This window comes from Mesocricetus auratus, unplaced genomic scaffold (genome assembly GCF_017639785.1).
Source record: "Mesocricetus auratus isolate SY011 unplaced genomic scaffold, BCM_Maur_2.0 Super-Scaffold_100691, whole genome shotgun sequence".
In the NCBI taxonomy this organism is placed as follows: Eukaryota; Metazoa; Chordata; class Mammalia; order Rodentia; family Cricetidae; genus Mesocricetus; species Mesocricetus auratus.
Window position 1 is genome coordinate 15,741,431 of NW_024429267.1, and position 144,179 is coordinate 15,885,609.

A 144,179-nucleotide genomic window follows, 5' to 3' on the forward strand; every position below is an offset into this window, starting at 1 on the left:
GTAGAAATTGGAAGGAAGGTTACTCAAATTTCTAAAGATAGAACTAACACAAGACATTGTTATGCTTTTCCTGGGTATATACACAGGACTGTACATCCTATCATAGAGACGATCGATAGCACTTCCGTGTTCATTTCCTGCGTATAAACTGTGAAGTATCTCCTCTTTCTTTTTTTCCTTGTTCCTTGAGTTTTGATTTGTTTCTTCTGAAAACTTGTTTCTTGCTCACTTCAGGAGACAAGGAGAACCTTGTTAATATTAGGGTAGTGAGTGTTCCTGGGGCTCTGGAGTGCAGGACAAGGATGGACTTGGAGAAAAACAGGACTGGGGACAGGTGGCCAATCAGAATCAGACAAAGTGAACAGGGCCAGAGAGCCCCTCCACAAGTTCTCCTCTGCCACTTCTGGAAGTCAAGATGCTAATGCCTCTCTTCAGGGCTGGTGTCTAGTGTGTGACTGTGGATTAACCCCACACAATTCTCACCATTGACAACTTTCTTTTGTAACCTCATTTAAAAAATAAATCTCTTCCTCCAGGGAAACCAAATGATATATCGATCATACTTCTTTATGAGTCGAATGTTTACCTTGATCATTTTATGTTTTCATAAAGGTTAGAATAAAATGTTCCAAAAAGGAGTGGGGATTAAGAATTTAAACCATTTGCACTAGATTCTGAAGTTGTGAGAATCAACTGGGTAAAAGAAGAGCCAACTAGAGGTATAGCTTTAAAGCTTAATTATCTAGAGGAAACTAACTCATGCGTTTGCAGACTATGCTAGTAATTTGAAAATTAAGGGAGTCATTATTCTAAGCAACGAAGAGAGTAAATTCTGACTCAGATAAAGGCTTCAATCTTTAGTTCTATAAGTGTGTTGTGGTTTTATATAACTTTTATGAAATATTTGTGTATTTAATATTAACTTTTATTGTAGTACCTCCTCTTAGAAACAATATTAAAAATCTTTTATATCATCATTATCCCTGGTTATATAAACTTATTGGAAAATATTTTGGTCATCAAGTACGGCACCAGGGTTAATTCAATCCTTAACTGCAAAGATTTGACAATAATTATGAGCAAATATCCAATTTATGTATTGAACAACAACATAATTTTTCACATAGTACATCAGGACAATGTAGATGTGATTATGGACTTCTCAGTAATATTTTACTTAAAACTACATAATTCAACCTTCACACTGGGAGACATAGAACCACATTGTTTTGATAAGAAATATATTCATGAAAACACAGTACAATCAGGCATAAAGGACTTTGAATGTATACTTGTTAAACAACTGACATGCTGATACATACATGGATACAATAATAGAAACACATTTCATGAAAAACCTAAATTTTCTAACTCCAAAGCCTGTAAAGAAAATTTAAAGAATAGAAATACGTGGCAAGTTGGGGAGTCTTTTGTTCCCCTTTTCAATAGCAGAAAACTGTAGAAAAACGTTCCCTTTGAACTTGGAGAACTGACAGTGCTTTGCGTGTTCCTGTTCTTTGTTTTCTGCTGTGCATGAAGTAATAGAATGGGTTGTAAATTAATATTTTTCTACTTATCTAATGACCCTCCCAAACCCCATTATTTTGCTTCCAGCAGTGTAAAAACTATTTGAAAATAATCTAATGGAATTTATGCTTTTGTTTCTTGAAATTACGTTCGTTGAAATGTTTCTAATTGTAAGGACTAGCCATGGCTTTTGAAATGCATTTGAGTTTTGTTTGATTTACAGCTAATGCAAACCTGATATTGTTACATTGTATCAAAGTGCTAATAGCCCTCATTTCAGTTATGATTAGTATTGTCTCTAGACACATTCATGCTGTCACTTATAAGCATAGTTACTATTCTTCCTGAACCAATGTGCACTGTGGTGAAACTGAGTATTACTGTGCCTAACACTTTTGTACTAAAGTTATCAATAGTTTATAACTACTTAATAATTCCACATTGTGGAAAATTTAGAAGTCACATTTTTTCTCTTCACAAACTTGGGATAATAACTAGCCCCAAATGAATGAACTCAAAACATCAAGGTTTTTATGATATTATAAAATTTCATAAGTCATTAATCTCCAATATATATTGGTAAAATTATCACACCATCCTTAATTGTGACAAAACTAATGACATTAACATCTCACATTGAAGGTTTGGAAAACAACAGTAGTAAAGGCAGATAATTGTCCAATGATCCGCATAACTCCGCTCCAAAATAAACTTTACACATAAAGTTTCTCATTTGTGTCATTAGCACACAATGAGGTAAGTAGTCAAGCACCCCAATAACATGGCTGTTTTGGGGCCTCCTCTTTTTTTAATCAATTGTCCTATGAAGGTCACCATATCAATCCAACTCACTCAGGATTCATAGGCCCTAATGTTGAGAAATAAATACATGTTTCATGATTCCTTTCCCAGAGTTTCATTTATGTACCAGTTTAATTCATCAGTTTTCTTCCAGGTCATAGTTACTCTTCAAAATGAACTGCTCCCGTAAAGCAGAAAGTTAGTAAATAAAATCGGCAATTGGGAAATTTTAGTAAATCTCAAGTCATCTAGGTCACTTATGAAGCACATAAGTGCCATAAAATCCATCCTCTTTAACTTCACACTAAGAACACAGTGGCATCTGTTTTGTAAACCATTATCTCTTTGAGGTGACAGGGGTGAGACTCCACATGGATACTCAGCCTCTTCTCTCAGACCTCCAGCCAGGACGACAGCAGTGAAGATGGTACTCCCTGTTGTAGATACCTGTGCAGTAAAAGACTTTATTTCACATGGGCTAATAAGTTGATGCTAGGAGACACCATTTAGAGCAGAGGTCTCAAAGCTAAAGAGCTGCATAATCACCTGTAGAATTGTAATCGTACACATCCCTAGCTACTTAACCCAAGGCATTTGGTTTAGTAAGTTTGGAACACATGTTTAGTATTAGTTCCTTGGAATTTCAGATGTTGATGGTCGAGGGACCACACCACATTAGGATTATTAATGTAGTATAAACAAATTCTGAATCTTGATTGACCATACCAATACAAAGTCTTTTCTCCATCCACCCCCGACTCCATGGCTCTTTTCCCACACTTTCCCTTCTCAAGGCCTCTCATTTTGTTTATATAACAAGAACTGGCATCTTAGGATCTAATACTATCTAACAACTTAGCATTAATGAAGTTCAATTATATTAGATAAGACCATTATATCATCTTCATTGAGCTGCAAGACTATTAAGGCTTATTACCAAGAGGGTTTGAAGTTATCTTCAAATCTTAAAGTGCTAACTGTCATCACAATCAGAAAATTACAACTCTCCTTTCATGTGGCAGACAAAGCTCTCAAAGGGGAGAAAGGAGACATTGAAAGTATCATGTTCATAGATATAGAACATCACAATATTCAGCCATATAACTGTGATACACCTCATGTAAGAGGGCAGTCCTGGCTTAGAGTACTAAAAGGCACATGGTAACAAAATCCTAAGCTTCGGAAAAGAAAGTATGGATAATTTGGCGGTATTATTTTTCTCTGAGAATGAAGAGTTGGGCAAAAGGAAAAAAAAACGACAATATAATTATTTCAAATAAAATCTCTCTTAAATGTTAAATATATCCAGTTTTGATATGAGTGCCCACAGCTCACTATGATCTGAAGAACAACTTTTTAAGTATAATTTTAAACTTTTAATTTAATTTAGAAGTGGATACTTGCATCAGAAGAATTTTGTGGAGAACAAATTTGAAATAATCAATTGTTCCAATCCCATGATTTACATTTATACAAAATACCTTTTATCCTTTCCATTTGTGCATGAGTTAGTATCAAGCCTTCAATTTTCCTAATTTCCCATCTCTAAGCTTCAAGCATGCCAGAATTACTAACACAGAGAGCATACTATATCTAAATGGGGTGGCATGGCGGTTGTAACAGTACTGCCAGTGTTGTGGTGGGGACCACTGTCTTTGGTAGTTTTGTGATTATTCTGTTTTGCCCCTCAGGTTTTCTCCCTCACTAGACTACAACAAGCCTTGTTTCATTTATTTGTTGCTTTTTGTTTTCAGTGATGGTAACTAAACTATAGACTAGTGGAACCTATTAGGGAAGTGATTGGTTATAAAGCCCTATCCCAGAACTGAACTACAGCCCTTCTCAAATCCTGTCCTTTCCTCACTAACTCTGACATACCACATTGTCATATTTTGACTCCAGCAAGGCTCACTAATTCATTGTCCCTAATTTGAAGAAGAAAATCATCTGACTTTTAGCTCTTAATTTAAATCCTTCACAGATATGAAAGTGGTTATGTATTAGTAGTTGCTGCTAAATTTTTACTTTAATATAGTCAGTTTGATTCTATATTGCACAAAAACTTAAATATTATAAGGTTATAAACCTGAGAACATTTAGTAAATGAAAAATAAAATTAGTGGCAAATTAAGCTTAATAGTATGTATTTCATGTGATTTGGAAAGAGAGATTTATAATATATACCAATTACATGCTATTTGATTCACAAATAGTCTCCCAGGTAAGCTCATTGTAATGATCATTTTTTATGAATTAAAAAAATATTGTCAATTAGCATGTCTGTTGTTAACTGAGAGTTAGTAATTGTTACTTCTTTTATCAGTCAAAAGGAAATGATTAATTTTTGGTGATTTTTAGCGACCATTTTGAGTTGTGAGATTAAAATGCCAAAGGTTATAAAAAGAATTAGACATGTTCAAACCCTTAACTGCCACAAACTTCAGTTCACAGAACTAAGACGAAATAGCTTAAAATAAATTCAGCTGCAGTTTAAACATATAACATGTTTGAGGAAACGGTTCATTAAGTATTTCAAATTTGCTTATTTCCAAAGAGTGATCGATTGAAAAAAAATGGGTAGACAAGTAGTTTTAGGTTTAGATCAACAGGATACTAAAACATCCGTTCACAGAGTTTGTATAAAAGAATAGTTTGAGTGGGGTATCCTCCTCATAGCAATAAATGTTCTACCAGTTTTGAAGCGGTCCTGCCCCATTGGCTGCTGGGAGTGTGCTTAGGCTGGTGAGCACCACGTGCTCTGAGAGTTTTGATACGTTATCAAAGTTGCTGATCTGAGTGGTCAGGGACTTCCTGCTCTCTGTGCTTGTGCGTCCCCTGGCGAGCCGATCTCCTTGGCGATGATGAACCCCAAGACAACATGAAAAGGCAGCTTTAAATTCCTCTCGAAATTTTCCTGGCAGACCAGAGAGAATGAAAGGAAAGTGAATTACGCATACATAGCTCAACACCTAGTGCGCAGGGTACAAATCAGTTGTTCCCTTGAGCCAAAGCACAGGGAGGTGGGGCATTTTGCATCAATAAAGGAAATAGAGAAAGGATGAACTATTTTCCTATGTAACACTTGGCGTTTGTTTTCTTTCTTTAAAGTCAGAACCCCTGTGTTTCATGTTAGTTTTTACCCTGTAAAACACCGAAGGGCCCTTAGGAAAAGTTTGCACAGACACCTAATTGCTTCAAAAGCAATGAAATGTACATTGTGTCTAAGTAAATAAACAAAGATGTGTTATATTATAAAGATGCTGGTAACGGTAGGAGTTCAACAAAACAGGAAAAAGACATTGGAGTATTTAAGAAAAATCCCCCTTTCACAATCTATGTGTGACGAAATAGGAAAATAAAGCCACTGGAGAAATCTTAGGAAGTCCTCTTAAACTATTAGTGAGATCTTAGGTTTCCAAGAAGATGGAAGGATCACCTTTATTAGACTGAAGCGCGATGCTGGAAACTATTCTCTCTGTGCCTAAGTGACCCACTAGGCTACTGTGGGACCAAGTGTGGTGGCTGTTCACCGGCCTTGGACAATGGCCTGCTCCGACTTGCTAACCTGTTCACGGGCCTCGGACAATGCCCTGCTCCGACTTGCTTAACCTCACACCAGGACTCTGCCTTGCTCTCTGCCTTCTGCTTCTAACCCTTGCCTTCCCACTTCCTTACAGGCTTCACCTGCTCAGTGCAAGGTCAGAGTCTTAGCCCGTGTGCAGTGCTTATTTTAAAAGTGACAAACTTACTTCTAAGAGATAAAATTCGTTGTCCTTTTCTTTTTTTGATACACGAAAATCATAAAAAATTATATTTCTGGATTGTCAGGTGATATTTCAGTAGATGTATGCAGTTATCAAAGCTTAAATGGGATTAAACAGATGCAGCATTTATTACGTATTCATGGCAAAAACACTCCAAATCCTTTGCTTATTTTTTAACTTTTTGAGATTTATAATAGGTCCTTCCATCTGAAATTATCTTCCCATTGAGTCTATCACTACCTATCTGAGACAAATCATGCAAACCAAAAAGTCAATATGAAATTGGAAGACACACACTATTTATTAAATGTACAATAGATTTCCCTCTTATAAAAACGAACATATAGTTATAAATGAAAATAAACAGCCAAGTAATTGAGAAAAAAATAGTAGATAATAGCAGCACAGTTCTGATATGGTCACTTGAAGGTTCCCAAGCTCCAGTGGAGTGTTCACTGTCACAAGAAAACAGATTGGGCCATGCCCCCCTGAAGACCTAGGTGGTATGTATTCACTTACTTACCTTTTTTCCTTCCTTCTTTCCTTCCTTCCTTCCTTCCTTCCTTCCTCCCTCCCTCCCTTCCTCACCTCCTTCCTTCCTTCCTTCCTCCCTTCCTCCCTTCCTCTCCTGCTTCCTTCCTTCCCTCTTTATTTATTGGCAAAACACATTGTTTTTCATTTTACATACTAGCCCATCTATCACTACCCTTCTCCTGCCCCCCAACCTCCTCTTATATCATCCACATCCACTCCTCTGAGTGGGTAAGGCCTTCTTTGGGGAGTCAAAAAAAGTCTGGTATACCAAGTCCCTCCCCTGTATCAAGGCTGAGCAAGGTATCCCACCATAGGGAATGGGCTCGAAAAAGCCCGTTCACGTACCCAGGGTAAGTCCTGGTCCCACTACCAGGGACCCCTTCAACAGATCAAGTCACATAACTGTCACCCACATTCAGAGGGCTTAGTTTGGTCCCATGCAGGATTCCCAGGTGTCAGTGCAGAGTCCATGAGCTTCCACTAGCTCGGCCAGCTGTATCTGTAGTTTTCCCAATCATCATCTTGACCCCTCATGCTCATATGATCCCTCCTCCCTCTCTTTGGCTAAGCACCAAGAGCTTAGCCCAGTGCTTGGCTGTGGATTACTGTTGGGGAAGTCCTGTTATTTGTCAATAAAGTACTGTTGAGCCTATAGAAAACCTAGATAGGAGGGACTAGGAGTCGAGGAGGATTCTGGGAGGAGAAACACAGGAGAGTCGACATGTAACGCCGGGTAAGAGCCCGGAAACCTCTCCGGTAAGAGACATACTTAGATTAACAATTATGGGGTAATTACTTAAAGCAGAGCTAGCCAGTAAGAGACAAGCAAGGCCAACAGCTTCATAATTAATATAGCCTCCTGTGTGTTTATTTGGGACTATTGCGGATCTAGAACCAGGCTGGCGCGGCAGAGCCCAGGCAACTGGCGGGGGATAAACCAAAGCGGCTAGCAAAAGAAAAAGCTTCTCTTAACAGATTACTGCATCTACTTCCATCAGATACTGGATATAGGTTCTATGATGACAATTAGGGTAGTCACTAATGTGATTAAAGGGGAAGGTCAGTTCAGGCACCCTCTTCACTATTGCTAGAAGTCTTAGCTAGGGTCATCCTTGTGGATTCCTGGGAGTTTCCATAGCACCTGGTTTCTCCCTAATCCCATAATGTGTCCCTCATCTCTTTCTTTGCCTCCCTCTCCATCCCTCCCCCAACTGGGTCATCTCAAGTCCTCCTGTTCCCATCCTCAACCCCCTCATTTTTACTTTCCTTCCCAGTTCACCCAGGAGATCTGAACTATTTTCCCTTCCTGGGGCCCTCCATGTGTTTCCCTCTTAGGGTTCTCCTTTTTACCTAGCTTTTCTGGGGTTTTGGTCTGTAGGTTGGTTATCCTTTGCTTTATCTCTAATATCTACTTATGAGTGAGTACATACTGTGTTTGTCTTTCTGGTTCTGGGTTACCTCACTCATGATTTTTTTTCTAGTTCCATCCATCTATTCAGGGCCTGTCATAGCTCAAAGAGAAACTAATTTCTGCATCTACTTCAGAACTGCACCACCCTTGAGGAGAGACTTAATGAAAAAACACTGAAAACTTACCACTAAGGAAATTATAAATGATTGGGTTTGCAGCACTATTAGCATATACAAGCCAATGAGAAAATGTGAACCAAGCATAGACAGTCTCTCTGTCTTCGGTGTGTGTGAACATTCCAAATACCCTGTAGGAAGAGAAACAGAAACAGAAAATCGAGGGTGATCTTTAAATAAGTGAAGCCAAGCTGAACAAAATTCACAGCAATAACCCAGCCCTGAACTCTTTGAGAGGCCCAGTCTCCTGTTAAGAATGGTTTCAGGTACCCATCAGCGAATCAAAAGTTGAATCAGCTCAGAAGAAAAGACTGGAATCAGGAAAGGGAAATCTCTCATGACGAAGATAGAAGCTGAATTTCTCTTCTGTCATCTTGTTTGTAGATGTAATTGACTAACCTTGTTGCTACTCTGCCATGCCCATTCTTTAAAAGTTTATTTTATGTGTATGGGTGGTATCTTCATGTGTGCATGACTGGTACTTACAGAGGTAAAAAGAGGGTGCTGGGTCTTCTTTAACTGGAGCTACCAATGGTGGTCAGCAGCCATGTGGGAACTGAAACCTGGTCCTCTGGAAGTTTAATCACTGTTTTTACCTACTAAACCATCTCCCCAGACCCATTGTACGTATTTCAACTAACAGTCCAATTTTTGACTGCTAAATTCTTCCTACTTTCACTTCTGCACTGATGAATGTATATTTCCTCAATCCAATGCTTCCAGCCTTGTTGAGAATTGTCATGAATCTCTGTACACAGGCAATAACTGGTTTTCCATGGGTAAGATTCTGATAGTCCTTAGGTACATGAGTTTCATGCTTTCATATATTATGGTAAACTAAAAAAAATGTATTTCAGTACCATCAGAGGCCAATGATTTTAAGGTGGCTCCTGAAAAGATTCAGACTAGTCCTCCTGTCAAGATTTTGGGTTCCATGTTATCTCTTGATACTGTCTCTGCTGTTAAACCCCAACTTCACATTCAGGATTTTTATACCTTGCCCCAGCTCCAAAAGACATTGGGGGAAATTAATTGACTGAGGCTCTGGATTTCCATAACTACTGAGGACTCCTACAAATTGACTCCTTTGTTTGACCTCCTAAAAGGTCATGATCTCTCCTTACAGATAATTCTACCTGCTGATAACTTACAGATTTTAAATAAAGTTGAACAGACAATAGACAGAGCAACCTTAAGGAGGTATGATCCTCTTTTGCCCCTCACCCTTTACGTTTTTCCTGGGGAAACTTTATGTACTGCCTTGTTAGCACAAGAGGGTGAGCTCATACATCGGATTCACCTCTGGATTGGTGGCGCCCCAGAGTCTATTCAATAACCAATCATATTGCTGATCATTGTTAAGGGCAGGGACAAATCTGTCCTGCTGTTTGGCACAGAACCTCATTTTATGGTAACTCCCTTTAAGACAACAGATTCCACCTGACTTCAGAGAAACAATAGCAGAATTGCTACGGCTCTTGAGGGGTTTCTGGGTACAGTTGATTGTCACTAGGATCCACACAAATGGATGAGCTCCTTCTCTAGGTTAGAATGGAGGCCCCCCAGACTATTTTTACCTCACCCCAACCCTGGCTTTCTTACCGTGTTTACTAATGGGGGTGCCTGGGGGATTCTTTAGTCATTTACCCTCCCTTAGAACATGGTAAAGACCAGTGCCCATAAAGTCAGTTGAGGGGTCAGCACAATTTAAGGAACTGTTTGCTGTTGTTCTTGCATTAGACACTATTCAAGAGTCGTTTAACTTAGTCTCTGACAGCCTTCATGCTGGTAATTTGTTACCCAACCTAGTTGAGACCCATATTAAGCAGGACTCCAATCCTAGACTGCCTCTAGTGATTCAAGCCCGCTCCCTACTCAAACCAAGAAGTAACCCCGTTTTTCTTCAGCATCTCAGGAGTCATCAAAATTTACCAGGATTTCTCTCTGAAAGAAATAATTTGGCTGATAAATTGGCTTCTATGCCTCAATGTAATACTGTTACAGAAGCTACACGCTTCCACCTACTGGCCCATGTTAACTGGAGGGGTCTTAAACACAAGTATCCACTTGTGCCAGTCAAGGACCTTAAAAAGACTGTCTGAACTTGTAAGTCCTGCCAGCCTTTCCTTCAGATACCCCCCTCCAAACTAGTGGAAACAACCCTCGAGGGCTTCGTCCTAATAATCTTTGGCAAATTGATGTTATTCATTATTCTCCATTTGGAAAGTTAAAGTATATCTTTCTCTTGGTTGATACCTTTTCCCATGCCTGCTGGGCATTGGCATATGCTGGGGAAAAAGCTAAACATGCTATTAGCCATATGCTTCAATGCTTTGCCACCGTTGGATTGCCTGATCAGATTAAGACAGATAATGGCCCATGCTTTGTAAGTAGGGCCTTTATGGACGTCCTTAAGACTTGGAACATCTCAAACTCCACAGGCATCCCATAAAATCCTCAGGGTCAAGTAGTTGTGGAAAGATATAATCAAGTTCTCAAATCTCAATTACAAAAACAAAAGGGGGAATCTATACCCCCACATGTTCAATTAAAAAGGGCATTATTCACCCTACATATTTTAAATTTTTCTAAAGAAAATAAATACCTGTCTCCATTTCAAAAACATTGGTCCTCATCGGTTACCCACAGTTCTATTTGGGTCAGATGGAGGGACCCATTGACAGGGGTCAGGAGAGGATCAGACCCCCTTCTCTCAGCAGGGAGAGGATTTGGATGTGTCTTCCCTCAAGATGAAAAAAGACCCATTTGGGTAACAATGAGAGGCCTAAAATATTTGCCCGACAAGGGGACAATGACCATCACTTCTCCAGGGAATGCTCCACTCCTGAGAACTGTGTCTGTTTCCCCCCAGGAACAAATGAAGATGTGGGTGATGCTGCTCTTCCTGGTAACAATGATGCTCATCCTGCCCAGTGATGGAGGATTTGGAAACCCACATGACGCCAAAGTTATCCTGGCTCACCTGATGGGAAAACCCTGTGACTACCAGGGTGGAATATACTCGGTACATGGGTCATACAACAGGTAGATTGTGATACCAAGACAGCAGTCAATATGATTGACACATCAGGATCCCTTTTTTCAAATTCCAATAAGTGGATATGCATAAAGAAGCCCAAGATTATTCCCCAGGTTGATGGGAAGCCAGGACCCTGTCCTTGCACCGTTTTCTATCCGACAATGCATTTGGCCTGCTATGGCATTGCCCAAATGTGCACCAGTAGTTCCACTAAAAGGACTTATTGGACTGGCCAAAGAGACGGAATCTTTGTAGATGGTTACAGCACCCTTGTCTGACTCTAGACAAACCTACCTGCTCCCAAGGTCCTCAGCTGTGAGGAATACGATACTGACGCCGACTTTGGGAAAAGGGACAGGAGCAATTCCAGATTAAGTTCCAAATTTGTTATAACAGAATTAGGGTCGCGTTGGGTCCAGTCTTGTGCCATGGGTTTGATATTTCCTAATGAATCTAGCTATTCACGTCACTCATCAAAAATTGTTAAATTTCATTGCTTTGTCTAAAGTATAACAAATTTCGCACTAATGCCAACTGTAAAAATATGCTATATGTTATAGTTATATATTAATATGTAGCATATATAACATAATATGTTATATTACATTATATTAACATAACATACATATGTGATATTCGCATCGATACTGAAATTATTCCAATGACTTCAAGAAACGGACATTCTTCTCTCGGTTTAATGTTCAACACAAAATATCTGTCTCACTGCTTCTTGTTTATTGCCCCAAACAAAGTATTCTTATCTCTTTTTTATTCTCTCCAAATCTTTTAATAGAAAGGATTGTATTGTGTTTGTTTATATATTTGAGAACAAAGTTGGAAAACCCATTTATTCTCATGAAAGAGAACTCAGAATTGTAGTTGATTTTTATTTATTTATGGAATTAGTTACTGAAACACAATTTTTATTGGGATGTTTTCTCCATCTAAGGCTTAGCAGTCAACCTCAAGATGTTAGTTTGGAAAGCGTCTGTTTCATCTGCCATTCAAGTGAGACTCTTCACTGACCGAGCAAGAGTGTTTGCTGAGCATTCTAGAGGGCTAACGTTGCCTTAGGTGCTTTGACAACTACATCACTGAGTTGGCTGGCCAGATAAAGTATCTGTTTAGAAAGAAGAGAGTTCTTAATTGAATGTCAAGTTGCTTCATTTTCACATAAATACACGGTCTTTACCTCTTTAGCATATTGAGGATGCTGATTGGTAGATAGCAAATTGCAAAGACCAGAAGTACAACCATGAGCATCCGGGCTGTTTTCCTTCTGGCTCGGATCTGCTTTATCTCAGCAGCCACAGCGCTAATCCGGGCCTTGCTCGGCTGTCCAGACCCTCGGGGCTGAGTAACCGGCTGAGGCTGCTTCCATTTTCTCTGAACCACAGATGAAGTTCCTGGAATCTGAAAGGAGACGGGATCCCTCATTGGTACTTTGCAAAATTCCGCATAGAAGTAAAGATTAAGAAACAGAAGTTTGGAGTGTAGAATTCCCATCTTTCAGGAGCACTGGCCTGGCTGTGTGTTCTTAGCATTCATCTAGTCAAATGACAAATAGACGTTTGCGTGGGAAAAAGTTAAAAACAAGCTTTTGTGGTTGTTGTGTTAAAGCATGCCAAGCTCTAAGGAGAACAACAGAAAATGCAAGCCCTTATTCAAAAAGAGAAGTAAAATATGGAGAGGAGAATACTGAGAAAATTCCGACTATAAATTTTCATTATAAATTCTAGATTCAGGTGTCAACTAAGTTTAAGTACTCATCAATTTACGGGACCGTACATACAGACACACAGACAGACAGACAGACAGACAGACAGACACACACACACACACACACACACACACACACACATACACACACACACACACAGAGCCCAAACCCAAAAAACTAATGAATTTTTGATGCATCGATACTGCCATCTGCTGTCGTATGGAGATATAGCACCCAACCAGCTTTTAGCTTTTCTAAAAATGAGGTTTTGTGCCTCTGATTTAGACAAAGATAAATCTATGTATAGAGGGAACGAAAACAAACTATTCTTCGTGATTTAATGTTCGCATTTACAAAATTGCCTGAAACTAATTTTGCAATTTGTCCTTCCAGAAAGCATACACATACACTGAGAATCCTTCCAGGTCTTACACTAATATTCCAAAAAGCCACAATTTGTAGCAATTATGTTATACAATATGCTTCTCCTTTGATTTTTCAGTTAGTTGATAGTAGCAGGAAGTTCTGCCAAGTATAATATTTTTTAATTGTAACCTATGAAAATTGATAGACTTTAGCAAAATATTAAAATCCAGCATGCACCTTTTTCTTTGTTGATAAGATGTGCCAATAAGTACACCACCACAGCTTGATTTTGTTACAGTTATTCAGCTGTTACTTTCATCTTTGTGCTGCATTCTGCACAGAGCAGTGTGTTCCTGTGGCCCCTCAGAATGAAGGTTGCATGGAACCCGTGACTGTTTACACTACAAGATCAAAGTCAGTTAGAAAATCTTTTCATTTGAGAATAGAGTTTTCTTTGATGTCCACACAGATGGAGTCTCATTACATGAGACCCCACTTGACCATATTCTCAGCTAAAGAGATCAACGATGCAAAGGAAAACCTGCCCTGCAACAGAAACCCCTCACAGTTGGGCAGGGGCGTTTCACCAAACCGCTGTTGGGAGACATACAGCTAAAAATTCTCCCTCTTCTGTGGTTCTCTTTTTAAAACTTTAGAACAGTTATTCAACTTTTATTTTATGCATATGAGTGTCTTTCTCTCTTGTATATCTGTGCACAGCATGTGTGCCCGGTGCCTGCATAGGTCAGAAAAAGATAATGGATTCCTTGGAATTAACTGGATAGTTGTGAGATGTGACATGGGTGCTGGGAATTGAACCTAGGTCCTCTGCAAGAGTAGCCAGTGCTCTTAACTGCTGAGCATCTCTCCAGTCTGTGAATCTCTCTTTCAAAAGTAGTTTTAGAAATGACTTTTGTAGAAGTGGCAATGGACTTAAAAAGTTCCAGAAGAATTCTATCACAAAAGCTGCTAAGTACCTGTGAAGTGATCTTGAAGTGGTTTCTAAATCAAACCATACAGATCATTCTATTTTTGAATGTTCCCAGGAAGGAGAGAAATAATATTCTGCCCGGCGACTTCTTCAAGTAACAAAAACATTCCATTAAAGAAAATCTGCCACAGCAGGCAGAGTTGTGGCCCTTGCAGTGAAAAGAAAGAGAAATGTGGCAATGCCACTTTCAGATAGGGACCTGAAGGCAGAAGACGCTTAATCCTTTAACTCATTCTCCACTTGTAAACAGTACAGAGAACCCGAGCAGCCCAAGGAGACAGCAGAAAAAGATTCATTAGGAGTCATTACATCAGCTGACACTCAACATTTGCACATAACCCCAAGTCATGCTGAATGTGTCCTTAAAGGTAAATTGTTAATGTCATTTTATAAATTTTGATCGAGAAGATACTAAGTAGACTATTTCAGATCATATCTTTAATTTGTATGGAACTTCAAAACACATTCCTTTTTAATTGTAAAAAGTTTCCTTTGGAAATTTTACGTACAAGAGAGTAAGCAGCTTTTGTGTGTATGTTTATATGCATGTATGTGTTCAGATGTGTGTGTGTGCCCAGCTTTGTTTGTGTGTATGTGCATGCACATGAACTACAGGTCAGAAGACAATGTGGGCTGGAATTCCTTAACTGATACCCATTTTATTCTTTAGTCAGGGGCTCTCATTGTCCTGGAACTTGCCAGGTGGGCCGCTAGTTAACCTTAGGGAGCTTCCTGGCTCTTCTTCTCAAGCACTGGGATTGCAAGTATGTTCTAACGTTATCCAGATTGTTTGCATGACTTTTGGAGTATTAAAGTCTTGTCCTCATGCTTGCAAGACAAGTAATTTGCAGACTAAGCTATTGAATCTTGAAATTTTGAATGCATGCTTTATTACATGAAAGTAGCAATTATGATATAAAAGGATCAGAAAAGGTAAATTCCAAGGGTTTGTCCCTATGGAAGTTCTTTCACCAATATGTCACTGAGGGATCCAAAATATCTAACTATGGAAATCAGGCCACAAGTATGACATGTTCATTGTCAGGGACTTCTGGCCATCAACCAGGTATGGCTGCCTCATGTACTCATAAGAAAAGACCCTCATAGAAAGTACGTGACTTGGGACCACTCTGCTACCTGCCAAATTCTAGAAACAAACCTGCGGCTTATCTAGGGCGTAGGCTTAAACAATAGAAGGTGGAGTGTGAAAGATAAAGTTAGAGTCTGTAGTTATGTTACCATAGGACATAGGATGCCCTACCTGTTGGGGAAGTCCTGTGTATATGTCAATAAATTACTGCTGGCCAATAGGAATCTAGATAGGTGGGGCTAGGAGTCCAGGAGGATTCTGGGAAGGAGAAAGACAAGAGAGTCAACATGTAACGCCATTGGGGGTAGGAAGCCTGGAACTATTCTCCGGTAAGTGACATACTTAGATTAACAATTATGGGGTAATTACTTAAAGCAGAGCTAGCCAGTAAGAGACAAACAAGGCCAGCAGCTTCATAATGAATATAGCCTCCTGTGTGTTTATTTGGGACTGATGCGGATCTAGAACCAGGCTGGCGCGGCAGAGCCCAGGCGACTGGTGGGGGATAAACCAAAGCGGCTAGCAAAAGAAAAAGCTTCACTTAACAGAATGGTGTCAGGAGTGGGATCATGAATTTCCACGCAAAATAACAAAAGCTTTAAAGGAATTTTAGAAACAGAAGAACAGAGAGAAGCACAGATTATTGGTAGCAGCATTTTTCTCAGGTGTGCTCTGTTTTGCTATTGACAAGCCGAGATTCACGTGGCTCGTTTACCGGAGTCTTCCTGACTCAGCATAAAAAGAAAAAAAAAAACAGCAAGGTTGTTTTAAGAGACTCTGTTACTGATTGAAAGGGGTGTACGTACAGCTGGAAGTGGCAGCTTTTTCTGGAGGTCAGCATGGACTGAGGCTGTAAGCTGCAATCACGCTTATGCCTGCCATCTTGAAACAGCAGTTTAAAACAGCCGCGGTTTTACAGATAAGACACGTGGCCAGAAAAACATAAAGATTTACAGTAAAGTCAGACTTGGATAAAGAAAAACTTCTAGAGGTTTACAGTGTGTTTAAAAATATATGTGAGATTGAGAGAGAAACTGAAACGACAAAGTGGTAAATAAATACAAAAGCCGGCGTTGTGGATTGCTCCAGAGGCAGAGGCAGGCAGGTTTCCAAAGAGAAACCCTGTCTCCGAGAAAAATAAATAAAAGTGAAAGAAATAAAGTAATAATAGATAAATAAATAAGCCACGTAAAGATGGAAAATACACAGAGAGTCTGGATACTGTACGCTATTGTGTTTTTCAGTTTTTTGCTTGCTCAGGAAGGAACTGCTGATAAAGTACACTTGATTATAAATGCTGCTGAATTAATCCAACTTCTATCTTTTAAAAATGCCTTGACTTCAAAATTTAAGTGTAAGGATATGTTACTTGGAAAAGGAGTTTTTATTTATGTTTCTACAGAAAATGAAAAGCTAAGGATTCCTTCCAGGCTTTTGTGGTTTGACGAACCAAGACCCCCGGAAGCAGTGGACCAGGTGTTCCAACAATCAAAACAGCGAAGATGATGCAGTCTTACAGACCCCGAAAATATGGACTTATACAGGTTTCTGAGTTTTGTCATGATCCCCATGGTATGAACAGCGCCCCCTTCCAGCAGGAAGCAGTTTGGAATGAGCGACATCACAATTCCCATCTTGTTTATAAATCTTTGTTTTCATTTAAATGGGATTGTTTATAATTGGCTAATGATCACAGCCAATCTTTTTTAATGGCAAAAAAGGGAATTATGGTATGGGTATTGTTTTTCATTTATTGAGACAAAATCAAGGTCAATTTTGTGATGCTTATATTTCTCCTCTTGATTAAGTATTGTGCTTATACTGATCTTTTACAACGTAATGCATAATTGAATACAGACTATAGATAGTTACTTATAATAGAATTTCTAGTTACATAAGTTAGGTTTCTAGATATACAAAAATATATTTGAGATGGACAGTCTTCAAACCTCTCAAAGACCTTCAGAACATGGCATTTAAAAATGGTTTAGGGTTTTTCTTGACAATGAGAAATGTCTGCTCCTGGCAGCACCAATTATGAGAGGAAAATGGGCATCGAAGAAACTCGTTATAAAGTTTGCTTTCAACATGGCAAGATTAGCCATTTGGGCAAGAAACTGCTCTTGCCTAGACTGACTGTTGTTGTATCATCTGGACATGCAGGACCCACAGGAAAGTGACTACTGAACTCAGTCTTACAGGGTTCCTGCTTGATGAAGAGTCTAGGAGACTTTCTGCAGGACAAAGAAAAAATGACTGACAGACTGCCAACGCAGATGGACAGTTTGAAATTTCCTGCTTTGCTGAGAAGTGTTCCAGACACATTGTGGCCTATGGGCTGAAGATGGATGCCCCAACGTTACAGAGGAACTTCGGGTGACTGTCCAGGCAGTAAGATGTCTCTGTCAATCCTAGTGTTTTTATATTATCCTTCTGTGGTCTTTGATGGAGTTGAAGACAGATAGTTATAATTATAGTTTTCCTTAGTTATGATAAAAGATAAGCTACATATAGGACTTTGGACTCACAAGGATGGGATGGATGATATTTTCTTTAGATCTTGCTAAATGTTAATAGACAAAATGTTGTAACTGTGTTCTTACTTGATAACTGTTCTGTCATATACAATTTGACTATGTTAAAGTTAAGACCTTTCTTTTTGTTTAAACAGAAAAGAGGAGATGTTGGGGAAGTCCTGTGTATATGTCAATAAATTACTGCTGGCCAATAGGAATCTAGATAGGTGGGGCTAGGAGTCCAGGAGGATTCTGGGAAGGAGAAAGACAAGAGAGTCAACATGTAACGCCATTGGGGGTAGGAAGCCTGGAACTATTCTCCGGTAAGTGACATACTTAGATTAACAATTATGGGGTAATTACTTAAAGCAGAGCTAGCCAGTAAGAGACAAACAAGGCCAGCAGCTTCATAATGAATATAGCCTCCTGTGTGTTTATTTGGGACTGATGCGGATCTAGAACCAGGCTGGCGCGGCAGAGCCCAGGTGACTGGCGGGGGGATAAACCAAAGCGGCTAGCAAAAGAAAAAGCTTCTCTTAACACCTACCCATCCCACTGACCTTGCGCTCCGCCAGGTTCATGGCAGCTACAGCACATCCCCCATTCCTTCCCCTCCTCCCTTCTCCTATATAAATCCCTTTGGGATGAATAAAGTTGTCGCCTTGATCAGACTCTTGTCTTGGCGTCTGTCCTTGTATGCCCTGCCCTCCATCTTTTTCCTAGGTGTCCATCAGACCCATGTTTAGTGTCCTGCAGGTTGGGACAGTTCATCACACTGTACATGAGCTGTGTAAACCATCTTTGATAAGAAAACCTACTATAAAAATTGTGAACAATAATTACTAGTTCAAAACACTATGTAAATGATGGATACTGAAAAGGAAATTAAATAAGCTGCCAGATAGGAGAGAGGTCGTTCATGATTTTGGGTTGACAGAGTTAATTTTATGAAAAGACCATATGAATAAAAGTAATCTGCATATTCACCATTATCCCCATCAAAATTCCAATGATACTCTAAGATAATCCAAAAAGTCATAATCACATATAAACACAACTGACCATGAATAGACAAATCAACCCTAAATAGAAAGAACACTGTGTGAGGTATCTCAGGGCCTGACATCAGATCATGCTATAAAACCATAGCAAAAACGACACCATGGTATTGGCACACAAATGAGCAATAAGTAGGATAAAGAACCCAGAAATAAGTATACTGCAGTGGGTACCTAAATTTGAAAAAGGTGTCAAGAACATTCATTGGAAAAGGACAGCCAATTCCAGAAATGTCAGTGACACAACTGAGTATATAACATACAGAAGAATGAACTTGGATCCACATCTTTAGCCTTATACAAAAGTCAATTAAAATGTTCAAGAACACTAATTTCAGATATAAATTTTATTTTAACTGTGTGAGTGTGTCTGTGTGTGGATATGTGGGTGTGTGTGAGTGCACATGCCCACAGAGGCCAAAGGTGTTGGATCTCTATGGAGTTGGAACTACAGACAGTTGTGAGCTGCCTAACATAGGTGCTGAGACATGAATGTAGGTCTTCTGCATGACTATGTTATGCTTTTGACAGCTGAGCTATTTTTCCCACACAAAGACCTTAATTTATATCTGAAACATCTAGAGTAAAACATAGGGAATACACTTGTTTTTAGTATTGCCAATGGTATAAATAAGAAATTTCTGAATAGAATTCTAATGACACAGGGCATAGTCCAAGAATCAAGAAGGAGACGTTATGAAATTTAAAAGTTTCTATACAGCAAGGTAAATCATTAGCAGAACAAAAAGATATCCCACAGATTATGACAAAATCTTTGTCAGCCATACCTTATATAGGGAGCTTGATATTTAGAATAAATAAAGCACAATAAAAATTAAATATCCAAACCATAGCCAGTTGATAAATAGGGTAATGAAATGAGTAGCTAGTTCTCAAAGGAAGAAACACAAATGGCCCATAAATGTTTTCAAGACTGTTTAACATCCTCAGCTATCAGAGAAATGCAAATTAAAACCACTTTTAAAATCAATATCACCCCATTAGAATTATTACTGTCTTAGTTTTCTATTGCTGTGATGAAATGCTATGATCCAAAACAACTTGGTGAGGTGAGTGCCCATGGAATCACAGTCCATCATGAAGAGAAGTTAGGTCCAGAACTCAAGGCATGGTTGGGCGAGAACTGAATTAGAGGCTCTGGGGGAGGGCTGATTGGCTTGGTCCATGAAGATTACTCAGTTTCTTACAGCACCTAGGACCTCCAGCGACGTGGCACCACCCATTGTGAACAGGGCCCTCTCGCATCAGTCATCAATCAAGAAAATGCACCACGGCTTTGCTAACACCGACATGCCAATCTAGTGGGGACATTTTCTCAGTTGAGTTCCCTTCTTCCAAAATGACTCTATCTGTGTTGACAAAAAACTCAAGCTAGAACAACCACCATCAAGAAAACAAATGACGAATGTTGGTGAGGCTGTGGGGAAAGAAGTGCCCTTATCCCCTGCTGGTGAGAATGTAAACTAGTATAGCCACTATGGAAATCAGTATCAAGGTTTCCTAAATTGCCCAATTCTAACTGCCGTGTGACACAGAGACAGCAAAGAATTCCATATTCAACCATAGAAATGGATAATTGTCTGTCTGTATTTGTTGTTGCATTATTCACAATAATAAGGGAACGGAACCAACCTGGATGTCCATCATCATCAACAAAAAAAAAAATGAAAATGTGACTTCCTTCATCTTATAAGTTATGTGCTTATGCATTGTAAGATGAATTTTAAGTTTTATTTTTTCACAATTGTATTTCAGTCTGGATATAAACTAACAAATTCCGAATAAAATATCTTCATAGCAGTTTTCAAATACACCTAATGAGTTACATTTGTTTGTGCTTTTTTATTTCATTGTTGAGCTTGGGCACTGTCTTCCTGCATCTCCTCATCTTCTACGACCTTCTGTCCATTTTCTCACACTGGACGGATTAGTCTCACTCAATGTCACTACATGAATTATGGTTTTTCTAAAAATGCTGGTGAATAAAAAGTAGATAGGATCATGGACACACTCATAAAATGGAAGGTCTTTCAGTCTTTCAAAAGTTAAAATCCCATCTTGACTTATGAGTATATTGTTGTTCCTCTCTACTATCTCACATAGGCATAGAAGTGCTTAGCAATATCTGTGGAATGCATTAACAGAAGTTTACATAAGAACTACGATCCATTGTTAATTCTGAGAAGGCTCAGAACTGTACTAAGCACTGAAGTATGCGTAAGAAGCCAAGCAAGTCAAGCTTTACGAAGTTTCTGAATGTGAGGATCTTGAGAGACCAATCTGCAGTTAGCGATTTGAGCAAGACAATAGCGACTTCTTTTAATGAAAACTAAAGCTCTCCACAAAGTCAGAAAAGGACACACAATTTGCTCACTAATAATTTTACACCTGCTCATTCAAAAGTACAAACTAGAATCCATGCATCTTTGTAACTTTAAGCAAATAGACAGGCCCTTCTCTTGATGGCTCTCCTGGTGTGGCCGAAAGCAAATGCCACGCCTGATAACTCTGCTTAGAGGCAGTAACAGTTAGAAGCCAAGAGTTGCTCAAGCAGAGTTCTATTTAATTATCCATCTGGGGTCAATTTACTTTATTACAGCTGTAAAGTGGGCTCAGCTCAACTTGCCAATTTCCATTCCAATCTGCTTTTTAAATGTTTTAGTTTCACAGCTCAGGCATTTTACTGCAAATCTTTTAAATCATGTGGATTGCACTAAGTGAGACATTTCATCAAAAAATGTAGATTAATTCTAAGCCTGTAATACAATTTGAATTTATTTCAAAGATTTGGAAATTGAGAAATATAAGCTTAAATAATAAATAAGCAGAATGTTTACAGTTCAAGAGTCATTTACACATTAGAGAACATTTTTCAAGTCCCTTCTTTGTGCAAGGCAACAGATAACAGTTGTAGACACAATGGAAACAAGGCAAATTGCATGTTACTCCTAACTAGTTTTAAAGGTACATTAATTTTATGCCAATATTTGAAAAACTACATGATGATCTTGATATCTAATATGCTCTTCAGTATCTCAGTCTATACTTATAACATCTGTATAGCTGTTCTGTACATTAATATTTTTCTTTGAAAACAGCCATATTCTATTTTTTTTATAAAAACATTCCTCTGAATGGATGAACAAGAGATTGCTATAGGTCCTTACTTTTGAAAATTCTCACTCATTTTTTTCTATTGCACTCATCCGGGCATGTGATGATTAGAAGAATACAAAGTTTCAGGCTACTATGTACTATCATCAATTAATGACCTAGGGAACAGAAGAATCATTACAAGCCTGTTCTAAAATTCCATGAACTAAGTTCATTTTTAGCAGTGTTACTCAGTCACAAGATATGCCACTCAGTGGCAAAGATGTCACTCAAAACATGGTCAGGCCCTGAGTTTGATCCTCTAGCATGAAAAACAACAACAAAAACAAACGAAGACAAATGATAAAGGTCACAGACAACAATTCAACACCTGCTAATTTAGAAATGTAATCAGACTTAGTTGAATGTCTAGCTAACAGCATAGACTGTTTAGGTACTATATGTGATATCTGGGTACTTATTCCAATGATTTAGGTACTTATTCCTCCTAATATGTATGAAGTTATGAGCTGTGCAACCCTGCTTTAAACGTGATGGAAGTGACGCGGTGGCTGAGAACACTGGTTACTCTCCCAGAGCACACATGTGACAGTTGGCAATTCTCTGTCACTCCTATCCTAGTAACTCCTTGGTCCACAGGCACTGTACACACATGATCCCTAGACAAACACATATGACTGAATAAAATAAACAAAATTTAAGATTATGAAAACTACAGTGGCCATCGACAAACTGTGTAACTACTCAGTCACATGCTCAAAGGTCAAACTCAGGCATTCTTGCCCTAGACTGCATTTTTTCTTTTTTTTCTTTTTTTTTACATTTTCATGCTGTGATAGTCCATATCATCAGCCCTCAACTCCTGAGACGACGGCCCTGTGACTTGTGCCTTTTGTCAGAGAATACTTAAGTATCTGATTGGGCCAATAAAAGATTACCTGATGTAGGTTCACAAGAGAAATTTCAAGAGGCAGTTGATAGTTTTCCAACATCTGGGCCTTTCCTGTAATACCCAGAATGCCATGTCCCAGAAAACCCCACTTGCATAGACTGGTGGGACAGAAGCTGACTCATTGCCCCTGCGCTGAGAGGAATTGAAAGTAAGACAGAGCTGTTGCTTAGAACAGCATGCTTCATTGATAGTCGAGAAGACTAGTAAAAGCAGATACCATAACACAAATGAGGAAGAGGCATTTTGCAATAACAAAACATTCTAGAAAACATACGATGGGCTTTTGAAAAGTCTGAGAAAATAGTTGCTGGGCATGACACAAATCACTTCTCATCTATTTTATCTTGTTCTCTTTGTTTTAATTAAAGATCTGGAGAACAGAACATGACTTGACTTTGCTACTGGATGTAAAAATATCACAGGAGTTATAAATAAAAGTATGCAAACATAAATAAAATTTATTAGTATATGTGTAAGCATAATGAAAATAATTATTAAAAGAGAAACTTTCGTTGTGAACATAAAAGAAAAAAATTCTGAGTTGTACATCATACAGGACTCAAAATTGTAAAAGCTGCTTGGTTCCAATCAGTGAAATATGGCCTTGAAAAGGTGGTTTGAATACCAAGAATTGGATAAAACACAAATGAAAAACTCATCCAAAAGACCAGATAAGACATCTTAGAAATACAAGGTAACTAATGCTGAGGATGTTTGAAAATGCTGACTGGAAATTTAGCATTTACAAGCTTCAATATATCTATGCATGCTTATAAAATAGAACAGTATGTACCTGCATGTGCATATAGATATATTCATATAAGAGCTTATTTGGGGTTACTCAGGGAATAACTCTCCTCCCAGAAGCTTTAAGTTGCCAAATAAAAAGCCTCTTGCCAAAAGTTAAATTATTGGTCAAGAAAGTCCCATCAACTACCCAAAGCAATGCAGGCTGTTGCTGTTGTTCATTTCCCACAGAATTTGAGGGTAAGACACTTGCTGACGACACTACACACTTTGATATGGAGAGACAAAGGGGGTGCTGACAGGGAAGATTCCTTCCTGTTAATTTTCATAGTATCAGAAGATGCTATGCAGGTACTGGGGGAGATGAGTCATCAGCAGTCTTACTCAACTATGACCTTTGGGCTACAATTAAGACAGGTATTGTAAGATACACTCATGGGTGCAATAATGGCACAAAGATAATGTAGATAATCAACCACTTTCTGGTTAAAATTTAGGGGAAACTTTTAGAAAAAATAATAGTGATTGATTCATCCCTGGTGTTTATGAGCTCCACAGCCCTGGATATTTGGCAAGGTATTTCTGTGAGAGGAAACTCTTATGGAATATGGCCTTGAATCAAATATTCCTGTCCCTACACCATAGACAGAATAGGCCTTCCACCTTATCAGAGAAGTTTCTTTGTTGCTGTGGGTGGCAGTTAATTCAGAAAGTTGCAACGAGTCAAAGTGCCTAATAGACACCTGTGAAGTACTCAGTCAGAACGGTACTTATCTGTCACACTCTCTACCCTAACAATTCAGAGACGTGTGGAAGAGGAACTGGAATGGAGAGATTTGAAAGAGCCAGAGGTTGTGAAAAACTGGAGCCACGTTACATCTTCTGGAAATGATAGGACCACTATATTCATGGACTAATTAACAGCAGCTATGGTTGCCTCTGTAAGACATGAACAAGATCAAGCCAGTCGACACTCCATTATGCAGGTGGGAGGAGCTCAGGATCTTCTACTCCTATCTGAGAGGCAGAAAGTTGATGGTGATAAGTAGGAGTGGAGGTTGGGAGAAATATGTTTTCTCTAGGTGTGTGGCTCTTTTGGTGCATTTGATTGTATCCCCTTTGAATACTGAATTTACTGGTCACATGAACTGATTTAGTTTAAGCCAAGTAGGCAGACAATATTAACACATGACACATGAATCACTAAGAGAATGAATGGTATCATTTTCTAGTAAATCATAGTAACTCTAACTCAGAATTAAAATTTCTTAACTATGCTGGGTACAGAGGGGAAAGTAGGATGAGTGTTGGGGGAGCAGAGGATAACAACCCCGAGTTATTTCATTCTTTAAATCTACTGTAAATGATAAACAATGGAGTACTATTAAGCAGAAAAACAATGGAATCCTGAGATTCGCAGGCAAATGGATGACACTAGAAGAAACCATCCTGAGTGAGGTAACCCAGTCACAAAAAGAGAAACATGGCATGTACTCTCTCATATATGGATTTTAGACATAGATCTGGGGAGTGCCAGCCTAAAATCCCATGGCCAGAGAGTCTGGGAAACAGAAACTTCATTTAGTGGCTGATCGAAGAAGAGGCAGACTCCCTAGGTTAAGTACTGAGCTGAACTCAAGAAAGCCAGTAACAGAGAGGGAGGACCGATGACCAAAGGCATTAAGACTGGGCTGGTTTAATCCCCAGAAACAGCTGACCTGACAAAAGTTAACTCTTGAATCCCAGGCATCACCCTGGGAATCCAGCATGGGACTGATCAAGACCCCCTGAATGTGAGTGTCAGTGAGGAGGCCTAGGTAATCTATTGAGCCTTGGGCAGCAGATCAGTACCCATCCTGAGTATATACACGGACTTTGGACTCCCATCCAACAATGTGAGGTGCACTTTCACCCTGAACTCTTGGGGAAGGGTCTAGGCCCTGCCCTATATGAAATGACAGACTATGGACACCCCCATGGAGGGCCTCACCCTCCCTGGGGAAATGAGGGGATAATGGGGGGGGCTGGGGGCGGGCACGGGAGGAGGGGAGGGAAAGGGAGAGGGACCTGGAACTGACTTGTGAAGCAACCTTGTTTCTTATCTAAATTTAAACTGAAAAATAAAAAAAATTTAAAAATCTACTGTAAATGAGAAGTTGAAGATGTAAAACATATACTAAATTTGTTACAAAAATTTCATTTATATTACAACCACTTATATTTATACTGTCTAGGAATTGGAATTAATTTCTGTTATTTATAATGAAAATAAAACTACTAATTTTATTCTCAGGGACTAGAGATATGGCTCAGCAGTTAAAAATACTAGTTGCTCTTCTAGAGGACCCAAGTTTGGTTCCCAGCATCTACATAGAGGCTTTTCATCATCTGTAACTCATTCCAGGGCATTTGGTGCCCTCTTCTGTTCACTGACAGCACTGAGTACATGTAGTATGCTGACATACATGCAGGCAAAACACTGCATAAATAAAATAACAATAAATAAATCATTAATAAAAAATTTAAAGAGTTGCTCCCAGATTAAAAAAATAACTCAGTTAATTATTGAGATTTAGACTTTTATCAGAAGCGTAGACTTCTTAAGGCAGAATTTTAGACATTTGCTGAATAGCAGTGAAACAATCATGGGATATTATATCTAGAGTTGCAGTACTTTAGAACAAACAATCCTATGTTGAACATGTTACATTAGTTCAATGAGTTTTTTATTTGTTTTATGTACATCCTAAAAAAGACACAAACAAATTATTTGATACTACATACCTGCCGGCACCAGAGTTTACGAAATATTTGCAGATAAGCCAATACCATAAGACACAAAGGAGCCATGTAAGTCACCAGGAAGAAGCAGATGTGGTACATCTTTGGGTAAACATCACCTGAGATGAGAGTCAAACCATAAATCTGGCATTAAAATGAAGGATTTAGAAGAGTGGTTACTTCAGCTTTTCTTTTAAAGTATGAATGTATCTTCTTTATGACTTCACTTGTATACTTTATGCATACATAGGATGATAATTTTCAATGTTTCACTTAGTATACTCAGAGAAATAACAATTAGTCATTTCTAAATTGGTTGTGATTACAGTGTAATCATGATCAAGAAATTTATGTCTCAAATGGCTCTTTATTTGACATGCCTGCACTTAGAGCATTACAATATACCATTATAGATTATCTTATATATCATTATATATTTATTTACTAAAAGAGGCCTGGTAAAATGTGTTGTTTTTATTAAAAATAATGACTAATTCCTTGTTTAAACAAGTGCTAAATGTAAATTCAGTTAATTACTATCATTAGAATGTAAGTGGCAATATTTGAACAGATTAGAAGGATTAGGAGGGATGGCCTTGCTGTAGAAAATGTGTCACTGAGAGTGGGCTTTGAAGTTTCAAAAGCCCATGCCAAGACCCAGGCTCTTTCTGTGCCTAAGAATCAGGATATAGCTCTCAGTAACTTGTCCAGCTCCATGTCTGCCTGCATGTGGCCATGCTCCCCAATATGATGATAATGAACTGTAGGAAAACCCCCAGTGAAATTTTCCTTTCATAAAAGTTGCCTTGTTCATGGTGTCTCTTCACAGCCATAGAACAGTGACTAAGCTAACTGTGGGGTTATCACCTCTGCATTTAATTAAGGAAGGATGTAAAGGATGGAGCCTTGGATATTTGATTAAGTTGATCATAAGAGAAATTTGTATTCAGGATGTATCATAATAAGTGCATTAATAACAATAATAATAGTCATTTACTTAGCAATCTTGCATTTAGTTATACTACTGGTTATATTTTAAACATATTCATAATTTTGATGACCTCTGTTATCTTAAACTCATAACTTCTTATCTGGAGCTAACTGAGTTTGAGTCTAATATTTTTTGTATTCTTTATTCTGAAATTATCTTGTTTCTCTTTATTGGTATTGTATTTTTGGTATTGTAGAAGGAACAGCATGGGTCATAGGCTGCTTAGTGGTATAAGAGACCAATTTGAGGAGTGATTTTTAGACTCTTCCTAGGTCAGGAGGCACTCATCTGCCCCATTTATTTCTAACTTGCTTTCAAGTTTATCTTATAAAACAGACCATTAAATAAAGAGCGATAGAATTCAAGTACTGTAGGAATAGCAGATAGCAGTTCCATTTGAAGTACAGCAGTCTGAACAGAATTTGCTGGGCCAATTTCAAAACAACTTGAAGGTGACCTTAGCAAGTCTCAGATACCTGAGTGGCTTTGAACTTCTATTTGTTTTAAAGAAAGTATCTCATGCAGCATGTATTTCTCTCTCTTCCCCCCTTCTCTCTCTCTCTCTCTCTCTCTCTCTCTCTCTCTCTCTCTCTCTCTCACACACACACACACACACACACACATCTTTGAAGTTTATGTACACTGAAGCTCTAATACCTACATCAAACTAAACTGGACAGATGAAGAAAAGTAAATTTCATGGGTAATGTTTTTCCCACCACCATAACAGATACCATTACTGCCACAGGAATTTGGAGTTTTGAAGAGATGAAAGAAAGGTAAGTTCTGGTAATTTTAAATCAGTGGAAATGTTAACAATTGGCTAGTAAGTATATATTATGATGAACATTTATGTAGAAAAGTTGATCATGCAAAAATATACAACAGGCTAGCAAGGATATACTACTGGAGAGGTTATAATGTAATAATCTTAAAATCTGATCTTCATTTGTAGATTTACAACTAAAACCTCAGCCTACTGAAAATTTAAATGACATGTGTTGAAATATCCTTGAATCCTTCAGCAGACTGAACAAGCCATAGGGAGTGGGTCAGTAAACAGCATTCATTCATGACGTATGCTTCAGTCCTGATCTTAGGTTCCTGCCTTAAGCTCTTGCAAGCTCCATCCTCCTTCCATGGTCTACTATACACTATACGATGCAATACATATTTCCTCCAAGTTGGTCCTGTCATTGTGTTTATCACAATAGAAAGAACACAAAGAGAGTTATAATGCCTCTGCTGACCTTTAACCTTTAACTTGGGCATGGAGTTTTAAAGTCTCCATGAACAAGTCTCAATGAACTCATTAATGAGTTAAATGATCACAAATTATTTTAAATTACTTTACATCTTCCTTAAAAGCAGTAAATTATTGGTAATTTATAACTGAATAGTTATAACAATTATAATTAAAACAATTATAAGTTCTTATTGTTTGATTATTTTATAGATGATCATTTTAATTCAGTATCAATTAATTTTAGCTCTTAGAAGCATTTTGAGTGATTGTGGGCTATTATCAAACCACTTTCAAATAGTTTTATCAATGCCTTTTGAATATCTGTATAAAAGCTATATAATAAAATAGATATAAATTTTGTATATTTGTGTTTATTGATCAAAGATGTTATAAAAATACAACATGGTGCTTAATTACATTTATTGACAGATTGATAGGATTCTATATAGTTTGGTAATCTTTTCATTAATGGAGTTAATGATGCTTGATTGTTTGTGGGGAGCAAACATTTATATTATACTCCATGAACATATAAATGAAACTCATTTCCAAAATACCTTAGGAAATCTTCCCTGGCATTTACTGAGTTCTAAATATTTTCTCTAATGACACTTTCCGTAATCAAAAACGACCTTCACATTTCAGTAGGACTCTTGCAATTGATATGTATACACTGCGTTATAATCTTGAGCAGATAGTGTAACCTCTGTAGGGCTCAATTTAGTCATGAATTAAGAAGAAGCATCAGGCTATAGGCTACAGGATGCTTTCCAGCTATGATTTACTATAACTAAATCATGTATGAAACTTCAGCTTTATAAAGTCATTTCTCCAGGCTTCCTGTATCTCAGAGGCTATGCCTTTTCCCTTTCTTCCTTTTTCCTTAAGATGTGGACCAAGTGGACGCCAGAATGATGGCTGGGAGGCCAGCATGGGACTGATCCAGACACCCTGAATGTGGGTGTCAGTGAGGAGGCCTAGGCAACCCATGGGGCCTTGGGTAGTAGATTAGTATTTATCCCTGGCATACAAATGCACTTTGGGTGCCCATCCCACACTGAGGGATGCTTTCTAAGCCTGGACTCTTGGGAGAGGAACAAAATGACAGACTCTGTCTATCCTCCATGGAGGGCCCCACCCTCCCTGGGGATGTTGGATGGGAAGATGGGATGGGGGTTGGTGGGAGGGCGTGGGAGGAGGGGAAGGAGAGGGAGCTGGGATTGACATGTGAAGCAAGCTTGCTTCTAATTTAAATAAAAATGTAAAAAAAAGAGAGAACATTAACCTAAAAAACAAAACAAAACAAAATATGTGGGCCCAGTGAGTGGGTTTTCTTACTTTCTATAACACATCTTTTCTTTGCCTGGGGTATCCCTTTCCTGCTCTTTGTTGACAGAATTCATAATCATCTTTAGTACTTGGCTGAAATATCAGCTTCTTCTTTGTAAACATTGCCCACATGGCCAGGACTGAAGGTGCTCTCTCGTTTGTGTCCCTAGGACTCAGTACAGAAGTCCATTAATCACACTGTGGTTTGTCTCTCGTCCTCACTTGGGAACGCGCTCTCTTAGGCAAAATGCCTAGCACACTCTAGATGCTGTTTGAACATTAAATAAATGGGACATAGGATAGATACTTAAGGATAGATACATGTAGGAACTTTCCATTCAGTTCATTTTTGACTATATTACTATAGGAACTTTTATTTAAAAAATACGAGAGACAAACAAATGCAAAAGCATAGCAATGCTAGAGAAGACGAGGAAAACTCATTGAAAAGATATTTAATATTTTAAAATTTTGTTTACTACAATTCTGTTTTGACTTGATTTGGTTATTTTGATTTTTTTCTTTTTAAGACTGAGCATCACTGTGCAGCCCATTCTGGTTTAGGATTCAAGATCTATCTACCTGAGTTTCCCGGGTCACCTGGCTTGATTCATCTTTCTAATAAGTATGATTGCATGTCTATTTAGCAATCGTTTTTTTCTGATGTGTAAATTCTATAAGTATAAGCAAGTGTAGTGCAATTATCTAGAAAAGGACAGTTTGATCCTTTCAAGTTTCATTTGTAACTAGCATGTGCCATACTGAAATGTATGGTGAATTTTTATTATTCTTTTCTCTGTCCTCATCTGTGTCTCTGCCATGTGTGGATAGCCATGTTCCCTCTGTTAAAAGTTTTGAGGCAAAGAATCAGAAGGCTTCTAAAATTCTGCTTGTTTATATATTACTATTATGGGTGCAGATGTGTACAGATGTATACCATCCAGAGATTCTTTTTCTTTCTTTCTTTCTTCTTTCTTTCTTTCTTCTTTCTTTCTTTCTTTCTTTCTTTCTTTCTTTCTTTCTTTCTTTCTCTTTCTGTCTGTCTGTCTGTCTGTCTGTCTGTCTGCCTGCCTGCCTGCCTGCCTGCCTGCCTGCCTTCCTTCCTTCCTTCCTTCCTTCCTTCCTTCCTTCCTTCCTTCCTTCCTTTCTTTCTTTCTTTCTTTCTTTCTTTCTTTCTTTCTTTCTTTCTTTCTTTCTTTCTTTCTCTCTCTTTCAAGACAGGGTTTCTCTGTATTGGAGGTCATCCTGGAACTCTACCGGGCTGGCTTTGAACTCTTGAGGGCTGGGATTAAAGGCATGCACCACCAACACCAGACCAGAGGTTATTTCTAATTGACATCATTCCTCACTCAGTGACTGAGCATCTCTGTGGTAAGGTGATGTTTTCAGAACAGTTTTAAACTGAAAACAACAAACAAACACAAACCTAATTGCTTTGGAGGCAATTAGGAAACTGGGAACTTCTGACAATGTAACATTGAACCAGTTTATAAATATCCTTTTATTTTAAACAAAAAAACAAAAATTTATTGTTTTCTTAACATTTTAATCAAACTTACCTAATTTCTAAAGCTACAATGAATTTTTTTCTTCAAAGTCTTAGCATGCAAATTAGCATTTCCTTATGGTATTTTTATGCATGCCTAGTTTGGGTTGACACTCTCCCCACTTTCCCCTCTGCTATTCCCTAGCCTCCTTTTCTGGCCTATTTCCTTCCCATTTCCAGTATGAAGCATTCCGCTATTAAAGAATATGTGTTCTATTGCTGTTCCTGCCCCTCTCTCTTCTCCAAACTGTTTTTGTTATTTATCTTTTTTAAAATTTAAATTAGAAACAAGCTAGCTTCACATGTCAGTCCCAGCTCCCTCACCCTCCCCTGCTCCCCAGCGCCTCACCAGCCTCCCCAAGCCCCCACCCAATTCCCAATCCTCTCCACAGGGAGGGTGAGGCCCTCCATGGGGGATCTCCAGGGTCTGTCATTTCATCCAGGGCAGGGCCTAGGCCCTCCCCCATGGCCCTCTCTTAAAATATCTTTTTTTCTTCCCCTCTCATAGGCCCCTTTCTAGTTTCCTGGTATCTATCTTCTTTCATTTGCACATAGATTCACATTTTAAAAAATTAGATGCTAAGGCACACACATATAGCACAAATAATAAAACCCCAGATATTGGGGTTCAAGCTGAAGATCAGAAGAGCAAAGCAACAAGCCAGTAACTCTTACGTCTATCAAGGCTGAAATGGAGATCCTGTCTTCTCTGTGATTGAAAGCTAACTTTCATATGAGACTCTTTGCTTCTTCCTTATATAACTCTCTTGTTTGATTAAAGGCATGAGCTATGTTTCCGTTTTAGACTGATTCACTCTCATGTATCCCTGAGTGGCCTTGTAATCACAGAGATTCATCAGCCTCTGTCTCCTGAGTCCTGGGGTTAAAGGTGTGTGCCACCACTGCCCAGTTGCTATGGATAACTAGAGTGACTGGCTTTTCATTCTGATCCACAGGCAAATTTTATTAAATCATAAACAATATATCACTACACACACATGAGAGAAAACATGTGACATTTGTCTTTTTAGACCTTGGTTTACTTCGTGTGATGTTTTCCAGTTCCATCCATTTTTCCTGAATATTTTATTTTTCTTTAATTTGGATAAAATTCAATTGTGATATGTATCACATTTTCATAGGCATCTATGCTGATACTCTTTCTTAAATATTATGCATAGAGTAGCATTAACCATCAACTCTGAGTCATTTAGGATTATGCCCAGGAATGGGATAACTGGGTCATATATAATCTCTGTATTTTATTTTTTGAGAAACTTTCATATTGATTTTCACAAAGTGTTAATATATAATTTGATTTGTTTCATTGAATACTTCACTTGTTTTTTTAAAAAATTGAGCAATAAGTAAAAATGAGGTATTATCTGAATAAAGTCCTCTACTCATTTCCATTGTAAAAATTATAAAAATTGAAAATTGTACATTAAGCCCTTCCAAAAGGTGTGAGCTATTTATGAAATTGTGTTGTTCTTCAAGTTTATTTTCATCCTTTTTCTGAGCTCTTTTAACAAATACTAATAAAAATATAAGTTCAATTTAGTAATAGTGATACTAGTCCAATATTTGCAGATACCCTGCCAATGGGAGCACATGAGCAAAAGCTACTTACCTCCCCAGTGCTCATCACATACTGTAAAGAGGGTAGTTTTATTGGCTAAGCCAGGGAGCATGCTGCTGCACTCCATGACAATGGCTTGAGGGATCATTATGATGCAGGAGACAATCCAGATGATGACAATACTGTTTCGAGCCCGTTTAGCTGTGCTCTTGAACATCAAAGGGTGACAAATTGCATACCATCGGTCCAAGGCAATGCAGCTCAATGTAAGAACAGACACAGACACTGACACAGTCTAGAGAGGGGAAAAAAAGGAATGTGGTTCAAGAGAATTGCTGGGTGTCAGAAATACAATGTGATAGCATTTATTTGCCTTATCAGCCAAGTAGTGACAGCAGAAAAAAGTGAATTCAAGGTAGCCCACTCTATGTACTCATGCAAACGACTTTCATGTTAACAAAATGGATGATGAAAACTATAAATGCATCAGGAAATTTTGTATTTCCTCTCAGATGTGAAATAGGTACTTTGAAACTGTTCAGTTTTCTCACATTAAAAGCTCAGCTTATAATGCATGAATAGTTACTATCTTTACTCTGTTGTAGCTTTTCTACTGATAGTGTAAATAGTATTTGCAGAGAGAAAGAAATTATACATGGGTATGTTTTCTTTCAATCAAAAAGAATTGCATGGCATGAGTATTTTAAGTTATCATGTAGATTTTCAATGGTTACATTTCATTACCATGAGTGTTTTTTGCATTTATAATAATAATCAGTAATTTGGTCCAACTTATTTTCAATCCATTGCACACAAATAAAGGTCTAGATTACATTAAAAGAGAATTCTGTACGTGAGTATGTGTGCTATAGTTTGCTCACTGTCAATTAGTAACTTTCTTAAAAACATGTAGGCTCTCTCAGTATAGACTTGTATGTGAATAACCACATAAGTGATTTTTCAGTTGAAAATGTAAAGAAATAAACATTTCAACCCTGCTGATTCTAGGGTCAGGGCTAGGGATTGTGGAATTACAGAGTTACTTGAGATGCAAAATGCATAACTCAAGGCTTCCAAACATTGGTTTTCTCTTGTGGAGATGGATGAACTGGACACTGTTTACGCTGGAGCCAGAATCTCCGTTTGTCCTTTGGCATTTAGAACATGCTTATAAGTCATGTTTCACGGAAAAAAACAATGCCAGTGACTTTAGGAGTACTTGTGCCTGCATCCCTTGCTGTTAATGCTGCTTCCCATCTTTTGTTCTGGCTTCCCCGGAGGCTTGGGAGGTGCATGGCACAGCAAGCAAGCTATGATTGTATCATAGCCAGAATGCACACTCCTGGCACAGGTGATACTTTCTCACTCCATTATCCTCTACATCAAAACATCTGGTTCATGAGATAGATACCATGAAGACTGTCAGGCAACCAAGGATTTGGGCAGTTGAAACTACCCTGAAACTAAAGGGAGTAGACGTTTCCCCTTGGATGGTTAGCGGAACTGTGAGAAATACAGTTTACTGAAAATAACAGGAAAGATATTCAGATGTTAGAATTTCTTCTGCTTTTGATTTTTTCAAGTTACTGTATGCAAATTCAGCCATACATATATGTAAATCCAATCATAGATTCTTACTTAATTGTTTATGATGAGGGTGTTCTTCTTTGTTGTTCATTTTACTATTTCTCCAAAAATTTATTGCAGTTTGTTTTGTAATCTACTGATGGCTCTCAGCATGCTAGCCCACAAACCTTATAATTAAACATAATGTCTGTACATAGCTTATAATTTCTATTGCATCATCACATATTCTATAAATGATGTCAGCTGTTTAAAAATGTTACTTCTAAGAGATCGTTGAGGAGCTGCTGAACAGAAAAGTCTCAAACATTTTCTTTCTAAAGAATAAATGAAACTATTTGTAGTAATGGATTTTTGTGACTTCTTCCAGATTTCTCTTATGTGAGGCCCATTATTCCTTCTTGGAAACATTGTGATCAGTACCTAGAATGGTGCAGGGACTAAGGACAAGGGTAGATGGAGATTTTGGGATGATATAGAGGAACCACTGACTTTTCTTTCACTATCTGCTTCCAAAGGGGAATACTATCTGTGTTTTCCTTCACTTCCTAAGGTGAACACTGCTCTTAGGCTTGTGCTGCCATGGTCACTATCAGGAATCTTCTAATAAAGACTGTTACATTCATAAATACAGTCAGAAATGATGCTTTTAAAAGTATTTGTTCTTTTTTCTTTTCTTTTCTTTTTTCTTTTTGGTTTGTCAACAGATACAGAAAGGCTTCACTCACTGTTTACTCACTAGATGTCTCGGTGGTGAACAGTAAGTGCAGTCTTCTGTATCTGTTAACAAAAGACATCTAGTGGTGCATCTCACTTTTAATCCATTGTTTTAGGTTCATGATTCAGTAATCACAGAGCAAGAGACTCTTGTAAATAATCTAAATAGTCTGTCACAACATCTATATGAGGTAGATCTTATTAAAATTACTATTTTTAGTAAGTGGGTTACAACAAATCTATGTAATTCACTTGATAGGGTGCCATCTAGAGATGGCAGAAGAGACATTCCAAACCTAGAACTGATGCCCCAAGTTGCCCTTCTTTGATCTACACACCTCTTAATTCCTTAGGATGAAAATAAATCATTTGGAAAAAACCCTGATATTCTTGATTATTGAAAAACAAATGCTCATGGTTACTTGAGCTAAGGGAGTCTTAATCATTACTTTGTTCAATGATTTATTTAGTGATGAAGAGTGTGAAATAGTTAACAGCATTGTTGCCTCAATTTTATCTAGACGTGAACTTGTTTATTCCTCAAATCTCAAGTATTATCTTCTTTAAGTGTTTTACTTTCTGAATATTTATACTTGTTTCTTAACTCATTAACTAGTTTATCAGGTGGTCATGACTATAATTGAAAACATTTAAAATAATTTCTAAAAGGACCTAAAAAAGAATTACCTGCAAATAAGGAATGACCTTACAGAGGGACTGTCCAAAGAACCAGGTCTCAGTGATGTCAACAACTAAGGTAGCTGGAAGGCAGGTGATGGTCACAAGCACGTCTGCCAGGGAAAGGTTGACTATGAAGTAGTTGGTGACTGTCCTCATGTGGTGGTTCTTCCACACTGCCACACAGACTGATATAGAAAGAAAAAGAGATGGAGAATGAATAAAGAGACTAGGGAGCAATGAGGAAAGTCAAGAGAATTAACACTGTTAAAAAGTCCATACACATGTGCTGAAAAGGAGAGAGTTTAAGGCTGTACTGTGGTCATTCATTCCATTAATCTCTGGGAATTTGGCATCTAAGGTTAAGATGAGTTCATTGACCTGACACTGTATTTCCTATTCATAAGGACTGTGCTGGTTCTGAGTTACATGTCAAGTCGAAGGGCAGTCCCTGATTGATCTTTCTATTGTTTCAATACTCAGTATGTAGAAAAATATCAAGAAATAGTTACTGGTCTGGGTGAAGTAGTACATGTCTTTAGTCTTAGTATCAGCCAGGGAGGAGGCAGAGGCAGGCAGAGGTCTGTGAGTTCAAGATTGGCCTGATTTACTTAGTGAGTTCCAGGTCATCCAGGCCTTGAATGAAATCCTACTGAAATTTAAAGAAAGAAAGAAGAAAAAAGGAAGGAAGGAAGAAAAAAGAAAGATGAAATCTTTGCTGAGGTTAAATTAAATGAGGAAAATTGGAGTTGTGATTTTCTCATCCAAGACCTTGACCCATTTCTTCCCACAAATCTTGGTGGACACCTAACAGAGGAAAATTTTAACTATGGGAGAGAAAAACAAACAAACAAACAAACAAACAAACAAACAAGAAAACCTCCTACCATTGAAACATTACCCAAACCCTACTTTTGCCAAACAGCCAAATAGTTGACATATTTATATTATTTTATTTGGACAAATCCTACAGAAAGACATCAGCAGCCATGCTTCATATGTGAGATAATTGAGACAAGGGCATTTGTTGGATCTGTTTAAGAACTCATAAAATATAAAAACAGTTAATGGATATTAAATTCCAAGTGATATCTGTGTACTTTCTCCACCTAGGCTTCCTTTGTTATTGAAAATGAAGAGGTTGTAACAGAGTGTATTTAAATTGTAGGCTACAATTCTCTCCTTTTCATTACTCTTGATGGCCTCTGAACATCACCCTCAAATCAAACATGGTTGGCCTTTTCACTTCATTGTGGAAAATTCCCTGTTTAAAGCTGTGCTAGCCCATTAAGATGCTTTTACTGAAAGAATATCAAGTTCCTACATTTTATGCTCTCCACCTGTCTGGCCTGTACAAATTTCAAAACCACTAGCTCTAGGACCTATGCACTCACACAGTTCTAGCCTCACTAATGAACTTTAGTAAATGAAACTATGATTGTTTCCAGTATACACTTAGCCTTAAGAAGTAGCATAGAAATAAAAATACCTTTTGTTAAATTTAAATACCCGAAGAAGAACTTATTTTTGACACCCATTTATCATTAGGAGTTTCACAGCTTGTAAAATATATTTCACTAGAATGACAGACTCTAGATATCCCCTATGTGGAAGGAAATGGAGATAGGGTGGGAAGCTGGGAAGGGATGGTGGGGGGCGGTGCAGAAGGAGGGGAGAAGGACCTAGGATTAACATGTGAAGCAAACTATTTAAAATTAAAATAATAAAATAAAAAATGAAAAAATATATTTCACTAGTTCCTGAGACTGAAATTGGCTACTATCTCTAAATTGATAAATTATTTATATTTTGGAACATTTAATTTTGAGTTCTTGGAATGGTGTTATAGTTTCAGCTATGTAATAGTCAAAACATCAGGTGGCCCTAATTAGGATACATTGAAATGTTTTCATTTGTGGTACTGCCAAATAAGTTATTTCACATAAATACTTGAAACACACACATCCTAGCAAATGAAAGAACGTATTATTTTGCTTTGCAAAAAGAAAATGGGAAATCATTTACTATTTGTGGTACTTTTTATTGCATGCTAAACTGTACAACTTAGACCCAGGAAAGAGCATAGTGCTTGAGAGACAGAGAGACAGAGACAGAGAGTTAGAGACACAGAAACAAAGAGACAGGTAGAGACAGAAGGTTTGAAGTTGAATGGGCAGGGAGATAGGGAGGAGCTGAGGAAGGGGAAAGGATGGTCAAAATGTATGAAAAAAATTTAATGAAAAACATAGGACCCCAAACCATAGAATATTGCCAACCACACTAAAATGGGAATTCTAATTTCAGTTAACATAATCAAGGAAATCTCTTACAGACACTCTCAGATGCTTGTCTCTAATGCTGCAAAACTGAAAATCAGCATTAACCATTGCACATTATTATCCAATAGAGGTAACAAAAGAAAAAAAACAATAAAGAACATCATTGGGAGAGTAATGGGGCAGTTAAAATCTATCTTTATGTGAGAATGTGTTATTCTGTCACTTAAACACAGTATAGAATTTGCATTATGTCTGTTCAAATACTCATAGATTATGACTCTGCTTGCCCACAGGACTTTGCTTCTCCACGAGCTTTCACCATTCTTCTTACACACAGCAAGGTGGTTCCACCCTCACAGCCCTGGTCTTTCTTGTGAAAACATTTCACATTGTCAGGATCTGTTTCTAAATGGCCTGTAAACGGCATGCAACCCTGAAGCTATGTTTCATAAATCTGTGCACACATGTATTTGTTTATTCACCCATTCAAGAACAAAGCTACAACTGTCACCACTTTCTTTTTCCACAGCATGCCAAATTCATCAAAAACTAGATTCATAGCCTTTGCTGAGATTTTATATTTCTCTGAAATGTAATATACTTCCTTTGGCCCCAGTGATATATGCTTGAAATCTCCAAAATATCTCCTATCTGTCACATTGTTTTCTACTCCTTTTGTAACTATCCAGTGTCACTGTAACAGTTAGCACCAGCAATGTCATATCCTCCTGACAGCTCTGGCATGACATCTGCTTTGATCTTTATGGACAGTGCTCTTTGACTGCATACTCTAGTTACACCAACTCTTTGATTTTCACAGGAGCTGTCTCCATAGGAAATCTTTACTTAGGTTTCCTTTTTTTTTGGTTAAATCATTATTTAATTATGTAATTTCTTACACATTCTTCCTCCCAATCCTGCCGCATCCTCTTTGCTCCTTCTCAAATTCACTGTTTTCTTTAATTATTATCATTACATATATGTATACATACGTTCTTGAAATGTTCCTCAGCCTTAGGAATGGGGTTGTGCTTTTGAGGTGTCAATTTGTCCTAAGAACTACATGATCACTTGTTTTCTGTATTTTGACCATGTGTAGCATTCTTTAATAATGTCTGCTACAAAGAGATGATTCTTTGATAAGGGGTGAGAGCTATACACATCTGTGAGTATGAGAGTAAGTGCTTAGAATGCACTTAGAAATTATACTAGTTTACAAAGGTAGCAATGGTAGGTTCTTCTCTGCTATTCATGACCTTAGTAGCCTCAGGTAGTTGACCAGGTTTTCAGTACTAGACATGATTTCTCTTGCTAAGTAGACTAGAAATACAAATAGACATATGAATGTCACCCCTGTGCCTTTAGGGATATCTTATCATAGTGATCACTGTTGTAGTTCATATTTATAGGCATCACAGCTGTGTTGGACTATCGCTTTCTTTCCTTCCTTGGCAGCTTGTGTTATGAAAGCCAGTCTCTAGAGAGGAGATTATGTATTATCCAACTTAACTCTTTTGAGTCCAGTGTTTGAAATGCACTGTGTCTTCAGAAATAGGAACTTACCTTCAACTTCTGGGAGGCAACCACAGACAGAATATACAGCCAGATTGGGAAGTCTCTTAGACATCTATGGTCAACAACTCAAAAAGCATTTTCCTGTGTCTGGTAACAAGGATTTTTTTAAGTCTAGGAATCTTGAGGGGAGTATTATCACTCCAATTACTTCATTGAAAGTGTGAACATATATATTAAGATATACTTTACATAATTTTAGGAAAATATAAATAACATGATTATTTATTTTTCAAACAACCTTAATGCCATTTATCCCTCTTCCCTCTGTCCTTCAATATATGATTTCACCATCCTGTCTCACCCACTTTTATCTCCTTTTCCCCTTCATAGCATCTCAATGCTTCTGTTCCTGTCTTTAGCACTCTCCTTATCCCAATGTCTCTTTTTTACCTTCTAGTTTCTGTGGCTCTCCTGTTCATATAGATTTGTTGCTAAGGATAAAAGACGAGGGAAAACGTGTGGCATTTGTCTTTCTGGATCTAGGTAACTCCACTTAATATAATATTTTCTAGCTCCATCATTTTACGTGCAGATTTCATTTTTTAACATATGAAAAGCATCCCATAGTGTGTATGCACCACATTACATTGATCACTATCAGTTTAAGGACATTAAAATGGTTTCTCCCATTTCCTAGCTATTATGAATAGAGTGACAATAAACATGGCTAAGCAAGTGTCTGTAAAGTAGGATATTGAGTCCATTGGGTATATGCCAGGAGTGATACAGCTGGATCATTTGGTAGATTTATTTTTAGACTTTCGAATATTCTCCACATTGATTTCAAGGGTGGCTGCATCAGTTGACAATCCAGGTCACGGTGAATGAGTGTTCCCTATTCCTCACATTCTCTCTAGCATTGGTTGTTGTTTATTTTGCTGATCTTAGATATTCTTGCAGGGGTAAGATGAAATCTCAAAGTTGTTTTAATTTTAATTTCCCTAATTGCTAAGGATGAACACTTTTTGAAATATTCTACTGTCGTTTTTATTTCTCCCTTTGAAAACTGTTCATATCTATAGCTCATTATTTAAATTCCCCCTACCCTGAATTTTTAGTTTTTTGAGTTCCTTATATATTCTGGATTTTAATCATCTGTCAGTCATATAGCTGGCAATGATTCTCTCCCACTCTCTGAAATTCCCCTTCACTCAATTAAGGATTTCCTTAGTTGTACAGAAGCTTTTAGTTTTATTAGTTCTCATTTGTCATTGTTACCCTTAATTCTTGGGCAACAGGGTCCTACAAAGAAAGTCATTTTCACACATATATCTTGTTGAGAAATGCCTACATTTTGTCCTAGCACCTTAAGTGATTCAAGTTTTACATTAATGTTTTTGATTCATCTAGTGATAAATTTTGTGCAAGGTGATAGATATGACTTTAATTTCATTCTTTTATATATGGACATCTAGTAGTCCTATCATCTCTAGAAACCTGATATCTTTTCTTCAATTTATGTTTTTGTCCTCTGTCAAATATTAGATCGCTATAGTTATGTGTTCTCATGTTTGATCTTCTGTTCTGTTCCATTAGCCTACATGTCTGTTTTTATGCCAACATCAAACTGTTTTTAAAAGTATATCTGTGGTGATACATTACTTATGATCTAACAAAGAAAAACAGAGCTAATGCCTTTAAACCCAACACTAGAAAGGTGTATAAGCCAGGAGCAGGGTCTCAGAGCTGGCATTCAGTCTTGGGAATTAGTCTCCAGCAATGTTGAGCATAGGATTACCCCAGCTGTTGTAGAAGAAAGAGCTCTCTGCTGACTTGGCTGCTTCTCTTCTCCTGTCTTCACCTTTAACTCCAATATCTGTCTCTGGGTTTTTATTATTTGTGGTACATATAACTCTGTAGCATATCTGGAAACCTGAAATGGTAATCTATCTAGAATTGTTTTACTTTGCTTGTTTGTTTTTATTTGTTTTGTTTTGTTCAGGACTGCTTTGGGTCTCCAGAGTCTTTTCTGTTTCCATATGAATTCTAGGGACTTTTTCCTCTTATTTCTGTGAAGAATAGGATGGGGATTTTAATTTGGATTCCATTATTTTATAGGATGCTTTTTGGGGAATGGTCATATAATACAATATTATATTATAAGTTGGTCTTTGATTCTGCACCTTTGCTGAGAGTGTTGAACATTTCTAGAGGCCTGGTGGAAATTTGGCTTTTATGTATAATATGACATCATCTGAAAATAGGGATGATTTGACTTTTTTTCCTATTTGTATCTCTTTAATTTCCTTTTCTTGTTCTAAGTACCATATTGAAAATTAGTGGGGACAATGGACAGCCCTGTTGTGCTGCTGATTGTAATGGGATTGTTTAAAGGATTTCCTCCATTTAAAATACTTTTAAGTACCACATTGAAAATGAGTGGGGACAGTGGAAAGCCCTGTTGTGCTGCTGATTTTGATGATATTGTTTTGAGGATTTCCTCAGTTTAAAATGACATTTACTGTCATATTATGTTGGGTTTGTCATACATAAACTTTACTATGTTGAAGTGTGCTTCCTTCAATCCTACACTCTATGAGATTTTTATCATGATGGAGTGTTGGACTTTGCCAAATTCTCTTCTCGCGTTGACTGAGATGATCATGCAATGTTTTTAAATCTTTAAGTCAGATGCATCTCTGCTATAAATCCTTCTGGATCAGGATAATCTTTACAAGTATTTTATTGAGGATTTAACAATCTATGTTCATTGGTCTGTAGTGGTGTTGTGGTGGTGGTGGTTATGATGACGGTGGTGGTAGTGGTGGTGGTGTTTTTACCTGATTTGGTATTAGAGTAATATTGGCTTCACAGGAAAAATTTAGAAGTGTTCTTTTTTATTTTATTTTATTTTTAAATTTAAATTAGAAACAAGGTTGCTTCACAGTTGTTGGGCACGTTGGCTGTTTCTATTTCTTGACAAATGCAAATGGCGACACAATGAATACAGCAGTGCATGTCTCCTGGATGCATGGCTTCATTTTCTGTGGATATTTATTGGCAGAGGGAGTTGTAGAAAACACCAAACCTCCTAGGAGCTGAAACTGTGTAGACAAAAATTATAGTGCTACCTTTTTCTGAGCAAGTTGCTTCTCTTCTTCCCTTTATCTCTTTCCCCCAACCTTCTGCCACTGCAAACCCACAAGCCCTGCTTCATGTGCAGGCTGGAAAACCCTTCTTTGTGTGACAGCCTTCTTTCCACCTTCCCTGGCTGTTTGGCTTTCCCTTTCCCAGACCAACTGCTGTCTACCAACCTACGCCTAGTCAGACCTGCACCCGGGACCCTTTTCATTTATGAACCCCCTTTGGTTATCCCAGTGGTGAACCCCTTATTTGTGGTTCATACAGCCTTGGAACCATATCCAAACAACAAAAATGGAATCAGTAGGATACACACATACACATATACATATATGGACACACATACATACATATATGTGTATACAGATACATATATATGTATGCAAGAATAATAAATAAAACTGGCTATCAACTTGAAAGGTGGGGGTTTGGGAGGGGCTGAAGAGAGGAAAGGGAGAAATTATTTAATTCTATTTTACTAAAACATACTTTAAAAATTAAAAATTACACTTCCATTATGCCAATGAAATTTCAAAAACAGAAAACATATGGTATTTGGTAGAAAGTTTCAATTGTATCCTGTGAAACAAAGGATTATTTGAAACATTTAAAGTTGTAGCATAGATTGGCAGCTTAGGTAATTACACATTAAAATGTAGATATACTAATGAAATAATTGCACTGACTTCATTGTTTTCTAATTTGAAGCACTATATAGAATATGCATTCAGATACTTAAGAAGTCAGTCTCCTTTCTGCACTCTTATAAAATAGTAACCATTTCAGGAAACTTGTAAAAAAAATAGTGTAGTTCCACTCAGGACCACAGAGTGTCAGCGAAAGTCTTTGAAGTCATCTACCTTGAGATCTTAGGGATGTTTTCAACATTAAATCAATTGTAATTTTATTACAATTTAGAGATTAATATGTTCATTTGAAGTCAAATTTCATATGCCAGAAAGAATGCTGAAGAAAGAAGAAACCATCCAATACACTCTCAATTTAATGAGTTAGTTCAGGTGAAATCATGCATTTTTATGTTAAAGAAAAATAAAATGAAGAAATGTAGGTGGGGAACCTGCAGCTAACTTTTTTTTAGCGTCTTATATGGAATCATTTGCAGAATCATTATGAGTGTATCTAAGTATCCATAAAGGAAGCCATCAATATGTCCCTAAATCCAAACACCACTAAGGCACTTTCCATCGCTCATCTCCAGTGGTATCCACCAGTGTGGCATTGGTTCTCCTTATTTCTGCTTTTGATTTTATTGCCTTCTCCATATACATCAACAGGCTTGTCACACAGACCTGTCTCCTCCTCCACAAAGTTTATATATCTCACTGGCTCAGAAACATTACACAAACATGGCATTTCCCCATTTACATGCTTCAAGACTGGGAGGATCCTGCCATAAATGCTGATGAATTATGAATTCATCACTCAAAAGGTTAACTAATATTAATAGGTAGGAATTTTTTTAAAAACAAGGTACTATAAATGGACAGATGTTTAAAATCACTTTTGGTTTCTATTTACTTAAGAAAATACAGGTCTGTAATTTAACCAGTGTCTCAGCTTCACCTGATCCTTATGTGAAAGTGGTCAGATATTGTTCTTGACTAAGAGTGTCACCATGGTGCTAACACTGTGAGGCAGTGTGGGAATAATTACCACACCATAGGGAGAATTTTCCTGGGAAGAGATTTAGAAAGACAGTGTCCCCACCCCTCCCACATCCACACCCTCACACACACACTCACACACACACACACACAACGAAAGAGGAGAGTGGGGGAGAGGGGGAGGCGAAGGCAGGGGGGAGAGGGAGAGTTTAATGACATTTTTTTTTTCTGAGACAGGGTTTCTCTGTGTAGCCTTGGCTCTCCGGGAACTCACTCTGTAGACCAGGCTCTGCCTGCCTCTGGCTCGAAAGTGTAGGGATCAAAGGTGTTTGCCATCATGGCCTGGTGACAAATTCTTATAAAGAGAAAACCAACCAAACAACCAACCAACCAAACAATTTAAAAGGCTGTTAAACAGATTTAACAACTGCCTCCGATTGCCACCCTAATTCTCAACCAGAGTGGGTGGACTGAATCAGAACAGGCTCTACATCTTTTGGGTAAAATCTTCCAGAAAGAAAGGCAGTGAAGCTTTGTTTTTCCAAGACAAATGTAAAACAAAACAAAACAAAAAATAGCGCACCCTCAGTAGACACACTTTAAGAATAAAATAATCTAATAAAATGATGCACTGGAATAGGAATAAAAGCAAAGCAGTTATTAATGCGTATGAATAGGCTCTACTGAAGACACGGCTTGGAGGTTGGGTGGTCAGTACCCGCAGCTGTGGTAGTGCCTGCGTTGCAGGGTATAGTAATAATGTCACTTCGGTGGAGTTTGTGTTGCTCACATGTATCTTTTCCATTCTTTACAGGCAGGTCATCACGAGTCCCTGTTCTAATGCGGCCTCCCAGAATCGCGCTTGCGCTTCTGTCCTGTTTCAGGGCTATTCAGTGGCAAATGGTCAGTCTTCATTTCTGACCTCATTTGTGTTCAGTAGTTGGCACACACAAGCAACAGATCCTTCTAGTGAAGTCTGGTTTCTGTTCAACTTGATGCCAGAAAGAACTCATATTTTGATCACCTTACAGAAAAAATTATTTCACTATAAAATATATGTAATCTTGAATTCCCTTATTTTCTTCTACCCTGCTCTTTCCTTAGTTATTGTTATTAGTCCCCATAACTCTAGTGTTCATCTCTAGTATACTAACAGTTACAATAAAAATTTCTAACTGTAGTTCTTGGGCAGCTCTCACTTTCTGTACCTCAAGTCTTTTCTCTACAATTTAGATATTATAATTCAGACATCATGTTGCAGACTATGCAAATGACTGAAGGATTTAAAACAAAAGGCTAATACTATCCTGTTTGTACTGCTTGTAGTTTTCAAAAAAGTAAGTTGGGGGAGTATTCGAAAATTGCATGTGACCTTAATGCAAAATCAGAAGGATTACTTTAGACACTTTTTAAATAAAATTTTATTTAAATTAAAAACCATTTTCTTTTACATATAAATCCCAGTTCCCTCTCCCTCCTCAAACTCCCCATTCCACCCCCTCATCCACTCTCCAGAGAGGGTGAGGTTTCCCATTGGGGATCATTAAAGACCTTATCTCTGCCCCCCATGGTGTATCTAGGCTGAGAGAGTATCCCTCCAAGGGGAATGGGGAATTGGTTAATTAGGGATTAATACTGGTTCCACTGCCAGAGGTTCCATAGAGTTCCCAGGCCCCCCAACTGACACCCATGTTCAGGGGGCATGGTTCAGTTTTATGCTGGTTCCCCAGATTTCAGATTGGGCTCTGTGAGCTCCTACTTGCTCAGGTCAGCTGTTTCTGTTGACACTATTTTGATGTGTCAATTAAATAAGTTAATGATAAATTACTGGAAAATACTAATGATTCTAAGTTAGCAATGGAGCTGAGATAGAATGCTTCAATGGGTAGAGGATAGCTGAACATGATGTGATGATAATTACTACATGTGGTGTGCAACAGCTGGGGAGGTGTTCATGATACTCACTGAGCTGCAAAGAAAGAATTAAGAGGCTGTGTTTAGGAGCAGGGATATAAATTGAGGAATTCAACCATGTACATATGGTTTGAAAACACATGTAAATTATCCTGCTTTCACCACTCAGTTGACACCTGACCTTGTAGCTCTGTTTTTCAGGAGACATATTTCATTTAGAGGTAAATATTTATGATTCACTGGCATAGAGGCAATGATTAAGCTGTTGAATGGCTAAGACTAACCAAGCACAGAATACAAATAAGACAGCAAGGGACTAAATCATCTAGAAGTTGGGGAATATTCAAGAAGTGCCAGTTGTCCTGTGAAATCACACTTGTTGCGTTATCACGTGCAAAAGATGTATTCCTTGTAGTGGGAGATAAGTGAGACATCTGGAAGCTATGGAACCCAGGACCATGCTACTTTGTCCATTTCCAGTCTCCTCTAAATGATCAGAATCTCAAAATTTGTCTCCTTGCTACTGGGAGACCATCATCAAGGCAATAACCAGAAGAACAGTGTCTTTTGGTGAAGTCTAGGGGAAGAAAGACTCTAGCACCCAGTTCTTCTGTTATTACAAGCTAAGAATTTAGAAGAAAAAAGAGAGCTGAGGTCTTGGGAGACTGTGTACAGAAAATTGACAAATTCAATTGAAAAGAGGAAAATTGCTGGAGTCTAGGTTGATCAAATCAGTTAACATTTTTAACTTTCTAGCTGAAGCAATAACCACAAACTCTAAGAGGAATGACTGTAGCAGGCATTGGTTCTAAATGATGAAGTTCACATGAAAGTCTTTCATCCACTGACTAGACAGAAATATTCTGTCCAAATACTAACTGCTCAAAGAAAACAAATTCTCTATGAAAAAAACACACCATAATCTGAAGCATCAAATAATTACAGCATTTTTCATGCATAATGTCATTCCACTTCTCTAAGAAAAAACTGCAGCTGTACAAGAGACAGCACCACATAACCAACAATCTATACAGGAAGATTGAGCATTACTGTATTAACAATTGTAATACATTGTAAGTTGGTATTGGGACTACTAGGCAATAATTAGAAACATTTAAAGAGAATGCAAAATTTAAAAATGTGGAAAAACAACAAGTGGAATTCATTGATTATCTGGAACAACCCAGTAGGAATATTCAACCCGAAGAATGGAGAGAAAAAGAGAAAATGCGAACAGCAAGCAAGAAAAATGTGGTGAAAGTTTTAGTATACAAGTAATTAAATTCTTGACACATATGTAGAGAAAGTGAAGTGAGATAAATCTTTTAAAAATACTAGTGAGGAAGAAATATTAAGCGAGACTTGCTCCAAACTGAACTGTAGTATCCATTCACAGATTTAAGAAGTGCTACAAATCTCAACCAAAATAGATGTAAGAGAAAATCTTGCTAAATTATAAAATTGCTGAAAAGCATCATCAAGGATAATCTTAAAGCACAAAGAAAAATTTATCATCTTTGAATCATCATAATGAAACTCGCAGTTTAATTATTAAAACATAAATTCTAGCGGTACTTTACCACACTAATATTTTTTTTCATGGTGCTAGGGATTGAACTCAGGGGCTTGTGCATGGTAGTGCCTTGACTATTGATCTTAAAAGATTAAGTCACTGCAATTACTCAACATAAAGTAACACTTCTTTGCCTTAGATTTTAAGTATTCCCCAAAGTCCATGTGATAAAGACTTTCTCATTAGGGATGCTATGTGCTATGGAGCCTTTATTAAGAAGAGCCTAGAGGAGAATATATACACATATGTATCCAACCCTTAGAGGCATTAAGGATTAGGGGTATACCCTCAAAACAGACCATGGTACCCTGGTCATTTCCCGTTTTCTCTTTGTCACTTTCTGTCCCTAGGTGAACCAATAGTTTTCACCACAAGCGTATTACTTCAGACATATAAAGCTCATTAACACAAACACTTTAGTTTTAATCCATGAAAAGAATCAGCATTGTAGGTCAGAAAATGTATGTAAAAAGTTAATTCTATTTATATTAAATAGTAACCAGAAAAATAAACTGAAGAAGTTGATAGTATATAGTACCTGGAGTACATCAAAAGAATATGAAAGGTTACTCGATGCAAATGTTTGAAAATGTCAACTTGTGTACTTATTTCTTACAGATGGCTTTCATTGCTGCCATTGCTATTGTTGATATTTTAAAGTCTTTTAATTTTTTTCCATTATATGTAAATATATTAAGCAAAATAAATGGCCTGCATTTTTCTGTTGTGTTCAAAACTTGTTTTTAAATAATGCATTTTTGTTTATACAATTTTCCTCTCTTTTTATTTAATTAGAAACAATCTTGTTTTACAGTCAATCTCAGTTCCCTCTCCCTCCTCCCTTGTTCCCCACTGACCCCCTATCCCATCCCCTTAAAGCCTTTTAATTGTAAGAGAATCACATATGCATACATATATTACTGGGGAAAATGCAACTAAAGGAATGCTTCTTTGTAACCACTATTCAGACTAAGAAATAACTTATGATCACCACCCAAACGTGACCTTCTTGTGTCTTCTCTGACAACATCTACTCTGTAGACAAAAAGAAACTCATGTGCTAATTTGTAAAGCAACAGATTAATTTTTACTGTTTTTATATTTATCTAAACAGACTAAAAGAGTATTGTGATTTTTACTCTACAGTGTTTGCAAGGCCATTCATGTTTTGTGAATAACTTAGGTACCATTATTTGGATTATTGAATAATATACTAATATAACGTTTTTTCCTTATCACGTTTCCATTCCACAATGAAAAACATTTTGAATTATTCCAATTCAGGATATATAGACAGGCTGTGTCTACATTCTTGTTATACCTTTATACATACATGTAGGTAGATTTCTACTATCTCTATGAATAAAAATGCTTTTGCAGAACATGAAAGAGACAATCATTGCTACATAACTGTAAAGGGCAGTACTTGCTGCAGTTGAGTCTTTATTCTCTTTAGCATGTAGGAACAAACCTCAAAATGTAGTTATTCTATGCATTTGACTAACTTTTAGTACCACGGGGTGTGTTTTTCCATGTTACAGTTTTTTTTAGCAAATTTAGTTAATTTTATTTACTATTGATTTTAATTTTTATTTATTTATTGGCAATCTGAGAATGGGTTAGGAGACTATACTGTAGGTCTCATAGAAGAGATGTCTTATGAAAAGCTGTTGGGTAATTCATGACTACTTGAGGATGTGACTCCTTTTAAAATTAGCATGATAGTCACTTGGTTTATTTATATTTAGACCCATTTTAAAACTAAATATCCTTTAAATAGTACCTCGTGAATGTATATATCTCCAGTATTGCTTATTATATCCCTAATAAGGTCTGGTTTTCCCTCGATTTTTATATGTCATTTTAAATAAGCGAACTTTCATTGTTTTATTTTCATTAGTTAAGCACTCTTTTAATCATCTAGTTGATGGCCTGTAAGTGATTGCTGAATGGTTGACATTGTGTGCTCTCCATGTGGCCTCATTGTCCTTTTTATATTAGAGTAGTTATCACAAATGTTCAACTCAAAAGAGAAAAAAACTTAATATAAGTAAATCATAACACCTACCCTTTCTAATTTTACAACACAGATCATTTCAAAACATAAACCCATTAAACAATGTCAAAGAGTATCTTAGTTGAAGGCAGAAAACAGCAGACTAACATTTAAATAAGAGTATGGGGCATATCCTCACCTGATCAGAAGGCAGGGGTAAGCTTTCTGTCACAGAGTAAAGTTCCTATCACTACCATAAACCACATTAGTTTGTGCTTTATATCGATTTGTATTCAAAGAACATAAATACATGTATTGCTTTTAGTACTACATGTTTAGCTTTATTAACTTCACTAATTGTAAATAACAGTTGTCTTGTTGCCCTTGAATGTTCTTGCAGTAACTGAATAAATAATTGAGAGCAGCAGCTATTTGCATCTTCCCTAAAGATGGCTTGTTTAAACTTTTGCAAAAATGGTTTGGTAACAAAGTCTATTTACTTCTTTATACTTCATTTTTAACATGTGTAGGGGCGAGGTATGTGTACTTATAGAGATGCTTCAATGAAGAAAGAATTTCTCACAGCTTGCTATATAAATGTGTGACAGATACTCACTAAAAATGAATATTTCCAACAGAGTAAAATAGAACGAATTCTTTATAAGCAATCTCTGGCAAGTGATAGCCAAGACTGTATCACTGATTATTTCAGAACTTTAATTGAAGAAGTATTCTGTATTCAGAATACTTGACCTTTGAGACACTTCTAGTTTTTTAACTATCATTGACTAAGGTAAGATGTCATCCTTTCAAACATCATTTTGGAGATAGATTGATTAAAAATAATTAAACTTTATTCAAGAGGTGAGGCTGTGTCATTTAGTCGGTGACACGAGGAGTAAGAGCAATGACACAGTTGACACCACTTCAAAGCTCATGCCCCATAGGTTCTATTACAGTTGCAAACAAATTTGGAATTGTGGCATGAATTCTAATGAATGAATGTGTAACTATTATGTCTATTAATTACCCAAATGACTAAATAATATTTACCCATCCTAATTATTGGGATAAAAGTTAATTACATGAAAATTTTTATAAATAGATGCACACTAATAAGCATAAACTAAACTAAAATATTTAAAATGGTAAAAATATACAATGTATGGTGCTATGGTAAGTTAAATGTTGAAAAATAGGTCAGAACTAGTAAAATCATACAATAGTTCCTACTGTAGTTTTGATTTGTAGAAATTTATCCCATTGTCAGTCTACCAAATAAATCACCTTCACCTACATTTGTAACACAAGCAAGACTGCAAGGTAAATGATTGATAGCAATATAGAATTGGATTCTGAACTTATCTATAAAAGTGATAGTAATTTATGTAGAGAATTTTATAAATCCTTTCCTCACTCTCTATTTTCTGTCATTAGGTATCAGTTATTTGTTTTCTAATAAATGAGTATGTATTGGAAAGGAGCCCATTAAAGAAAAAGTAATTTTATGAAAAACAATAAGAATACTAGATTGTTAAACCCCCATAGGCTTAATAATAAAAGGGAATGCATGGATTTTTAAAGAAATTGTTTTTACATAATATACATGGTTAGATGAGGTCTCCATGGAAAGACTGAGTGTGACAAGGTCTTAGGGTTTACAAGTTTAATTTCTATAAATCACTAGAACATGCTATTGGAATTTTCTTGGTTTGTGTTTTCAGACACTATCACTGAGGAAATGGTGTTTCCTATAAGAAGGCATGCTCATGAAGTATATTGTGGCCCTGACTTTGCAACATAACAAGTGCTTTGAGATAAAGACATCCTTACAATTTGCTCTACATTGCAAGCCAAAGATACAGCAAAGAATTAGACTCTGATGTCCAGGCTCAACATGATAAAACCTTACAATATTATAAGAAATGTTTAATGTTTTGGCCTTTCCTTATTAAAACACTAGTTATTTCTCAGTCTCACATAAAATATTTTCAACCTCAAGCTTTGATTTTTCTTTCTTTTTTTCCAGCTTTTGCTCTCAATCATCACTCTGGACTTATTTCACCATACTGTAGTGATTCATAATGATAAAAATATCTTACCTCCTGGGACTGAAAAATTTGCAGGACCTCACAGCCAAAGTTAATACACCTTGACATATATTATTATCTTAATGATACTTCAGACTGCTAGTCTACTGTGCACTCATTTGGTCTGATTAACCTGCCTTTGAGAGAACGATTTAACAAGCCACCTTACTTGATTTAATTTCCCATGTGATCACCTTTTACAACCTAAGCTAATGCATAGCTGTAATCTCAAATTATCTATACTTCCATGGCCATCACTGAAAAGTAATGCATACATGTTTATAAGCGTGTTATAATAATCATTTTGTGGAAACAGAAAGTATATGTGGAAAACGACCTTATAAATGAATATCCACCGTAAAAATATTGAATACAGCATGCAGATATTTCTTGGCAAAAAAATGGTATTTCTTTTACTATTTGCTGTCTGGTTCCATTGGTGTCAGTTAGAGTCTGTTGGAGTCAATGACTTAATCTCTTGTAAAATTCTACTAAATATTTCTTTAAAGTATCCCTATCTTCTTCCTTATGTGGTCCTGTCTGTGTTGTTCAAAATATAGCTTCCTTTATCGCTATGCTATCATTACATAATATGATATTTATTGGCCTACTCAGAAAAAATATTTGTAATAACAGTAAGACAGTCAGTATTTTTAAATTTTATGTTTTTAGTACTTATCTTCTTTTTGAGACTAGGCTCACCAATGTATCTGTGCCTTAATATAAAGCCCAAAGACATGATTAGATAGGAAAGCAATTCAAAACAGTTCTTAATTTCAAGTACTCTGTTTGCTCAGTGTGAACTCTAATAAATAATACTGTTACACAAACATCATTTAGATACATGGTGCTTTTATTTATGTGGTTTGCCTAAGTCTGTGCTAATTAAAACATAACTCATCGAGCCCAGAAATACTCATGTATTCATCCCATTACAGATAAAATCTGAAAGTCTTGGATACTCATCACATAAGATTTGTAGAAACTCAAAGTGTAGCATTGAACTTTGACCACATAATGAGAGCAGAAATCATTGATAACACACTAATACACCTTCCTGTTCATACAAAAATGTACACAGTTCAGGGTTAAGTCTAAACATCAAGGTAACAAATTTATGAGTAATACAGTTTCCAACAGAGGTTTACAGATAAAATTCAGAGTTCTGCTCTTTTTTTGGTTGTTGCTGTTAAATAAGTAGCTCTTGTTAAAAGATTGAATGTACTCCCACTAGTTGGCAATCCATATTTGTTCCAAGCTTATCCAGATATAAATCTTAAAACCATGTCATACAATGATGTCATTGAAGTGCTGTGACTTCCAGTGAAGATCTGTTAAAAGAAGTAAAGGTGGCTTCCTTATAAATGCTAGTTTGGTTCTAGGATCGCAAAAACTGTAAACTTTTCTACTATCTGTAATTGGAGAATTTTTTTAAAAATGGGTTTAGATTGTATTTTGACATTCTTTAATAAAACTACTATATAGCTTCTTTATTAATACACATATGCACAGGAGACAGAATAAAGGGGGTTCTGTTATTTTCACTATAATTATAAATTGTATAGGTTACTTTTCCCAACCTTCCACTCAAGACAGAAGATTTGCAGTACTATCAGAAATTGTACAATAAATTACTGAAGCATTCAATGTGTTTAGAAGCTTTTATGTTGCTTCCCTTGTTACACCTTTTACAACGGTTCTTAGATGCTCTTTCCTATTGTAACATTTTTCTTCCTATTAATTAACGAGTATAACACAATGAAAGCAATGTTGCCCTTATATCCTATATGCCCATAATCTGATTATTTGTTTAAGTTTATTTCAAGTGGCAAGACTACTTTGAAACAAATAAAGTCTCTATATAGCGACTCCATAGGAAAACCATTGAGAAGAGAGAATCACTGTATTTGTGGAAAATAAAAAACTCTAACCTATGAATGCCTACAATTAACTGAGCTCCTGGCAAAGATGATGTTCAGTTCTGAATGCTATGTTTGAATTAAAACATCAACAAATGCTTTCATTAATGATTGTATTTATGGGGCTGCAAAGGTGGCTCAGTGGTTAAGAGCACATACTGCTCTTCCTGAGGACCTGATGTTGAGTCCCAGTACCCACATCAGGTGACTTGGAACTGCCTATTGTTAAAATTCCTTACAATTCCTCACTTGTCTGACCTCTGAAGACAATTGTATTCATGTGCACATACCTCCTACACATATGTACATAATGAAAGTAACTGTCTTTATTTTACAAATTAAGAACCATTCATGTAAAATGGAATTTAAATTTATTGATTTGTTGACCAACACAAGTTGAGTAGACATCTGAATTGTATTTACAGTTCTACTGTTAAGTGGATGGAGTGTGATCGACTTCCGTAAACTATGAATTTCCATATCTAAAAACAAAGGTTCTAGGCAGAATACTGTATACATAAAAAAACTACCAAGGGTTCTTAGATTTATACAATAATTGAGAATTATTTTATGGAACCCAGAGCGATAGATGGGAAACCAACATAAGACTTATCCAGACCCCCTGAATATGGGTGTCAATTAAGAGGCCTGGGCAATCTATGGGGCCTTTGGCAATGGATCAGTATTTATCCCTAGTATACAAATGGACTTTGGGAACCCATTCTGCATAGAGGGATATTCTCTCAGCTTAGACACACAGGGCCTAGGCCCTGTTCCAAATGATATGACAGACTTTGAAGATTCCCCATGGCAGGCCGCACCCTCCCTGGGGAGCAAAAAGGGAATGGGATAGGGGGCCAGAGGGGGGCAGGGAAGGATGGGAGGGAGAGAGAACTTGGACTGACATTTAAAAAAAATCCTTGCTTCTAATTTAAATAAAAATAGGAAAAATAATAGTCTATAATAATATATACAATGTATACAAACTACTCGGATTTAGTAAATGTTATGAATGACATTTTTCTTCATTATTATCTGATTAGAAAAATCCAGGGGCATGACTATCATTCTTCTTATGGGGTATTTTAAAAAAGAATCAGTGGTTTCATGAGCTTTGATTAGCAGATAATCATTTTATCATACTCTTTGGACTCCATTTTTCTCCCAGAAGAATCCAGATACTTACCAAAACTTGTGGTTTTGTTTGCTTTGTTTGTGTGGTACTGAGACTTGAACCTGGCTTCTGTACACTAGAGAAATATTACCACTGAATTATATCCCTAACTCTATTTATTATACTCCCAGTCTCACAGTTTCCATTAACCCTAGAGTATCCATCAAACTCTTTATCATTTCCTTACATTTACTTTGGCTAGTGTATAGTTAAATATAGATTACATACTTTCCTTTCAAAGCAGACACAGAAAATCATGAGATACTTCTCAAGCATGACATTGTTTCTAGGTATAATTATCTTACAATTTTACATTTTTTTTATAATTACCACTAGCGTTTCTCTCATTTGCTTTGTAAATGTTTTCTCTCTGATGAATTCACATAATAGCCCATAAATATATACAATTTCATATGTCAATTAAAAATTTAAAAAGCTTTTAATTGGTAATTTGTATAGTTCCTGCACATGTATTTTTAAAAATCCCCTTCAGGTGTAACTTAGTTCCATCCATTACCAATTAACTGAGAAAACTATAGATTTGTGATATATCAGGTCATGATGAAATTGTGGGTAAATCTAAAAATAATAGTATTTATTCAATCCCACTTTAAAGACATGAAACAGCTCACCTTTAAAAACTGAGAACATTCAGTCTCTTCTGCCCTACAAACACTGCCAACACTGAAATAAGTGGATGTCTTCATTAATGTTTTGTTTTCCAGTCTATCTCTATTGAATCTACTCTAGCTATAACTTCCCATTTATCTTAAGCCTTTACAGCTGTGCTAAAACACGATAACCAATGGCAACTCGTTGAGGAGATGTTTACTTGAGCTTACTGTTGCAGATCAATGTCTACCCTGAGAGAAGTCAGGACAGGAACTCAAACAGGGGAGGAACCTCGAGGCAGAGGAAGATACAGAGGCCATGGAGGAGTTCTGCTTCCGGGCTTGGTCTTCCTGGGTCTCTCAGTCTGCTTTCTTAGAGTACTCAGGACAATCAGTCCATGGATGGCACTGCCCACATTGAGCAGGGTTTCCTAAATCAATTGTCAATCATCAATCAAGGAAACACACCACAGCCTTGTCCATAGGACATTCTTGTAGGAGCATTTTCTGGATTGGTTTCCTCTTCCAAAATCACTCTAGAATGTGTCATGTTGCCGTAAAACTAGACAGTACAATCGGTCTGTAGTCAATCCCACACAAACACATCACTGAGAAATTATAGCTGTTCTTTCTCGTTCATCTCCAATATCTCATATTACTATTACAATGTAAAAAAGCCTAACCTTTTAAAGTCCCAAAGTCTTTCAAAACTGCAAACACTTTAGAAGTTTAGTCTCTTAAAACACACCCCAAATATAATATTCCAAAATCTTTCCAGTATTCTAAGTTCTCTTTAAAGACCTATCTAGTGTGGGCTGTTTTAAATAAGAGAAAAAATAGGTTGGATACTTTCTTACTCACAGACAGAATAACCAGGGACTAATCAAAGCAAATCAAAGTTGAATAGTATTAAAAAGCTAGCTGCATGATGCCTGGGCCGTCACTATCCTTTATGTCCCATAGGGCTTTGTTTCTTCAGCTCTATATTTACCAGCACAGGCAGCTTCCCTAATAGCCTCAGGTCACCTCCACTCCTCATCTTCTGCTGTCCTAGATGGTCATCCCACAGCACTGGCATCTCCCAAATGCTGAGGCTTTTATTGAAACTGGGTTGTGCTTTCAATAATAGCCTCTCCCGTTCTCTCTTCTGTGAGTCTGACCCTGTTACATGGGGCAAAGCTTCAACTTCTCTCCATTATCCTTTCAATCCTGGGGCTTCTATTTCAAAGGAGGGTGCACATTCATCAGTAGCCCCTCGCGTCTCTCATGGTGCAAAGCCTCAGCTGATTCTCTTGACTCTTTCATGCTACAAATCTAGTAGCACCTGAAACGCATTACCAAGTTCAGCTACCAGCACAAGGTACAGCCTTAACCGTTCTCACCACAGCTTATGTACTTATCCTGAGGAAACCCTTCCAAGAAGATTTGGCCTCAGTGGCTCTTCTTAATCACAGCTTATTCTTCAGCTCCAGCTGACTAGCATCACTGTTCCAGAAAAGCAAAGGTTTCACTGTAATGGTTCTTAATTCAAAATACCACATGAATGGTCCCAGTAGAGCCTTTAGACTCTCCAAACTTCCCTCTGCCACTTTGCCAGCCTCTGTCGTCTGCATTGCTCTCAGCATTATTTTCTAACTTTCCACCACAGCTCATTAAGCTCTGAGCACTCAAAGGCTTTTGCAGCCCCAAGTTTCAAAGTCCTGCTACAACCCTCCCCAAAATACGAGGTCGTGCCTGTCACAGCAATAGCACACCAGCTGCTAATATCTTCTATTTTATTTAGGTGTCTACTACTGTACTAAAATACTGTATCAAAAGCAACTTAGGGCCGGGCGTTGGTGGCGCACGCCTTTAATCCCAGTACTTGGGAGGCAGAGGCAGGCAGATCTCTGTGAGTTCGAGGCCAGCCTGGTCTACAAGAGCTAGTTCCAGGACAGCCTCCAAAGCCACAGAGAAACCCTGTCTTGAAACAAAACAAAACAAAAACAAACAAACAAAAAAAGAGGCAACTTAGGGAAGAAAGGGTCTATTTTTAGGTTATAATTCCAAAACATAGCCTTTCTGGAGGGAAGTCAAGGCAAAAACTCAAATAGAATAGGAATCTGGAGGCAGGAACTGAAGCAGAGGCCATGGAAGATTGATACTTACTTGCTAGTTCTTCAGAGTTTGCTCAGCCTTCTATCTTATAGCTAGCAGGACCAGCAGCCTAGGGGTACAACCACCCACAATGATCTGGGCACTCCAATATCAAACATCAAAACAAAATAAACAAAGCAAAACAATAAAAAGAACACAGACTTGCCCACAGGCTAATCTTGTGGGAGAATTTTGGCAGTGGAGGGTCTGTCTTCCAAATGATTCTACCTTGTCAACTTGACATAAAACCAGATGGCACAACATTATTTCATGAAAAATGCTTTTCCTGAGGTAGTTGATGATTTTCACAATTCCACAGTAGGTGCTAAAACCACAATCTTCAACTCCATTGAATATTTTGTAGCATTGGCCATGCCCCTCCAGGAGATATATTAGCATATTGACTTGCTTAGACTTCTTTACAGTGACTCTTGCTCAGTCTCCTTTTCTGTTTTGCTACTTTCCAACATTTATTGGAGTGTCTTGGTATTCAGGTTTTTCTTTTTTCTTTCTTTCTTTCTTTTTTTTGTTTAGACTCACATAGATGGTGGTATCATATACTTGTCACGTTATATTGAGCATGCTGAGCTAATATTTCCCAAGTGTATTCTTCGACCTGGATTTTACACATTTTAATGTTTCTTGTTACCACCTGGTCCAAACTGTCACGCTGCCTGCTGCACCCACTACAGAAATCTACAAAATACTTCCATATTACTACTTTTTGCCCCTGTTTGGCTTATCTCCCTTTGAATAAGACTGAAATAAAAATATCCAAGTTCTCTTAGTTTGAGAAGTGCTTTTGAGAAATACTATTAGGAAATAGGTTATTCCAGTAAAAGAGTGAAAAACCAACACAGACTGAAAGAAGGCCCTCTAGGTAAGAGGAAAACACACACACGCACACACACACACACACACACACACACACACACACACTTGGCAGCTATCTTTGCAAGGTACATGAGAGTATCATCAATCATCGTCCATGAATGCAACTGTGGGGCCATACTCAGTGTCACTTCCAGCATGTTCAGTATATGTCTGTAAGAGGATTTGGATTCTCAGACACAATTTTTTGGTGTACACAAAAACCTCTCATGTGAAAGTGAAAAGTAGGAGGTGAGGTTGGAAGGTACCCTTATCAATTAAGAGCCCTTGCTACTCCTCTGGAAGATACCGGTTCTGTTTCCAGCACTTAGGTAGCAATTTACAAAGTTGAGTTCCAGGGAATCCAACACCTTTTTCTGGCCTCCAAGGGCATTGCATTCCCATGGTACACTTCAGTACAAAAAATACACTTAATATTTATGCAATACTCATAAATATTAAGTAACAAAGTATTAGGGGTTGACAAGAATTGACATAGGCTATGGTCTCAAGTTTGCATATGCATTTTTAGTCCAGCAACAGAGTGATTTTCTGAATTAGGTAACAGGATATGCCATATTTCTGCTCAAATAATAAATCTGTGCTGTCTTAATATGGTGAAAAAGATCAAAATACTCTGCTCAAACACGAAGTCCTTATAATGGTTAATATGCTCCTTTCTGGTAATTTCTTTGTTTCTCGACTGCATGTATACTAGCACAGCATTTAATATTTTAAAAGTGAAGTAAATTAGCAAACCATATAATTCACAGAAAATGACTTCAGTCCCATTTTGGAATGCATGTCTTATGGATTCGTAATTTGGAGAACCCTATATTAATAAATGGCATTATTCTGAATTGAATCTGAGGAGAATAGATGCCGGCACATAAGTGCAATAGCACTCTACTGGGACTCATTGTTAAACGCGAGGTCTGGATATTAGTCTTCCAGTTAAAAATGACTGAAAGAGAGGAAGATACAGGAGCAAAGTAAAAATAACTCAGGCAGGAGAATGAAGAACCATACGTTGAAAATATTCTAAGAAACAGATGAAAATATTAAGAACCATTTTGTTTAAGTTTCTAAAAGATGGGACTGTTATGGGATCCACCTCAGAAGATGAAGAAACTAGAAACAATCTAAAATTTGGTCACAGCACCATAGGGAAATGGACTAAAATAGAACAGTCTATTGACTAGTTGACATAAGCTAGAGTCATCTGGGAAGAGGAATTCTCACTTCAGAAAATGCCTCCTTAATATTTGTCAGTATGGCAAACACCCACAGCTAAACACTGAACTGAACCCCTGGAACTCAGTGACCGAGAGAGAGGAGTGATGAGCAAATAGGTAAAGAATGGGCTGGCGAAACCAGCAGAAACAGCTGACCTTAACAAGGGGGAGCTCTTGGACCCCAGACTGACAGCTGGAAGGCCAGCATGGGACTGATCCAGACCCCCTGAATGTGGGAGTCAGTGAAGAGGCCTGGGTAACCTATGGGGCCCTGGGCAGTAGATCAGTATTTATCCCTGGCATACAAATGGACTTCGTGTGTCCATAACACAAAGAGGGATGGTCTCTCTGTCTGGACTCTTGGGAGAGGGCCTGGACACTGCCCTGAATGAAATGACAGACGCTGGATATCCCCTTTGTAGAAGGGAATGGGGATAGGGTGGGAGGCTGGGGGGGGATGTGGGGGTGCGGGAGGAGGGGAGGAAGGGGGAGCTGGGATTGACATGTAAAGCAAGCTATTTACTAAAAAAAAGTAATAAAAATGATGAAAAATAAATAAATGAATAAAAAATAACAGTGGAAAAAATTTGTCGGTAGGCAAATCTGTAGTGCAATTTCTTGACTAATGATTCACGTGGGTGGGTCCTGCTCACTGCAGGCAATGTCATTCCTGAGTAGGTGGTCCTAAGAAAGCAGGCTAAAAAAGCCCTAAGGAGCAAGTTGGTAAGTAGCACTTCCTCATGGCCTCTGTTTCAGTTCTCACTCACGAATTCCTGCTCAAGTTCCTGACCTGAGTGACATCAGTGATGGAGTGTGACCTGAGAATTCATTCTGGTGTTTGAAAATGCATGCTCAAACTTGAGATCAGAGCCCGTGTCAATTCTTGTCAACCCTGAATACTTTGATTTTTAATGTATATGAGTATAGGTTTCCTCCCCAAGATACTTTTGGTTATGGTATTTTATGACAGCAGTAGAAACTCTAAGACATAAAGGTTGGAGGATGACTTAAACTGCATATAAATGGGGGCGACAGAATCTAGGCTCAAAATTATAAAGAAAAAATAAGAATTCTGGAATATAATGAGATGTAACTCTTTAAGAGAAGATACTGAAAAAAAGAAACAAAAATATGGTTTAAGACTAGGCATGATAACACATGCCTCAATTCCAGTACTCAGGAGACAGAGGCAGGTGGATCTCTATGACTTTGAAGTCAGCCTGTTCAGATAGCAAGTGCCAGGCAAACCAGGGCTACATAGTGAGATCTTGTCTGATAAAAAGTGTATACCATGGGAGAAATTTCAACACCAAGAAATCAATAGAAATATACTTTTAAAAATATTTTATTTAACTTTTATTTTGTGTGTATTGACATGAAGGTTTCAGATCCCCTGGCACTGAAGTTAAAGACAATGTGAGCTGCCATGTGGGTACTGGGAATTGAGCTTGGGTCCTCTGAAAGAGCAGCCAGTGCTCGTAATTGCTGAGCTCTCTTCAGCCTCGAAATACACATTTTAAGGTATAATGCTCACATCAAATAAAATAGATTCATAAAATTTGAGATAAGAATGATTATAAAAAATGGAAGAAAAAGTAGTTACCGTCATTGAGCAAAGGTAATAGCTTTTTATAAAAATAATTTCCTTCCATCACCAAAGTGCAAAGACTTTAGGGCAAATATATATAGAATAAGATATAAAATTTTATGAATAAAGGATCTTACATCCAATCAACCTTAAGCTAACTTGACTGTGAATTCCGTTCTCTGATAGAATAAGGAAATTTTGCAATGCAAAATCAATTCATATATCAAAACAAAGGATGACAATAGAAGATAGATTGAATAAACTGCAGTTGAATACTGAAAATAATTCAATAACTGAATAACAACATGAATTGTAAAATATGTATAGATACTATTTATAAAGCATACAATATTTTACAAAATGTATTGACACTATAATTATAGTTATGAAGTCAAGTTTATGCTAAATATTTGATAAGTGGCAATAATCTGAAATTAAAATTTTAAATTTTAATAAGATCAAGAACATTTTATAGAAATTAAGGAATCATATAATGCTATATGCAGATTTAAGGAAGAAAGACCAGTGACTGGCTTTACATGGTAGTGGATGTGTTGGCTTCAAAATCACTAAATTGTACTTTAAAAAAAACATAAAAATAGGTACAATAAAATATCTACCCAAATGAAAATGAGAAATTGTATATTAAAGAAAAAATAAATGTAAATGAAAATGTTTTTATAGGTCATACCATGTGCATCTACATGATTGTTGCAATGGACAAGTCCAGTAGACAGTGATGTGATGTTTCCTTGGGCAAAGCACAGCAGTGACTAGACCCGTCCAGCAGCAAAGTCCAGGATTCAGTCCCCATGCCTATCTTCCCTTACATTTGGAACTCAAGATATACAATTCTTTGATGTATTCATTCAGGTACCGAGAAGTTGGTAGTGTGCAGTAGCGAATCACATTCTGATGGATTTAGATTTTTCAGTGACACATTTAATCCTCTTACGAATTTTTCATTTCATTCACTCACTCAAATAGGAAAATCCTAGCATTTTAATACAATATCTTTGTCAAATCCTCAATTACAGTGAAGCTCTATTCCTCTTATCTTGAAATTGCCCTCAAACTATATCTACTTTCAATTTTTCTCAAAATAAAACAAATGTAATTATTTGGAGCAAACATAAGGAACACTAAACATTTTGAGTTGGATATAACATTAAAGCCTGCTTCCTGCTGTCTAGTTACTATGGTACCTGAAAAGTCTATGCAATTTGTCAAGACAGACAACTAATAGTCTTACCCAAATGTAACACCAATGAACCACAACAATGACCAGCATGATACCACCTCCTCAAAAGTACAAGTGGCATTTCATATTGATAGTAACCAACAGCTGTCTGCGTGGACTTGAGGCTCACTCAATAGGAAGGAAATCTTTCTGAGTACTAGAAACTTATCCAAACTTCCTGGCTATTGAGGTCATGGACCTTAGAAAAGAACATACTACTGTCACTTTGCTAGACCAGCACAGTTCCTTAATACTTTCTAAATTTTACCTTTACACTCACAGATAAGTGTAGATATCAACCTCATTATTGAAGCTCCTCTTTATATCACACAGAGATCTTCACAGCAAACCACAACTAAGCACAATGAAGAGATTAGTGGATAGTGGGAAGCCCAGTCCAATGGATGCATCTACATCATAGTTCTTGCATCTATGTCTCAGGGACAAGGGAGAAGTGGGAGCAAAATGTCAAAAGAGTCAGAATACCAAGAAGTCTACTATGAAATAGTCTCTCCTAGAAATGATTTTATCAGCAAGACACGAACAGTGACATTTCCCACAGATGTGCTAAAGTATAAGCAGGAATATTTCACAAAGAACAAAGACAGAACTGTAGGCAATTAATGAATGCTGGGAGAGGGAGAATTAGCCTCTCTCAGGGATATGCATACATATATATGTATGTAGCAATAATAATCAAAGAAAAGGTGGCTGTCATTTTGAGAGTGGAGTCATAGAAAGCATTGAGGATGTACTTGGTGGGGGGTGGAGAGAGGAAAGGGAAGGGGAGAATGAAATAATTCTATTATTATTACTAGTGTACTTTAAAAATGAAACATTAACATTATCAGTGCCTAAATGCATACTTCTTTGGATTTTCTCAATGCTGACTAAGAGGTTTATGAACTAGGAGAAGATAGGAAACAATTTTATAGTATGAAATAAATTGTGTTAAAAAAACAACAACCTAGAAACTATTTCCTAGCAAGCAGACTAACCTGAGACAGAAGGCATGACTTGTGTTCCCCAAAACATTATATCCATAGTTCTCTTTGTGAGCAGGAGTTTAGTATTTCATTATGTAGCCTTGGCTGGCTTGGACCTCATTACATAGATCATGCTGACCTCAAACTCATAGGGATCTACCTGTCTCTGCCTTCTGAGTGTGGGCTTAAAGGAGTATGCTACTGTGCCCAGCTCATATTAAATTAATGATATGAAGAATTGTGGCTAATTCTACACTTGGTTTTAAAATTCAGATGGTTTTTATAGTCAGATTAGAGGCAGATGGGATCTAAATTAGTGTTGTGGAGATAAAGTTAGGTGGACGGTCAAATTTCTAGGTTCAGTATCAGTGAACATTTCAGGCTTGTGGTGGGCTTGTGTTTAGTGTCAGTCCAATAGCTTTGTTAAAATACTAGGTAGACTGCAGACTATAATCTCTTCCGGAATTCATCAGTCAGAGGCTGGAAAAGCCATGCTTCCAGTGTACCCATCAGATACACTAGATATAGTTATTTAAGCCCCTCAGGAATACAAATTAGTAGAGGGAAAATTCAAGTTTTCTTTGTCTCTTTACCTAGCCTTCTCTTTTTTTTCTTTGTTCCTATCAAAATAGCACATTGTTGTTCCTATTAGACTTATCATCTTGAAGTATATTCATCCAAATCTAATGAGCATACACCAAATAAGGCTTGTAGAACAGAGAAGGTAGAAAAGCCTTAGTCTGACTAAATATATAAATTTATTCATTTGAGCTTTCCTTATAATCTCCAGAAATTGTTCTCATGGGTCTCTACTGTGATGACCATATTTCCCTGGTGCCATGGTTTCAATTTTCACTATTTTGCTTATCTGAAGCCAACTCCTGCCAATAATGAGCAGAAAAATCTAGATACAAACAATTTCTAATGTTTAAATTCTTTCATTCCTCAGTATGGCAAAACCCCAAAGCATCCTAATTGGCTCCACTCTGATAGAAAATCTCTCCTCAGCCCAACATATACACGTTGTATATTCTACTGGCTTTTTAGCCACTTAGAAGTCAAGATTATTGGGTTACTGTCATGGGAATCTCAGTACTTATGTATAGAAAATTCATTTTTACTTTATAATTATCTCTAAATGAGACAGTGTAAGTGGTACAACTTAGAATAAGCCAAAGAGAATCCAAAGTATCTCTTTTTAAGTGAAAGTATTAAAATTCTTCACTTAATAATGAAAGGAGAGAAAAACATGGTGCTGAGATCTTTCATAAGCTTTCCTCTTTCTCCTTCTCCTCCCCTCCCCCCTCTCTGTCTGCTTTTTCATTTTCTTCTATTGTACCTGACTTATAAATCTTTTTTACTATATAAATATGTACACACAGGAAATACTTTCTCCCTCTCTCTTTCTGTAGTTTCAGACATCCATCAGAGAGCACTACTATACTGCTATAGGTGATTTCTTTTAAGTAGAAAAGAAAAAATGTATTGGTCATCTTTAGGTCTAATAATTCACACTAGCAAAAGTCTTCCAAGAAAAAAATGTGCACTGGTTTTTCACAGATTTATGAGAATGTAGCACACTGTGATTTTTTCTTCGATGATCTCTGGTCTCTTGGGGTGAGGGAAGGAGGAGAGTGAGTCAAGTCTGTCCCGGGTCTCTGCACCTTCATCATCCTTCCACAGAGTACAGTAAAGGAACTGTTTTCTAAAGGAGAGGTAGCACCAGCAGGAGAAAGTGAGCAGAGGGGACATAATTGCTAGGAAGACAAAGCCACTAGATCTTTACGCTAGAGTGGACATGGACGTCCTTGATGTTTTAGGAACTTTTGAGACATTTGTATCTCAGTTCCTGTCCATCCTCTATGTTGTTTTTCTTGCTGTCTTTAATTTAAGCCATGCCATCTAGTTTTCACCTTCAAGGGAACTTGATGCACTATATTCTTCATGATACCTTTATCTAAATTCACTTGAAAACTCAAATCGTTTTCTTACATTTTTCTTTTCATTTTATTGTCTTGCATTGATTTTTTTCTTCCTGGTGTATTTCATGTTTTAATACTTTGTTTTTTAAGTCAATTTTTATTGATTTATTTTATTTTCATTTATTTTTTTGTTATATCTTATTTCTGAGTCTTCATTTTTTCTTTTCTCTGTTAATTCTTTATTCTCAAAAAAAAATGACTCTCTAGTTGCTGATATCATAGTGGTTTTGACAGTAATTTCTTTTTTCCGGAAAATCTGACATGTTGAAAATAAAGTGGGACTTTGTTTATATTTTTAGGTATGAAATGTTTTATGAATCATCCCATGCTAGTTTTTCAATCACATTTTGCCTTTTCATATGATTTTATTTCATTTAAAAGCCGCTCTGCTGTTCTTTTCAACACTCTAAAAGTTTAATCTATTTAGTTTTAAAAAGCATCAGACTTAATAATAAAGAGATGTAATTAATGTCTAATTGTTTTGATGTCATATTCTGGGCTTACTCGGGGACAGGGACATATATGTACTGAAACAGAACATCACAGAGCGGAATAAAACTCTGAGAGGAACCACCAAAAAGTCTCAGTTGTTTTCTCTTGATGTTGTTAAATGTGTTGAAAGCCCCAAACTCCAAAATATATATTAGAAATGTGTTACCATTTTAGATCATTTGGAGTCCAGATGATCACAGTTCCTTTCTAAAGCACAAGGCCTGACATATATGTGGGCACATGACTATGGAAAACTGCAGGCATGAGACAAGGTCCAGGCAGAATGTCCTTCAGGGAAAACAAGGCCACAAGGGTAGGGAAGTGTGGAAGGAAGAGCTCAAAGAAGGGTAATAAATGGATTGTTTGTTCAAGCTATGCTTGTAGTGATATCGCTAGTAGCTGTAGAAACAACATACCAACAGAAGTGGAAAAAATAAAAATTTGCTCATTCTTGCAGTGAATCCAGAGTCCTATCTCTCTGTCTAACTATACCTTCCTTTCTAGGTCCCTATGATGCCCAAAGTTGTGCCAACCTTGGTACAAAAACAACTAGTGTTTTGGAAATTTGAAATGTTGAATCATATTAAAATTTCTGTTAAATTTTTTTATCATTTTTATTATATAACCAAGATTTCTAGGTGATATTCTTATTCAAATAGAGTGGATTTTAATATGAAAATACATCTGTAAACAAACTCAAACTCTTTTACCATACTAAAGTTAAACAAACACTATGGTTTTATACTTGAAGGGGAGGACAAAATATTGTTCCTTGTTATTTATAATGGTATGAAGAATTGTAGGTAGAGGAATTATGGCTTGTGTCCAAGCTTCCATAGAAACTTTTGAGATTTCTCTTGCATCACCTTTCACGTCTCAGCTCTCTATCTAAGACTAGACATTGAAGCATTAATCTAATTACTCTTTATCGGTAAAATTTGGGATTCAGATATTTGGGTAAGAACTGAAGGATCAGAGAAGCAGAGAAGCCACCAATCTTCTCCTACCTGCTCAGTTCCTTCCTCTAAAAGGCTGGAGATTCCTCTCTGCCCCCTTACTAATTCCTGTTCTGTCTGACCTCAGTCCTTTAAAACCTCTGTGGTTAATTTTGGTCAGCTAGTGGCTAGCTCTGCCCTCTGATTATAAGCAAGCTTTATTTGTCAGAACACAATCAAAATATCACACAAGACATCCCTCTGTGTTTTACTCTAATTATTACTTTTCTGTCCTCTCTACGAAGCTGCTAATTCCTCAAGGTCAGTGATGATTTATTTTTAGTAGCTGATGCTTCTAATATCAATAAGACTCTAATACTAGGTTCTTGATAGTGGTTTCATCAAGGATGAATTAGTATTTTAACGTTCTTGAGATCTACTTTATACACACTTGACAGAGACACACCGCCATTTAGATCTCAGCAGAAGACCAAGATGCAAACTGTGAGATAAAATATATTTTATTGATAAAATGATTACCCCAAAGTTTCTAAAGGAAATCAGTTCTTGTGACCTTGATTTTGTTATCCAAAACCTTCTAGCAATTTTCCCCACTTCTCAGATCAGGATACAGATAATCTTGTCTTGTACTCATGATGAGCATTGCAGTTTTAATTATCACACTGATGAAGAAAAAGGCCTTTAAAAGTATCATATACATTCAGTGTTTGTACTGTATTTGGATCTGTGGATGAATATATGACATTTAGAGATTGTCTACAGAAAAGAAACCCAATTATATTTGGTAATGAAGACATTTAAATGTTTTAGCAGTCAATAGTTACCAGTACTAAAATTAAACACAAAGCAATAAATTGTGTTGAAACACAAAGCATAAATTGTATTGAAAATAACTTTCAAAGGAAAAGCCAAGAAAAGCTTAAAACATTATTATTATTTGTGGAAGTGTAATGGGAGCTTCAAACATTAGTACTTGTAAAACACATCATTTTAAAATACTTACTATCATTATGACTGAGAGGGACTAGGAGACCCACATGTATGCTTTGGGCATGCCCAGGAACCAAGGAGAAAGCATGGGCCATCTTTGCAGCACCATGTATTTGGACTATTATGGTGAACAAATGTATGGTGTGGTATGGGAGAGAGATAGAATGGTTGGTAACCTGTTCTTGTCTTCAGATCTAAAGAGGTAAAAGTTGTGAGGAGCCGGCTGTGGTGGGTAGCCTGCTTGCCACCAGGGATCATGGTGCATTTATGGATCTGGGCTACTGCCACGGTACATGTCTGGGCCTGTGGCCATGCTGTAAATGTGGTCTGTGTTGATGTCCATGGATCTTGATACCAACTGAAGTTTGAAAGGCTAGGACTACACAGAATTGTCCTTGTCCCTCACTGGCTGCAACACTAGGGGGGACTGCCCTGACCCTCACCAACTGCAGCATTCAGGAGAGTGGTTCCTATACCTTGCCTTGGCAGCACAAAAGAGCTGACTCTATTTGAGAGAGCATGGGACAACTGGCATTGAGTGTAAGGGAATGGGAGAATGGTTTGCCATGTGGTGGTGTGGATGAGGAAAAGATGTCCTCTCCTCATCTTCCTTCACCCCCTGTGGCAAGTTGCGGAGCTGACCCAACTCCTCACTAGTTGCAGTACTCAGTAGAATGGGCCCTGTACCTTTCCTGGGCATCACAGGGCAACAATAGGATATCCAAGAGGAGTCCCAGTAAGGGCCCAATATCAATAGTGTAGTATAAACTGGAGGCCTTGAACCAAACCAGTGATACCTTACAATGAATGCTTGCAAATAAAGATATATGGACTAAAGGTATACCATGTGACTCACCGTGTTAAACTACAGTTTCCATGATGAGATAAGATTTTTCTTCTTCTTCTTCTTCTTCTTCTCTCTGTCTCTCTCTGTCTCTCTGTCTCTCTCTCTCTCTCCTTTTCTCTTAAATTTTATTTTATTTTGGGAGGGGAGTTACAAAGGCAGAAAATAGATAGGAAAGGGCAAGGAGATGAATGGGATCAATATTCATGATAGGACAGACACAAAGAATAAATAAAAAGAAAATTAAAAAATACTATTAATTGTACCAGCATTTCTTTAAATTGTAGAAAAACACAGAAACATTTATATATACATACATATGTATGGCATATATGCAATACATAAGAGTACTTGATGTGTTAAAAACTGAATGAGTTTATTTAGTTTAAAAGAAAGTAATTCTCTAATTTAAGTATAATTGTTATAATTCTAGGAATGTATGTCTTGCTCCATATTTCTCAAATGCCTATCTTTTGAAGGAACATTGTTAGCAAACTGAAACAATTGAAAAAAAGGTTGAGTTAGATACAGCTTGTCGTGTTTTTGTTCCTTTCTTTAGAACATAAATAAATTAAGGATCTTTGGGTGAAAATTCCATTTCTAAAATCTTGGTATGGCCAGATCCTTAGACAAGTTTTAATTTCTCATCTTAAGTTATTCTTCCAGTGTTTTCACATTTTAAAATTATTGTTGAAATATTTTAATGCTTTCCAAATTTCTTGTAATCCCAATATACGACAAATGACTGCTGAAAGTCATGACTTAATAAATCAAAAACACTAAGAACAACTCAGAGCTCATCTTTCATAGGACTTTGATGGGAACACTCCTTTAATTTTCATATTATCATTTCAGTTCTTCCTATGACTTAACTGATTAACTGCACTTACTTTGCAAAAGCATTATGTGTGTGTGTGTGTAATTTGTTTAATGATTCAAAGGATACAGTAAAATGAAGTGAATTTATTTTAATTTTGCAAAACAGCCTTGTTATGTGGAAAATAGTGAAAAAGATTTTGAATTACTAATTCTATTTTGCAATGAAATTATTCTTTTCTGGTGTGATGTTGTATAATAAAACATATGTTGATTGGCTGTGACATAAGAGAGCATACTAATATCCACAGTTGTAGCTACATATTAATTGTGATGTAAGAATATTACTTCAAACTTCATAGCAAAGAAATTTTTAGAGCTCTGATACTTTTAACATATTTTATATCCTCCATTTTTTCTTATTGGACCTTTTGTTACATTTCCTTGTTTTCCAGTCCAATTTCATTTCAAAATAACTCTCTCAAATTCTTCCCTTGGTAACTATTGGCATAATCAACTTTCATTTTAGGTGGAAATATTTTTATTTCTAGTCATCTGCCATCTAACACTTGGAGGTACATCTTTACTATTTCCTATGGCAAGAATATTATCTTGTAAGGCTCTAGACAATGTGAACTCCTAAGTCTCCAGCCCTTGGAATTCTGACTCAAGAGTTCTACTATGGCACCTGAAATTGGATTTCTGATGTGCATTTAGCATTTTTTGGTTACTTTTAAAGTACATGGTTCAAGATGACTCTTTTCAAGTCTTAAATAAATATAAAAGGAGAAGAAGATTGTTTTGAAGAATCATCTGTGCACAGGGAGTTAGGATGGAAGAAAGTGAAAATAAAAAAGCTATAATTGAGGAATAAAATAATGAACTATAGAAACTAGAATGAGATTCGTCAAGTATTTCTATAATAGAAGAGAGTAAGAAAAGAGCTACCTTAATAGAGGAAGCCATTATGGGTTTAAAGAGAAATCTGGAACTAGGGAAATGTTCACAAATGTACAAAGATTCCAACTAAGAATCTAAACAATAGTGGAGAGGCTACCTTAAATGCCCTTCCCCTATAATGAGATTGATGACTTCCTTATATGCCATCCTAGAGCCTTCATCCAGTAGCTGATAGAAGCAGAATCAGAGACCCACAGCTAAGCACTGAGCTGAACTCCTGGAATCCAGTTGTACAGAGGAGTGATGAGCAAAGGAGCCAAGAGCAGGCTAGGAAAACCCAAAGAAACATCTGACCTTTCATGGACCCTATACTGACAGCTGGGAAACAGAACCAGGGCCCCTGAATGTGGGTGTCAGTTAGGAGACCTGGGCAGTCAATGGGGCCTCTGGTAGTGGATCAGTATTTATCCCTAGTGTATGAATGCACTTTGAGAGCCCATTCCCCATAGCAGAATCCTCTCTCACCCTGGACACATGGGGGAGGGCCTAGGTCCTGCCCTAAATGATGTGACAGATTTTGAAGATCCCCCATGGAAGGCCTTATTCTCCCTGGGGAGCAGAAGAAGGATGGGATAGGGAGGTCGGTGGAGGGTATTGAAGGATGGGAGGGAGAGGGAACTGGGATTTATATGTAAAGTAAGATTGTTTCTAACTTAAATAAAAGAAAAAAGAGTGAATGTAAAACAACAACAACAAAAAGAATTTCTCCGTACTGAAACCAGTCTGCACCACCACCACACACACCAAGCTGCTAATGATGAGCTAGACTCTGACAAGTAACTGTGGTGAAGAACTCCATATAGTGGTCACTGTGAGCCCAGGAGAGGGAGTTTACATGGCTGAAAAGCCAATCAGAGGCTGAATTCAGGACGCATGCCAGGAGAGAAAAGTGGAGCACAAGGCATCAGGACATGGAGTTTGAGGTTGAAAAACAAACAAACAAACAACAACAACAAAAAAAAACCAACCCAAAACAAAAAAAAATCCCACTACCATTTCCCAATCAAGAAAGATGTTGGAAATCTAGAAAAAGCATGACAGAATGCAGAATGAGGGGAAGCTTCCTGATAACAGCCCCCAAACTGAATGTCTGGAAACAGCAGCAGGCATATGGTAAAAGAGTATGAAATGGAGAGATTCTCAACATCTCCACCCTAACCACACAAAAATAAGTAGTCTTTCTTTATACAAAAGGCAAATATACCAATAAAAATATCTAAAAACTATCTTGAGATAACTCTAATTAAGCAAGTGAAAAACTTTTAATACATGAGAGGAAATAAATTGAAGAGACATAGAAAGACTGCCCATGTTCATGGATTGGTGTGATTAATATTATCAAAATAACTATCTTACCAAAAGCAATAAACAAATTCAGTGCATTCCTTGTCAAAATTACAACATAGTTCTCCACAAAAAATTGAAAAAACTTCATATGGAAGCACACACACACACACACACACACAGTGAATTAGAATAGGAGGATTATAATATGGGAGGGTGTGGTATGGAAGGGAAGAGGAAAGGATATGGGGAAGGACAACTAATATTAAGGACTTTTAGAAAACCATATGGAAAATGATTACTATAGAAGCTTACTAAAATAAATACCTAGATAAATAGAATTTAAATATAGTTACCATATAATGGAAGAGAGAGTACATTAGCTAGACATTATATGCTACCAAATACAACTCAAAAATCATTTTGAGTTATTGACTAAAGCAGTCCCAAAGATTCTGCCAAAAATTGCAAATTATTGTTAATGATACTGGTTACTCTCCACAGCCTGACCCTGATAAGACTCTGTTACTTCTGTCATCATGAATGGAGAAATTGAGCTTGTGTTCAACTAGAAGCTTCATCCCTACTGGCTAGCATCCACAGTGCTACCAGGGAAGGAAAGTAAACACAGATCTCACTCATCTATGAAACCCTTGAGATGCAATAACACAGTGCCTACAAGATATAGTCACTGCTGCATTAGTGACACAAATGTTAGAGGAGTAACCAATCACTTTTATTGTGTAGTTTAAGTCCTGATTCATGAGATGGAACCTAATCTCTACACTATTAATTAAGCCAAGAACCTGAGATTAGATAGTAATGAGCCCTAACGGATAACCTACAATTTTCAGCTGAATGCTGAATGCAGTTCCTTATGTTTTGGTGACTCCAACCATATAGATATTTTGTTGCTGCTTCATAACTATAACTTTGTTACTGCTACAAATTATGATGCAAATATCTGATATACAGGAAACTGATCCCAAAAGGGGTCACAAACCATAGGTTGAGAACTGTTGTGCTAAGTGAACACAATAACAAAACAGTTACTAATGGAACACTGCTATACCCATAGATGAGTGCATTTTTGAATCCTTATCAGAGAAGTTTCTTCTTGCAGTAGCTGCTAATTAATACCGAAACCCAAAATTGGGCAATGCAGAGAGTGTGAGATACTTTGGAGCACTCAATTGTAAATGAGATATCTGTTTTATCCTCTTCCTTCAAAACTCAGGAATTTATGTAGAAGAGGAGGCAGATAGATTGTAACAGCCAGAGGTGGAAGGGTAACTCCAAGGAGCCATTGCTTTCCAGACACCCCAATTCCCCACAAATCAGCTGATGAGCATATACATCACAGAGACTTTGATAGCATGCACAGGACCTGCACAACTTTAAAGCCGGCAAAATTCTAGCCTGGAGAGGGGAAGCTCATGGACTGTCCATCCCTATAACAAAGAAGCTTTTTGTAATTGACAATTGCTTGAGAAGAAAAAGCCAGTTTTCTGATGTGACACAGTACAACAATTACATTCAGGTAAGGCATCATGCTCAGGAACAGTTGTCTAACACAAAATTGACTCCATGGTTACTGTTCATTCTTTATGCATTTCTTGTGTGATTTTTCTTTGTGGGTTTTGTCCTTGATTTTTATTTTGAAAGAGAAAGAATATGGAGTTGGGTGACTATGGAGGGGAGATCTGGAATGAGTTAGTGGAAGGGAAAAAAGATCACCAAAGATACATTGTATGAAAATTTTAAAACAAAAACAGACCAGGAAAAACATGCAACTCTATTGTCTGAAGAAATGCATATACATAGGGAAGATATCCCAAAACTGGGAACCAAAGGTTGGAAATGGCAAACAACTTGGCAACTTTAATCTCATATTGTGATAAGGTAGACTTCAGCCTGAAAATTCATCAGGAGACACAAAGAACACCATTACATATTGGTAAAAGGAAAAAAATCACAAAGAAGATATAATTATTATAAACATTTATGTACCAAACCTTTGCTATCAGTTTCATAAAACAAATGATCAAACAATACTAGATCACACAGTTTCTGACACAATAGTAGGAAATTTCTCTGCCATCCCAGATATACCTTATAAAACTAAAGTCAACAGAGAATCCTAAAGCTGGCATAGGTCAACTGTATTTAATATGTACATATAAAACCTACTTCACAGATCGGGAATAAATATTCTCCTCCATGCCACATCAGTCCTCTCTAAAGCTGAATATATTATAGGATACAAGGCAATACTTAACAAATACCAAAAATAAATTGAAATAGTTATAAAAATCTATTGGATAATTATGGAATAAAACTGGAAATCATCAGCAAGAGTAATCTCAGAAACAAAGCAGATGCATATTGGAGAAAGAACAATATACTTTTGAATGAAAAGTGGGTCATTGAAGAAAGCAGAAAGGAAATGTTTTAAAATTCTTGAAACCAATGAAAATGATAGAAAAACTACCAGAGCTTCTGGAATATAACAAAAGCAGGACTAACAAAGTTTATTTATACAAGCCTTCACAGTAAAAAATTCAGAGGCATCTTAATAACCTCAAGGTTCTAGAAAATCAAGAAAGGCTCAGCATGTCACCATGCATGACTTCCTGCATTTGATTCCTAGAACTCACTATATAGTAGAAGGAAAAAAATTGACTCATACAAGTTGTTCTCTGACTTCCACATGGGTACTATGACACCCATGCACCCACGTAATACACAAATACAAATATAAACACTAAATAAATAAAATATACTAAAAACAGAAGAAGCCAAATTAAAACCTAGTAGAAAACAGACATAGTAAATATTATGTCAAAAGATAAAGAAATAAACACTAAAAGAACAAAGTATAGATTTAATTAAAGACTCAAGATGTTGAAAAGGTTAACAAGATTAGCAAAATCCTTGTTAAACAAAACAAAAGAAAATGAGGAGCAAAAGCATTACATTTGAGGATGAAAATTGATTCACTGTAATAGATTCCAATGAAATTCCAATGAAATCAAAATTACTCTGATAACTTAAATTTCAGGAAGCTGGAAAAACTATAAGAAGCAGATAATTTACAAATGAATGCAACTAAGTTATACACCAGAAATACAGATCAATTCATGTGAAGAACAAAGAAAAAAATTCTTAATTGTACACTTGTAAATGGTATTGAAGAGTACAACAAGGAGATATTATCATTAGCAAATTATTTTCACCTGAGGGACACAATTAATTTCAACATCTGAAAGTCAATAAATGTAATACAACATATCAATAGACTTAAGAACAGAAATTAAAAGATACAAAAAAAGATTTGGGTAGCAATCAGTATGTCCTCATGATAAAACATCCTGATGTATCCAGGAAGAGAGAGAATATAGGGTAACATAACGTTGGGTATATACTATAAAACTAGAGCCTAAATTCTACTATGTAAAGAAAACTGAATTTTCTCTAAAATATGAAACGAGACAAAAATACCCTGCTCTGCTCACTTTTATTCAATCTATTCTTCAAGTGTTACCTATAACAAAAAGTAATAAAAATATAAAAGAGATAAAAATAAGAAAGTAAGAAGTCAAACTACCTGTATTTGTAGATGACATGATTCTATACTACACAGATTCTACTAATTTTGATACGATAATCACTTTCAGTGACCGCCATACAAAAATTAGTAACAAACTTGTTGAGAAAAAATTAGGAAAAAAGTTTCACTTGCAATGTTATTTTAAAAATACTCAAGAATAACCCTATCCAAAGATGTGAAAGACCTATATAATAAGACACTTGGGACACTGAAAAAAGAAACCAAAGTAGATGATAAATGGTAAAAGTCACTCCTTTGTCCAGGGTTGACAGGATTAATATTGTAGAAATTGTTATACTACAGAAGTAGTCGACAGATTAAACACAGCTCACTCAAAATTCAAATGGCTTCACAGAACTAGAAAAAATCATAAAATCCATGTATAAACACAAAAGACCACATATTTCAAAAGCCATTTTCAACAGAAAGAACTTTGCTAGTGATGTAACTGACCTCAAAGTACACAATGGAACCATAGTGACAGAAACAGCATGGGATCAGCGAATGAATATATATGTAGACCAATGGAATACAATAGAGGATCCAGCTGTAATCCAAGACAACTATGACCACCTGATTTTACAAACTTGTAAAAACTATACACTGAAAAAAATAAGTTTTTCAAAAAATGGTGCTGTTAAAATAGGAGGACCATTTGGAAAAGAATTTAAACAATTTTTTCTCACTCTGCACAATAATGAATTCAAAGTAGATCAAGGATGTTAATTTAAAGCTTTAAATTGCTAGAGGAAAACTTGCTAGGAAAGCACTTCAAGATATAGAAATAGGTAAAAAAACATGCTCTGAATAGAAATAATACAGGAAACTCCTCAAGAATTAACAAATAGGATTCAGTTTAATATAAAATCTCCCACACAGCAAAGGAAAATACCATCAGAGCAAAAAGAGAGCAGACATAATGGGGAGGAAATATTTGTATTTCAAATACATGTATTTCAAAAAGAGGGTAGATATATAAAGAAGTGAAAAAATTAAACTCACCAAACCCTGCCAATCAATAAATGGACTAATGGCCTGAACATACAGCTCTTAATAGAAGAGACACAAAATGTCAATACTTTGCAAAGCATTCAACATCCTTAGCCATGAGAAAAATGGAATTTATAACTACCATGAAAGTCTATTTCACTCCAGTCAGAATTCCCATCAGAAGAAAACAATCCCTAGTGAGAAGGTGAAGAAAGAGGAATCCATATTTTCTGCTGATGGTAGTGTAAATTGATGTGGGTATTATAGGAATCAGTAGTGATCTCGCTCTCTCTCTCTCTCTCTCTCTCTCTCTCTCTCTCTCCAGTTGTGCTACTTCTGGGCATATACCCAGTGGGCCCTATATTGTATCAGATATATTTAAACTTCTATATTTTTAATGTTCTCTATTGACAAATAGCAAGAAACTGCAAGAAATTGAGCAAAGAACAATGAAAATATGGTATATATACATGGTGGAGTTTTATCCAGCCTTATAAGAACAAATATTTGGCAAAAATAAATGGAACTTGAAAATATTGTACTAAATGTATTTGGGGGTAGTTATACGTCATGAAATCAGAAATAAACATCTTAGTTACTTTTCCTGTTGTTAAAATATCCTGACAAAAGTAACATAAGAAAGAAAAGGTTACTTGGCTCTCAGTTCTGGATCACACTTCATCATGGAAGGGAAAACAAGAAACAGAGGTTTGGGGGAGCTGATCACATTCCATCCCCATTAAAGAGCAGAGCAAACTAGATTAATGTATGCCTGCTAGTGCTCATCTCAACTTCATTATATGCAGTCTAGGAACCCCACCCAGGAAATAGTCCTGCCCACAATTTCAGTGGGTCTCCCAAATAATTAAAGTAGCAATAGACTTTCTTGGAGGCTAATTTTTGCCTAGATAATCCCTCACAGGTGTACCTTCTAGGTGTTAAGTGACAATTACACCTAACCATGATAGGTGTATGGAGTATGGTGGTGAAGGAAGGAGCAGGAAGGGCTAATAGAGCGAACACATGTGAAATGAAAATGTAGAGGTAAATACTGGGGGCAAAAGTGTATAAGCAAGAGGGGGAGCTGAAGAAATGGAGAAGAGGAGTGTGTATGGTAGAAAATTGACAAAAAATAGTGGGAACAGTACAGCACATTCAAAATGAAAACAGGGTTGAGGGAAGTTGGAGATTGTGGGCGTTTTTTGGTTTTACGAGACAAGGTTTCTCTGTATTGTTTTGGAGGCTGTCGGTCCAGCCTGGCCTCGAACTCACAGAGATCCGCCTGCCTCTGCCTCCCAAATGCTGGGATTAAAGGCGTGTGCCACCACCGCCTGGCGGAGATTGTGGGCTTTAAACAGGAAAGGTCAGGGGACAGAATAAAGGAAGGGGTGAGTGTGAGGGGTAACTCATCATCTCTTTAAATTAATTAAGAATCATTTTTTAACTGAATGTAGGTATTCTTCATAGGTGGGTAATGCTAGTTGCAGTAGGTATAGATGAACAAATGAAAATCTCGACGTGAGGTGTAAGTTACCTTTGTACGAGTTGGTGCTCAGAAGTGCCCTATAAACCTCCACACAACATAGGCTATTGACACTGGTCTTGGTTGCTCACCTGAACTAGATGATTAAGATCCTACTGGTGAAGACACCACACACCTTTTTCATAAGTGATAGGGAAATCAAACTGGAACTGGTCTGGAATCTTCATATCTGCTAGCTGGCTCTTGTACAGCTGGGAACATTCTGTGATAACTGAGTGCTAAAAGTCATGAACAATACACCATGAAATTGTTGGTGGGTATATGTTATTGAAAAACAAGAAAGAAAATCACAAGTTTATTAGTTTATGCTAATTAAAGAATAATTTAAAAATAAAGAAATGTATTTGTCTAGTTTATGTATTTTACAATTCAGCTTATGTAAGAATCAAATGTATATGTGTGATATGAAATATATACACTCTACAACCACAGTAAAAGAAAACAGAGTATGAATGTACTGTTGATGACATATGGTGACTGAAACTCATTTGAGGCTAAATGACACCATGTTGACATTCTTCTAGCAATGGTGATTCAAACTCTTTGCCAAGTTTCTTCTTCTACCCACCACTTACTTTCTTTGCAGATTTCCTGTCTCCTTAATGAAAAGACAAAGTAAGCTAGCACCATACTTTCTTTGACTAAAACCTTCTTTTAACTATCAGGCTCTTTTTAAGCTCCTTTTTTTTTTTTTTTTTTTTTTTTTAGCTTAGACCTGATGAGTTGCCACATTCCAGTTCCATAGTACTTTATGTTGGGGAAGTCTTATGTCAATAAAGCACTGTTGAGCCAATAGGAATCTAGATAGTTAGGAGTAGGAGTCCAGGAGGATTCTGGGAAGGAGAAACACAAGAGAGTTTGAGATGTAACGCCATGGGGTAGGAGGCCTGGAAATTTCTCCGGTAAGAGACATACTTAGATTAACAATTATGGGGTAATTACATAAGTCAGAGCTAGCCAGTAAGAAACAAGCAAGACCAACAGCTTCATAATTAATACAGCGTCTTGTGTGTTATTTGGGGACTACAATGCAGCAGAGCCCAGGCGACTGGCGGGTGATAAACCAAAGTGGCTAGCAAGGAAAAAGCTTCTCTTAACAACTTTACTATTTGTTTCATTTTATTTTTATTCATCGGATGTGCTATGTGAACTTTGCAACAATAATCATTGCTCTGAAGAATCCTGGGCAGGTTTCTCAGTTTCAGCCTCAAATTGTTCTTCCTCCCAAATACTCTTACATTTGACAACAAAGTCATTTAAAAACAACTCCAGAGAATTTTTAGAATTGCAATATTCTCTTGATGAATTTTTCCTTTGATGAGTATGTAGTGTCCTTCCCTATCTCTTGTGATTAGTTTTGGTCTGAAGTTTATTTTGTGAGATATTAAATGGCAGGAGTTTTGTTCTTTCAGTCTACCATTAGCCAATGTTACAGACAAGAAACAAAAAGTCCCAAAAGGCAACAAAAGGAGCAATTCAAAGAATCAAAAGACATGTCATGCTAAATTTATCAGAAAGCACATGAAAACTAAGGCTTTATTGGGATTTCTGAATCACTATTTTGGCAAGAATTACGTACAATTATTATGTATTTTCAAGCTAGTACATCCACTACTTTACCAGCTTTAATGGAATGTTTTTGTACTCCTAGAACTTTTCAAAATTATATTCCCATGTCAAAAAATCAAACATTATATATTTCCTTTTCAGTGAAGTATCTGACCCCAAGTCAGATCTGCTGTATACTCTGATTTTACATTTCCCTCTTCAATATCTGCTATACTACAGTCTATTATTTATAGCTTAGACTCAAACATACAATTAGAAATTCCTTGTAGGTAAGGATCATGTCTCATTAATTTTTCTATTTCCTCTACAAAATGTAATAAAAGAGATTGCATGTTGTGGGTGTTCAATAAATATTTGCTGAATGAAATAAGAAAAGGAAGTAGTTCTAAATTAAATAATCCTAGAAAATCATCATGTTGCTGCAAGACATTGTGTTTTCTGAGTCTTCTATAGAGCTCTGCTGCTCTTCTAACTTGAAACCAACAATCTTTAGAGGCTTCCATTGTTGCTAATGACACTTGGCACTTTTAAAGTCATTGTGAGAGGTCCTTTTACCAAGGGGGAAAATAGCATCTCTGGCTCAGCCCTTCTTTTTTCTTTCCCTCTTTATCCCCTCTATAACCAATGAGCAGGTATTCAGTAAGTTTTATATCACTGAACCCATGGTAATCATAGAATTAAAGACCCTTTCAGTTAATACTAAAATAAAATACACATAACAGTTTGGGTATTCCTTATAGCCATGGAATACTTTCAACTTGTATAGACTTAACATATGTATATCAAGAATAAAAAGGGAGAACAGAACGAAGAGGTTAGTCACTGTTTAAGAAGGAGAAATTACTCAGAAATCTAACATACCAGTGACTCTCAAACTGAATGTTGCCACCTAGGGAAGGGGTGATAATAGCTTTGTCATATTTGTGACTGCAGGACTAAGTTGGATTATTACAAACTATTTGTTGGAGAATTATGTAAAGAAGGCAATATAATACCCCACCAATATAATTCTATAGATTTTACTGTATTTCACTGATTAGTAACAATAAACATTGTTGAGAAGGTTGTCCTGATTGTTTTATATCTGCTAGACTTAATGACAATACCCTTCTTGGGACAAAACTGCAACTTGGATTATATATATAATTATATATTTCTGGAAATTAAGAAACAGATCCAATAAGAGCATTATTTTTGTTTCTCTTATTCTCGTTAAAATAGTTTTTTGGAACCCTCCAGGAATGATCAACATTGGGCTTATACTTCACCAGAAGTATGATTTTTATTTTTCTTCCTTTTATCTTTTCCTTTTTCTGTATTTTAGTGAAGCTGGAGCTTGCAATTAGAGCCCTAAACATTTGAGCTCTGTTTCTAATTATTTCTTCAGTTTCTCTCTCTCCCTCCCTCCCTCCCTCTCTCCCTCCCTCCCTCCCTCCCTCTCTTCTCCTCCTCCTCCTTCCTTCCTTCCTTTCTCTATTTTGTGTAAAAGTTCACAATTAGTCTTATTTAATTGTGACACAGGTACATAATGAAGTGTTTCCCAAGTTAAGCCTCTGTAAGCATGCTTGAAACACCTTGTTCTCAGGTAAGGAGATGCTTGCCTGGGCTGGAGGGATAGCTCAGGTCTTAAAGGCTGGGCTCACAACCAAAAATATAAGAATGTCCTTGCCTGACAGGATGCTAGAGTCATGGTGACATTTGGTTTCAGCTCTCATCGTGCATTTGGAACATGGAACTCAAGTGCATCTGTAGATTCATAAAGGCAACTAGGGATTATTTTGAAACAAAGATAGTTAAAGTGAAGGTTTGGTACATTATGTAGCCTCAGATATTGCAGAAATATAGGATATTATTTAGGAAGATCTTGGTGTACTTTCCTTGAAAAAAAGCCTAAACTATTTCAGTTAAAGGTTTCCTAGAGGAGCAAGATAGCTTCCTGATATCAGTCCCTAAGCAATACAGAAGAGCTTGTATTGCTGAGGAGAGATGCTTAAATGGTACCTGTCAATCATTGCTTTAGTAATTATAATGCAATTAATTTGATATATATGTTTCCTTAAAACACAGAACAGAAGTAGGGCTGAGAGTCTTTTTAGTGATAGAGTTTATACTCTATCATTTGTGGGGATTCAAGTTCAGTCGTAACACCAAAAATAAATAAGTAAAAGCAACCTGTGTATTTCTCTTTTCTATGTTCTTTAAAGTTTTTAAATTCTTTTAGAATTTCACACACTGTTTTTTGACTTCTTTCACTCTCCCCTCCAACTCCTTCCAGACCCATTGCCCATCCTATAGTGGCCCAACTTTGTGTCCTCAGATTTCTTTTTAATAAATTCATAAAGTCCAATTTGTGCTGCTTACATGTTCCTGGGTGTGAGAGCATATATTGGAATGTGGTCAACTTTCAGTGCCTACACTTGTAAAGAACTCTTTCCCTGTAGCTATAAATTGCCAATAGCTCCTTATCGAGGGGTGGGACTTCTTCACCAGAACACTCAGCTGGATAAGAGGAGGAATTACACCTCTAATGAAGTCACTATGAAACCTATCCAGTGGGGGGTGTATCTTCAGGTCAGCAGCAGCTTGATTTCTCCATGCTCCATGACTCAAGTGTCTGGTGTTTTCAGCAATAGGGCCTTACTGCCAAGTTCTGGGTTTCTGCTTTCTTACAAAGTTAGTTCATTCGCCCTGGTAATAATTAAAAATATCCCCTTGAGTTTGGGAAAATCAACACCTTGAAAATCTAGAGAAGAATATTACAATTGTGTAACAGCATCATGTTTGTTTATTTTTGTGTGTATGTTGGTGTGTATTTGTGTATGGCTGTGAACTTGACTCCATGTGCACATGGAGGTCAGTTCTTGTGGGAGTCACTTCTTTCTTCCCATGAGGCGGCCAGAGACTGAACTCAGGTCATCAGGCTTGGGGGGAACAGGGACAGGTCCTTTTACCCACTGATCCATCACACATCCATGGGATAGTATAATTTTAATCATTGCTGTGTTTTCATTATGACCCAAGTACAACAAAAGTTTTTAAGCTATTCTTGCGTTCAGAAATTTTAAAGTATACAACATTGCCAACCTAGAGAGAAAACTAAACTCCTGTATCTTGGGTATGATGCACAGGCTGTTCTTGGTCCACACATCATCACAACTTAGACTTCTCTCCAGTCTTTCCTTACCTGTGCTTATTCAGGAGTTACCAGTTGTTATCATTCTCATTGCAGTCCATGCTATTTCATGTCTCTTTGATTTTACATTGTTTTCTCTGGTTAGAGCATCCTTACCCAATTGTCTTTACCTGGGAAACTTGAATTCACTCATTAAAACTCAGGTTAGGTGTCTTCTTTCCCTGAATCTCTACCTAATCATGCAAAGGTGCTTACCTGTCTTCTCAAAGATTTCTCTTTCGTTACAGGCACTTTCCCACCAAAGCTCTTGCCATATTATATTAAAATGGTTTGCATGTCTGTCTCTTAAGCTGGGGTGCATGCCCCTCAGATTTCTTCTTTGTAGCTTCAGTCCTAATAGAGTAATTGACATAAAATATTTTTGGCTAACTCTATTGTTATGCCACTGAGTACTGAATTTCTCTTATTTCTCTTATTCTGACTTTATGCAAATTAAAATGCGATTTAGTATCATACCTTTCCTGTGACAGATATGCACATCTCCCAGCCTCCTTTGCAATTACATTGATACAATGTGATGTTATTATATGAGGCTCAATAATCATGGGTATATTTGTCAAATCATATTTTGGTTAAAGGATCTGTTTTTCTTATTTATTTGCTTAAAATAACCAAGGTGTATTCTGAATTTCAGAGGTGCCAAATATTAGCATGGAGCATGGATGGAAAACTCTGCTTCTGAGTCTATCACTAAAATTCAGTCAAGAAGGGCTGGAGAGATGGCTCAGCTGTTAGGAGCACTGACTGCTCTTTTAGAGGTCGAGTTCAATTCCCAGAAACTGCATGGTGGTTAAAGTTGTTAACAGTCTTCATTTTGTGTCTATCTTGTAGATGGAGAGTTGAATCCCACCCCAGGTAAGCTTGCTTCATAGGAAGAAAGAAAACACGCATTCTAGCTAAAGTTTCTAATCTTTTAAAGGGTAATCTTTGAAGCAGCATAGTCTCTCATCTTCTGGATGCTGTTTTCACTCAGATCCATGCCAAGGTGATGTGAATGCTTAGGAGACATGGTATGAGCACCAGGAGGCAGGAGTATTAGAAGCTACCCTTGGTAGCCGGTTACCTCAAATGCCAGGAGCTGATGGGACACACGAACAGTGAAGCTTGGACCATGAGTCATTGGATGTAGCAGACTTTCCAACCTGCATTATTAGCTACATTATCTACACGGGGATGAAGAAATGGCTCCATGGTTAAGATCACATACTGCTCTTGCTGAGGACTGTGGTTTAGCTCCTGACATCACATGACGCTTCTCAGAAGCCTGTTACTTCAGCGCCAGAGGATTTAACATCACCTTCTGGCCTCTGAGAGCACCTGTCCATACATTGTGATGTATATAAACCCACAAAAACACACACACATGAACAGTTTTAAAAATCTAAACAAGAAATAATAAACTTTCGTGGGCCTATGTGAACGAAAATTCAGGTTTATTTGCTCTTATGGCAGGACTTGGTTGTTCATTCCAATCACAGCTGTGAGTGGTTTAAATGAAAACTGATCCCCCAGGCTCATAAATTTGAATGCTTGAACCCAGTTGGTGGAACTGTTGAGGAAGGATTAGGGAGTGATGCTTTGTTGGTGTGTTACTGGGGGTGGAGTTTGAGGTTTCCTTTCCTCAGGCTTTCCCTATTAGTGCTCTCATTTTCTACCTCAGGCTTGTGGAGATAAGCTCTGAGCTATTGCTCCCATGTCATGCCTGCCTGTCTGCTGCCATGTTTCTCACCATGATTGTCATGGACTTACTTTCTGAAACTGTAAACCCCAGATAAACTCTTTCTTCCTTAAGCTGCCTTGCTTATGGCATTTTGCCTTAACAATAGAAAATAACTAAGACAAAAATCTTCATGTTAATCTGCCTGCCGAAAAAGGCTGATGACTGGAGAGACTTTGGTCTTTCAGGGATTTATAGTAATTTCTTATTTCACAGCAAGACATTGAAATCCTTGTCTTATTCTGACAAGTTATTGAATTTGATTAAATGTGAATGTGTTCCTACTACCGACTGACAAATTCAGGAATCAAAGATGGCTTGGCAGAAGACTAGGAAACGGTCACTGTGCTCCTGATCGTGACCTCTGGAATGATAGGAAGTCACTGTGCTCCTGATCGTGACCTCTGGAATGATAGGAAATGGGCAGTTGTTCTCAACTCCTAGCAAACACCTACAGGATATTTCTGTGTGCCATGCTTTTCTTTCGTAGTGACTTATAAAAACTTTCATCTTTTAAATTAAATAAAACCTACCACAGAAAGGTGTTCTGATGAGTAATGAACACAAAAGTATAGCAAGATTTTCTAAGAATAAATATTTGATAAATATTAAATGTGGTTTCTGGGCATTTGCTATTGAAAGAAAATTATTAGCAAAGACTCAATAACAGTGATATTTAAACAAAGTGATAAGAAACAAAGCAGACACTTAATTTGAGGAGCTAGATTTTTATGAGGCAACAGATCTAATGGTAGGAATCTAGTGCCAATTAAAATATCTATCAAATCTGCATGGTCAAATTAATAACAACTATGCTCTGTTTAATAAAATATTAATATTTTAAATGCATGACTGTTTAAAAACAAGGAAAAAGGACAAGGGTCTCTGCATTACATCAGGCTTTAGGTGTTTTTTGTCTTATGTTATGTCTAACAATACTTTCAATAACATAAAAATCCCTAGCCATAATTATCTAACATTTTTCTCCAGTGAGTCAGCTCCCCAGTGCAGGCAAAAGGATTTTTGGCAGTACCTATTTTACCTTGAAACTTTCTCTTGTAATGTAACCCTATCCTGACCTTGATTGCTTATCAAGTGAGCTCATCCTCAGAGCTGAAGAAGTGTAGTCTGTCTGAGGAACAGTGTGACAGCATGCCAGGACAGTGTTGAAAGCTCTCTAGAGGGCACGGGGCCATTGTCCGTTCCCTTCCTTCACCCGAGCTTCCCCTGTCAAGCCTGGATGACAAAGAGGACCTGTGAAGCACTAGACGATGAAGCAAGGGTTCTGACAAATCCATATTTGAGACTTAGAGCTGCCACTTGCTATGTAACTGAACTTTCAGATTGGTTAAAATTGCAGATCCTCCCCCTCATTTGTTAAAAACACTTATTGATTTCTGCATTTTAATTTGATTGTATGGTGGCGTTGAAACATGTGAATGGAGCCTAGCACGTGGGTTTTACTCACAGTATTAAACAAATGGTCTTCATTTTCCTTTACAGTGAGTAAAGGAATGGGAGATAAAGCTCACTAACCTTATGTGTCACATGTTACTGACTGACCCATCCCAGTGAGTCATTACTGATCAAAGATAGTGTCCCTAGCGAAGCAAGGAACTCTGGGATGCTGAATTAAGGAACAGAGAAATACTCTTTCATTAGAGAAGCAGCATCCACAGTGGGTGATTTTGAATGTGAAGAGGCCAGCGAGAACTAAATGAGCTAGAATGATAGCATAGGAAAATTTCAAGCATAACTAAGATGCTGGATGATGAAAATACTTTAATTACATTAGTTATGATCTCCTACTAAAATCATGAAAAAAACCTCAGAATCCTGAGACATTGTGTTTGATTTTTAGATTAAGCATCCTTACAGATTTCTTATTTAGTTATTTGGCGTTATCTTCCTATTTTTGATTTTTAGGTAAGTTGATGTGTATATCTTAAAGTTTCCATGGCAGGACAAAAGTGAACTAGGAAAAACAATATCCTGATTCTCGAAATATAATGTGACAAACATACTCATGATTATTGGGTGTCATCTAATATCATCACACTGTATCAATCTAACTGCAAAGGAGGCTGGGAATAGACTTGTAGCTTTGCCAGTACCACTTCTAGGACATAAAACTTAACTCTAGAAAGCAACTACATTGCATATATACCTACCACCTCATGAAAAGAACTTGTGTTAATTCTTATTAGTTAAATCCTTGAGTGGCAATGTAGTTAACCTTAGTGAATCAACATACTATAAATAGTTATCTAGAAGATTATTAATGATAGACCAAATTACTGATAGCACTTACAATAAACTAACAAACAAAAAAGACATACTGCAAACAAGTATGATCTGTGACAAAAAATTAGGTAGGACTTTCATGGAAAGACAGATAGGCACTATTAAGCAGACAATACCAAGGAAATGGGTATATTGATCTGATACAGAAAGGGAGTGTATTGTGGCCAATGCCATTTTACTCATTTCTTTTAGAGAAACAGTCTGTTGAAGAAAGGGGTGAGAGAGGAAGTCTGAAAGTGACACACTGATCAAGAAAGGCTAGGGCAGCAGAAGATGCTTACAAACTTCAACACGGAGCACTTGCTAGTGGAAGTAAAGATGCAATGAGGGAAAAAATGACATTAATCCGTATTTAATATTTCAAGGAAAATATGTCTGCATATTCCTCTCTATATCAGGGGAGATTATCTATATATTAGTTGTGATATGCCTTTTAAAAAACAACTATTATCAGCTTGTTTGTAATTACAAGAGGAGGGAGTTGGAGAGTTCAGAATTTGGTAGCGGACACACAGACATCAGGAAGCATAACTAGGGGAATGTCCATTATTTGAATGGTTTCTTCTTTCTGTACTGAGTAAATGATAGGGAAGTTTGAAATTTCCCAGGTGAAACAATATCATTGAACATGGAGGAAGAGAGGCAGAGAATTGAAAGTTTTCCTGGGCATTTAACATTTGAGTAGAAACATCTTTCCTCCAGTTTCTTCTCAAGGAATAATGACTAAAGATTACGTCTAATTTATTTATTTTAAGTGTTCCGAAGCATTTTCCTTCTTACATCAATTTCATAAGTAAAATATTGCTCAAAATATATCAGTTAAATAAATAGATGAGTGGACTTAGTTATAAGATATAGAACCTTACCACCTACTGCTTCCTAGGACTTAAAGTTCCATAATTAGACATGCATATGACTTTCTGCTAGAACACAAACACTCATCAACTCCCATTTACAGTAATTGTACCTTTTGTGAATGACTTTGTCATTTGTTTCCAGGAAACTGCTTTCTATCTCTGCAAGGAGCATCCTTATAATGAAGTGGGGACATAATGATGGTTAGAGATTGTCAGGAGGAAAAAGAAGAGGCTGAGTGATCAAGACTTTGCTATTAGGCTTAGGCAATATTCTGCTGCATCACTTTACAAAAGAGCATTGTCAAAGAAAGGACTTCTAGCTAATGGCTTGCACTTGTAAGTTCAACAAGGTTGATATTTTCCAAGCAATCAGTTACATGAAAGTGCACATGTTGTATGGACCTGAGGGTCAATAATTACATCTGCTGCTTGTACTGTGCTATGTCTCCTTCATACACATGTCATCTCTTTTTACCTGAGTAGTGTCACTTCTCCTGATACTCCAAATAGAGCTATTTGTACCATGGAGCATGAAGGTAATTCTTCTAATGCATTTTGCAGATTTGACAGTGACATCAAAGATCAAGAAGTCAGTAAGTAATGGAGGTGTTCATTTGTTTAAATGTCAAACCCAAACCTCACCATCTTTCAGGGAATATGTCAGTAAAACATGAGCTTCAGTTTATCCAGAGAAGATCTCAGTGTTATTCAGGTGTATGTCAGTCCCAAGGGAAATAGCTGTCAGTGTTAGAGACTAGAGTTTTTTGGGTAAATCTTTCTTTTAAGCTGAATGGAACTGGGTATTTAAAGACTTGAGGCTGTGGACAGTGCTGTCTTAACTGACATTATGAAGTAACTTCAGTGTAGATGTGTCACTCTTCTCATATATATATGCAATCAGGCCATGAAACGCATCATAGAATCTATAGAATCTATTCAAAGCAAACTGAAATACATCAAAGAAGAGCACATTCATCACAAATAATAAGCCTGAAATAAAATTGGGGAAGGAAAATGGTGATGGTTTATAGCTATTCCTGCTTTTTTTTTCAAAATTTATTTTTTCTTGAATTTAAGAGCAATAACATCCCTTCCTAGGTAGGGTTTGTTTTGTTGTTGTTGTTGTTGTTGTTGTCTTTTTGTGAAGTGAGTGGTAGTGGAACTTTACTGGCAGTGAACATGGGTATAGAGGGGAAAAGGAAGCCCATCCAATAGACTCTTTGCACACAACCCAGAACAGAGAATCTATTCTCTACATGCTTTCTAGCTCTAGAGTAGAATTACAATTGAGAACTCTGGATCTGAGGTCAGAACAGATGGGGCTGAATCTGAATCATGTCCTCTAATGAGCCATCATTGCTTTATCTTCTAGTGTGGTTTATTTTATGATTTAAGCAATAGAGTATATGTCAAATGCTCTTGCAAAAGTAGATATTCAATGCATGTTCAATTTTGATCATTCACTTAGCAGTAAGTATGGGCCACATGCAGACTTTCTGTTATGCTCATAGTGCTGTTTATCGTTGAATTTGAAGATGACAATGTGGGAACCCAAAGAGACACAACCATTAAAAGACTTATCCTTATAACGAGAGGCTGAATCACATGTCCATTCACTTTCATTGTAGACTAAGAAGATGGTCTTTAATTTTAATCGTAAAAAAAAAAATCAAAAGAGGAAAGCATCCTAAAATGATAAAGAGCAGGCTAAAGTTTTCAAGGATTTCTTGTCTCATGACTAACATTCTCTCTAAAGAGCCCCTCTCAGTCACATACTGTGGGCTTATCTACACTGCGAGCTGGAAGAGAAGGCAACGCTGGGGTAGTGTTGAAAGCCTGGTGAGCTCCTCACTGTCCTTCATTGCAGCTACAATCTTTGTTTTTTACTTCCCAGCTTCCCAGCCCGGTTCATGTCACTCAGCTCTCCCCCTTTTTATTGGGGAGACAGCACCATCTCCAGGCTGCCTGCCTTCTCCTGTCATTTTCACCAGATTTCCTCCACACTGCCCTCTGCATTTGAAAAGCCTCCTGGTCTCCATTCATCAAGGTACATACTCCTTCCATTCACAATTTAAGTCGTAGCTGCCTCCCGAAGGAAGCTCCTTTTCTTGAACGAGATCCCCTCCTGTCCTAATGAATCTGCCATCACAGCCCCCATAGTTTCCTTACCCATCACTTTATACATCAGAAATTGTGGTGGGGAGAACAGTAATGAGCGAGGAAGGAAACCTGTGTTTACACAGACCAACACATACTCTGACATTAAGTTTAGTCTCATTGTAAGAAAAAGGAATCAGTTGGTACAAATATGTTTCTGAAACTGGTAACAACCACTCATTGGGGTGAATACGTATTGGTTGGTTGGACGGTTGGATGGATGGATGGATGAATGAATGAATGAATGAATGAATGAATGAATGAATGGGTAATGAGGACTAGCTCCGGAGCACTTTTCTTGGATGCTCCTCCTTCCTCCTGCTGCTCCAGACACAGCTTCTGTTTAATCCCGCTTCTGTGATTGAGCGCACTCCTCTGCCTGCCTCTGTCTCCACTCTGCAGGTTCATCACCCTTCTTGACCCGCGCCTAAGCCTCCTTGCTAAATGGATGGTACTGAGCTCACGGAGGCCTTATGACTCCATCAGATTTTTTTCTTTTCCGCATTCAAGCCCTCCCCAGTAAACCCACCCAACATGCACAAAAGCCTTATAGAATCCCCTACACTCAGAGAATCCACCTGGAGGTCCTTGTCCCTCTCCTAGTGCTTATCTAGGTTTTCAAACAGAAACAGTTTCTCTCTTTTCTCTGCAGACAAACACAAAAATCATGCTGGAGAGCATTCCTAGTTTGTAAAATCAGAAAACTTACCCCCCCCCCAAATTAGAAACCTCACCCAGGAGCAGCGACCTCTTTGTTTGCACCCCAGGAGAAGGGAGGGGTCTCCCAGCTTTGCAGCCTGGGCAGAGCGGAGGTGACAGCCCTTCTGGAGGGTTGCCCGCGACCAGACTCACCCAGGACATTCCCGATGAGAGCCACAACGAACACGATGATGTACCCTGCTATCAGGACCCACTCATATTCTTTCGGGTGTAGGTATTCCCTCCACAGGTACCGCAGGAATTCCTCGTCGTCATAGTCTGTGGGGTTTAAAAACGGTTCTTGAGTTTCATTCAGCTCTGAAGCAGATGACCAGTTGCGACGAGGAAGGGAATCCTCAAATTTGGTGCTGGACATCACGGACTGGTCCTGTTGGGCTCAGTGCTGCAAGCTTGTCTCTGCCTGCCCCATGAGCACCGGGGATCCGCGGTGGGAAAGGCTGCGCCGCCGCGACTAGGGGCTCCGGAGCCGGGAATGACGTGAAAAGTTCCTGAGCCAATGCCTCCGGAGCCCTGTGCCCGGCAACTTCGGCGGCTGCTTCGGTGTCTTTGCAGGGGATTTGCACCAGGAGAAGCTACTGAGGAGCTAGGGAAAGGGAAGGGGAGGCTGCAGCAATGCCTGGGAGCAGAGATTTACCTTGACCTTAGATCCTACTCAATCGCTCCTCATTCCAGCAGTGAGTCTGCACCCCATAGCATTCCTCAGGGCTGAGGGACAGACTGATGAAACCGAAGAAGGAAAGAGTGAACGGGGCTGGAGAGTAAAGAGAAATACCTTAGCCTGCTTCTTTGTGGATTCAATGCCTTTTTTTTCTGTTCCTTCCCCCCTGACCCCGCGTTTTACATGCAATTTCTATAATATAGACTGGCATGCATAAGCCTGTGGACATGACTGGAAGGTCAACACATGGTAAACACAGGATCCGTTGCTCCACTTGTCTTTGTAGTGCAAATATAAAAGTAATCATGAGCCCCTCTAGTATCAAACAGGCCGTGCAAAAGTCATTTCATCCAAATATTTTAATATTTAATATAACATCGCAGTGTTTATCATGTGCCAATTTGGCAGTGGCTGGACTGCTAAGGCACTGCCTGCCACTCCTTATCAAAAGTGAGGAGAGGATCATTTTTAATTGAAGGTTGTATTTAATAGGGATTTGCACTTTCAAGGACAATTATAACAAAACAGCAGAACCTGCTATTACTCTGCTAAATGGAAGTAGTATTAAACTGACTCCTAATGAGTTATTATAGTAATAGATTAATGTATCTCTCAACCCTCATCAGAGAAGCTTCTGTTTGCAGTAGACGATTACGCAGAGACCCAGAACTGGCCAAGGTGCAGAGAATAGGAGACTGTAAGATGGTTAGCCTTAAAAGGAATACATTATACCACAACTCCTCCTCCCACAGCCCAGGGATCATTTGAGGAAAAAGAGCCTGATAGAGTGCAAGAGTCAGAAGCAATGGATGACTGCAAGGAATCAGTGTCTTGTGGACACAACAGGGCTGCTGCACATAGGAACACCCAGTGGTTATGACAGCATGCACAAGACCAGTGCAAGTCTAAGCCAGAACAAATCCCAGCGTGGAAAGGAGAGATGGACACAAAGTACCAACCCTAGCCAAAGACCTATTGGCAGTTGTTAGATGCTGGGTTTTTTTTTCTACTAAGAGTGTATCCTCTGGTAAGTCTCCCACACTCAGTGAAAAACCCTGCATCCAAAAATATCAAATTAGTCTTGATTGGTTAAAAATAAAAAGAACATAAAGTTGGCTATATAGGGAGTGTAGGGTAGATCTTACAAAAGTTGGAAGAGGGGAGTAAATACTATCAAAATAAGTACAAACTTCTCAAAGAACTAATAAAATGATGATGTATTCATGTATAAATTTAATTTTGTTAGAGTTTTAAGAAGATCATTTAAATGCTAATGTTATCATCCTAAGAATCTTCCATTCCTCCAGAACTGTTGGCATCCATGAAACTGGGGAGCAGGCCTTTTATGGGCTTCATTCAAATCCACTGATATAAATCTGGTACCTGTTGAGGGCTAGTATCTTCCTATGACTTATTAATATTTAATCTTGATTTCCTACACTATTCATTTCAGATGTGAAGGCATGTTGTAGCCTTGATTAGATTTATACTTGTTAGTGTCTGAAGATTCCTTGCTATTGATGATCTACAAATGTGCTCCATCTGCTATTTCTGAGTCATTGTCATTAGCTGTCATTGCACAGCATTTGAACTGTCTATACTTTGTTTTCCATTTAAAAGTCTTATGTGATTAATCATGTCTGTGTGTTACAGTTGTCAGTGGGGGAGAGATGAGAACATCTTCAAGACTTTATTCCAATGTGTGCCTTGTGCTGTAAACAAGCCTAGATTTATCTCCAATAGACGAACATTCCATTTCCTCTTCTCTGTGCTTTATCAGATACTTTCACTAAAGTCTGTGGTACTCCAATGCCATAAAAATTCCACCTAAACATCCTACTTACAATGCTCCTTCCATTTCTCTAAGCACAAGAAAGATGATTAATATCTCAGTCCTTCTTCTTCTTTATGCCTGCTGACATCTTTTACAATTTTCTCAGCTTACCATTCCCTTTGAAATCTTTCTGCTGTGCATAAGGAAATGGTGTCAATACAATATCAAGACACAATATTATTTGTGATTTTAAAGTTGCCACATTAAATTCTCTAAATTAATATTTTCAAAACAATGTCTTGCATTTGGAAGTACTCTGAATCTATTTTTTAAATAATATTCTAAAATGTACTATTTCATTGTTATTGGTCTAAAACCCAGTGTAAATTATATGATTTCTCAGCACAAATATTATTTGCTATGCATATAAATTTCTGCGCTAACATTTTCCATAAAAATGAAATGTCTCTTGTGATAATTCTGAATAATTTCTCCTAGTGACCTGAATATATTAAAAATTAGTCAGGGTGGAGAAAAATAACTGACAAAACCGGGTCTTTTATTATTTCCTAATGGTTTTACTTAGCTTTCTCAACAATCTCAGAATACAATTTATGTCCTATATACTATTTTCTTATTTCTAGAATGAGGCCATTTTTTTCCTTTTTTTTTTCTAAGCCTACATAACCTTATGGATGCATTTCGGTAGATTTATCTGAGTATTTATTCTGTTTCCAGTAATTTGTCTAGAAACAAAGGCCATACATCTGAGTAAGATCACCTGCGAACATTCAGTCAACTGGGTGATCAATGTTTAGGTTTTCAAATCCCTGAGCTGTTGGGACAGAAAGAAGCACACAATGCCATGAGGCCATGGAGGACAATGTTAGTTAGTAAGCAGAAACCCAGAGTGAATGGTCTTCTCATCAGAACATTCCTCCAGCTGTCTCCCTAAGGACAAAGAGGAGGTCACCCAATGACTAAAGAGGAAGGCTTTCAAGCAAAAGAAATTGGAAAACCAGAAGCAAAAACATAAAAAGAAGCAAGGTTGGCTTTGCAACCATTATTGGTAGGAGTATAGCAATTTACCTTGGAAAGAAAAAAAAAAGGCAGGATCAGCATAGATCTGCTACTGGAAAAGAGGCTGTGCAGGGCTGTGGAAACTGAGTGGAGTCTTGTTCAAGTCCTATGCAGGCTGTTGTGGGTTCATAAGTGTCATGTCCATGTCAAGTTCAAAAGACAGCATCTCATAGTTTTTCTCCCTATTATCTAGCTCTTTCCAATCCATCTACTGCTATGTTCTCTACTTCTTAGAGGGGAAATGTGGGTGTCCCATGTGTGGCCGAACACTCACATGTTCTCCATAATTTGACTCTCATTCTCTATATTGATTAACTGCAAATGGAAACTTCTTTGAAGACTGCACCAGTCTATAGTTGTTAATACCAATATTGTGGAGACAGTTTTGTAGCATATCTGCTGAGGAAAAACAAAAGTAGTCAATTTACTAATGGTGCCCATGGCCTTCCCAGCCATCAGCCTTCGACCAGGTTCACATCATTAGGCATCAACTCATTCTTACGGTGTGAGACTCAGAATAACCAGAAATAAGTGGTTAGTCCCTTAACATTTTTGCCACAACTGCATCAGCAAGCACCTCTTGCCTGACAAGACGTTATCACAGATTTCAATGTTCAAAAGTGGGAAAGACTTCTGACTTTTCTTCTGCAGAAGCCCACCTAGCAACTTTGGGTATTATGAAGGAAGCTTCCATCTCGTTTCCCACATGGTCTCTTTGAATTTTGCAACCAAGGTGCCCCACAGCCTTTTGATTGTGTCTCATCTCTAAGAAGGTTCTGTGTTCCTTTTAGTCTCTTGTCTTACATTGCTGAATGCTGTTACCTCACAACTCGTTCATAGAAATGACTGTTGTAGGATATTTGAACACTATGTGAAGATATATTACTGTGATTGGTATAATAAAATGTCGAATGGCCAATAGCCTGGCAGGAGGTATAGGCAGGATGTTCATGGAGAAAAAGGAAGGGGAGGATAAACCTAGGCACACAGGAGAAGCCAGGAGACATGGGGGAAGAAATAGAATGTGCAATATGGAAGATTCAAATGCCATGTGATAGAATTAGATTAATATAAATGGGTTAATTTAAGTTATAAGAGCTAGGAGACAAGTCTAAACTAAAGATCAAACTTCTGCAATTAATAAGAAGTCTCCTGGTTTTTGTTTGGTTGTTTTTGTTTTGTGAGCTGTCAACCCAAAGAAAAATCCAGGTATATATGCTGCCCAATGTGGGGCTCAATCCAAAAATATGGCCTTAGAAAGCTAAGGACAATTATCACCAAGGAGCCAGATATGACTTCCCAGTCCTGCAGTCTCTCAGGCACGCCATTGCCATTGCTTGGCAAGTCCAGACACAGAAAACCTCTAAAAAGGCACAGTATATTTAAAAATGTGCTTAGATGCTAAATAAAGAAAAAATGGGTAGGGAAATTCATAAATAGTTTTAAAATAATAAGTAAAAGCTTTAAAAAATAAAATAACATAGAAAGAATAAGTCATGTGCAGATGGGAAATACGCAGGATGTCTGGATCTCATGTGGAGTTTGGTTAACTTTGAATTTTTTTAATGCTAAATACAGTAACTACTGGGAGGCATTAGATTAAGGAAACGTCTAAAATAAGGATATATATGTGTATGTATATATATATGTATATATATATTTTGAGACAGGGTTTGGAGCTTGGCTTGGAACTTTCTCTGTAGACCAGGCTGGCCTTGGACTCATAGAGATCTGCCTTCCTCTGCCTTCCCAGTTCTGGGATTAAAGGCATGTGCCACCAAGTTTGGCTTAATCTATATATTTTGTGAATGTTTTAGCTTCAAAATGGAAATCAGAAAATATGTTGTGTTGGGGGAGAGGGTATGCCTTTGTTTCCACAGGAAGCAAAAAGTTGCAGTACTCTTCAAAATTAATAAAGATCAGACTTGATCAGAGAGACTTCCTGGAAATCTTGACTACAGACATGAAGAAACCAAGAAAGACTTTAAGATAGGTGCATATATGCTGGACCCCCTACATGGGAACTGCTCTGGGACTGCATGAGACATGGTAAATCTTACTGGCTATAGAGTCTTTATGCCTTATTATTACAAGTCATCTTTTTAGGTCTCCACAGAAAACACTTTTCCCATGGGGTTATATCCTCAGCTTGAACTCCCAATTTTATGTAGTAGTTGTAAGGGTCGGGAGAGATGACTCAGCTGTCAAGATAACTGGCTACTCTTCTGGAGGATCTGGGGTTTGATTCAAGGCACCTACATCGTCACTCACAACTATTTTAAGCTCCAATCACAAGTGATCAGATCTAGATTCCATTGGCACTAGGCATGCAGTTAGTATTCATACTTACACACAGGTAAGACAACCAGTAATCAACTAATTAGATTTAAAAAAAGATACAGTAACTCTGTTTAACTGAGGTGATACCATACTTTTTTACATATTAGACACTCATTTACAAGCACAAACATTGTAAAAATAGTTTAAGTATCTTCATATCCTTTTCTTTTTAAAATTTGCATTAGATTTTTTGTTTATTTTTTGGGGAGTGGCACATGTAAGGTATCAAGCATGTATGGAGGTCAGAGTACAGCCAGGGATTCAACTCAGGTCACCAGCATTGGCAGCAAGAAGTTTTAGCAACTGAACCATCTTACCAGTTATACATTCTCATCATACTGTTTTCTGACTTCGATATTGGCTATCATGGTTGGCATGAGATAGTGTTTATTGTTCTTTTAGCTTTCATTTAACTTATGACTAAACAGTACACTGAACATCTTTTCATGGGTTACTTAACTGTTTATTAAAAATTATCAACAATTATTCAAATTATGTTCCTGTTTTTTTAAAAAAATTAATTATTTCTGTTTCTCTGCAATAGATATTTAAAAATACATTCTAAGAAATATACTCTACTTAATTTTCAAATATTTTTCCAATGTATAGTCATCCTTTTGAATCTTTACAATATAGCTTGATGTATAATGAATCCATTTAAATACATGTTTGCTTTCTGTGCCATGTTTTAGAAATCATTGCCTAATATATGGTCATGAAAAATTACAGATGTATCCTTCTAACAGTTTTATAGTCCTTGCTCTTTGGATATTTGATCTATTTGGGGTCTATGATTGTATATGGGATGGGGAAGAATGAAAACTATCCTGTTTACATGTTAATTTATTCCAGTATCAACTTATCAAAAAGACTTTTCATACCTCACTGAAGAAAGTGGGCATCCCTGGTTAAAAATCAATTAGCCATAGACATATGGGTTAACTCTGTCATCTCCATTCTATTCCATGTCTAACTTTATGTCAGTTATTACAATCTTTAAAATATTGTGTCTTTGTCACACATTTTTATGATAACTAAGTGCAAAACTGCCAGCTTGGCTTTCTTTCTAAGACTGGCTACTAATGAATCCTTAAAATTCCATATGCAATTTACACTCTACTACTTCATGTCAAACAAAAAAGTATAGGGCCTTTGTCGATTAATTAATTTCCAACATATTGCCATCCTAAGTCTTCCTATGTATGAATTTGGGATCTCTCGATTTATATAGGACTTTCAATTATTTACCTTCTAGAATATTTTATATTATTCACATTGAAACACATTTTCAACTGAATTTAGTTCAATAACTCTTATTCTTCCAGATGCTATTGGAATTGGAATTTTCTTATTTTTATTTTCCTATTGTTCCCTGGTAATGTATAGAAATATGTGTGTTCTTGTATGGCTCTTAAGTCCTACATTGTTATAGGACTCATTAATTATAACATCTGGATGTTTGACTGTGGCTCTCTCTCCGTCTCTCTCTTTCTCTCTCTCTCTCTCTCTCTCTCTCTCTCTCTCTCTCTCTCTCTCTCTCTCTGTGTCTATATAATTTTTTTCTTTTTTATACCTAATGGCTAGAACAACCCGTGCAATGTTGCTAATAATTCATGAACCTCCCTTTCTAGTTCTGATCTTATTGGGTGCTGTTTTCCATCTTGCGCAGCACACTGTGATACTTACTCAGATTTTTTTGGCTATGTCCCTTTTCATTATGTGGTTTTGATGAATGGTTATGGTTGTTGCTGTTGCCTAATTATGAAAAGGTATTTGCTTTGTTATACTGTTTTATGTCCATTGAGATGCTCATGAGTTCTTTACATGTTTTACCACGGCATGTTACTTGGGTTCATTTTATGAGTTTAAGCAATATTGCTTTCTTGGATGAGTTCCATTGCTTCATGTTATAGATGTCTTTTAACATTCATCTCTATTTAATTTGTTCATAATTTCTCATGTTTTTGTATATGCCTTCATAAGAAATTCTACTCAGTCATTCTCTGACCATATGTTTAACTGGCGTCAGAAGCAGCAGAGCATTGGCCTCATGGAAAGGTTTTATGATTTTTATTTCAATTTTACTTTTCATTGGATGTTTGAATATAGAACATTTAATTGATAATTTAGAAATGCTGATTGCTCATTTCTGTATTCATCACTCCATATGGCCATAAACTTTAAATCACAATTATTATGTATTATTATGGGAAATAGTAGCATAAGAAAAATAACAAACAGCAGTTTGCGAAAGAGCTGTACATTAACTAGGATTATTGTAATTAATTAGTTTTATTCCTTGTCACAGCACCTTTGAAATCAGTCACAACCTTCCCAGTTGTGCTTCAAGAATCTATTGTTAGTAATAATAAATATAATAAAAGATTTATATTTTCAAGAATATGTGTGAAAGGAGACACAAAAGAAGGCCCAAGCTCTTGATATGCATTAGCTTACTGTATCTTAAAACACTAAAAACAAAATACTGTTTATTTTTATAATTTTCAAGAGAATATACTAACCAAAATTTGGATAAGTTATGAGAGATTTGGGTAAGTGATGCAATATTATACTGCTAATAATTTACAAATAACAGTTTACTCTATGGCATAGTATCAAATAACAGAAATGAATCATTTTTACGCATATCATATTTTTACTCAACATTCAAAAATAATAAGCATTTTTCAAATACCCAATTGGTTAAATTAAGATAATAAATAAATATATCTTCTTCTAATACAATAAAATTAAACTTTCTGTTGTTTTAAAAGTGAACTTTCTTAAGAGCCTATTATTTACTGCTTGAATGAATTTTTACTGGCATGGAACTTGTTAAAAATACCTGACTACTACCCCCACAAACCTCAACAGTGAATAGCATTTAGACCTTGGCAATTCATACAAGTATTTTCTGAAATAAAACACCATACACTTAAGTAAATAAAACATTTAACGTTAATGCTGAATATTTTTCCTGGAAGATGAAACCAACACCATTGTCTGAAGTTTCAATTTATTAATAAAGATGTGAGTTGGGATAAATTTAAAATCCTTGACTATTTTCTGTGCTAACACAGAGTACTATTTAAATACAAGTTCAGTTCTCATAAACAACCAAAATACATTGGTTTATTTTAGTGTTTAGTATTGAATGCAAACACTGTATCTTAAAATGCAGTGAACACAACTTCAGAGAAAAAAATGAAGAGAAACTCATTATAAATTGATAATTAAGTCATGGATTCATTTTATTGGTTTAAACATATTGTGTTGATTGCTTTTTTCAATTTCTGTTAAAAATCATTAGTATTTTGATAGGAATTATATAATTCATATCAGTTTCTGCAAATTGTTTGAAGGAGTATTAACATGCTAATGCTATTAATTTCTTCATGTGTGTCTTTTATTTCTATCATTGGTGTTTTATAGCTTTCACTAAGTAAACCTTTCATTTCCTAGAAGTAATATTTTTGTGTTTTATGTCATTACAAATTGAATTTTCCTTATTTTAGCCTCTAATAGTTTTACAGTTATCACAATCGAATGCAACATACTCTTGTACATTTTTATTTAATTTTTTTTCATTTTACATTCCAAACCCAGTTCCCTCTGCTTCCCTTCCTCCTCCCCCTTTGTACAACCCCCATCAGGCCTACCTATCCACTCCTCAGATGGGGTAAGGTTTCCCCTCTGGCATATAAAGTTAAGGCAGGTCCAAGCCCCTTCCCCCTACCTCAAATCTGAGTAAGGTATTCCACCACAGGGAATGTGCTCCAAAATTCCAGTCCATGCACCTGGGATAAGTCCTTATCACATTACTAGGGGCCCTCCAAACAGATCAAGCCACATAACTGTCACCCACATTCAGAGGGTCTAGTTTGGTCCCCTACAGGTGTCCCAGTTGGCAGTACAGAGCCTATGGGCTCCCACTAGTTTGGCTCAGCTGCCTCTGTGGTTTCCCTGTCATGGTCTTGACTCCCATGATCATATGATCCCTTCTCACTCTCTTCAACTGAACTGCAGGAGCTCAGTACAGTGCTTAGTTATGGATCACTGCATTTGCTCCCATCAGTTACTGGATGTAGGTTCTATGATGACACTGATTTTTGCATGTTGCAGCTTTACTGAATATACTACTTGGTTCTAAATTATTATTTTTACTTTGCTTAATAATGAAAAGGTATAGGGATTTGTCTCTGCATTATTCATTACACACTTCAAAGCAAAGCTTCTCTGACTGGGGCAAGAGAAAACATTAGTCTATAGCTATACTCTTAAACATTTAGAAGGCATATTGATATCATGTCAGCTTAGCAAAAGTTCCCTACTAGGGCCCATGACCTCCAAAGCTATGAGCCCTTGATCAGGTTTACATACCAGATATGCATCCCCTCCTGCAATATAGATTCAAATGCAATAAAAACATTTGTTTTCTCCCTTAACTGGCCCTTCTTTTTTATTCTTTTATAAAATGTTCTCAAAATTAACAAATTTAAATGTTAATGAAGTACAACACAAAAATAATGCAAACTTACTTAATCCTCTAAACATTTTCAACCAGAAGTTCTGAAAGCTAGATTAATTTATTAAGGTGGCATACAATATTTCTTGAATGTACCATATTAAATTTTGCAAAGATAGGACCAGTTCTAAACAGGAAACAAAGGTAGGCAAACCACCTTCTAAAGTATATTTAAATTTAATTTTGAACTGCTAATAGAATTGTTGCTCATATTAGGACTCCATGAATGATATAAATGCTGCTTGACATACTTCATTCAAAGTGCCTGCAATAGAAGGTTCATCTTTAAATTTTAATTACTTGTTCATCGTTAGTGAATCTGTTGGGCATTGTTGAGATACTCTGTCTTATCCTCGGTTAGTCCTTCTTGGTCTATCAACAGAAAAGAACAGAAAGTACAGCTGATACTAATTGTAATTACAATTTGTCCATCTCATATTTTACCCATAGTTCTGAGCAACTGCTGTTGTTAGTAAGATGTTGAAATTGCATTGCCACAGCTGCAAATTCCTGCTGTTGCATTATTCAAGTCTATTGAGTGTCCACACTGGTCTAGACACTAAATGCACTGAAGATGCCTTTTGAAACACAGCGATGATTATGAGCACTCCTTCAACTGGCAAGGCTTTCCTCAGGAATAAAAACACCAAGGTAGAACAGAACAGAATTTGAAGGAATTGTAGACATAAGACTTTATGGGGGAATAACCAATTTAATAATTGAACTGGTCTCTGTAGCAGGGAAGCTTCCACATTGAGGTTCTTTGGTTATAATTGCACTGGAGTAATCAACAAGATGAGGAGTAACCTTGCTCCAAAGTTATATCATTGTAAATGTTTTTAACCAAAGATGAAGGTTTTGGTGTCATTATTATATCTAGATTCACAGGTAACACATAAAATAAGGACAAAAAATAATATATCCACCAGAAATACCATTTATGACATATAGTGGACTCTATCCCCCATTAAAATGTTTATATAAATGTGTGTCACACTCTGGGATGCCTACACTTTCAAATTCATAGTCTCAACCTAGTTAGGTATAGGATTTGAAACATCTTAGAGAGATGGCATTTTCCTGAATGGAGAACTAAAAAAGATGAAGAAAAAAGTCAACACAAATTTCACTGGAGCAGTTTAGCTTTCCATTTTTCCCCAGAGGTGGGCTTTATTATCAGTCATCATAATGGCTATCCTAGTCACTGGCCTCTGCAAATTGTCATAAGCAAGTTTGTAGTAAGTACGAAGAGGACAAGAAGTGGGGAGAGATTTGGAGGTCACTGCCTGACAGCCAGTGGATGTAAGGGCAAAGATACTCACCCATCCTGTGATTTCCAGTCAGCAATTGATATTCCAGATCCAGGTGAGTGCTTCTGAAGAGAGATGCTATAGAGACAACAAATATCATTACCCTCTTCATCATCTTTAGTGGCACCTCTTCTTTTATTTCTATATGCATTTAGCAAAATATTTTTCCTTTTGTTATTTAAATTAGAAGCAAGCTTCTTTAACATGTCAATCCCAGTTCCCTCTCCTTCCCATCCTCCATTGCCCCCCCACAAGCCCCCTAACTCATCACCTTTCAGCTCCCCAGGGAGGGTGAGGCCTTCCATGGAGGATCTTCAAAGTCTGTCATATCATTTAGAGCAGGGCCTAGAATCTCCCCTGTGTGTCTAGGCTGAGAGAGTATCCCTTTATGAGGATTGGGCTCCCAAAGTCCATTAGTGTACTAGGGATAAATACTGATCCACTACCAGAGGCCCCATAGATTAACCAGACCTCCAAACACATCCTTGTTCATGGGGTCTGGAACAGTCTTATGCTGCTTTCCCAGCTATCAGTCTGAGTTACATGAGCTTCCCCTTGTTCAGGTCAGCTATTTCTGTGGGTTTCTTCAGCCTGGTCTTGACCCCTTTGTTCATCACTCTTTCCTCTCTGCAACTGGATTCCAGAGTTCAACTCAGAATTTTGCTGTGTCTGCTTTTGCTTCCAGCAGCTCTAGGACGGCATATAAGGTAGTCATCAGTCTCATTATCAGAGAAGGGCATTTAAGGTAGCCTTTTGACTATTGCTTAGATTGTTAGTTGGGGTCATCTTGTAGATTTCCAGACATTCCCTAGTGCCAGATTTCTCTTTAAACCTATAATAGCTCCCTCTATTATGGTATCTTTTTTATTGTTCTCCTCTATTCTTCCCCTGACTCAATCTTCCTGCTCCCTGCTGTCCTCCTCTCCCCTCCTCTCTTCCCCTTTTCTTTTCTTCTAACTCCCTTTCCTCTCACATCATGCTCCCAATTAGCTCAGGAGATCTTGTCCCTTTCCCTTTCTCCAGAGGAACATGTATGTCTCTCTTAGGGTCTTCCTTGTTTCCTGTCTTCTCCAGCAAAATCCATATATGAAGGAGTACATACCATGTTTGTCTTTTTGTGGCTGGGTTACCTCACTCAGCAGGGTTTCTTCTAGTTCCATCTATTTGCCTGTGAATTTCAAGATTCCATTGATTCTTTTTCCATTGAGGAGTACTCCATTGTTTAAATGTAACACATTTTCTCCATCATTTCTTCATTTGAGGACCATGTAGGTTGCTTCCAGGTTCTGGCTATTACAAATAATGCTGCTGTGAACATAACAGAATGGATGTCCTTGTTGTGCATCTTTTAGTTATATACCTAAGAGTGGAAATGCGGGATTTTGGGGTAGACTGATTCCCATTTTCCTGAGGAACCACCATACTGATTTCCAAAGTGACTATACGAGTTTGTACTCCCACCAGAAGTGGAGGAGTGTTCCCCTTTCTCCACAACCTCTCTAGTATAAAATGTCATTAGTGTTTTTGATTTTAGCCATTGGACAGGAATAAGATGGTATCTCAGAGTTGTTTTGATTTGCATTTCCCTGATGCCTAAGGATGTTGAGCAATTTCTTATGTGTCTTTCAGCCATTTTAGATGTCTCCATTGCGAATTCTCTGCTTAGTTCTATACACAATTTTTTAATTGGGTTATTTGGTGTTTTGGTGACTAGCTTCTTGAGTTCTTTGTATATTTTGGAAATCAGCCCTCTGGCAGATGTGTGGTTGGTGAAGATCTTTTCCCATTCTGTGGACTGCTGTTCAGCCTTGTTAACTGTGTCCTTTGCCTTACAGAAGTTTCTCAGTTTCAGGAGGTCCCATTTATTATGATGTTATTTTCAGGAAGGGTTCTCCTGTAGCGATTAGTTCAAGAGTACCATTTACATTCTCTTTTAAGAGGTTCAGTGTGGCTGGATTTATTTTGAGGTCTTTGATCCCTTTGTACTTATGTTTTCTTCTTGGAGATAGATATGGATCTTCTGCAGTCTTCTACATGCCAACATCCAGTTATGCCAATACCATTTGCTGAAGATGCTTTCTTTTTTCTACTGTATAATTTTAGCTTCTTTGTCAAAAATCAGGTGTTCATAGATGTGTGGGTTAATATCAGGGTTTTCAATTTGATTCCATTGGTCTACCAGTCTATTTTTGCACTGATACCAAGCTGTTTTCAAGGATATAACTCTAAAATAGAGTTTGAAGTCTGGGATGGTGATGCCTCTGGCTGCTCCATTATTATACAGGGTTGTTTTGACGATTCTGGGTCTTTTGTTTTACCGTATAAAGTTGAGACTTGTTCTTTCAAGGTCTGTGAAGAATTGTGATGGGACTTTGATGGGGATTGCATTGAAGCTCTAGATTACTTAAGCAAGATTACCATTTTTATTATGTTGATCTTACCTTCCAAGAACATGGGAGATCTTTCCATTTTTTAGTATCTTCTTTAATTTCTTTCTTTAAGCATTCAAAGTTCTTGCTATACAGGTCTTTCACTTGCTTGGTTAGTGTTACCCCAAAATATTTTATGTTGTTTGTGGCAATTGTAAAGAGTGATGTTTCTCTGCCCATTTATCTTCTGTATACAGTAGAGCTACTGATTATTTTAAGTTAATCTTGTATCCTGCCACATTACTGAAGGTGTTTATCAGCTGTAAGAGTTCCCTGTTAAGAGTTTTTCTGGTCACTTATGTAAACTATCATATCATCTGCAAATAGTAAGTCTGACTTCTTCCTTCCCAATTTGTGTCCCCTTGATCTCCTTTTGTTGTCTTATTGCTCTAGCTAGAACTTTGAGTACAATATTGGAGAGGTATGGAGAGAGTGGACAGCCTTGTCTTGTTCAGGATTTTAGAGGAATCATGTTGAGTTTCTTTCCATTTAGTTTGATGTTGGCTGTTGGTTTTCTTTTTTATGTTTAGGTATGTTCCTGTTATCCCTTATTTCCAAGACCTTTATCATGAAGGGGTGTTGCATTTTGTCAAAGACTTTTTCAGCATCTAGTGAGATGATCATGTGGTTTTTCTTTTTCAGTTTGTTTATATGGTGGATTTTATTGATGGATTTTCATATGTTGAGCCATCCCTGCATCCCTAGGATGAAGGCTACTTGAGGATGATTTTTCTGATGTGTTCTTGGATTCAATTTGCCAGTATTTTATTGAGTATTTTTGCATCAGTGTTCATGAGGGATAATGGTCTCTAGTTCTCCTTCTTAGTTGTGTTTTTGTGTAGCTTGAGTACCATGGAAATTGTAGTCTTTAAAATGAGTTTGGCAATTTCTCTTCTGCTTCTATTGTGTAGAACAGTTTGAGGAGTATTGGTATTAGCTCTTCTTTGCGTTTCTGGTAGAATTCTGCACTGAAACTATCTAGGCTTGGGCTTTTTTTTTTTTTTTTGGTTGGGAGAATTTTGAGTACTGCTTCTATTTCCTCAGGGGATATAGGTCTATTTAAATTGCTTATCTGTTCTTGATTTAATTTTGGTAAGAGATATCTATTCAGGAAATTGTCCATTTCCTTTAATTTTCAAATTTTGAGGAGTATATGTATTCAAAGTATGACATGATGATTCTCTGAATTTCCTCAGTGCCCATTGTTGTGTTACCTTTTTCATTTCTGATTTTGTTAATTAGCATGCTCTCTCTCTGCCTTTTGGTTATTTTGGATAAAGGCTTGTCTATCTTGTTGATATTCTTGAAGAACCAACTCTTTGTTACATTAATTCTTTGTACTGATTTCTTTGTTTCTATTTTATTGATTTCATCCCTCAATTTGAATTTTTTCCTGGCATCTACTCCTCCAGCTTGAGTTTGCTACTTCTTGTTCTAGAGATTTCAGTTGTGGTATTAATTCTCTAGTGTGACTATTTTCCATTTTTTCATGTTGGCATGTAGTGCTATGAACTTTCCTCTTAGCACTGCTTTGAAAGTGTTCCATAAATTTGGGTGTGCTGTGTCTTCATTCTCATTGATATCTAGGAAGCCTATAATTTCTTTTTTATTTTTTCCTTGACCCAGGAATTGAACAATTATGAATATTTCAATTCCCATTCATTTGTAGGGTTTCTGCAATTTGTGTTGCTATTTATTTTAACTTTAAACCATGGTGATCCTATAGGATACAGGGTGTTATTCCAATTTTTTTGTATCTCCTGAGCTTTGCTATGCTGCCAATTATGTTGTCAATTTTAAAGAAGGTTCAATGTTGTTCTATGAAGAAGGCATTTTTTTTGTGTTTGGATGGAACGTTCTACAGATGTCTGTTAAACACAGTTGTGTCATAACTTCTGTTAGTTCTCTGGTTTCTTTGTTAAGTTTCTGTCTGGTTGTCCGGTCCAGTGGTGAGAGTGGGGTGTTGAAGTCTCCCACTATAATTATGTGGGGCTTTTGTGTGATTCAGTTTTTAGTAATGTTTCTTTTATTAATGTGTGTGCCTTTGTATTAAGGGCATATGTGTTCAGAATTGAGACTTCATCTTGATGAACTATTCCTGTGATGAATATGAAATGATGTTCTTCATCTCCTTTGATTGATTTGAAGTCTAATTTGTTAAATATTAGGATTGCTACACAAGCTTGTTTCTTGGGTCCATTTGATTGAAAAATCTTTTCCCAACCCTTTCTCTGAGGTAAAGTCTGTCTTTGTCATTGAGATATGCTTCTTGTATGCAGTGGAAGGATGGATTCTGTCTTTGAATCTATTCTTTTAGCCTGTGCCTTTTTATCAGCAAGTTAAGACCATTGACACTCAGAGATATTAATTACCATTGATTGTTAATTCTTGTTTGTTTTGGATTTGTTGATGTTAGTGGTATTATGTGTGGATTTCCAACCCCCCCCTTTTCTTTTGGTGTTGGTAAAGTGGGATTAACTATTGCCTATATTTTTGTGAGTTTAGTTATCTTCCTTGGGTAGGAGTTTTCCTTCAAGTATTTTCTGTAGTGATGGATTTGTGGGTACGTATTGTTTAAATCTGTTTTGTCATGGAATATCTTGTTTTCTCCATCTATAGTGACTGAAAGTTTTACTGGGCATAGCAGTCTGGGCTGGTGTCCATGTTCCCTTAGAGTTTGTAGAACATCTATGCAGGACCTTCTGGCTTTCAGAGTTTTCATTAAGAAGTCTGGTGTAATTCTGATAGGTCTGCCTTTATATGTTACTTGGCCTTTTTCTTTGCTGCTCTTCATATTTTTTTTATTTTGTAAGTTTGGTGTTTTGATTACTATGTGGTGATGGGACTTCTTTTGTGGTCCAGTCTATTTGGAGTTCTGTAAGCTTCTTGTATATCCTTCTTTATGTTTGGGAATTTTTCTTCTATGATTTTGTTTAATATGTTTTGTGTACCCTTGAGCTGTTTTACTTCTACATCTATTATTCTTAGGTTTGGCCTTTTCAGGGTGTCCCATATTTCCTGGATATTTTGTTTTAGGGATTTGTTGGATTTGAGATTTTCTTTGGTACATGACTGTATTTCCTCTAGTGAGTCTTCAACAGCTGGGATTATCTCTTCCATCTCTTGTATTCTATTGGGTATACTTACATCTGTAGTTCCTGATTGTTTACCTAACTTTTCTATTTCTAGAATATCCTCATTCTGTGTTTTCTTTATTATTTCATTTTCAGCTTTCATGACTTGAACAGCTTGAATTGTTTCCTTCACTTTTTTGGCTGTTTTTCTTGGATTTCTTTGCATCCTCTAACATATTTGTTAGTTTCTTGAATTTTTTGGTTTTTCTTTTCCTCCATTTCTTTAAGGAATTTTCTCATTTCCTCTTTAAGGGTTTCTATCATATTCACAAAATTGTTTTTTAAGTTCTTCTCTTCTGATTCATCTGTGTTGGAATTTTCAGGTCTTGCTGGTGTAGAGTTCCTAGATTCTGGTGGTGTCATATTGGTCTTTTTGTTGTTGAGTGTGTTCTTATACTGTCGTCTTCACATATCTTCTTCGAGTGGATGCAGGTGGGATCTCTCCCTCTCCTTTCATCTCCTGGTGGGCATAGGTGCAACAAGACTTCAATGTTGGAACCTCTGGATTGTTTGGTCTCTGTTGGTGTTCTCCTCACTCTAGTGGGGAGCATATGGGAGCCAAGAGCAAGTGGACGGTGGAGGCCAGAGGGCATAGGGCCAGACTCAGGGTGGTCAGTCCTTCGGAGGTGGGTTCACTACATGCGGAGCAGACCCAGGAAGTTCCTAGGGGAGATGGGGGGAGTTGGGCTTGAGTGGAACCCCCACTCACCTCAAATACAGGACAGAGGGCATCATATGTGTGATTGCATGTGTAAATTGATGATATTCTTTCTAAATGCTATTGATATAGAGTTCTGTACATTAGCTTAAAATGATTTTTTGCATTATACCATTTATTTTAATCAAGTATGTTCATTATTGGTGAAAATAATGAATTAACTAATACCTTATACTTTTGCCAAAATATTAATACACAGATAAACTATGAATATAACAATAAACACATTATTTTATTTGTACTTATAGTCAAAACAATAAAAATAAATCATTAAAAGTTTTGAGAAAATAGCTATGCAATCATTTTAAATATTCTCTAAATTATTTTTCCTTAAGTTGTCTCTGCATTTGAAAATCTGGGCAACTTTTAAATCCCAAAGCCAAGGAAAATTCCCAACCCAATTAACTCTGAGAAAACATCAGTAGTTTGTAAAGATCCCTTGATCATTACAGAGCACAGCAAAACTTGAGCCTCTGCCCTAAACTCTCCTTATCTCATATGTGTTACATGCTTCCAAAGCCTTGTAGCCACCAGGGAGCTTGCTAGCAATGCCAGAAAATGAGGCCCACTCCCGACTACCAAATCTGAGTCTGTGTTATTAGTGGGATCCCCAGGTAATTCATATTCATGTTGAAGCTTGAATCACATTGTATGACATCTGAAAGATAAAAAATATCCCTAAGTGGAAAACCATATAAAAACGAATTCTGGCAAACACATTGGCATAAAAAATGGTTACAACCTAATCTTAAGAAGGAAAGATATTGTTACTCAAAAATCAGTTACTTTATTTGCTATGTTAATTATTCAGTCCTCTTTCCAATAAAGTATCTTCCATTTCCCCAAAACCCATTCAGCATTTTGACCTTGAATTATCAGTTTTTTATAGATCATGTTGTGAAAATTAATGTCTGCAAACTGATTTCTGTATAGTAATATAAATTTTAAGCAAGATGGTATTTGTGTCATCAAATGAATAAATTATTATTTTTACACTAATTCCAATGTACTGTTTTTAAGTTCTTTTGTATTTAAACTAGATATCTTAGTTGATATTGTTCTTTTGTATATATATATATATGTTAACATTCAAATCTAATCACTATTCTCCACCTTTGAACCATTATTAGTTCGATAGCATTTGTGAAATACCTATTATGCACCACAACTTTTACAGGGAAGATTTTTGCAAAGAATCACTTCTATTGCCATGTATCACTAAATTGGAAATTTAACTCACAGAACCTTTAATGAACCTATTAATACATTTTTTCTAACTGTTCAGGTCAAACTGCTTTCTACATATCTATGTTTATATCCACAGATGTGTGATGCTTCCAACTTTGGTCAGAGAATTTTCTGAGCACAGTAGGTGGTGGTTAATGCTGAGACACAGCAGTGTTCAAGTGTTGGGGAAAATGTGGCTTTGTGAATTCAGCCATATTGGAACATTTGTATAAACCTCCTCCCACAAAACTTAGGGAGCATCATGGATGAGGGGGTAGAAAAATGTGAGAGACAGAATGCTAGGAAGAACCATGTAAAATGCTGTACTTGGAGCAACATGGTTATTCTACACACGACTCAGTCCCTGTGGTCACCTACATGAAACTGCCACATAATAAGGAAGGTTAAACATTCCATCATGTAACAGGAAGGGGCACCCAAAGTCCCTGCCCTAGAAGAAGAGCATAAGCAAAGAGGAAATCACTTTCCTTTAGAGGTGTGGCCACTGATAGGTCCCTATGTACCAGAGGATGACCCATGATAATTTGTGTTAGGGCAGTACCAGTTGGTAGGTAAAAAGAAATAAACAAAAATGTAAAATGGAAATGGAAATGGAAAATGTAAAGGGATTAAAGAAGGGGAGAATATGATCAAACACATTGTATACATGTATGAGATATTTGAACTATAAAAGATTTTGAAATGGTAGACAGCTGTCACTATAAATTGTCTATTCCTGCAGAACATACAACACCAAACTTGCTTTGGAAAGATAGCCCAAAGTGAAAAATGAACCAGGTCTGAATGAATGAGCAAAGAGGGCCAATTAGGTGTTTATCACGATAGTCTATATATGTGTAAAGTTTATGGGAAAGCAAGACCACCAGAGCTGCACTAAGAGCAAAGAATGAAGCTTTATTGAGGTACGAACTGCCCAGCTGTTTCTGAAAGAAGGGAGAGCAGCAGCGCCAAAAGGGAATTGGGATTTTTACAGGATGACTGAAGTTTCATTGAGAGAGTAGCAGTTGTGGTAGAGTATTAAGAGGAAAGGAAACGGCTACAACAAAGAAATTGTCATAAAGAGAAATTTTTAAGGGGTCCTCAAGATGTTGCAGGATTTAAGATAACATAACTTGGTCTTGGGTCAGATTATATTTCCCCAAGAGAGCTGGTTCCCTCTTGACCAGAGAGTTGGGCCAGCCTTACGATATGCATATATGAATATAAAGACAAAATGTATTAATAATAAAATCCAATCAGGTTACAGGCTGAGTGGTTTAAAGAATATGAAGCATGGGATAGACCAAATATGCTCTGGAGACTTGGGGTGATATGATGAGGTGAGGCTAAAAGACAGCAGAACAGAAAATTTGGATAGGGAGAAAACTTGAGTTTAATTCCTCCATGATTCTCTCATGACTCAAGAAGACAGTGATACATACCAGTCCTTTTGCTCGCAGAATCAAAAAGCTCAGCATCATTGATGCACATAGATGCTGAGTGGCTCATATCATTAGGAAATTGAAGGAGAGCAGTCCTGAGCCTAAGAGCTCATGGACTACAAACATTTGCAGAGCACAGGGGAGAAAATATTTTTGCAAATGATGTTGAGAAAGCACTGCAGTGGAGATGAAGCAACATGGGATTGAGTAGTACATTTTGTAATAGTTTCCTCCGACATTAAAACTTTCCATTTTATAGACACACTTTTTTTAAGACTTACAGTGCTATTATTATCACTATTGTGATTAAACGAGGTAAGACAACAGGCTGTTTTAAGAGGGAAGCTCGATAAGACACAGAATGCTCAAAGGGAGGTAAAACAACAGGATGATCAAAGAAGTAAATCTTTCTATCCTGAAAGCTCAGGAAAAAAATCTTAATTCCTTCAGGGATTCCCTGAAACTGACCAGGTATAATAGACTCCTCCCTCTCCAAGCTTATGTAGGAAATAAAGACTTCTGTGTGACACTCTTCAGACAAGCTGAAATGCCTAGAAGAAACAGAGGGTATCTGAGATGCTTAAAGCAGGTTCAGAGCAAGTGAGCTACCTGCCAAGGATACACTCCATCCTGTGGGGATGCCTGCAGGTTGTGCAGTGTGCTGCAGTTTTCCATCTTTAAAGTACTGTCACCCATGCTCAATCAGCTTTGGGAATGCAGCTGTCTTTGAGTCATTTCTGTTTTGGTTAAATAACCCCTCACCCATGTTTCTGTAAGTAACTCAAATAAATTATATTGGCTCACCACGTTGGACTTTGGTGGTGTGCTTGTTTTTGTCAACTATTTCAGGGTCTCCTAGGAGGAGGAAACTTCAATTGGGAAAATGCCTCCATAGCATTGACCTGTTGGCAATACTGTGGAGGGAGGCATTTTGTTGAGTAATATTTAATGGGAGAGGGCCTGCTGTGGAATAGTCCTCCCTCTTGTACACTGTAAATATTTGTCTCTGGAATTGGTTTAATAGAATGCTGATTATCTAGTAGCCAGACAAGAATTATAGGTGGGGCAACCAAACTAAGGATGAAAGGAGGAGAAGGGTGGAGTCAGCAGTCACCAGCCAGATGCAGAGGAAGCAGGAGATGAGCATGTTATGCTAATAAAGGTACCCTCATGCAGGGAATAAATAAGGAATATGGGTTAACTTAAGATGTTAGAGCTAGTTAGTAATAAGCCTGAGCTATCGGTCAAGTATTTATAAATAATATCAAATGTTTTGTTATTTGGGACCAGGCAGTCAGGACAGGAAACTTCTGTTTACAAGGGCCCAGTTCACAGTAAGTGGTGCCAAATCTGGGGAGGTGTGTAGACAGGTTTTTCTGTCCCTCCTGCCAGCTCCCAAATCATGACATGGAGATCTATTGTTAATTATGAAAGCACGGCTGATCGATTAGGCTCATTTCTAACCAGCTCTTATAACTTAGATTAACCCATTTCCATTCATTTACTTTTTACCTTGTGATTTTATTACCTTTATTCTGTCCTATCCATGCTGCTTTCCTGCTTCTGCTGCCTCTGGATGGTAACTCTCTTTCTTCTTCCCAGTGTCCTCTCTGACCTGAAAATCCAGCCTAGTTATTGGTCATTTAGCTTTTTATTAAACGAATCACAGTAACATGTCTTCATGCTGAGTAATGGAATATTCTACAACAGGGGTGGTTCCAAGTTCTGTGCAATGCGGAGCAAGCCAGTAAGCATCATTCTTTCATGGTCTCCTTCAGTTTCTGCCTCCAGGTTCCTACCTCAAGTTCCTACTCTGACTTCTCACAATGGTGATTTGTGATACTTGTAATCCAAATAAACCGTTGCTCCCTTGAATTGTTTTTGGTTGTGGTGTTTATCACATGGAAAACAGACTAAGGCAGGTTATATTGGTTTATCGCTGATTCCTCCTTTTTAGGTCAACGCTGTCCGAGAATAGTGTCATGGAACACAGCAGCACATGCCAATGTTTACAGGACATGTATCAATACATATCTTTTATGGTTCAGTTTTTCCAAATGTGATGTTTAACTGACATGTGAATTTGGTTTCTTTGTGAAGAGCTGAAGAAAATAACATAAAATCAATGGAAAAATAACAGGTAGGATAACAAAAACTGACAGTGACTAACTCAAAGATTCAATGCCATTTGAACTTGGCTTTTGTTTTGTTTGTTTTTTCTTTTTTGATACAGAGTTTCATTAATGGTTGTGAAGAGGCTGCAAAGCAGCAAACTATTGGTTCCAGGTTTGTTATACATACATAACACACACACACACACACACACACACACACACACATGTATATATACATATGTATATATGTATGTAAATATATGTATATGTGTGTATAAATATATATACATATATTGGTACACATAGATACATGTATGGTATATATATATGTGTGTGTAATCCTTAGTGTAACTCTTCCCCTGTTTGGGGGGAGGGGATTGAGACAGGGTTTCTGCAGCTATACTTGAATTCACTTTGTAGATCAGGCTGGCCTTGCACTCAGAGAGATCTGCCTGCCTCTGCCTCCTGAATGCTGGGATTAAAGGTGTGTGCCACCTCTGCCCAGCTGAGTTGCCATGTAATCCCGGGAGAAGACACAAATCTGGCGTTCTCGTTAAATTAAGACCTTATAAAATATATATTAGTAGTTAATGGGTTAATAATTAAGTCAGTGCTAGCCATTAAGAAACCATAGCCTATGGCCAACAGCTTCATATTTAATTTAGCATCCTGCATGTTTATGTGGGACTGACATGGCTCTGGGACAAGGCTGGTGGGGAGAATGCACCTTACACCCTCAGTTTTTGTACTAAATGTTGTTCCCTGTTCCCTACGCTGTAACAAGAGTTATATGCAAGAGTTCAAACATTTGGAAAGAAATAGCAGAACACATAACACAAAATAAATAGTACTGACTCTAATAAATGTTTTTCAGGTTGACTAGAATTCTGCAGGGTTCCAAAGGCCACGCCCACAATTCCAAATAACACAAATGTAAAGGAAAGAACGCTTACAAAGAAGCCAGTTCCTCTGTTATTGTGTAAATTCCACTTTATCATGAAACATTTGGAAGTGGTGCATTAAAAGTGACAGAAGGAGAGCTGTGGGTGGGGTCTTTGCTAGTATACTCAAAGCCAAAGGTCCAGAGACTGAACCCCAGCACCAGGTCCTGGAATATTGGAATAAAAGTATTATGTAGGATCCAAATGGTGGCTCTGTGGGATCTATTATATTGAAATAATTACAGAAACTGGAGGGCATTTCAGGAAAAATATAATGGATATTATAAACAAGGAGGAGAGTTTCTAAATGAGAAAGGCAAATATCTAAAACATAATATAAGAGTTTGGGCACTTATCTCCCAAGTTATTTAGCATATTATTTTAGAATGTTTGATAAATATTGGAAACTGTGATTTCAATAACCTAGAACTTTATAAAGGGTGTTATTTTGTTCTACAGTTGTAAACCTTTCTGGAAATAAAGCAATTTTCTACGTAATGTATATGTAATTTAAGGATATTTTCTCTGCCTTTATCATCATCATTGTGTGTCTATCATCTATGATCATCTATATATCTGTCATCATCTATGTATCTATATACCTATCATCTGTCTATCCACTTTATGTACTTACACATCATCTATGAACTCCTTATCTATCAATTATAGCCTGCTTTTATCCATTTATTTGTTTTAATATCTTGGTTATGTGTTATAGAACATATGCATATCTCTTGCTGCATATTTCTTTCCCAACCCAACCACCAGTCCCAAATACCCTACACAGACTTACTATTACTTATAAATGCTTAGCTGACAGCTCAGGCTTATTACTAACTAGCTGTTATATTTAATGTACACTCATATTCCTTATTTACATTTTGCTATATGACAGTGCCTTTGTTAGAATGACATATTCATGTCTTACTCCCTCTGTGTCTGACTGGAAAGTTCTCTGACTCTGCCCTCCTTCTTCCCATCATTCCCAGTTTGGCTTCCCTGCCTAACTTTCTGTCTGGCTACCAACCTGTCAGCTTTTTATTAAACAATGAGAGCAATAAGTATTCACAGTGTACAGAAGGATTATTCTATAACACTTCTCAAAATTATTATTTCCTTACCCTGACACATTAATTCTTCAGATTGACCATTTTTAATAAACTTGGCTATGGGCTATTTCTTTGAATAAAGATAATATGGATTTCTTTGATTTGTGGTAATGCTATTATTCCAGCTTTGTGTATGTATTGGAACCAGTGCAGTATCTTTAGTTAAAAAGGTGTAAATTCAGGGATCAGCAGTTAGGAGCCCTTGTTCTCACAGAGAGTCAGGGGTAAGGTCCCAGGACCTACATGTAACTCTAGTTCTAGGGTGTCTGGTGCCTTCTGCTGACCTTTGTAGCCACCAAACCTGCACATGGTGAATAGACCTGCAAGCAGGCAAAGCAATCATACACATAAAGAAATCTTAAGAAAATTCCCGAAAATTCTAAATTAAAGTGTTGAAATACTGTACAGCAAAGACAAGAAAAATTTTTCTGTCAGCTATTTATGTGAGCTTATATATTAAAGCTTTAAAACGCTGACCACATAGATCTGTATCCAAGAAAATAAATAACATTTATGATGCTCTATTACTTTGGTAAGTAACTATGACTCAATAGGAGAAGTTTGAACTTAAAGTTGAAAGACACAGGTTAATGTTTAGGTTTCACAGTATACTTTTGTAGCCTTGTCTCTGCACCACAAAGCAGTGTGAAGCTTTTCACAGAGTGTGTAGTGTGTAGTGTGTGTGCCCTGTGTATGGAGGTAAGAGGCTAACCTCTGTATGACTCCTCAGGCCCTGTCTATATTATTTAGGTGGGAATGTGAAGGTTTGGAGATACCACTGTGATGTTCCATATAGTCAAATAATCTACCCCAGCTTTCAAAGTAATGGTTGACATTTCACAGAAGACATTTAAAAAAATTATCTCAACAGCTGTTTGTGTTTCAAAATTGGTCAATTTTGTGCCTTCTGAGTTTCAAAGAAACATGTTTATCAAATGGAAAAAACATGAAATGATCATTAGATTCTACCTACTTTAGTTGGGGGACTAGGTAATATGATTTCCTGTGGTTCAGCTTGTGGCTTGTTTTTCTTTGACCAATATAGAGAAAATAAGAAGATTTAGCTGAAAATGAAATCAGTCCAATATTGTGGATAATAATGCCTGGCACCTTACAACACAGTGTTTTGAAATTTCTGGTCTACGCAGTGCTTTTATTGCACATTATTTCCTTTGATCCTGCAGGATTACATGTGGAGGAGAAGCCAGCCACTATTGTATTTTACTGAAAAGTAGAACAAAGACTTTGATTTGGGAACTTGTCAACTTCATTAAGGAACAGTAAACATAACAAAACAGACACAAAGTTTAGCCTGAAAAAAATGGAACTCTCCAACCTTTTATTATTTTATAATGACAGTCTTCCATACAAGTAACAATCATTGGATGTCTTCTGTATAAGAAGACGGGCCTCTGGCTTGCTACAGCTATCTCTACTGGCTCTGCTTGCACACCAAGTCCCCTCTCGTCTGTTCTTCACACTGTAGACAGTGTTGTTTTTCAAGCACACATTTACCTACTGACCATCCTCTTACTTCCAAACCTCCAATGGTCAGCTAGTTCAATAGAAAGATAATCCATTGTTGTCACTCTGACCTGTGAGGCCCTCCAGAACAAAACCTTAAGGTCTTTTCCACATTAACAAGATTTTACCTATTCTAACCAAAACTAAGCAGAATATCAACTTCAGGCCTTTCCTTCATTCCATTTCCCAGACTATATCTGCTTCTTTCTCCCCCTAGGCTGTTATTATTATTATTATTATTGAGATTAGAATTACATCATTTCCATCTCCATGTCATCCCTACAAACTAAGCCATATAACCCTTTACTCTCTTCCAAATTCATAGCCTCTTCTTATTAATTGTCATTACATGTACAAATGTATATACATATGTATTCCTAAATATAACCTCCTTATATGTATAATGTTATCTGTAGGTATGTTTTCAGGGCTGACTTTTGGGTAACCAACTTGTGTGTGCTTTCCTAGAGAAGATTTCTTTCTTCTATTCCAAGCATTCCTTAGTTGCCTGTAGTTCTTTATGTAGGGTTGCGACCTCATAGTCTTTTCCCAGTCCAGTTTGGCAACTGTGAACTATTGTTGATCGTGTTCAGCTTGTGTCTCAGCAGTTATGCTGGTGAGACTTTATTAGGAGACATAGTCTCACAGCAAAATTGATTCTCTGGCTCTTACAATCTTTCTGCTCCCTCTTCTACAATGCTCCCTGAGCCTTGGGTACAGAAATTGTTTTGTAGATGTATCCATTGGGACAGGAATCCACAACACTGTATTTTGATTGGTTGTGATTTTCTGTAAATCCGTTGTAAATAGAAATTTTCCTTGTCAAAGGGTCAGAACTACATTTCCCTGTGGGTATAAGGACAGATCTTTTGAATGTAGGTGGGAACTATGCTGGTTTGGTAAAGTTTACTTGGTCTTTTGAGTTTCTTCCTGAAACATTCCTAGAGGCAGCTGCCGTCTGCTAATGATGCACTTCCATTGTGTGCAGAAGTTTGGGTCCTGTGACTGTCAGCCCCTTACAGAGACTTGCATATTTCAGAGTTCCCCAACCTTATACTCACTCCCTGTGTCCTGCTTTTCTCTATTTCTAGCTCCTAGGAGCACATCTTGCAAACAAATACATCTTGAATAAAACATGAGTAAATAAACGAGTGGATGGAGTAGAGAGGAAAGAGCCAGATCCAGGCAGGCTTTTCACCCATATTAGTCTGTTCATATGGGCCTACTCATTACTGGGCTAGCTATTTGGGGGTTTATTGGGATACACACCCTTTCCAGAAGTCTCTAACTCTTTGGCGCATGCAAATTGTTGGCTAAAACTAAGATGTAAAGGTGTGAGTTATATTCCAGAAGCAATCAGTTCATGTAATAAGCTACGATAAACCACCAACATCTGTAAGCATCTGATTCTCAGTGTGGATATATTGCTTTGTATTAGTGATCAGTTTCTTTCTGCAGTACAAATATAAACTTAATAAACTTAATAAATTAATAGTTTATTCTGAACTTACAGAGACGGTGGAAACTTGCACAGTCCCAGCACAGGTCTAACCCAGAAGGGGTCCCTGCAATGAGAAGGGAAGTGGACATAAGTCCCCATCTATAACCCAGAAGCTATCCCAGTTTACACTGCTTGCAACGGGATAATTAGTTTTTTCCAGTAGAATCTAACTACGTATACAAACTAGCCTTAAGGACAGACCCCATACCCAGAAGTAAATGGCCATCACAAAGTGAACTCAGAGCATTTTCGGAGGTTCCTCATTCATAATGCTTTGTTTGGGCATTTTATATTTATCTTTTCCTATTTTATCCTATTCTTCTTTGTTTTAATTCATCATATTTTACTTTATATTACTTTCTTCTTATCTTTTAAATGCCTGCTTGTATTCTAATGAGAGAGGGAAAAAGAAAAGGTATGCATTTGGGTATATGTGGAGTCAGGAGGATCTGGGAGAAGTTGGAGGAGAAACTGTAATCAGAATATATTGTATGAAAAAATTATTTTCAATTATAAATTAACATTTTCTTTTATTTCATTAAATTATGCCTTTATTTGATGAAGTTTACACCTGGAGGGAAAATCATATGAGTCTCATAAACACAGCACACTGTTTAAAACAACTCATGTTAGATGCTGGAGGCAAGTATGCAAACTACATCCAGTTGAATACACTACATTTTACCCTGTCAATCATGTAGGATATCTTTACATGCAAATCCCTTAGGGCTGAAACAAATCTTAGGATTTGCTGGGATGGATAGAAAAACTGGTCAAAATAACTACCCATCCCTCCTTAAGGCAAAGGTAGCATAATCTGAGACAATATGAAATAAATCAATCCCCATGGACTGGCTAATCAGAGACATTAGGAATATTTGTATATTTCCATCTGAGGTCCCTTTAAATATCAGGGAGTGGAAACAGGAAATGCAGGTGTTACTAAAGAACTGGCAACAGAAGAATTTGCACTTGATCAATAGGCCAAAAAGAATTATATTTACAGGAGAATTTTTTTTAAGTTAATTCATCAAGAACTTGTGACCTGTGTTGTTTTGAAAGAAAATGCCCCCCATAGGGAGTGGAATTATTAGGAGGTGTGGCCTTGTTGGAGGAAGTGTGTCATTATGGGGGTGGGCTTTGAGATCTCCTATGCTCAAGCTATGCCCAGTGTTTCAGTTCACTTCCTGTTGCTTATAGATCAAAATGCAGAACTCTCAGTTCTTCTCCAGTACCATGTCTGTCAGCATAACAGCATGTCCCACTATGATGATAATGGACTAAATCTCTGAACTATAAGCTACTCCAATTGAATGTTTTCCTTTACAAGAGTTGGTGTGGTTATCATTTCTCTTCATAGCAATAGGGAATCTAACTAAGACAAAGGCTTTAGTAGTTTTGACCTAAATGATGTAGACCAGCATATGAATACAAAAGTCTTTTTGTTTGTTTGTTTGTTTTAGAGAGGGTTTCTCTGTATTGCTTTGGTGTCTGTCCTAGAAGTCACTCTGTAGACCAGGCTGGCCTTGAACTCATGGAGATCTGCCTGCCTCTGCCTCCTGAGTGCTGGGACTAAAGATGTGTGTCACCAAGCCTAGTTCACAAAATGTTCTTCAGAAGATTTTTTAAGAAGGATAAAGGAGAAAAAATTCTATTTGGCTCACTTGAAACCACATGTGGAAAGAACCATGTCCAGCTGGATTTTCTAAGGAAAAACTGGTTCCAAAGACTGAACAACAGTTCACAAAAGGTAATAGTGATAACATAGACAAATAAAAAAAACTAAGCTTGTCCTGGGGTAGGCAGTCATCTACCTAGAGCAACCTGTCACATACCAAACATCACTGTTCACAGAATATGATTTTGTTTTTTATTTTCTTTATATTGCTGTCCTGGGGTTCTTATTGCTATTGTGATAAAGAGAAAAAAAAAAGATTTGTTTGAACTTTGAGTTTGAAGTCTACCATAAAAGGAAATCAGGGAATGAAGTCAGGCCAGGACCCTGGAGGCAGAAAATTATGTAGAAGCCATGGAAGAATGTTGTTTACTGATTTGCTCCTTGTGGTTTGCTCAACTTTCTTTCTCATAACACCAAGGGCCACCTGCCTCTGGGAGGCACTGCCCACAGTGAACTTGGTCCTGCCCCATCATCATCAATCAAGAAAACATCCTCCAGGTTTGTGTAAGCGTTACAGCTCAGATGGAAACGTATTCTGTCAATCCTGAGCCAAGTAATACCACACATCACAGTGAGCATAGCAGCTCACAGCACTGCTCCAGGGAAAGGATTCACCAGTGTAGCAGCTGTTCCCTGGCAGGGGATGCCTTCCCCAGTGAATTTGCTACAGTTCTGCTGCAGTCCCTGAGTGTAACAACTCCACTCTGATAGGGTAAGGTTTCCACAATGAAAATGTTACCCTTGCTCTGCTAGGAGCTCCATCTCTGCTCCTGCAAAAGAAGGTCATTACCCAAACCTCATTTAAGAGATGTATTGGGAGGGAAGAATCCAGGAGAGTGGCTGCCTCTGCCAGGGTGGAAGAAGACATCTATACAGCCACAAGCTCAACAGGCACAGGATTTATATAAAGCTTCTTAGGGGCAGATTTTGTCCAAGGAGAAAATTTCCAGGGTGGGGATTGGTCAGGTTTCACTCCCTTGAGCTTATATTGACTAGATCTTGTGCTCAGAGACTGGCTGGTTTTCTGCTCAGGGATTGGTTTGTTTTCCCTGCTCAGGGATTGGTTGGTTTTCTGCTTTGTTGGTCAGAGGCAGATTTGGTTCCTGTTTCAGGGTCAATGTATGTTTTTTTCACTGGCATCTTTTAGCCTTTTAGGCTCTAATTTCAGGGCTAGGGCTTATTTCTTTCACTGGCCCTGATTCTAGGGCTAATATATGTCTTTGGCACTGGTTTCAGGCTTAGGGTGTATTTATTTGGCTCTGGTTAAGGGCCAGAGTGTGTTTCTTTGACTGGCTCTTTTTCACTACAGTTTGCTCACAGTCCAATCTAGTGTGGGAATTTTCTAAGTTGAGGTTCCCTCTATTTGAATGTCTGTCATTTGTATCAATTTGACATAAAAGTAGGTAACACAACCACCCAATACATTTGTGGCATCAGCTACAATTTTTATTTTCTTATTTATTTTTAGTACTTTGTAGGGCCCTCACAATGACAAACAAATGTTAATTTTTACACTGTTTTTACAGCTGGCTTCTCTGATAATAAGGTGCAACATTATTCAAATCATTTATGTATTCACTCCTACATACTTCCAGAGTTCAGGATGATATTGAGCTTTCTCCTTGCCCACTTCTTGTGATTATGAAAAACAAGAACAAAACATAGCTCTGCATGTCTGAAGAAACAAACTAGATCTCAGGAGTCTTTAGCATTTTGCTGCTAGAGGAAACAATTAATAAGTAAGCTTGCTTCTGTGTTTATTCTTTCTCTTTGTTCTGACAGGAAGGACATTACCTTTTTCCACTCTCTGATGCACCTTAATTTTAACTATGGAAGGAAAGATTCTGCTGGCTGCCATTCAGGCTGTCAGCACTTTAAATACTGCTAGCATACTCTGAAGGGTTTTTATTCCTTGATTCTGTCATCTCTGTCAAAAGATAGAAATTAATTTCAGGAAATCTAACTGTAGGGAATTATTTCATCATGTTTTTCTACTGCTCAGCTTATGATCCAAGGTCATCATGACAGAAGTGTTCTAGCACTCACTCATGTCTGATTTCCCTTTCTCTGGCTCATGTGACTATTTCTGGATAATGGGATGTGAGAAGACATGATGAGGAATTTACTTACTTCTACCAGACCCTTCTGAGCACTTGTCTTGCCTCAGCAGCTGAAGAGGCCTCAGCCTCCAGATGGAGAGGATCACCCAGCAAGTAAGGGTTCTCATGAACAACAGGACACATGCCAACAAATGGGGGCCAATCAGGATGAGTGAAGGAAGCTGTTTTACCATAAGATTTTGAAGAGAGCAACTCTGTTTTATTCCCCATTACACCCTAAAATAGTAACTATGTGAGATAATACGGATGTTAATTAACTTAATTGTGGTAGTCCTTTCAAATGTCTATGTGCATTGTTTTCCCTCAAATATATTAATTTTAATTTCTTAATTATAACTTATAGAAACATGTAAAATTAAAAGAGAATTTAAAATAATTTCAATCATTGCAAAGATTGTTGTATAAGATATACGAAGTCAAAGAAAAAGAAAATAAGAATATTTTGTAGTCTCAAAAGTACTGAATTTTTATGGGGAAAATTACATTTACGGAATAACTTTATATCCACTGTATAAAAATTATTTTACAATTCCGGAATAAGAAAATTATTTTAAATATATAATTTTCTATGATAACATTTAGATAGCATGCAACTATTGAATCCACCTCTCTCACTTAAATTATTGGATTATTTGGGTAGGAAACAGTTTAAGTCTCTAAGAGTTAATTTTATTCAGAAAGTGTAAGTTGTGCTTGAATTTAAAAAGTAGCAAGGCAGACAGAAAAATAAATAATATTGTTCCTATTGTTCTTAGGACTACAGTGATTGATCATCCCTAACAGATGCTAGGACGAAAATAGATGCTAGCCTTGGGTTCATAGGCAAACATTTATTCCTGAATAGCAGATGACTATGTACCAACTGAGGGATGTTTTCAGAGGGGCATGAGATTTTTAACTTGGGCCTGTGTTACTTCTGACTCAATCTATATGCCTTCTTTGTGTTATGTATGCAAACATGGAAAGCATGCAAGTGATGAGAACATGCTTCTCAACTTCAATTTTGCATGCATATAAATACATGAGCAAAGGGAATGGAAACACAGGAGCAAAGAGACAGGAAGTAGCAAAGATGTTCCACCAAGGTAAAAAAATTACTTTAAAATAAATTCTGCCATAACATATATTGGTAGGAATTCAATTTTATATTTAACATAAATGTGTTTCATCTATTGGCAATTAGCCCTGTTTTGTCATCCCACCAAGCTAAAAGTAGGTCTCAGAACTTGAGGCTTTCATCTGTAGTTATTATCTATGCTAGATTTGAATGGATGGACATAAAACTAGGTATCACAAATACCCAATACACTTACAATTTTTATTTACTTAGTTACTTTTAGTATTTCTTAGTTCAGAGAGGACTTCCATAACACTAAAACTATAGACTCTGCACAATGATAAGCAGATGCTAATTTTCATATAATTAAAAAATCCTGTCACGGATCTGCATACTTATGTAAAAAATTGTTGTTTTGATTTATTTCCACCATAAAACATAACCCATGAGATTCAATGCTAATTACACATTAAACAATACACTTTCAACATCTTTTGTTTATTTTTATTATTTACCCAATACATTTAATGATAATAGTGGATTATTCTGCACCAGAGAGACATTCTGTCTTTTTTCATTGCACTTCAGTATCCTTCCTTAACTCAGGCGCAAGTCATGACAGTAATAGCATGGATATAATGTTGACCTTCCTCACTATTGAGTGATTCTTCACACATTTGATTTTATTGTAACATTGCCATATATTTCCCTGTTCTTGAGCTTAATCTTGCATTATCTATGCTGTTAAGCTTCTCCAGGTATGGCAAACACACTGGTCACTATACTTCCCTCTTATAACAGAAGTATAAATAAATGATCTGTAACCACATCACTTTGTACTTTGGGCATCGTTAGAATTTGCATCATTTGCCTGATCATCTTTAGCAGTCCTTCAGGGCTAAACTCTTCCTACTAGTCTTAATTTTCTTGTTTTTAAAAATATTTTTTTAAATCAGAAGTACAGGAGATAACAATTGACCTCTACTTTTATGGTGACTGTTTATTATAACAAATTATCTTAAGACATCCTCATTCACTTTTGCAAATTTTTAGTAACAAAATCTATGTGGTGAAGATTTTATTTATCAAAATTGTTAGTTTTCTATAGTGTCTCTAATATATAAATAACTAAAAAACAAGAAATCAGATAGCACACTTGACATGGATATTTGTCAAAAACAACAAAAATATTTGTCTATGAGCTAGCAATACTGACTCTAGCTATATATTTACTTGAAGAACTGAAACAGATAGTTACACATGAATTATCATTGTAACGCTATTCAACAGCAAAGTTATGGAACCACCCTTGATGCCCAGCAACAGAAGGATAGATAAAGAAAGTGTGGAATGTATACACAAATGATATTTTCAGTCATAAAAAGGCTGAAATTATTTCATTTGCAGGATCATGGATGTGTCTGGAAATAATAATATTAGGTAACTGAAGAAATACATTATCACATAAATATATGTTTATATTTATATGCAAGTAGAAGAAAAACTGTCGATTATTTCCCAATAGTACAAATGGCTACAGAGGAGCAACATTACCTATATGAAGAACACTGAAATAGAAAAAGTATTAAAAACAAAGTCCATATACTACCTGTTAGTAAAGTGAATCTGTGCCTCTGAGATTCACAAATGAAGAGATTATATGCAAAATATATAGATGTTAATAATTTAGAGTGATGTTGTGCTGGAGATGAAAGTGTACAAGTCAGTAGAATTGATCAATGTTTGTAATATGAACAGTGGCAAAAGTGCCAATTGTGGGGGTTCCTGTGGGTATCATGGCAGGCAGGGAATCTCTGAGAAGAAGTGAGAATGGAAACACAGTTCATCTTGATTTCAACAGACTGGATCAAACTTTGGGAGTCTGGTGTCAGGTAGTTTATTGCCAGCATATTTAAACATAGTACAATTTGGGAAAAAAGTTTCCCGGTGTAACACAATCCCAAGTACACACGGAGACATGATTGTATTGAAACTTAGCACAAAGTACATTTCATTTTTTTCTAAGAAGATGGGTACTAGAGATAGGTTCCATATATTAGTTCAAGGGGCTATGGAAGGATCTGACATGGTCTCATCATACAGATCAAGTAGCAGACATTTGGAATATTAGTCACCTCTGGTCCTGGTTGTGGGAGCTTAGAGGAGCTCTTGGCTATATAGATAGCATAAGGGTAATTTAAACTACTAGTCACCTCCTGTCCTGGTTGTGGAAGCTTGATGTGGACTGTACCAACAGATAAACACAGATCATCAGAATATAATCACCTTTAATTACCAGCTTTTGGGTCGAAAAACAGCTTATGTGTCCTCTCCATTGAAGGGACACTCCTGTGTGCTTACCATTCCTAGTTTCTATTGTGATCTGTGAGTACAAGGACCTTTGTGCTCCCAACAAAAGAGAGGGAGTAGTTTGCTTGAAGAAGTCCAATCGAAGTGATGTAGGAAATGAGTTTTGAAAACTTAGTAGGGAGAAATGAAAGAAATATATGGTGGAGTGAAATTCCACAAAGAACCCATGAACAAATATGAATAGAGAAATTAGTGAGTTACTCTCACAGTCAAATGGCACAGAATTTTGAACAACATCTTGCAGAAGGAGTAAAACAAATAATATCAGATGAGGAGATGCATGGTCAATTTATATCTTAGACTAGACACATCAACCAAAGTCCAGTACTGGATTTAAGAGCAAACATGACTAGAAATAAGGAGTCCAAATAGGTAGGCATTGCTGTTGTCTAGACTGCAGCTGGGAAAAGATAATCATAATAGGAAAGGATGGACTAAAAATCATTTAGGAAGCATGATACTATCTGTCCACATACGGAGAGTGAAAAGGAGTGTGGCATGATTTATAGGTCAGTAGTTTTAATGGAGAAGCAAATTATAGAGGCAAATGCTATCATTGTCGCATCCCATTAGCTTTCTCCTATGGTGTTTTGCTATGTATCTCAAACTCACTATGAAGCCCAGGTTGACATCAAACTCGGTTCTTCTGTGTCAGTATCTTTAACATAACTAGTATAATGATTAATCTTGACTGACAACTTCATGGCATTCAGAATCACCATGGAAACAGGTCTTTGGTAATGTCCGTGAGGTGTTTCTGGATTATGTAAGTTGAAGTGAAAAGATTCACCCTCTCAGTCTGGTACTGAATGAAAGGGGAAAGGGAGCTGAGCAATAGTGCTCAATTCTCCCTGTTTCCCAACTGTGCATGCAGTGTGGACAGCTGTCTCAGGCTGCATGGCTTTCTTGCCATGATGGGCTGCACCCTGAAATTGTGATTCCTTTCTTTATTAAATTGCTTTTGTCTGATTTTTTCAGCAATAAACAACTAATGTGCCTTGATTATTTAACTACTCTTAATGTTTCAAATTCAGTTATTTCAGGTAGTTATCCTACCCATGGGAGTAAGTTTATAGATGACGGCATAAATTGGTGAGCACTTTTAATTTAGAACATTGTAATTTTGAGATTAATGTGGTAAGAGGATCAGTTTGATTTTGTGATGTGAATGAGATACTTTAGGGCTATGTTTAGACTGGGGAGAATATTTGACAAGTGAGAAAGTGTGGTCAAAAGTAGAGTAGTTGATTAAATTGCATGAGTAATATGAACAAAGCAGTGGCTAATAGTTTACTGAGGAACACATTTTTTTGAGGTTGAGGCTAAGAAACAATTGTCATGTCAAAAGACAAACAGAAAAACCAGAGTTGTTGAAGAAAATCTTATGAAAACCTTTTATCTTTTTAGAAATGAGGGTTTTAGTATCAAACTCAGAAAAGAGGTAGGTGGTTTGGACTCACAGATTGTGTGACACTCGAATCTCTACTGTTTTGTAGGATTTTCTGTAGCTCTTTATGATAATTGTACTCTATTAAATCAGCAGCCAGAAAGCCATGCAGCATGGGTTACGGTTCTGCAGGACTCCATATCTGGACAAAGAATACAGCAGATAACCCGTGTGAAAAAGAGAGAGGGTAGAACAATTATGGCTGATCTGAGTGAGGGTCACGAACCCTGACACTGATACCTTGTTCACAATTCCAGATTCAGCACCACAGTCTCTTTGAGCATTTACTTTCTTGTGGGAGAAGATGATGACTGACAGCTAAGATACTGCTCCAGCCTATTTGTCACTGAGAACTATGTAAATATCAAACGCAGCAAAATATTCTCAGAGTGCTTAATAAGAGTATACTTTTTACATAAGTATTAAACATGTTTCAGTTACTTTATTATCTTTGAAATTTTTACTACTTAGATCTGAATTCTAAACTTGTCTAAGCAATGCCCAAGTTAAGAAAATAATCATGAGCAGCCATTCTCTATATGTTTAATGAGATTATTTGATGAGTTGACCTCATACTGTAAATGCATTCTGCTTGAGTCTATCATTTATATTTAGCTGTAGACAGATGTTCCTGTCTGTCTGTGTGGTGCTTTATTTAAAGCACAATATCTGATGAGAAAGAAAACCATTTAGCTATGATGGGAATCTGCTCTCTGTGGCCTACAACCTCACAATCTCCCTTTTTATGCAATTATAGTTCTAAATAGCTTGTGAAACAACCTAAGCACTTGGACCTCATATCACTTAGACTCTTAGACCCTCTCAGAGAATGCCACTGAGTGGCAGCTCCTGAATAAGCAGCAGCCACTAGAATATGAGTTTGATTTTTTCACTCTTTACAATCCTATTCATAATAATTAACTTTTTAATATAATCCTTCAGCAGCATGTGTTCAGGTCTAACTAAATGCATCATTAGAGTTTTTTATTTTTCATTTGAATTAGAAGCAATCTTATTTTATATAGCAATCCCAGTTCCCTCTTCCTCTCCTCCTCCCCTGCCCCCCACCAACCCCTACCCCATCCCCTTTCTGTTCCCCAGGGAGGGTGAGGTCTTCCATGGGAGGTCATCAAAGTCTGTCACATCATTTGGTGCAGGGCGTAGTCCCTCTCCTGTGTGTCTAGGCTGAAAGAGTATCCCTCTACAGGGAATGGGCTCCCAGTGCTCAATTATACTCTAGGAATAAATACTGTTCCGCTACCAGAGGCTCCATAGACTACCAAGGCCTTCAAACTGACACCCATGTTTATGGTTCTGTCCGAGCTGTCAGTCTGGGATCCATGAAAGGCCAGCTGCTTCTGTGGGTTTCCCCAGCCTGCAGAGTTTCTTTTAAATAAGTTATACTCCTGTTATTTCAGAAAGACACATTTTCAATTGCAATTGAGTATATGTGGTTGTTTTCTCCTCTATCTTATTTCTCTCCTTTCCTCTTCTGCATACCCCGAGGTCGTCTCTTTTTATTCTCCTACTTTTCCCATTTCCTCAGAGAGAATTTTAGTAGGCGGTAAGAGAAAAGTCATAGTACAGATTAGACAAAATCCTGGCAGCTGTCAGGTGGAGAGATGAAGGACAAGCCACACCTTCCAAGGAGGGCATGGAGTAGAAATAGCTTGTTTAGAAAGGAAAAGGAAGTGCTGAGTGAGCTGAGGAAAGGGCTCCAAAGCCATCTTCATTTTTATTCCCCTCCTTTAAATTCCCCCTGTCATTCTTTCTCCCTCGGAATATTTTAATCTTTTAGTTTTTATGTCCATTGCATATGTATACTAGGGATTGGATACTTAGTCTTTGTTGAGACTAATCAGATACTCTATGATTGAGCTTCAACTACTGCATATATATGATAGTGAGCTGATTTAATGAAATCAAAGTATTATGATCACATATGCTCAAATTAATAATTAAAACTTGTTGAACTCTGACAAACTCTGCTTCATTGGATGACAATGGGAAATACATCTGCACTGAATTCAGATCCTGCAGGAAAATTGTTTCTCATATTACAAAGAATTCCATTTCTCTTTGTTATAAGCAAACTTGTATTTTTACCCACACTAAAATAAACATGTTGTCATTTTCAAAGTTATACAAAACTGAAACAAATCTTACCACAAAATAATCCTTGGACAACTTAAATGCTGTATTCTGATTAAAAATTCTTAAATTTTGAGCCTCTGTGGAAGCATAGTGAGGAATTAGAAGCAACTTATACATGCATGATTATATATGTTTTACAGAATAAATCAATAAAATAAAAGAGAGTAATTGATATATTTAAATACAAATGTGTAGTAATATTTTAGCATGATATCTATGTATTATTTATGTTTCATCTATTCGTGATTCATCTACTGTCATTTAAAATGTAAGGAATGCCTTTAATCCCAGCACTCGGGACGCAGAGGCAGGCGGATCTCTGTGAGTTCGAGGCTGGGCTGGACCGATAGCCTCCAAAACAATACAGAGAAACCCTGTCTTGTAAAAAAAATAAAATGTAAGGAATGGCCAGTGTCTCAGTGTTTTTCATAGAAACCATGTTGACATCCCAGTTTCTTTACATTTATTAAAAATCACTGAGTAATGATCACAGCACCTAAAATGTTTTCTACATTTTAAGGACTATGTCTGGTATTATGTATGTACATATGGACAGAGTTTCAATAACACTGTTGGAGAAGTGTCACCCATGTTCCTATCTGACTCTTGCCTAGCCTCCTAAGACTTTGACTTGTTCATTTGAAATTATGCCTGGGCATCACCAAGAAGCAAGGAGCTGTCACTGGTAAATTAGGGCTTTGGAAGCAAAGACTCACTTGCTCTCAAATTCTTTCTATTAACCATCAACTTTGACAGCAATATCCTGTGTTTTGATAGGGTTCTTGTCTTTCACTCCCTTCAGAAAATACTCATTTTCCTGTATTACACAATTAGCTGGAACAGTCCAGGCCAAAATGTAAAGATAGAAGTGTGCTGTCAGTGAACTCGGGTGTTTTCCTTGTGGAAATAGCACTTTAACTTCTGAAGGGAATGATACAATACATTAAAACTTTAAAAATACTTTGTTTTGGACAACAGAAAGAATAGAATTTTTCTTTTCTATGTTAATCTATTCTTTTTGTTATAAGTAGTTGAGTATTGTCAGTATAGAGAGGGGGAAATCTGAGCTGCAGGTAATGTTTGGATAATTCCTGTTGCCACCTGGCCTGTGTCAGGTAGCTGTAGGCAGAGTACTGTGGAGGAGGGAGTACTGTTAGCATTGGTGAGCTGTCTAATTCTGAGTCAGTGAGTGGGAAAAGGAGGGTGTACAGCTTTCTTAAAGAGTCCTGAGAATGCTCAGAACTAGTTGCTGTTTTGCTTGTCAAAGTATAAAATAAGTTTGTCAGAGAATCAATAAAAATCTTGCCTTCCTAATAATTCCAAAATATGAAATATTTTTAAGTGCAATTACATTTGGTTTTACCTCTCATCCCCACGAACATACTGACAAACACACAGTGCTAACATGGGTCCTTATTTTCAATTTTGATATCAATGTTTCTTAACATTTACAGCTTATGCAAAATTACTTAAAGTATATCCTACTGAAATTATAATGCATAACTTAAAATAGGAAGGCTTTAAGCATAGAAATTACTGAAGATGAATAAAATCATGAGAGTCATTTACAAGAATTCTGAAATAATTCAATAGCTATTATACTTCTCCAACATGCATTTAAGACATTGATTCCATTCACTCTGAAATCTTTGTGTATAGAGAACTATGTGTCTTGAGTGGGAAACCTGCAGCTAAGCAAATACTCTGCCAAACTCTTTCTTGCTACATACTCATATTTAAGCTTCCCTTTAACTTGTGTCTCTGAAGATGTATTGTGAGGAAGCAGCAAGAATAAAGAGGTAAATAAGACAGAAGAGTAGATATACTAATACAGTTCAGGTATATGTCTGTTTATGTTTACATGGAGAGCGTTGGAGAGAAAGATGTCTTAAGTTCTTGTGGGTATAAATTATTTCAGAAACAAGGAAGCTAATTGCTTTGGAGATCAAAGAATAGGAGATAAGAGTAGAAGAATGTTCCATTTGTTTTGTAGACCCTTTGTAATGCAAGCATCTTTGTATGGATCCTAATTTTCATTTTAAATTAGGAATATACGATTTTATTTATTATCCAATAATTAGTGGTACATATTTTGAAAAATAAGTGATAAATTTGTACACATGAACAAAACATTTATTCTCAAAATATCTATTCTCAAAACAAGTGTGAATAAACAAACCATTTGTGGGCACTTTGTGGTCCTTGGAAGGAGAAAGATTGCGGAGTAGAATGTTCTTTGATGACTCCTTGATTTACAGATAAGGTCATATGTGCTTGAGATGTAAACAAAAGCATTACTTTGTAAAAAAAAAAAAACACTGTACCCATGCACACCACTGACTTGAGTGAGGACCGTTGGGGAGGGGGGGTGGGATCCAGCACTGTCCATGGACTGGCAGTGATTGGGCTGGGTTTAATGCTGAGACTTGTTGGAGCTGTTTTGATGTGTGCATGATGGTGCATAAGAAAACAGAACTTACAAAATGTTAGGTGCTTAGTGACCAGCTTCCCCCATGAATCTTCTGACTTAGCCCTTGGGATGATTTTTCAAGTGTAGTGGTTACTCAGTAAATATTTACAGGAAAAATACACAATGAATGGATTAAATATATACCTTGAATGTTGAAAAACTGCCATTTCAAGAGAAATGCTCCTCTTTACTCTATTCACCTTTCAGTGCTTTCATTTTTCCAACAGGAGTGGTTTCTACAGGAACTTGATCTTTGTAATCCTATCCACACTGACCTTGAGCTTCCTCTCCTCTGATAGATTGGCTGAGGGAGGTATTGTTAAGAGCTGTGAAACTCAAGGTTGAATTATTATGTTGCCGTGGGGAGAAATGTTTATATAAAGAGACAAGAGCCATATGAAGTGGGTAATGGCATGCATTTTAAGTATGTAAAATAGTCCACAGCTGGCCAATTCAATGGGTTTTTTTTTCAAAACTGTTTCCATTAACACATAGACATTATAATAATCTTTCTGTTTTACATAAGCTTCATTTGACAAAATAACCCACAATTAGGTGGAGACACATTAGAACTGGGCTTGGTGGGGCAAGTTACGAGCCTAGGCCAGGAGAATCACAAATTCAAGGCTAGCCTGAGCTATAGTTAAAGCCTCTTCAAAATAAAAGTAAATAGAGGACAAGGCATAAAGCACAGTGGTGGTAGATTTGAGGTCCTGGGTTCAGTGTCTCATAGACAGAAACACAAGGGAGAAGCCCGGAAGAGTTCAAAGACTGAAAAAGCTTGAAGGTGGAAAAGATGGAAGGAAACAGAAACTTTAGGTTCAAATTTGGAATGATCTTTCTTGTAAGTAGCTTGGGTGTTAATTCAGGCATAAGCCCAGAATAAAGCATCATATAACATGAAGGGTATACTCCGGCTGGGATTCCTGGAGCCAGAACCAACAGGTATATTGTCTTTTGTCAAGTGTGCGTGGTTCAACTCTCAATACAGTAAGACGCTCAGCAGGAAACTGAGGCTGTTGATTGCCCGGACCTTTTCAGAATGCAGCACTGGCTCCTCCATGACTACTATGCCACATTATGAAACTGTGAAAAAACATAGTTTGTTTCCATGAGTTTATATGCATTAGAATTCTTCATGTCCTATAACAGCAAGGCAAACATGAGGAAATCACAAGAAGCTGCATGTGCTACATGATTCAGTTAATTCTCTAAAGTGCACAGACTCTTGGGTGATTTTGGGGAGGCACTTAATACTGCATACACAGCAAACTGACTATTCTTCATAGGTGTTGTACAGAAACGTCAAAGCGAAACCTATTATGTGGTACTACTTTCACCCGAGGAATTGATAGAATCATCATGCATATGTATATTATATATACGACACTCTTTCATTCCAAATAGTGTAGATGGGTTTCCCTAAATGAAAACTGTTGAAGGCAAATTTGAACCCTGAAGTTTCGGGTCTCACTTGCAAAAATAACTGGAAAAACTTAAATTGTAACTAACAAAGTTGGCCTTTCTGCTTTGATGATAAATAGTTTAGGCAGTAGTTGCTCCATTTTATAGTTTTTTTACAAAACTTCACAAATTTTATGATGTAAAGATCCTTCAAGGACATTTTGAGGGATATGCGTTCTTCTGGATAGTATAGCACTTCTTGCTAGAGGGACTAAGAACACTCTTGAAACATGATGTTACTGTGGTTTGCCTCCACTTTGCCCATGATAAAATTGGGGAATAATATGGAGATAAGTGTACAGTCAGAGCTTAATACAAAAGTGAAAAACTGTTTAAAGAGAATGTAGTGGAAATATTTAATGACATACTAATCTCTCAGGGAGAGAATTCCATGATCACAAATGTTTATCTCTTCCCTTAGGTAAGCACTTTCCATATTAACTCTCAACACAGTAAGAAAGCATGCCTTTCAATATGTACCCCACATAGCCTTTTGATCCTCCTTCTTATAAAATCAAATATTTGCTTAATCCATAAAAATCTTGCCCACAGGTCATGCTTCTTTTGTTTCCATTTCTACAAAGTGCTACCCCTAACACCCAATGGATTTGCATTTCCAGACAATCATGGAGCATCTAGCTGCACACAACAGATCTAGGCAAGGCATACATATCACAGCTTTTCCTGATTTTGTGCCAGACATGAAAAAGATCAGTATCTTTGTTATATAATATAGTCAATCTGAGATTGTATACAAAAGCCCTGAAAACCACTCAAAAGCGAGACACATTTAGAACTTCAAAAGACAGGAGAAAAAGCATGCAAATGGATTTTGTCTTCCTTTGTTCTTGCATTCTTAGGCTGTAAAAACAGGAGCTCACTGAGTCCCATCAAGACCAAGAATTACTAACAAACAGCAGTGCCTCAACTGTAAGATAAAAGCCCCATTCCCTGTGCCTGACATCATTAGCTCTTCCCCTACAACTTATGCAGAATGTATAGAAATGGCTTTTTTCCAAACAAGAAGGATTAACCTTATTTAAATATTGATTTATTTACCACCATCCAAATCAGAAAGTTTTCTGACTTTTCATGTTGGCAAATAAGGTCACCTGGTAACTTCAGTCTCCAATGAGGGCAGCTGGTGAGCATTATAAGCCCTTCCTCCCCCCGCCTGCCATACTTCCCTGGACTTGACTAGTTCTTACAAGCATTTCATTTTATCTTATTTTGTCTTCCCTAAGTTGCATCATACCAATTTTGTTTACAGCACATCTATCTCCATATAGTTTCAATGTAAATGCATTTTTCCGTCACCTTCTTTTCATTCCAATTTCCATTTTCTACCATTATATTGTTTTAAGTATTCATTTCTTTACAAGCTTATATGGTGAAGCATAATCTCCAATGTAGTAATACGAGGGCCAGATCACCAGGAACTATTCAGATCACAAGGCAGAGCACTTGTAAATGAGATCAATATCCTTAAACATAGCTCCAGCAGGGGCCAGAAAGATGGCTCAGTGCTTAAGAGCACTTATTGTTCTTACAGAGGACCTGGGCTTGATCCCCGGCATCCATATAGTGGCTCACCACTGTCTCTAGTCCCAGGGTATCCAATACTCCTCCGGCCTCCAAGGGAGCTGCATGCATGTTATATGAAGATGTGCAGGTGAGGCAAACACTCATTCACACAAAATAATAAAATAATATTCAAAAATAACCGAAGAGCTACCTGCTGAGAAGGTGAGAATCCGTTTTCTCCATTGTGGAGTTTCCTTCAAGGATGTCCAATGCCAAGGGCTCAGCCTGGAAGGCAAGTACATATGAACAATGCTGAATGGACTCAGCAGGTTGTACATGTGTGAGTGAATATATCTATATATAATAACCACTATTAAAATTAAAAAGTTACTATGAATTTGGGTTGGAGTGGATACAGAAGGTCACTGAGGTGAGGGGAGGTAGAAGTAGTACAGATACACTGCTCATGTGCTAGGTTTCACAGAAGGTAAAATTAAAAAAGAAAAGAAAATCATGCACCTCTTATTTTCCTTCCACACTATTTTTGTTGGCTAGTAATTAGCATTTTTCCTAATTGCTTTTATGTGATATCAGAAACATTAAAGCACTCACCACTTTCCTAAAGCTCATCTCAAATATAGTATGCAATTTCCATCTAGCATCATTTACACAAGAAGGGGTCCTCAGCGAGTACCTCTTCTTACTAATATTCTGCTTCCTTTTTACTTCATGAACATAATAAATTAATATTTTACATTGTTTTGTTTACTTTTGTGTATCTGCTTACTCATTTATACCATGATATTCATGTGGAGGTCAAAGGAAAACTTGTAGAAATCTACTTTCTCCTTCCATGTTTGGGTGCTAGTCATCAAACTCAAGTAGTTAAGTTTAGTAACAAGCATTCATACCCACTAAGTCACATCACTGGCCCAGAAATAATATTATTTCATAACTTGTAATTGATCCTAAATCAGTCATTTTAAAAGAGTCACATCTCTTTTTTGGATGTTTTAATATATGTTTGTATTAGTGTATATTCTTGGATTTCACTTTGTCATTCTCATACTGTCTATAACATATTTTGATTCTATGATATATTGCTGCAGATATTATGTAAACCCAGATCAGTTCAGCCCTGAACCTAGTTTGTCACTCCCATGTCAAGGGGAGTGCTCTACCAAAAAAGATGTATTCTAGACAACACACTGCATCATATGCAGGGTCTTTTGTTTTTGTTTCAAGGTTTTGTTAGTGATTTGAGAATTTCACACAATGTATTTTGAACGTATAATCCCCTTCTCTAACTCCTTTCAGTTTCACCACTTTTTCCTATCCATGGAACTCCATGTGCTCTTCCTTTAAAGGAAAAATGAGAATGGGGAGAAGAAAATAAATGAAGGAGGAGAAAAAGAAGAAGGAGGAGGACAAGGAAGAGAAAGAAGAAGCAGAAGGATAAGAAGAAGAAGAAGGAGAAGAAGAAGGAGGAGGAGAAGAAGGAGGAGGAGGAGGAGGAGGAGGAGGAGGAAGAAGAAGAAGAAGAAGAAGAAGAAGAAGAAGAAGAAGAAGAAGAAGAAGAAGAAGAAGAAGAAGAAGAAGAAGAAGAAGAAGTCAAGTATAGTTTGGTATAGTATGTTCTATTCATTTGTTCTAGGCTATGTTGCCTTCCATTGGATCATGGTCAACCTATGATGAGCCACACCCTTAAAGAAAACTGACTCTCCCATTACTGGGGTAGCTAACAGTTGCCAATACCTTCTTAGATAGATGTGAAACTTTGTGTCCACCTTTCCTCTCCATGTTGCAATTTATGTATTGGGCATGCAGTATGCTGTCACACTATGTGTCCATGTATACAGCTACCTTGCTGTGTTTAGAAAACAGTTTTTGCTTGTAGCTGTTCACTGCCTCTGACTCACATATTCTTTGCATTCTCTCTTCTGCAATGATCCCAGAGCACTCCAAAGTCTCTCATTTCGCACCCATTGCCCAGCGTGGTTCTCTGAGTAGATCATCACCAACTTCAAAAAGAAGCTTAAAGTATTGGTGGGTTATTGGAGTAATGGAATGGTATTCTGTGGCTCTATTTTTATTTATAACTTTATAGGAGAGGCTTTCAGAATACAATACACCAAATTATGCAAAATGGGCACATTCATGAAACTACAATGAGATCCTTACAAGTACCCAAAGTGAGCACTTGGCTTCTTAGGAAGGATTGTTAATAATTAAATGTATCTCTGAAGCATAAATCTCATATAACAATCTGACAGATTGACAATGGTGACATGTTTTTATTTACTTCCAATGGTGACATGTTTTTATTTACTTCCAAGGTTTCAAACAATGGATATCATTCATTTAGCAAGAAATATTATAAAAATTACTTATGTTCCATTTTGTCTCTAACACCTTTAATGGTAAATATCTTCATGTATTTTAGAAATTTGTTTGAATATCAGCCAAAAAGCAAGAAATATGTCTTTTCCTATCATCATGTAGGACCTATGATGCCTTTATTAACAGCTTACATTAACCTTGAGGAATGGAAGAACATACAGGTCTAATTAAAGATTCCATTGGAGCTAGAAATATATTTTATGAATACATTGAATGTTTAATACCTTTAAGACCCTGGTTTTAATCCTGACCATTTTAAAAATAATCTGTTAAAATATCTCATTAATAAGTAAAAAAATCACAAATTATTTTGATGAAAATCTATATCCAGAGAGAACTATGTATTCCCTTTAATTTAGCTTCTTCAACAATTGAAACTATCATATTCCTTGAATCATCACATTAAACTACTTTCATTGTCAATCCATTGTAAACACCTGAAAATTTCTTGTTAGTAATCTAATTTTTATTCTTGTGCTCTCTCTTTCTTTCCCTCATGTGTAAATATGTGTAGGGTCCTTGATTTCATATTTTTCAATTTTAATTGTACTGCATTATTATATATTTGTTTCACTAATATCCATATCTTTCAATCTTCTTCTAATATATGAAAATATTATCCATTCATTTTCCTTTCTTCCCTTTTCTTCTTTAACCAAATCTGATATAATAATCAAGATTGCATAAGACTATGTTCTAGTCTACGTGCAAACATATATCACAAATTTTCTCATACCTCAGTTGACTAAAATAAAGAAAAACTAAAAAACAGCTTATTAATTTAAAAATATAACATCTAGATTGACAGTAGATATGACTATATTGAAATTTAAAACATCAACTGAAATAAAAAAAACCCATTTCAACTTCCTTCTCTCACCTAAATTTTTGTTCAATGTCATTAGTATGGTGCAAGTCTCTATTGCTAACATTTTCCTAAAAGATACAAATCTATGGTTTGTTTTCTTTGTTTGCCAATAAATTTCATTATAAAGCCTTCATCTGAAAAGATATGTATTGGAGACAATTAGAATCCTTGGCAATGAAGATCTAGATGAAATAGATGAATAGGTGTTTCCTCATCTGAAACAAAGAACCTTCTGTAAGGCAAAGGACACAGTCAACAAGACAAAAAGGTATTCCACAGAATGGGAAAAGATATTCACTAACCCCATATCTGACAGAGGGCTGATCTCCAAAATTTATAAAGAACTCAAGAAGCAAGTCTCCAAGACACCAAAGGATGCAATTTAAAAGTGGGGTACACAACTAAATAGAGAATTCTCAATAGGGGAGTCTAAAATGGCTGAGAGACACTTGAGAAAGTGCTCAACATCCTTAGCCTTCAGGGAAATGCATATCAAAACACTCTGAGATACCATCTTACTCCTGTCAGAATGGCTAAAATCAAAAGCACAGAAGACAATTTATGCTGGAGAGGATGTGGAGAGAGGGGAACACTCCTACACTGCTGGTGGGAGTGCCAACTCATACACCCACTTTGGAAATCAGTATGGAGATTCCTCAGGAAGATGGGAATCAATCTACCACAAGACCCAGCAATTACAATATCCAAAAGATGCAAATTCATACAACAGCCAGAACCTGGAAGCAACCTAGATGCCCCTCAACTGAAGAGTGGATAGAGAAAATGTGGTGCATTTACACAATGGAGTACTACTCAGCAGAAAAAAAAAAAACAATGGAATCTTGAAATTCGCAGGCAAATGGATGGCACTAGAAGAAACCTTCCTGAGTGAGATAACCCAGTCACAAAAAGACAAACAGTTATGTACTCACTCATATATGGATTTTAGACATGGATAAGGAGAGTGCCAGTCTGCAATTCCACTGACAGAGAGTCTGGGAAACAGGAAAGAACCTAAGAGAGATATGTATGGTACCCCAGAGAAGAGGAATGAGGCAAGATTTGAATAACTTCTTATTTGAAATGTCTGGCAAAGGGTTACAAAAATGGCTGGTTATAGTCATTTTGAAATAATAAAGACAAAGCCCCAAAGAACTTGTAAGTGAATAACGTCTAGAGCAGGACACCTCACAATGAAGACATGGGGATATTTGTTTGATAATAGATAGTACCAAGAGTCTAATAAATAAGTGTAGTGTGGCTCATGTGATATTGTTTGGTGTCAGTTCCTGCCTGACTAGTCCAGTCCATTCTTTAAAGGAGGAGTGTAGATTGAGAAATGGCAGGTAGAAAATTAATGATACTAAAGAAATTACAGAGACACAGGATAGAGTCAGGAAGGCATTCCAATGAATACTGAATCCATACTAAGTTTATTTTTCAAAGTTCTTTAATACTCCAAACCAAAGGGGAAGGTAAAAGACTTCTTTTCCATGACCCAAAGACCACGGAAAGTATCTAATAGCTGTGTCTGGAGACAAACATCCTGTTATTAGATATTGAGGAGTAAAACATCCATCTAGAAATCACACCTTTAGCCAAATATCCTGTTATCTAAGGAAGACATACAACAACTATACTTTAGGTCAAACATCCTGATGATTGACCTTAAAGGAGTGAAAACAAGCTTGAACTCTATAACCTTAAGTCAAGATGTAATCAAGGCACAAGATAGAGTGTCCATGTGCTCTCAGAATTTTTGAAAGATCCCAGGAGTCAAAAAGCTACCAGTAACTCAGTCTATCTAGCCAAAAATAGTATGATAAATAAATGCTCATGAGATGAAAAAGTTGTAGAACACAGATAGCAATGCAATCCTGTCACTTCCCAAAAGAGCATACAGTGAACTTCCAATCTGTAATAATACTACAAATAAACACAGGCTTAAATGGAAGCTATTAACATTATCCTTGATGAAGCATAAACAGTTTTTATCTCCCCTCACCCACCATCCCAAATGCACATACAAGCACACTGTCCACCTGAAAATAGCATTTCAATTGTTAAGTGTTTTGATTTTTCAAAATCAAAACAAGCAAGTAACTGTAACTGCACCTTCTGAATGTATCTGACAAATCTATGTGAATCAGAAAGGGTTACATTATAAAGACATAATTAGTCATGCTTTAAAACATTAGTCAGTATTCTTTGGGCCATTTTTGCGTATTAAATGCACTGAACAAATTTGTCCGGGTATAGATTGCTTACCAAAGGTCAAGAGAAATAGCAAAAAGAAGCAAACAACATTTGTTGAGACAGGAACCAGTGAAATAGAAAGCCAAAACTGTAAGTTATGGTAAAACTCTTCCAACTGTATATCAGTAAGATGTATGCCCTTTAATGAAAGTAAAAAAATTGTTAAAAGTAACAAATATGCTTTTCATTAAGGACACAAGAAAAATGTGTGTGTGTGTGTGTGTTTGTGTGTGTTAACTTTACCATTGACTGAATTACAGCATCTGTGATTGTGCTTTTCAGTTTAATCACATAAACTGAATGACTATATAATGGGTAGAGAGACAAAAAGACCACAGACCAATAAGAGCTGAAAACTGACCAAGTATAAACTTAAGACTATTGCTTGCAATACACAAATTTCACTACAAACTTTTGGGTGGATAATATGAAATAAAGAACTATGGGGCAAGAATCAAATACCAGGGGCTAGAAGGGTGGCTTATAGTTTAAGAGCACTTGATACTCTTCCAAAGGACTCGGGTTCAAGTTCCAAAATTTACATGGCAGCGCACAACCCCTGTAATTCTAATTGCAGGGGATCTGATGTATACAACCGCACATACATACATAAACAAAGCCAGAAATTGGTATATGGTTATATATTGTCAATGTTTAGGATTCTGGGACAAAAGTACCTCAAATTTGAGACAGTCTGAAACTAAAGCTCAAAATTATAATAAAAAAGAAGAGAAAAAAGTGTTGTCTTAACAGAGAACACAGAAAACTTATCAATAAAATATTTTTATGATGTAATGGTCAAGTTTGAATGACCATGTGAGCAACTCTACTCTAGCTATTATTACAAGTCTGAAAAGGGTGTGTGTTCCAAACATAAAATTTTCTAGTAATTATAAGCAAAACTGTATCTGATATGAAACAAAGCTTCAATATTACCACCTCATTCATTTCTCACAGAGCAGAAAGGAATCATTATGGAACATAACAACAAAAGAAGCAGATGAATCCTTTCGTAGTAAAAGAGAAGCTTAAATAAAACTTTAAAGAAACCCAAAACAAATTCCAGATGTAAGTACTTGAAAATAATTGGAACTTGGAGATAAAGCAAAAATTAAGAAAGTGAATATAGACCAGCGTAAACAATGTAGAACCTAGAATTTTGTATTTTCAGTTATTAGAAGATAAAAGGAAACTCATAATCTGAAAATTATAAAAGATCTATTAAATATTTGTTTTAATTTACTGACTGGTAACCTATGTGAGAGTGAGCTCTCAGTAAAAAGGGGAATAATGGACATATGAGACCACTGAGCTTCGGCTTGGTAAATTGACTGCAGATTCAGTGTTGTCACTCAGCTGATAGATCTGTGGTATCATTTAGCTGACTGATAGATCTATACTGCCACTCAGCTGATAGATTGTGGTGTCATTTAGCTAGTAGACAGATATGTGGTGTCACTGGGTTAATAAATTCAATTTCAGAGAGTTTGGAGAATCTGTCATTGTAGGACAAAGTTCCCACAGAATTTTGGAATGGAGGATTCCTTCTCAGATGGAAAGAAATTAGACTCACATAGAAACACTAAATTCCAGGATATAAAATGGGGTCCCATGTGGCTATAATCTATATAAGATTCATCAAAAGATAAACAGAGATCAAAACAGAATCATAGACAGACAGAAAGACACAGACACAGACACAGACACAGAGTCAGAGTCAGAGACAGAGAGACATGTAAAGATATAGAGCCAAATATTCACATCAACCCTAATATTTGAACCTCTAAGTGTGGCCTTTGGAAAATGGGGTCTTTGCAGATATAATTACACTAAAACTGCAGTACTGAGTCCAGTGACTTATAAAAAAGAGAAGACAGAGGTCTGAGATACAGAGGAGTAGGGAAGAAATCCACATGAAGATAGAAACAGGATTGGAGTTACAGCTCTACAATCCAAAGGACAACTCAAATTTCCAACAGACTATGAAAAAAAAGAAAAATAAATAAGGAAGAGGAGGAAGAAAAAGGACACATGATGAAGAAACAGGAGATGAGAAGTGGAGTTTATTTCAGCTATCAAAATGAATGCAGGAAGTAGATAATGTTTATGTTAACAAATCAGCAACAAATATATGTGAGAATGCTTTCTTTTATATGAATAATTTTATTTCAGAATAAAATTATGAAAGCAACAAAATAAAATAAAACATTTGATGTATTTAGGAAAAGGAAATGGAGAGTTTCACCTGTAAAAGTAAAAGCCCCCCACAATCTACAATCACATAATTTCAAGACAAATGACTGAAGCCATCGTGAGGAAGGATACCCCCAAAGTTCTGCTCAGTTCTGGAGAGTGGGTAAACATGACCCAGAACTCCATAGAGAAGAAAGGACTGTAATTAGGTACTGTAAAAAGGACTGTAATTCTGGAATCGGGACTCACTTAACTTGCCCTTACTTTGCATTTGTTTTGCCAAACACTTGACATAACAATATGTATATCACATAGAATGATATTTGTTAATGCATGTAACTCCCTGAAAGCAATGATTTGTGTAATGCAAACACTCCAGAAATGATCATTGGGTTAAAAGCTGAGTGAGAGTCTTTCAAATATAAAAGAACCCAAGGAGTTTGGAGGTCTACAAATCCATCCTGAAAAGATTATTTCATGCTGAATTTTAAAAACATAAAAGCAACAGAGAAATATAGCACTATGCTAATAGTACTGGTTATGAGAATTATGCAAATTGTGGCTATAGTAAAGAATTTAAATGCTATACACTTTAACAATATAGAAATAATTATGCTTTTAATATATCATGAGCAAGAAGATGTCTTCTGTGGAAGCTGGCTGACTTTATTTAATCTTTATTACAAAAAAAAGCAAGCTATCCTTATAGCAGCTAAGTCAAATATTCATGAAAAGGGTATTATGAAGTGTTTAAAGTTAATCATCTAGAGTGTGGAAACAGCTCTGTGTCTCCTAAATAAACTAAAAAAAATAAAACCAGCACCAACACTACATACATTGCAAAAAGTGTATATACATATATATGCTATATACTATATATAGGAGTGTGTGTGTGTGTGTGTGTGTGTGTGAGTGTGTGTGACTTAATTGTTTTAAAGCAAGGTAATTTTAAAAGCAGCAGTCCTGAAGCAAAGTTAAAAATTAAACATGAGATAATTCTGAAATCAATGCAGATAAATGATTGAAACTTACTAAAAGAAAAAAAAAGTCACATTTGTTAAACAGGTAAATGTAAACAATATGACCTATGAGCAAAACTTCCCAAGTCAATCTGAGCACAAATCTCAGGGGGTTATATAGGGAGAGATGCATTTGCTTTTTTTAACTTTTTTTTTAAGTTAGAAACAAGCTTGCTTC

At 37.0% G+C, this 144,179-nt stretch overlaps 1 protein-coding gene across 1 annotated transcript; it reads right to left on the bottom strand.

Moving 5' to 3' along the window:
- Nucleotides 1-895: 895 nt before the first annotated feature.
- On the bottom strand, nucleotides 896-91,596 carry Hcrtr2 (hypocretin receptor 2). The gene is made up of 7 exons (XM_040740248.1): nucleotides 91,288-91,596; nucleotides 36,289-36,467; nucleotides 33,352-33,595; nucleotides 26,613-26,728; nucleotides 12,446-12,666; nucleotides 8,223-8,344; nucleotides 896-5,242 (listed from the first exon to the last, which is right to left on the bottom strand). The coding sequence occupies exons 1-7, from the start codon at nucleotides 91,508-91,510 to the stop codon at nucleotides 5,016-5,018; spliced, it is 1,332 nt and encodes a 443-aa protein (XP_040596182.1). The 5' UTR covers nucleotides 91,511-91,596; the 3' UTR covers nucleotides 896-5,015.
- Between the last annotated feature and the right edge of the window lie 52,583 nt (nucleotides 91,597-144,179).

Coding starts and splice junctions, on each gene's coding strand:
- Hcrtr2 (XM_040740248.1), bottom strand. CDS start 91,510: ATGTCCAGCACCAAATTTGAGGATTCCCTTCCTCGTCGCAACTGGTCA. Junction 33,596..36,288: donor AGGTCATTCCTTATTTGCAG/GTAATTCTTTTT, acceptor TCCCCTCTCTAG/ACTGTGTCAGTGTCTGTGTC. Junction 8,345..12,445: donor ATCCTCAATATGCTAAAGAG/GTAAAGACCGTG, acceptor CTCTTCCTACAG/GGTATTTGGAATGTTCACAC.